This window comes from Camelus bactrianus, chromosome 27 (genome assembly GCF_048773025.1).
Source record: "Camelus bactrianus isolate YW-2024 breed Bactrian camel chromosome 27, ASM4877302v1, whole genome shotgun sequence".
Classification (NCBI taxonomy): domain Eukaryota; kingdom Metazoa; phylum Chordata; class Mammalia; order Artiodactyla; family Camelidae; genus Camelus; species Camelus bactrianus.
In genome coordinates, this window is record NC_133565.1 from 4,383,522 (window position 1) to 4,527,700 (window position 144,179).

Genomic DNA, 144,179 nt, shown 5'->3' on the forward strand with positions numbered 1-144,179 from the left:
TTCTGAGAGATAAGTGTGTGTGAAAGCCGTCCTTCACCTAGATTTTTGGGAACACAAAGTTTCTCTTCACTTGCAAACTCCACTCCATACATATATATGGGGAGGTACTAGCTCCAACACGGATTTACAGTGAAATCTGCAGGAACTTCAAACCGCCACTAGGAAACAGACCGAGATACCAGAGTATAAGTTTCTCCTGCAACCCGTTCCCTTTGTGCTAGATGAACGAACGTCTCTCCACATGCTCAGTTCTGAGAGATAAGTGTGTGTGAAAGCCGTCATTAAACTAGCTTGTTGGGAACACAAAGTTTCTCTTCAGTTGCAAACTCCACTCCATACATATATATGGGGATGTACCAACTCCAACTCGGTTTTACAGTGAAAACTGCAGGAACTTCAAACCGGCAGTAATAAACAGACCGAGAAACCAGAGTAATAGTTTCTCCTGCAACCCGTTCCCTTTGTGCTAGATGAACGAACGTCTCTCCACATGCTCAGTTCTGAGAGATAAGTGTGTGTGAAAGCCGTCCTTCAACTAGCTTGTTGGGAACACAAAGTTTCTCTTCAGTTGCAAACTCCACTCCGTACATATATATGGGGAGGTACTAGCTCCAACTCGGTTTTACAGTGAAAAATGCAGGAACTTCAAACCGGCACTAGGAAACAGACCGAGAAACCAGTGTAAAAGTTTCTCCTGCAACCCGTTCCATTTGTGCTAGATGATCGGACGTCTCTCCACATGCTCAGTTTGAGAGAAAAGTGTGTGTGAAAGCCGTCCTTCAACTAGCTTGTTGGGAACACAAAGTTTCTCTTCAGTTGCAAACTCCACTCCGTACATATATATGGGGAGGTACTAGCTCCAACTCGGTTTTACAGTGAAAACTGCAGGAAATTCAAACCGGCACTAGGAAACAGACCGAGAAACCAGAGTAAAAGTTTCTCCTGCAACCCGTTCCATTTGTGCTAGATGAACGAACGTCTCTCCACATGCTCAGTTCTGAGATGTATGTGTGTGTGAAAGCCGTCCTTCATCTAGCTTGTTGGGAACACAAAGTTTCTCTTCAGTTGCAAACTCCACTCCATACATATATATGGGGAGGTACCAACCCAACTCGGTTTTACAGTGAAAACTGCAGGAACTTCAAACCGGCACTAGGAAACAGACCGAGAAACCAGAGTAATACTTTCTCCTGCAAACTTTTGCCTTTGTGCTAGATGAACGCACGTCTCTCCACATGCTCAGTTGTGAGAGATAAGTGTGTGTGAAAGCCGTCCTTCACCTAGCTTGTTGGGAACACAAAGTTTCTCTTCAGTTGCAAACTCCACTCCATACATATATATGGGGAGGTACTAGCTCCAACTCGGTTTTACAGTGAAAACTGCAGGAACTTCAAACCGGCACTAGGAAACAGACCGAGAAACCAGAGTAAAAGTTTCTCCTGCAACCCGTTCCATTTGTGCTAGATGAACGAACGTCTCTCCACATGCTCAGTTCTGAGATGTAAGTGTGTGTGAAAGCCGTCCTTCATCTAGCTTGTTGGGAACACAAAGTTTCTCTTCAGTTGCAAACTCCACTCCATACATATATATGGGGAGGTACCAACTCCAACTCTTTTTTACAGTGAAAACTGCAGGAACTTCAAACCGGCACTAGGAAACAGACCGAGAAACCAGAGTAAAAGTTTCCCCTGCAACCCGTTCCCTTTGTGCTAGATGAACGAACGTCTCTCCACATGCTCAGTTTGAGAGAAAAGTGTGTGTGAAAACCGTCCTTCACCTAGCTTGTTGGGAACACAAATTTTCTCTTCAGTTGCAAACTCCACTCCATACATATATATGGGGAGGTACTAGATCCAACTCGTTTTTACAGTGAAAACTGCAGGAACTTCAAACAGGCACTAGGAAACAGACCGAGAAACCAGAGTAAAAGTTTCTCCTGCAACACGATCCCTTTGTGCTAGATGAACGAACGTCTCTCCACATGCTCAGTTCGGAGAAATAAGTGTGTGTGAAAGCCGTCCTTCAACTAGCTTGTTGGGAACACAAAGTTTTTCTTCAGTTGCCAAATCCACTCCATACATATATATGGGGAGTTACTAGCTCCAACTCAGTTTTACAGTGAAACCTGCAGGAACTTCAAACCGCCACTAAGAAACAGACCAAGATACCAGAGTATAATTTTCCCCTGCAACCCGTTCCCTTTGTGCTAGATGAACGAACGTCTCTCCACATGCTCAGTTCTGAGAGATAAGTGTGTGTGAAAGCCGTCATTAAACTAGCTTGTTGGGAACAGAAAGTTTCTCTTCAGTTGCAAACACCACTCCGTACATATATATGGGGAGTACTAGCTCCAACTCGGTTTTACAGTGAAAACTGCAGGAACTTCATACCGGCACTAGGAAACAGACTGAGAAACCAGAGTAAAAGTTTCTCCTGCAAACCGTTCCATTTGTGCTAGATGAACGAACGTCTCTCCACATGCTCAGTTCTGAGAGATAAGTGTGTGTGAAAGCCGTCCTTCACCTAGCTTGTTGGGAACAAAAATTTTCTCTTCAATTGCAACCTCCACTCCATACATATATATGGGGAGGTACTAGATCCAACTCGGTTTTACAGTGAAAACTGCAGGAGATTCAAACCGGCACTAGGAAACAGACCGAGAAACCAGAGTAAAGTTTCTCCTGCAAACTGTTCCCTTTGAGCTAGATGAACGAACGTCTCTCCACTTGCTCAGTTGTGAGAGATATGTGTGTGTGAAAGCCGTCCTTCACCTAGCTTGTTGGGAACACAAAGTTTCTCTTCAGTTGCAAACTCCACTCCATACATATATATGGGGAGGTACTAGCTCCAACTCGGTTTTACAGTGAAAACTGCAGGAACTTCAAACCGGCACTAGGAAACAGACCGAGAAACCAGAGTAAAAGTTTCTCCTGCAACCCATTCCATTTGTGCTAGATGAACGAACGTCTCTCCACATGCTCAGTTCTGAGATGTAAGTGTGTGTGAAAGCCGTCCTTCATCTAGCTTGTTGGGAACACAAAGTTTCTCTTCAGTTGCAAACTCCACTCCATACTTATATATGGGGAGGTACCAACTCCAACTCTGTTTTACAGTGAAAACTGCAGGAACTTCAAACCGGCACTAGGAAACAGACCGAGAAACCAGAGTAATAGTTTCTCCTGCAAACCGTTCCCTTTGTGCTAGATGAACGAACGTCTCTCCACATGCTCAGTTCTGAGAGATAAGTGTGTGTGAAAGCCGTCCTTCAACTAGCTTGTTGGGAACACAAAGTTTCTCTTCAGTTGCAAACTCCACTCCATACATATATATGGGGAGGTACTAGCTCCAACTCGGTTTTACAGTGAAAAATGCAGGAACTTCAAACCGGCACTAGGAAACAGACCGAGAAACCAGAGTAAAAGTTTCTCCTGCAACCCGTTCCATTTGTGCTAGATGAACGAACGTCTCTCCACATGCTCAGTTCTGAGATGTAAGTGTGTGTGAAAGCCTTCCTTCATCTAGCTTGTTGGGAACACAAAGATACTCTTCAGTTGCAAACTCCACTCCTTACATATATATGGGGAGGTACCAACTCCAACTCGGTTTTACAGTGAAAACTGCAGGAACTTCAAACCGGCACTAGGAAACAGACCGAGAAACCAGAGTAATAATTTCTCCTGCAACCTGTTGCCTTTGTGCTAGATGAACGCACGTCTATCCACATGCTCAGTTGTGAGAGATAAGTGTGTGTGAAAGCCGTCCTTCACCTAGCTTGTTGGGAACACAAAGTTTCTCTTCAGTTGCAAACTACACTCCATACATATATAACGGGAGGTACTAGTTCCAACTCGGTTTTACAGTGAAAACTGCAGGAACTTCAAACCGGCACTAGGAAACAGACCGAGAAACCAGAGTAATAGTTTCTCCTGCAACCCGTTCCCTTTGTGCTAGATGAACGAACGTCTCTCCACATGCTCAGTTCTGAGAGATAAGTGTGTGTGAAAGCCATACTTCACATAGCTTGTTGGGAACACAAAGTTTCTCTTCAGTTGCAAACTCCACTCCATACATATATATGGGGTGGTACAAGCTCCAACTCAATTTTACAGTGAAAACTGCAGTAACTTCAAACCGGCACTAGGAAACAGACCGAGAATCCAGAGAAAAATTTCCTCCGGCAACCCGTTCCCTTTGTGCTAGATGAACGAACGTCTCTCCACATGCTCAGTTCTGAGAGATAAGTGTGTGTGAAAGCCGTCCTTCACCTAGTTTGTTGGGAACACAAAGTTTCTCTTCACTTGCAAACCCCACTCCATACATATATATGGGGAGGTACTAGCTCCAACTCGGTTTTACAGTGAAAACTGCAGGAACTTCAAACCGGCACTAGGAAACAGTCCGAGAAACCAGAGTAAAAGTTTCTCCTGCAACCCGTTCCCTTTGTGCTAGATGAACGAACGTCTCTCCACATGCTCAGTTCTGAGAGATATTGGTGTGTGAAAGCCGTCCTTCATCTAGCTTGTTGGGAACACAAAGTTTCTCTTCAGTTGCAAACTCCACTCCATACATATATATGGGGAGGTACTAGATCAAACTCGGTTTTACAGTGAAAACTGCAGGAACTTCAAACCGGCACTAGGAAACAGACCGAGAAACCAGAGTAAAAGTTTCTCCTGCAACACGTTCCCTTTGTGCTAGATGAACGAACGTCTCTCCACATCCTATATTCTGAGAGATAAGTGTGTGTGAAAGCCGTCCTTCACCTAGCTTTTTGGGAACACAAAGTTTTTCTTCAGTTGCCAAATCCTCTCCATACATATGTATGGGGAGTTTCTAGCTCCAACTCGGTTTTACAGTGAAACCTGCAGGAACTTCAAACCGCCACTAGGAATCAGACCGAGATACCAGAGTATAAGTTTCCCCTGCAACCCGTTCCCTTTGTGCTAGATGAACGAACGTCTCTCCACATGCTCAGTTCTGAGAGTTATGTGTGTGTGAAAGCCGTCATTAAACTAGCTTGTTGGGAACACAAAGTTTCTCTTCACTTGCAAACTCCACTCCATACATATATATGGGGAGGTACTAGCTCCAAATCGGTTTTACAGTGAAAACTGCAGGAACTTCAAACTGGCACTAGGAAACAGACTGAGAAACCAGAGTAAAAGTTTCTCCTGCAACACGTTCCATTTGTGCTAGATGAACGAACGTCTCTCCACATGCTCAGTTCTGAGAGATAAGTGTGTGTGAAAGCCGTCCTTCACCTAGCTTGTTGGGAACAAAAAATTTCTCTTCAGTTGCAACCTCCACTCCATACATATATATGGGGAGGTACTAGATCCAACTCGGTTTTACAGTGAAAAATGCAGGAGCTTCAAACCGGCACTAGGAAACAGACCGAAAAACCAGAGTAAAGTTTCCCCTGCAACCTTTTCCTTTGTGCTAGATGAACGAACGTCTCTCCACATGTTCAGTTCTGAGAGATAAGTGTTTGTGAAAGCCGTCCTTCACCTAGCTTGTTGGGAACACAAAGTTTCTCTTCAGTTGCAAACTCCACTCCATACATATATATGTGGAGGTATTAGCTCCATCTCGGTTTTACAGTGAAAACTGCAGGAACTTCAAACCGGCACTAGGAAACAGACCGAGATACCAGAGTACAAGTTTCTCCTGCAACCCGTTCCCTTTGTGCTAGATGAACGAACGTCTTTCCACATGCTCATTACTGAGAGATAAGTGTGTGTGAAATCCGTCCTTCACCTAGCTTGTTGGGAACACAAAGTTTCTCTTCAGTTGCAAACTCCACTCCATACATATATATGGGGAGGTACTAGCTCCAACTCGGTTTTACAGTGAAAAATGCAGGAACTTCAAACCGGCACTAGGAAACAGACCGAGATACCAGAGTACAAGTTTATCCTGCAACCCGTTCCCTTTGTGCTAGATGAACGAATGTCTCTCCACATGCTCAGTTCTGAGAGATAAGTATGTGTGAAAGCCGTCCTTCACCTAGCTTGTTGGGAACACAAAGTTTCTCTTCAGTTGCAAACACCTCTCCATATATATATATGGGGAGGTAATAGCTCCAACTCGGTTTTACAGTGAAAACTGCAGGAATTTCAAACCAGCACTAGGAAACAGGCTGAGAAACCGGAGTAAATGTTTCTCCTGCAACACTTTCCCTTTGTGCTAGATGAAACAACGTCTCTCCACATGCTCAGTTCTGAGAGATAAGTGCGTGTGAAAGCCGTCCTTCATCTAGCTTGTTGGGAACACAGAGATTCTCTACAGTTGCAAACTCCACTCCATACATATATATGGGGAGGTACTAGCTCCAACTCGGTTTTACAGTGAAAACTGTAGGAATTTCAAACCGGCACTAGGAAACAGACCGAGAAACCAGAGTAAAAGTTTCTCCTGCAACGCGTTCCCTTTGTGCTAGATGAACGAACGTGTCTCCACATGCTCAGTTCTGAGAGATATGTGTGTGTGAAAGCCGTCCTTCACCTAGCTTGTTGTGAACACAAAGTTTCTCTTCAGTTGCAACCTCCACTCCATACATATATATGGGGAGGTACTAGCTCCAACTCGGGTTTACAGTGAAAACTGCAGGAACTTCAAACCGGCAAGAGGAAACAGACTGAGAAACCAGAGTAAAGGTTTTTCCTGCAACCCGTTCCTTTTTTGCTAGATGAACGAATGTCTCTCCACATGCTCAGTTCTGAGAGATAAGTGTGTTTGAAAACCCTCCTTCACCTAGCTTGTTGGGAACACATAGTTTCTGTTCAGATGCAAACTCCACTCCATATATATATGGGGAGGTACTAGCTCCAACTCGGTTTTACAGTGAAAACTGCAGGAAAATCAAACCGGCACTAGGAAACAGACTGAGAAACCAGAGTAAAAGTTTCTCCTTCAACCCGTTCCCTTTGTTCTAGATGAACGAACGTCTCTCCACATGCTCAGTTCTGAGAGATAAGTGTGTGTGAAAGCCATCCTTCACCTAGCTTGTTGGGAACACAAAGTTTCTCTTCAGTTGCAAACTCCCCTCCATACATATATATGGTAAGGTACTAGCTCCAACTCGGTTTTACAGTGAAAACTGCAGGAACTTCAAACCGGCACTAGGAAACAGACCGAGAAACCAGAGTAATAGTTTCTCCTGCAAACATTTCTCTTTGTGCTAGATGAACGAACGTCTCTCCACATGCTCAGTTCTGAGAGATAAGTGTGTGTGAAAGCCGTCCTTCACCTAGCTTGTTGGGAACACAAAGTTTCTCTTCAGTTGCAAACTCCACTCCATACATATATATGGGGAGGTACTAGCTCCAACTCGGTTTTACAGTGAAAACTGCAGGAACTTCAAACCGGCACTAGGAAACAGACCGAGAAACCAGATTAAAAATTTCTCCTGCAACCCGTTCCCTTTGTGCTAGATGAACGAACGTCTCTCCACATGCTCAGTTCTGAGAGATAATTGTGTGTGAAAGCCGTCCTTCACCTAGCTTGTTGGGAACAAAAATTTTCTCTTCAGTTGCAACCTCCACTCCATACATATATATGGGGAGGTACTAGATCCAACTCGGTTTTACAGTGAAAACTGCAGGAGATTCAAACCGGCACTAGGAAACAGACCGAGAAACCAGAGTAAAGTTTCTCCTGCAACCCGTTCCCTTTGTGCTAGATGAACGAAGGTCTCTCCACATGCTCAGTTCTGAGAGATAAGTGTGTGTGAAAGCCGTCCTTCACCTAGCTTGTTGGGAACACAAAGTTTTTCTTCAGTTGCAAACTCCACTCCATACATATATATGGGGAGGTACTAGCACCACTCGGTTTTATAATGAAAACTGCAGGAACTTCAAACCGGCAGTAGGAAACAGACCGAGAAACCAGAGTAATAGTTTCTCCTGCAAACATTTCTCTTTGTGCTAGATGAACGAACGTCTCTCCACATGCTCAGTTCTGAGAGATAAGTGTGTGTGAAAGCCATTCTTCACCTAGCTTTTAGGGAACACAAAGTTTCTCTTCAGTTGCAAACTCCCCTCCATACATATATATGGGGAGGTACTAGCTCCAACTCGGTTTTACAGTGAAAACTGCAGGAACTTCAAACCGGCACTAGGAAACAGACCGAGAAACCAGATTAAAAATTTCTCCTGCAACCCGTTCCCTTTGTGCTAGATGAACGAACGTCTCTCCACATGCTCAGTTCTGAGAGATAAGTGTGTGTGAAAGCCGTCCTTCACCTAGCTTGTTGGGAACAAAAATTTTCTCTTCAGTTGCAACCTCCACTCCATATATATATATGGGGAGGTACTAGATCCAACTCGGTTTTACAGTGAAAACTGCAGGAGATTCAAACCGGCACTAGGAAACAGACCGAGAAACCAGAGTAAAGTTTCTCCTGCAACCCGTTCCCTTTGTGCTAGATGAACGAAGGTCTCTCCACATGCTCAGTTCTGAGAGATAAGTGTGTGTGAAAGCCGTCCTTCACCTAGCTTGTTGGGAACACAAAGTTTTTCTTCAGTTGCAAACTCCACTCCATACATATATATGGGGAGGTACTAGCACAACTCGGTTTTATAATGAAAACTGCAGGAACTTCAAACCGGCAGTAGGAAACAGACCGAGAAACCAGAGTAATAGTTTCTCCTGCAAACATTTCTCTTTGTGCTAGATGAACGAACGTCTCTCCACATGCTCAGTTCTGAGAGATAAGTGTGTGTGAAAGCCGTCCTTCACCTAGCTTGTTGGGAACACAAAGTTTCTCTTCAGTTGCAAACTCCACTCCATACATATATATGGGGAGGTACTAGCACCAACTCGGTTTTACAGTCAAAACTGCAGGAACTTCAAACCGGCTCTAGGAAACAGACCGAGGTACCAGAATAAAAGTTTCTCCTGGAAACCGTTCCCTTTGTGCTAGATGAACGAACGTCTCTCCACATGCTCAGTTCTGAGAGATAAGTGTGTTTGAAAGCCGTCCTTCACCTAGCTTGTTGGGAACACATAGTTTCTGTTCAGATGCAAACTCCACTCCATATATATATAGGGAGGTACTAGCTCCAACTCGGTTTTACAGTGAAAACTGCAGGAAAATCAAACCGGCACTAGGAAACAGACTGAGAAACCAGAGTAAAAGTTTCCCCTTCAACCCGTTCCCTTTGTTCTAGATGAACAAACGTCTCTCCACATGTTCAGTTCTGAGAGATAAGTGTGTGTGAAAGCCATCCTTCACCTAGCTTGTTGGGAACACAAAGTTTCTCTTCAGTTGCAAACTCCCCTCCATACATATATATGGGGAGGTACTAGCTCCAAATCGATTTTACAGTGAAAACTGCAGGAACTTCAAACCGGCACTAGGAAACAGACCGAGAAACCAGAGTAATAGTTTCTCCTGCAACCCGTTCCCTTTGTGCTAGATGAACGAACGTCTCTCCACATGCTCAGTTCTGAGAGATAAGTGTGTGTGAAAGCCGTCCTTCACCTAGCTTGTTGGGATCACAAAGTTTCTCTTCAGTTGCAAACACCACTCCATACATATATATGGGGAAGTACTAGCTCCAACTCGGTTTTACAGTGAAACCTGCAGGAACTTCAAACCGGCAGTAGGAAACAGACCGAGAAACCAGAGTAATAGTTTCTCCTGCAAACATTTCTCTTTGTGCTAGATGAACGAACGTCTCTCCACATGCTCAGTTCTGAGAGATAAGTGTGTGTGAAAGCCGTCCTTCACCTAGCTTGTTGGGAACACAAAGTTTCTCTTCAGTTGCAAACTCCACTCCATACATATATATGGGGAGGTACTAGCACCAACTCGGTTTTACAGTCAAAACTGCAGGAGATTCAAACCGGCACTAGGAAACAGACAGAGAAACCAGAGTAATAGTTTCTCCTGCAACCCGTTCCCTTTGTGCTAGATGAACGAACTTCTCTCCACATGCTCAGTTCTGAGAGATAAGTTGTGTGAAAGCCGTACTTCACCTAGCTTGTTGGGAACAAAAATTTTCTCTTCAGTTGCAACCTCCACTCCATACATATATATGGGGAGGTACTAGATCCAACTCGGTTTTACAGTGAAAACTGCAGGAGATTCAAACCGGCACTAGGAAACAGACCGAGAAACCAGAGTAATAGTTTCTCCTGCATCCCGTTCCCTTTGTGCTAGATGAACGAACGTCTCTCCACATGCTCAGTTCTGAGAGATACGTGTGTGTGAATGCCGTCCTTCACCTAGCTTGTAGGGAACACAAAGTTTCTCTTCAGTTGCAAACTCCACTCCATACATATATATGGGGAGGTACTAGCATAACTCGGTTTTATAATGAAAACTGCAGGAACTTCAAACCGGCAGTAGGAAACAGACCGAGAAACCAGAGACATAGTTTCTCCTGCAAACCGTTCCCTTTGTGCTAGATAAACGAACGTCTCTCCACATGCTCAGTTCTGATAGATAATTGTGTGTGAAAGCCGTCCTTCACCTAGCTTGTTGGGATCACAAAGTTTCTCTTCAGTTGCAAACTCCACTCCATACATATATATGGGGAGGTACTAGCTCCAACTCGGTTTTACAGTGAAAACTGCAGGAACTTCAAACCGGCACTAGGAAACAGACTGAGAAACCAGAGTAAAAGATTCTCCTGCAAACCGTTCCTTTTGTGCTAGATGAACGAACGTCTCTCCACATGCTCAGTTCTGAGAGATAAGTGTGTGTGAAAACCGTCCTTCATCTAGTTTGTTGGGAACACAAATTTTCTCTTCAGTTGCAAACTCCACTCCATATATATATATGGGGAGGTACTTGCTCCAACTCGGTTTTACAGTGAAAACTGCAGGAACTTCAAACCGGCACTAGGATACAGACAGAGAAACCAGAGTAATAGTTTCCCCTGCCACCATTTCCATTTGTGCTACATGAACTAACGTCTCTCCACATGCTCAATTCTGAGAGATAAGTGTGTGTGAAAGCCGTCCTTCACCTAGCTTGTTGGGAACACAAAGTTTCTCTTCAGTTGCAAACTCCAGTCCGTACATATATATGGGGAGGTACTAGCTTCAACTCGGTTTTACAGTGAAAACTGCAGGAACTTCAAACCGGCACTAGGAAACAGACTGTGAAACCAGAGTAAAAGTTTCTCCTGCAACCCGTTCCATTTGTGCTAGATGAACGAAAGTCTCACCACATGCTCAGTTCTGAGAGATAAGTGTGTGTGAAAGCCGTCCTTCACCTAGCTTGTTGGGAACACAAAGTTTCTCTTCAGTTGCAAAATCCAATCCATACATATATATGGGGAGGTACTAGTTCCAACTCGGTTTTACAGTGAAAACTGCAGGAACTTCAAACAGGCACTAGGAAACAGACTGAGAAACCAGAGTAAAAGTTTCTCCTGCAACCCGTTCCATTTGTGCTAGATGAACGAACGTCTCTCCACATGCTCAGTTCTGAGAGATAAGTGTGTGTGAAAGCCGTCCTTCACCTAGCTAGTTGGGAACACAAAGTATCTCTTCAGTTGCAAACTCCACTCCATACATATATATGGGGAGGTAATAGCTCCAACCCGGTTTTACAGTGAAAACTGCAGGAACTTCAAACCGGCACTAGGAAACAGACCGAGATACCAGAGTAAATATTTCTCCTGCAACACGTTCCCTTTGTGCTAGATGAACGAACGTCTCCCCACATGCTCATTTCTGAGAGATAAGTGTGTTTGAAGGCCGTCCTTCAAATATCTTGTTGGGAACACAAAGTTTCTCTTTATTTGCAAACACCTCTACATGCATATATATGCTGAGGTACTAGCTCCAACTCGGTTTTACAGTGAAAACTGCAGGAACTTCAAACCGGCCCTAGGAAACAGACCGAGATACCAGAGTACTAGTTTCTCCTGCACACCGTTCCTTTGTGCTAGATGAATGAAAGTCTCTATACATGCTCAGTTCTGAGAGATAAGTATGTGTGAAAGCCGTCCTTCACCTAGCTTGTTGGGAACACAAAGTTTCTCTTCAGTTGCAAACACCTCTTCATATATATATATGGGGAGGTACAATCTCCAACACGGGTTTACAGTGAAAACTGCAGGAAATTCAAACCGGCACTAGGAAAAAGAACGAGAAACCGGAGTAAAAGTTTCCCCTGCAACACGTTCCCTTTGTGCTAGATGAACGAACGTCTCTCCACATGCTCATTACGGAGAGATAAGTGTGTGTGAAAGCCTTCCTTCACCTAGCTTGTTGGGAACACAAAGTTTCTCTTCAGTTGCAAACTCCACTCGATACATATATATGGGGAGGTACTAGCTCCAACTCGGTTTTACAGTGAAAACTGCAGGAAATTCAAACCGGCACTAGGAAACAGACCGAGATACCAGAGTACTAGTTTCTCCTGCAAACCGTTCCTTTGTGCTAGATGAATGAAAGTCTCTATACATGCTCAGTTCTGAGAGATAAATATGTGTGAAAGCCGTCCTTCACCTAGCTTGTTGGGAACACAAAGTTTCTCTTCTGTTGCAAACACCTCTCCATATATATATATGGGGAGGTACTAGCTCCAACTCGGTTTTACAGTGAAAACTGCAGGAATTTCAAACCGGCACTAGGAAACAGACTGAGAAACCAGAGTAAAAGTTTCTCCTGCAACACTTTCCCTTTGTGCTAGATGAAACAACGTCTCTCCAGATGCTCAGTTCTAAGAGATAAGTGTGTGTGAAAGCCGTCCTTCATCTAGATTGTTGGGAATACAGAGATTCTCTTCAGTTGCAAACTCCACTCCATACATATATATGGGCAGGTACTAGCTCCAACTCGGTTTTAGAGTGAAAACTGCAGGAATTTCAAACCGGCACTAGGAAACAGACCGAGAAACCAGATTAAAAATTTCTCCTGCAACCCCTTCTCTTTGTGCTAGATGAACGAACGTCTCTCCACATGCTCAGTTCTGAGAGATAAGTGTGTGTGAAAGCCGTCCTTCACCTAGCTTGTTGGGAACACAAAGTTTCTCTTCAGTTGCAAACTCCACTCCATATATATATATGGGGAGGTAGTAACTCCATCTCGGTATTACAGTGAAAACTGCAGGAACTTCAAACCGGCACTACGAAACAGACTTAGAGACCAGAGTATAAGTTTCTCCTGCAACCCGTTCCCTTTGTGCTAGATGAACGAACGTCTCTCCACATGTTCAGTTCAGAGAGATATGTGTGTGTGAAAGCCGTCCTTCACCTAGCTTATTGGGAACACAAAGTTTCTCTTCAGTTGCAAACTCCACTCCATACATATATATGGGGAGGTACTAGCTCCAACGCGGTTTTACAGTGAAAATTGCAGGAAATTCAAAACAGCACTAGGAAACAGACCGAGAAACCAGAGTAAAAATTTCTCCTGCAACCCGTTCCTTTTGTGCTAGATGAACGAACGTCTCTCCACAAGCTCAGTTCTGAGAGATAATTGTGTGTGAAAGCCGTCCTTCACCTAGCTTGTTGGGAACACAAAGTTTCTCTTCAGTTGTAAACTCCACTCCGTACATATATATGGGGAGGTACTAGCTCCAACTCGGTTTTACAGTGAAAACTGCAGGAACTTCAAACCGACACTACGAAACAGACTGAGAAACCAAAGTAAAAGTTTCTCCTGCAACCCGTTCCCTTTGTGCTAGATGAACGAACGTCTCTCCACATGCTCAGTTCTGAGAGATAAGTGTGTGTGAAAGCCGTCCTTCACCTAGCTTGTTGGGAACAAAAATTTTTTCTTCAGTTGCAACCTCCACTCCATAAATAAATATGGCGAGGTACTAGATCCAACTCGGTTTTACAGTGAAAACTGCAGGAACTTTATACTGGCACTAGGAAACAGACTGAGAAACCAGAGAAAAAGTTTCTCCTGCAACACGTTCTATTTGTGCTTGATGAACGAACGTCTCTCCACATGCTCAGTTCTGAAAGAAAACTGTGTGTGAAAGCTGTCCTTCACCTAGCTTCTTGGGAACACAAAGTTTCTCTTCAGTAGCAAACTCCACTCTGTACATATATATGGGGATGTACTAGCTCCAACTCGGTTTTACAGTGAAAACTGCAGGAACTTCAAAACGGCACTAGGAAATAGACTGCGAAACCAGAGTAAAAGTTTGTCCTGCAACCCGTTCTGTTTGTGCTAGATGAACGAACGTCTCTCCACATGCTCAGTTCTGAGAGATAAGTGTGTGTGAAAGCCGTCCTTCACCTAGCTTGTTGGGAACACAAAGTTTCTCTTCAGTTGCAAACCCCAATTCATACATATATATGGGGAGGTACTAGCTCCAACTCGGTTTTACAGTGAAAACTGCAGGAACTTCAAACCGGCACTAGGAAACAGACCGAGAAACCAGAGTAAAAGTTTCTCCTGCAACCCGTTCCTTTTGTGCTAGATGAAAGAATGTCTCTCCACATGCTCAGTTCTGAGAGATAAGTTTGTTTGAAAGCCGTCCTTCACCTAGCTTGTTGGGAAAACATAGTTTCTGTTCAGATGCAAACTCCACCCCATATATATATGGGGAGGTACTAGCTCCAACTCGGTTTTACAGTGAAAACTGCAGGAAAATCAAACCGGCACTAGGAAACAGACTGAGAAACCAGAGTAAAAGTTTCCCCTTCAACCCGTTCCCTTTGTTCTAGATAACGAACGTCTCTCCACATGCTCAGTTCTGAGAGATATGTGTGTGTGAAAACCATCCTTCACCTAGCTTGTTGGGAACACAAAGTTTCTCTTCAGTTGCAAACTCCCCTCCATACAAATATATGGGGAGGTACTAGCTCCAACTCGGTTTTACAGTGAAAACTGCAGGAACTACAAACCGGCACTAGGAAACAGACAGAGAAACCAGAGAAAAAGTTTCTCCTGCAACCCGTTCCATTTGAGCTAGATGAACGAACGTCTCTCCACATGCTCATTTCTGAGAGATAAGTGTGTGTGAAAGCCGTCCTTCACCTAGCTTGTTGGGAACAAAAATTTTCTCTTCAGTTGCAACCTCCACTCCATACATATATATGGGGAGGTACAAGATCCAACTCGGTTTTACAGTGAAAAATGCAGGAGCTTCATACCGGCACTAGGAAACAGACCGAGAAACCAGAGTAAAGTTTCTCATGCAACCCGTTCCATTTTTGCTAGAGGAACGAACGTCTATCCACATGCTCAGTTCTGAGAGATAAGTGTGTGTTAAAGCCGTCCTTCTCCTAGCTTGTTGGGAATACAAAGTTTCTCTTCAGTTGCAAACAACACTCCATACATATATATGGGTAGGTACTAGCTCCAACTCGGTTTTATAGTGAAAAATGCAGGAACTTCAAACCGGCAGTAGGAAACAGACCGAGAAACCAGAGTAATAGTTTCTCCTGCAACCCGTTCCCTTTGTGCTAGATGAACGAACGTCTCTCCACATGCTCAGTTCTTAGAGATAATTGTGTGTGAAAGCCGTCTTTCACCTAGCTTGTTGGGAACACAAAGTTTCTCTTCAGTTGCAAACTCCACTCCGTACATATATATGGGGAGGTACTAGCTCCAACTCGGTTTTACAGTGAAAACTGCAGGAACATCAATCTGGCACTAGGAAACAGACCGAGAAACAAGAGTAATAGTTTCTCCTGCAACCCGTTCCCTTTGTGCTAGATGAACAAACGTCTCTCCACATGCTCAGTTCTGAGAGATAAGTGTGTGTGAAAGCCGTCCTTCACCTAGCTTGTTGGGAACACAAAGTTTCTCTTCAGTTGCAAACTCCACTCCATACATATATATTGGGAGGTACTAGCTCCAACTCGGTTTTACAGTGAAAACTGCAGGAACTTCAAACCGGCACTAGGAAACAGACTGAGAAACCAGAGTAAAAGTTTCTCCTGCATCCCGTTCCATTTGTGCTTGATGAACGAACGTCTCTCCACATGCTCAGTTCCGACAGATAAGTGTGTGTGAAAGCCGTCCTTCACCAACTTGTTGGGAACACAAAGTTTCTCTTCAGTTGCAAACTCCAATCCATACATTTATATGGGGATGTACTAGCTCCAACTCGGTTTTACAGTGAAAACTGCAGGAACTTCAAAACGGCACTAGGAAACAGACTGCGAAACCAGAGTAAAAGTTTCTCCTGCAACCCGTTCCGTTTGTGCTAGATGAACAAACGTCTCTTCACATGCTCAGTTCTGAGAGATAAGTGTGTGTGAAAGCCGTCCTTCACCTAGCTTGTTGGGAACGCAAAGTTTCTCTTCAGTTGCAAACCCCAGTCCGTACATATATATGGGGAGGTACTAGCTCCAACTCGTGTTTACAGTGAAAACTGCAGGAACTTCAAACCGGCATTAGGAAACAGACTGAGAAACCAGAGTAATAGTTTCTCCTGCAACCCGTTCCATTTGTGCTTGATGAACGATCGTCTCTCCACATGCTCAGTTCCGACAGATAAGTGTGTGTGAAAGCCATCCTTCACCTAGCTTGTTGGGAACACAAAGTTTCTCTTCAGTAGCAAACTCCACTCCGTACATATATATGGGGAGGTACTAGCTCCAACTCGGTTTTACAGTGAAAACTGCAGGAAATTCAAACCGGCACTAGGAAACAGACCGAGAAACCAGAGTAATAGTTTCTCCTGCAACCCGTTCCCTTTGTGCTAGATGAACGAACGTCTCTCCACATGCTCAGTTCTGAGAGATAATGTGTGTGAAAGCCGTCCATCACCTAGCATTTTGGGAACACAAAGTTTCTCTTCAGTTGCAAACACCACTCCATAAATATATATGGGGAAGTACCAGCTCCAACTCGGTTTTACACTGAAAACTGCAGGAACTTCAAACCGGCACTAGGAAACAGACCGAGATACCAGAGTAAATGTTTCTCCTGCAACCCGTTCCCTTTGTGCTAGATGAACGAACGTCTCTCCACATGCTCATTTCTGAGAGATAAGTGTGTGTGAAAGCCGTCCTTCACCTAGCTTGTTGGGAACACAAAGTTTCTCTTCTGTTGCAAACACCTATGCATACATATATATGGGGAGGTACTAGCTCCAACTCGGTTTTACAGTGAAAACTGCAGGAATTTCAAACCGGCACTAGGAAACAGAGTGAGAAACCAGAGTAAAAGTTTCTCCTGCAACACTTTCCCTTTGTGCTAGATGAAAGAACGTCTCTCCACATGCTCAGTTCTGAGAGATAAGTGTGAGTGAATGCCGTCCTTCACCTAGCTTGTTGGGAACACAAAGTTTCTCTTCAGTAGCAAACTCCACTCCGTACATATATATGGGGAGGTACTAGCTCCAACTCGGTTTTACAGTGAAAACTGCAGGAACCTCAAACCGGCACTAGGAAACAGACTGAGAAACCAGAGTAAAAGTTTCCCCTGCAACCCTTTCCATTTGTGCTTGATGAACGAACGTCTCTCCACATGCTCAGTTCCGACAGATAAGTGTGTGTGAAAGCCTTCCTTCACCTAGCTTGTTGGGAACACAAAGTTTCTCTTCAGTAGCAAACTCCACTCCGTACATATATATGGGGAGGTACTAGCTCCAACTCGGTTTTACAGTGAAAACTGCAGGAACTTCAAACCGGCACTAGGAAACAGACCGAGAAACCAGAGTAAAAGTTTCTCCTGCGACCCGTTCCATTTGTGCTAGATGAACGAACGTTTCTCCACATGCTCAGTTCTGAGAGATAATGTGTGTGAAATCCGTCCTTCACCTAGCTTGTTTGGAACACAAAGTTTCTCTTCAGTTGCAAACACCACTCCATACATATATATGGGGAGGTACCAGCTCCAACTCGGTTTTACAGTGAAAACTGCAGGAACTTCAAACCGGCACTAGGAAACAGACCGAGATACCAGAGTAAATGTTTCTCCTGCAAACCGTTCCCTTTTTGCTAGATGAACGAACGTCTCTCCACATGCTCAGTTCTGAGAGATAAGTGTGTGTGAAAGCCGTCCTTCACCTAGCTTGTTGGGAACACAGAGTTTCTCTTCAGTTGCAAACTCCACTCCATACATATATATGGGGAGGTACTAGCTCCAACTCGGTTTTACAGTGAAAACTGCAGGAACTGCAAACAGGCACTAGGAAACAGACCGAGAAACCAGAGTAAATGTATCTCCTGCAACCCGTTCCCTTTGTGCTAGATGAACGAACGTCTCTCCACATGCTCAGTTCTGAGAGATAATGTGTGTGAAAGCCGTCCTTCACCTAGCTTGTTGGGAACACAAAGTTTCTCTTCAGTTGCAAACACCACTCCATACATATATATGGGGAGGTACCAGCTCCAACTCGGTTTTACAGTGAAAACTGCAGGAACTTCAAACCGGCACTAGGAAACACACCGAGATACCAGAGTAACTGTTTATCCTGCAACCCGTTCCCTTTGTGCTAGATGAACGAACGTCTCTCCACATGCTCATTTCTGAGAGATAAGTGTGTGTGAAAGCCGTCCTTCACCTAGCTTGTTGGGAACACAAAGTTTCTCTTCAGTTGCAAACACCTCTACATATATATATATGGGGAGGTACTAGCTCCAACTGGTTTTACAGTGAAAACTGCAGGAATTTCAAACCGGCACTAGGAAACAGACTGAGAAACCACAGTAAAAGATTCTCCTGCAACTCGTTCCATTTGTGCTTGATGAACGAACATCTCACCACATGTTCAGTTACGACAGATTAGTGTGTGTGAAAGCCGTCCTTCACCTAGCTTGTTGGGAACACAAAGATTCTCTTCAGTTGCAAACTCCACTCCATACATATATATGGGGATGTACTAGCTCCAACTCGGTTTTACAGTGAAAACTGCAGGGACTTCAAACCGGCACTAGGAAACAGACCGAGAAACCAGAGTAAAAGTTTCTCCTGCAACCCGTTCCCTTTGTGCTAGATGAACGAACGTCTCTCCACATGCTCATTTCTGAGATATAAGTGTGTGTGAAAGCCGTCCTTCACCTAGCTTGTTGGGAACACAAAGTTTCTCTTCAGTTGCAAAAACCTCTACATACACATATATGGGGAGGTACTAGATCCAACTCGGTTTTATAGTGAAAACTGCAGGAATTTCAAACCGGCACTAGGAAACAGACTGAGTAACTAGTGTAAAAGTTTCTCCTGCAACACTTTCCCTTTGTGCTAGATGAAAGAAAGTCTCTCCACATGCTCAGATCTGAGAGATAATTGTCTGTGAAAGCCGTCCTTCACCTAGCTTGTTTGGAACACAAAGTTTCTCTTCAGTTGAAAACTCCAATCCATACATGTATATGGGGAGGTACTAGCTCCAACTCGGTTTTACAGTGAAAACTGCAGGAACTTCAAAACGGCACTAGGAAACAGACCGAGAAACCAGAGTAAAAGTTACTCCTGCAACCCGTTACTTTGTGCTAGATGAACGAACGTCTCTCCACATGCTCAGTTCTGAGAGATAAGTGTGTGTGAAAGCCGTCCTTCACCTAGCTTGTTGGGAACACAAAGTTTCTCTTCAGTTGCAAACTCCACTCCATACATATATATGGGGAGGTACTAGCTCCAACTCGGTTTTACAGTGAAAACTGCAGGAACTTCAAAACGGCACTAGGAAACAGACCGAGAAACCAGAGTAAAAGTTTCTCCTGCCACCCGTTCCCTTTGTGCTAGATGAACGAACGTCTCTCCACATGCTCATTTCGGAGAGATAATGTGTGTGGAAGCCGTCTTTCACCTAGCTTGTTGGGAACACAAAGTTTCTCTTCAGTTGCAAACACCTCTACATACATATATATGGGGAGGTACCAGCTCCAACTCGGTTTTACAGTGAAAACTGCAGGAACATCAAACCGGCAACAGGAAACAGACCGAGATACCAGAGTAAATGTTTCTCCTGCAACCCGTTCCCTTTTTCCTAGATGAACGAACGTCTCTCCACGTGCTCATTTCTGAGGGATAAGTGTGTGTGAAAGCCGTCCTTCACCTAGCTTGTTGGGAACACAAAGTTTCTCTTCAGTTGCAAACACCTCTACTTACATATATATGGGGAGGTACTAGCTCCAACTCGGTTTTACATTGAAAACTGCAGGAATTTCAAACCGGCACTAGGAAACAGACTGAGAAACCAGAGTAAAAGTTTCTCCTGCAACACTTTCCCTTTGTGCTAGATGAAAGAACGTCTCTCCACATACTCAGATCTGAGAGATAATTGTCTGTGAAAGCCGTACTTCACCTAGATTGTTGGGAACACAAAGATTCTCTTCAGTTGCAAACTCCATTCCATACATATATATGGGTAAGTACTAGCTCCAACTCGGTTTTACAGTGAAAACTGCAGGAACTTCAAACCGGCACTAGGAAACAAACCGAGAAACCAGAGTAAAAGTTTCTCCTGCAACCCGTTCCCTTTGTGCTAGATGAACGAACGTCTCTCCACATGCTCAGTTCTGAGAGATAATGTGTTTGAAAGCCGTTCTTCACATAGCTTGTTGGGAACACAAAGTTTCTCTTCAGTTGCAAACTCCACTCCATACATATATATGGGGAGGTACCAGCTCCAACTCGGTTTTACAGTGAAAACTGCAGGGACTTCAAACCGGCACTAGGAAACAGACCGAGATACCAGAGTAAATGTTTCTCCTGCAACCCGTTCCCTTTGTGCTAGATGAACGATCGTCTCTTCACATGCTCATTTCTGAGAGATAAGTGTGTTTGAAATCCGTCGTTCACCTAGCTTGTTGGGAACACAAAGTTTCTCTTCAGTTGCTAACACCTCTACATACAAATATATGGGGAGGTACTAGCTCCAACTCGGTTTTACAGTGAAAACTGCAGGAATTTCAAACCAGCACTAGGAAACAGACTGAGAAACCAGAGTAAAATTTCTCCTGCAACACTTTCCCTTTGTGCTAGATGAAAGAACGTCTCTCCACATGCTCAGATCTGAGAGATAAGTGTGTGTGAAAGCCGTCCTTCACCTAGCTTGTTGGGAACACAAAGATTCTCTTCAGTTGCAAACTCCACTCCATATATATATATGATGATGTACTAGCTCCAACTCAGTTTTACAGTGAAAACTGCAGGAACTTCAAACCGGTACTAGGATACAGACCGAGAAACCAGAGTAATAGTTTCTCCTGCAACCTGTTCCCTTTGTGCTACATGAACGAACGTCTCTCCACATGCTCAGTTCTGAGAGATAATTGTGTGTGAAAGCCGTCCTTCACCTAGCTTGTTGGGAACACAAAGTTTCTCTTCATTTGCAAACTCCAGTCCGTACATATATAAGGGGAGGTACTAGCTCCAACTCGGTTTTACAGTGAAAACTGCAGGAACTTCAAACCGGCACTAGGAAACAGACTGAGAAACCAGAGTAAAAGATTCTCCTGCAACCCGTTCCATTTGTGCTTGATGAACGAACGTCTCTCCACATGCTCAGTTACGACAGATAAGTGTGTTTGAAAGCCGTCCTTCACCTAGCTTGTTGGGAACACAAAGTTTCTCTTCAGTAGCAAACTCCACTCCGTACATATATATGGGGAGGTACAAGCTCCAACTCGGTTTTACAGTGAAAACTGCAGGAACATCAAACCGGCACTAGGAAACAGACCGAGAAACCACAGTAAAAGTTTCTCCTGCAACCCGTTCACTTTGTGCTAGATGAACGAACGTCTCTCCACATGCTCAGTTCTGAGAGATAATGTGTGTGAAAGCCGTCCTTCTCCTAGCTTGTTGGGAACACAAAGATTCTCTTCAGTTGCAAACTCCACTCCATACATATATATTGGGATGTACTAGCTCCAACACGGTTTTACAGTGAAAACTGCAGGAACTTCAACCCGGCACTAGGATACAGACCGAGAAACTAGAGTAACAGTTTCTCCTGCAACCCGTTCCCTTTGTGCTACATGAACGAAAGTCTCTCCACATGCTCAGTTCCGACAGATAAGTGTGTGTGAAAGCCGTCTTTCACCTAGCTTGTTGGGAACACAAAGTTTCTCTTCAGTTGCAAACACCAGTCCGTACATATATATGGGGAGGTACTAGCTCCAACTCGTTTTTACAGTGAAAACTGCAGGAACTTCAAACCGGCACTAGGAAAAAGACTGAGAAACCAGAGTAAAAGTTTCTCCTGCAACACGTTCCATTTGTGCTTGATGAACGAACGTCTCTCCACATGCTCAGTTCTGAGAGATAATGTGTTTGAAAGCCGTCCTTCACCTAGCTTGTTGGGAACACAAAGTTTCTCTTCAGTAGCAAACTCCACTCCGTACATATATATGGGGAGGTACAAGCTCCAACACGGTTTTACAGTGAAAACTGCAGGAACATCAAACCGGCACTAGGAAACAGACCGAGAAACCAGAGTAAAAGTTTCTCCTGCAACCCGTTCACTTTGTGCTAGATGAACGAACGTCTCTCCACATGCTCAGTTCTGAGAGATAATGTGTGTGAAAGCCGTCCTTCTCCTAGCTTGTTGGGAACACAAAATTTCTCTTCAGTTGCAAACTCCACTCCATACATATATATTGGGATGTACTAGCTCCAACACGGTTTTACAGTGAAAACTGCAGGAACTTCAACCCGGCACTAGGATACAGACCGAGAAACCAGAGTAACAGTTTCTCCTGCAACCCGTTCCCTTTGTGCTACATGAACGAAAGTCTCTCCACATGCTCAGTTCTGAGAGATAAGTGTGTGTGAAAGCCGTCCTTCAACTAGCTTGTTGAGAACACAAAGTTTCTCTTCAGTTGCAAACTCCAGTCCGTACATATATAAGGGGAGGTACTAGCTCCAACTCGGTTTTACAGTGAAAAATGCAGGAACTTCAAACCGGCACTAGGAAACAGACTGAGAAACCAGAGTAAATGTTTCTCCTGCAACCCGTTCCATTTGTGCTTGATGAACGAACGTCTCTCCACATGCTCAGTTCCGACAGATAAGTGTGTGTGAAAGCCGTACTTCACTTAGTTTGTTGGGAACACAAAGTTTCTCTTCAGTAGCAAACTCCACTCCGTACATATATATGGGGATGTACTAGCTCCAACACGGTTTTACAGTGAAAACTGCAGGAACTTCAAAATGGCACTAGGAAACAGACTGCAAAAACAGAGTAAAAGTTTCTCCAGCAACCCGTTCCTTTTTTGCTGGATGAACGAACGTCTCTCCACATGCTCAGTTCTGAGAGATAATTGTGTGTGAAAGCCGTACTTCACCTAGCTTGTTGGGAACACAAAGCTTCTCTTCAGTTGCAAACTCCACTCCATACATATATATGGGGAGGTACTAGCTCCAACTCGGTTTTACAGTGAAAACTGCAGGAACTTCAAACCGGCACTAGGAAACAGACTGAGAAACCAGAGTAAAAGTTTCTCCTGCAAACCGTTCCCTTTGTGCTTGATGAACGAACGTCTCTCCACATGCTGAGTTCCGACAGATAAGTGTGTTTGAAAGCCGTCCTTCAACTAGCTTGTTGGGAACACAAAGTTTCTCTTCAGTAGCAAACTCCACTCCGTACATATATATGGGGAGGTACAAGCTCCAACTCGGTTTTACAGTGAAAACTGCAGGAACATCAAACCGGCACTAGGAAACAGACCGAGAAACCAGAGTAAAGGTTTCTCCTGCAACCCGTTCAATTTGTGCTAGATGAACGAACGTCTCTCCACATGCTCAGTTCTGAGAGATAATGTGTGTGAAAGCCGTCCTTCACCTAGCTTGTTGGGAACACAAAGTTTCTCTTCAGTTGCAAACACCACTCCATACATATATATTGGGAGGTACTAGCTCCAACTCGGTTTTACAGTGAAAACTGCAGGAACTTCAAACCGGCACTAGGAAACAGACCGTGAAACCAGAGTAAAAGTTTCTCCTGCAAACCGTTCCCTTTGTGCTAGATGAACGAACGTCTCTCCACATGCTCATTTCTGAGAGATAAGTGTGTGTGAAAGCCGTCCTTCACCTAGCTTGATGGGAACACAAAGTTTCTCTTCAGTTGCAAACCCCACTCCATACATATATATGGGGTGGTACTAGCTCCAACTCGGTTTTACAGTGAAAACTGCAGGAACTTCAAACCGGCACTAGGAAACAGACCGAGAAACCAGAGTAAAAGTTTCTCCTGCAACCCGTTCCCTTTGTGCTAGATGAACGAACGTCTCTCCACATGCTCAGTTCTGAGAGATAATGTGTGTGAAAGCCGTTCTTCACCTAGCTTGTTGGGAACACAAAGATTCTCTTCAGTTGAAAATACCACTCCATACATATATATGGGGAGGTACCAGCTCCAACTCGGTTTTACAGTGAAAACTGCAGGAACTTCAAACCGGCACTAGGAAACAGACCGATTTACCAGAGTAAATGTTTCTCCTTCAATCCGTTCCCTTTGTGCTAGATGAACGTACGTCTCTTCACATGCTCATTTCTGAGAGATAAGTGTGTGTGAAAGCCGTCCTTCACCTAGCTTGTTGGGAACACAAAGTTTCTCTTCAGTTGCTAACACCTCTACATACAAATATATGGGGAGGTACTTGCTCCAACTCGGTTTTACAGTGAAAACTGCAGGAAATTCAAACCGGCGCTAGGAAACAGACTGAGAAACCAGAGTAAAAGTTTCTCCTGCAACCCGTTCCCTTTGTGCTAGATGAACGAACGTTTCTCCACATGCTTATTTCTGAGAGATAAGTGTGTGAGAAAGCCGTCATTCACCTAGCTTGTTGGGAACACAAAGATACTCTTCAGTAGCAAAATCCACTCCGTACATATATATGGGGAGGTACTAGCTCCAACTCGGTTTTACAGTGAAAACTGCAGGAACTTCAAACCGGCACAAGGAAACAGACCGAGAAACCAGAGTAACAGTTTCTCCTGCAACCCGTTCCCTTTGTGCTACATGAACGAAAGTCTCTCCACATGCTCAGTTCTGAGAGATAAGTGTGTGTGAAAGCCGTCCTTCAACTAGCTTGTTGAGAACACAAAGTTTCTCTTCAGTTGCAAACTCCAGTCCGTACATATATAAGGGGAGGAACTAGCTCCAACTCGGTTTTACAGTGAAAAATGCAGGAACTTCAAACCGGCACTAGGAAACAGACTGAGAAATCAGAGTAAAAGTTTCTCCTGCAACCCGTTCCATTTGTGCTTGATGAACGAACGTCTCTCCACATGCTCAGTTCCGACAGATAAGTGTGTGTGAAAGCCGTACTTCACTTAGTTTGTTGGGAACACAAAGTTTCTCTTCAGTAGCAAACTCCACTCCGTACATATATATGGGGATGTACTAGCTCCAACACGGTTTTACAGTGAAAACTGCAGGAACTTCAAAATGGCACTAGGAAACAGACTGCAAAAACAGAGTAAAATTTCTCCAGCAAACCGTTCCTTTTTTGCTGGATGAACGAACGTCTCTCCACATGCTCAGTTCTGAGAGATAAGTGTGTGTGAAAGCCGTCCTTCACCTAGCTTGTTGGGAACACAAAGCTTCTCTTCAGTTGCAAACTCCACTCCATACATATATATGGGGAGGTACTAGCTCCAACTCGGTTTTACAGTGAAAACTGCAGGAACTTCAAACCGGCACTAGGAAACAGACTGAGAAACGAGAGTAAAAGTTTCTCCTGCAAACCGTTCCATTTGTGCTTGATGAACGAACGTCTCTCCACATGCTCAGTTCCGACAGATAAGTGTGTTTGAAAGCCGTCCTTCACCTAGCTTGTTGGGAACACAAAGTTTCTCTTCAGTAGCAAACTCCACTCCGTACATATATATGGGGAGGTACAAGCTCCAACTCGGTTTTACAGTGAAAACTGCAGGAACATCAAACCGGCACTAGGAAACAGACCGAGAAACCAGAGTAAAGGTTTCTCCTGCAACCTGTTCACTTTGTGCTAGATGAACGAACGTCTCTCCACATGCTCAGTTCTGAGAGATAATGTGTGTGAAAGCCGTCCTTCACCTAGCTTGTTGGGAACACAAAGTTTCTCTTCAGTTGCAAACACCACTCCATACATATATATTGGGAGGTACCAGCTCCAACTCGGTTTTACAGTGAAAACTGCAGGAACTTCAAACCGGCACTAGGAAACAGACCAAGAAACCAGAGTAAAAGTTTCTCCTGCAAACCGTTCCCTTTGTGCTAGATGAACGAACGTCTCTCCACATGCTCATTTCTGAGAGATAAGTGTGTGTGAAAGCCGTCCTTCACCTAGCTTGATGGGAACACAAAGTTTCTCTTCAGTTGCAAACCCCACTCCATACATATATATGGGGTGGTACTAGCTCCAACTCGGTTTTACAGTGAAAACTGCAGGAACTTCAAACCGGCACTAGGAAACAGACCGAGAAACCAGAGTAAAAGTTTCTCCTGCAACCCGTTCCCTTTGTGCTAGATGAACGAACGTCTCTCCACATGCTCAGTTCTGAGAGATAATGTGTGTGAAAGCCGTTCTTCACCTAGCTTGTTGGGAACACAAAGATTCTCTTCAGTTGAAAATACCACTCCATACATATATATGGGGAGGTACCAGCTCCAACTCGGTTTTACAGTGAAAACTGCAGGAACTTCAAACCGGCACTAGGAAACAGACCGATTTACCAGAGTAAATGTTTCTCCTTCAATCCGTTCCCTTTGTGCTAGATGAACGTACGTCTCTTCACATGCTCATTTCTGAGAGATAAGTGTGTGTGAAAGCCGTACTTCACCTAGCTTGTTGGGAACACAAAGTTTCTCTTCAGTTGCTAACACCTCTACATACAAATATATGGGGAGGTACTTGCTCCAACTCGGTTTTACAGTGAAAACTGCAGGAAATTCAAAATGGCGCTAGGAAACAGACTGAGAAACCAGAGTAAAAGTTTCTCCTGCAACCCGTTCCCTTTGTGCTAGATGAACGAACGTCTCTCCACATGCTTATTTCTGAGAGATAAGTGTGTGTGAAAGCCGTCATTCACCTAGCTTGTTGGGAACACAAAGATACTCTTCAGTAGCAAAATCCACTCCGTACATATATATGGGGAAGTACTAGCTCCAACTCGGTTTTACAGTGAAAACTGCAGGAACTTCAAACAGGCACAAGGAAACAGACCGAGAAACCAGAGTAAAAGTTTCTCCTGCAACCCGTTCCCTTTGTGCTAGATGAACGAACGTCTCTCCACATGCTCAGTTCTGAGAGATAATGTGTGTGAAAGCCGTCCTTCTTCTAGCTTGTTGGGAACACAAAGTTTCTTTTCAGTTGCAAACACCACTCCATACATATATATGGGGAGGTACCAGCTCCAACTCGGTTTTACAGTGAAAACTGCAGGAACTTCAAACCGGCACTAGGAAACAGACCGAGATACCAGAGTAAATGTTTCTCCTGCAACCCGTTCCCTTTGGGCTAGATGAACGAACGTCTCTCCACATGCTAATTTCTGAGAGATAAGTGTGTGTGAAAGCCGTCTTTCACCTAGCTTGTTGGGAACACAAAGTTTCTCTTCAGTTGCAAACACCTCTACATACATATATATGGGGAGGTACTAGCTCCAACTCGGATTTACAGTGAAAACTGCAGGAATTTCAAACCGGCCCTAGGAAACAGACCGAGAAACCAGAGTAAAAGTTTCTCCTGCAACACTTTCCCTTTGTGCTAAATGAAAGAACGTCTCTCAACATGCTCAGATCTGAGAGATAAGTGTGTGTGAAAGCCGTCCTTCACCTGGCTTTTTGAGAAAACAAAGTTTCTCTTCAGTTGCAAACTCCACTCCCTACATATATATGGGGAGGTACTAGCTCCAACTCGGTTTTACAGTGAAAACTGCAGGAACATCAAACCGGCACTAGAAAACAGACCGAGAATCCAGAGTAATTGTTTCTCCTGCAAACATTTCCCTTTGTGCTAGATGAACGAATGTCTCTCCACATGCTCAGTACTGATAGATAAGTGTGTGTGAAAACCGTCCTTCACCTAGCTTGTTGGGAACACAAAATTTCTCTTCAGTTGCAAACTCCACTCCATACATATATATGGGGAGGTACTAGCTCCAACTCGGTTTTACAGTCAAAACTGCAGGAACTTCAAACCGGCTCTAGGAAACAGACCAAGACACCAGAATAAAAGTTTCTCCTGGAAACCGTTCCCTTTGTGCTAGATGAACGAACGTCTCTCCACATGCTCAGTTCTGAGAGATAAGTGTGTTTGAAAGCCGTCCTTCACCTAGCTTGTTGGGAACACATAGTTTGTGTTCAGATGCAAACTCCACTCCATATATATATGGGGAGGTACTAGCTCCAACTAGGTTGTACAGTGAAAACTGCAGGAAAATCAAACCGGCACTAGGAAACCGACAGAGAAACCAGAGTAAAAGTTTCCCCTTCAACCCTTTCCCTTTGTTCTAAATGAACGAACGTCTCTCCACATGCTCAGTTCTGAGAGATAAGTGTCTGTGAAAGCCATCCTTCACCTAGCTTGTTGGGAACACAAAGATTCTCTTCAGTTGCAAACTCCATTCCATACATATATATGGGGAAGTACTAGCTCCAACTCGGTTTTACAGTGAAAACTGCAGGAACTTCAAACCGGCACTAGGAAACAAACCGAGAAACCAGAGTAAAAGTTTCTCCTGCAACCCGTTCCCTTTGTGCTAGATGAACGAACGTCTCTCCACATGCTCAGTTCTGAGAGATAATGTGTTTGAAAGCCGTTCTTCACCCAGCTTGTTGGGAACACAAAGTTTCTCTTCAGTTGCAAACTCCACTCCATACATATATATGGGGAGGTACCAGCTCCAACTCGGTTTTACAGTGAAAACTGCAGGGACTTCAAACCGGCACTAGGAAACAGACCGAGATACCAGAGTAAATGTTTCTCCTGCAACCCGTTCCCTTTGTGCTAGATGAACGATCGTCTCTTCACATGCTCATTTCTGAGAGATAAGTGTGTTTGAAAGCCGTCCTTCACCTAGCTTGTTGGGAACACAAAGTTTCTCTTCAGTTGCTAACACCTCTACATACAAATATATGGGGAGGTACTAGCTCCAACTCGGTTTTACAGTGAAAACTGCAGGAATTTCAAACCAGCACTAGGAAACAGACTGAGAAACCAGAGTAAAAGTTTCTCCTGCAACACTTTCCCTTTGTGCTAGATGAAAGAACGTCTCTCCACATGCTCAGATCTGAGAGATAAGTGTGTGTGAAAGCCGTCCTTCACCTAGCTTGTTGGGAACACAAAGATTCTCTTCAGTTGCAAACTCCACTCCATATATATATATGATGATGTACTAGCTCCAACTCAGTTTTACAGTGAAAACTGCAGGAACTTCAAACCGGTACTAGGATACAGACCGAGAAACCAGAGTAATAGTTTCTCCTGCAACCTGTTCCCTTTGTGCTACATGAACGAACGTCTCTCCACATGCTCAGTTCTGAGAGATAATTGTGTGTGAAAGCCGTCCTTCACCTAGCTTGTTGGGAACACAAAGTTTCTCTTCATTTGCAAACTCCAGTCCGTACATATATAAGGGGAGGTACTAGCTCCAACTCGGTTTTACAGTGAAAACTGCAGGAACTTCAAACCGGCACTAGGAAACAGACTGAGAAACCAGAGTAAAAGATTCTCCTGCAACCCGTTCCATTTGTGCTTGATGAACGAACTTCTCTCCACATGCTCAGTTACGACAGATACGTGTGTTTGAAAGCCGTCCTTCACCTAGCTTGTTGGGAACACATAGTTTCTCTTCAGTAGCAAACTCCACTCCGTACATATATATGGGGAGGTACAAGCTCCAACTCGGTTTTACAGTGAAAACTGCAGGAACATCAAACCGGCACTAGGAAACAGACCGAGAAACCACAGTAAAAGTTTCTCCTGCAACCCGTTCACTTTGTGCTAGATGAACGAACGTCTCTCCACATGCTCAGTTCTGAGAGATAATGTGTGTGAAAGCCGTCCTTCTCCTAGCTTGTTGGGAACACAAAGATTCTCTTCAGTTGCAAACTCCACTCCATACATATATATTGGGATGTACTAGCTCCAACACGGTTTTACAGTGAAAACTGCAGGAACTTCAACCCGGCACTAGGATACAGACCGAGAAACTAGAGTAACAGTTTCTCCTGCAACCCGTTCCCTTTGTGCTACATGAACGAAAGTCTCTCCACATGCTCAGTTCCGACAGATAAGTGTGTGTGAAAGCCGTCTTTCACCTAGCTTGTTGGGAACACAAAGTTTCTCTTCAGTTGCAAACTCCAGTCCGTACATATATATGGGGAGGTACTAGCTCCAACTCGTTTTTACAGTGAAAACTGCAGGAACTTCAAACCGGCACTAGGAAAAAGACTGAGAAACCAGAGTAAAAGTTTCTCCTGCAACACGTTCCATTTGTGCTTGATGAACGAACGTCTCTCCACATGCTCAGTTCTGAGAGATAATGTGTTAGAAAGCCGTCCTTCACCTAGCTTGTTGGGAACACAAAGTTTCTCTTCAGTAGCAAACTCCACTCCGTACATATATATGGGGAGGTACAAGCTCCAACACGGTTTTACAGTGAAAACTGCAGGAACATCAAACCGGCACTAGGAAACAGACCGAGAAACCAGAGTAAAAGTTTCTCCTGCAACCCGTTCACTTTGTGCTAGATGAACGAACGTCTCTCCACATGCTCAGTTCTGAGAGATAATGTGTGTGAAAGCCGTCCTTCTCCTAGCTTGTTGGGAACACAAAGTTTCTCTTCAGTTGCAAACTCCACTCCATACATATATATTGGGATGTACTAGCTCCAACACGGTTTTACAGTGAAAACTGCAGGAACTTCAACCCGGCACTAGGATACAGACCGAGAAACCAGAGTAACAGTTTCTCCTGCAACCCGTTCCCTTTGTGCTACATGAACGAAAGTCTCTCCACATGCTCAGTTCTGAGAGATAAGTGTGTGTGAAAGCCGTCCTTCAACTAGCTTGTTGAGAACACAAAGTTTCTCTTCAGTTGCAAACTCCAGTCCGTACATATATAAGGGGAGGTACTAGCTCCAACTCGGGTTTACAGTGAAAAATGCAGGAACTTCAAACCGGCACTAGGAAACAGACTGAGAAACCAGAGTAAATGTTTCTCCTGCAACCCGTTCCATTTGTGCTTGATGAACGAACGTCTCTCCACATGCTCAGTTCCGACAGATAAGTGTGTGTGAAAGCCGTACTTCACTTAGTTTGTTGGGAACACAAAGTTTCTCTTCAGTAGCAAACTCCACTCCGTACATATATATGGGGATGTACTAGCTCCAACACGGTTTTACAGTGAAAACTGCAGGAACTTCAAAATGGCACTAGGAAACAGACTGCAAAAACAGAGTAAAAGTTTCTCCAGCAACCCGTTCCTTTTTTGCTGGATGAACGAACGTCTCTCCACATGCTCAGTTCTGAGAGATAAGTGTGTGTGAAAGCCGTCCTTCACCTAGCTTGTTGGGAACACAAAGCTTCTCTTCAGTTGCAAACTCCACTCCATACATATATATGGGGAGGTACTAGCTCCAACTCGGTTTTACAGTGAAAACTGCAGGAACTTCAAACCGGCACTAGGAAACAGACTGAGAAACCAGAGTAAAAGTTTCTCCTGCAAACCGTTCCATTTGTGCTTGATGAACGAACGTCTCTCCACATGCTGAGTTCCGACAGATAAGTGTGTTTGAAAGCCGTCCTTCACCTAGCTTGTTGGGAACACAAAGTTTCTCTTCAGTAGCAAACTCCACTCCGTACATATATATGGGGAGGTACAAGCTCCAACTCGGTTTTACAGTGAAAACTGCAGGAACATCAAACCGGCACTAGGAAACAGACCGAGAAACCAGAGTAAAGGTTTCTCCTGCAACCCGTTCAATTTGTGCTAGATGAACGAACGTCTCTCCACATGCTCAGTTCTGAGAGATAATGTGTGTGAAAGCCGTCCTTCACCTAGCTTGTTGGGAACACAAAGTTTCTCTTCAGTTGCAAACACCACTCCATACATATATATTGGGAGGTACCAGCTCCAACTCGGTTTTACAGTGAAAACTGCAGGAACTTCAAACCGGCACTAGGAAACAGACCGTGAAACCAGAGTAAAAGTTTCTCCTGCAAACCGTTCCCTTTGTGCTAGATGAACGAACGTCTCTCCACATGCTCATTTCTGAGAGATAAGTGTGTGTGAAAGCCGTCCTTCACCTAGCTTGATGGGAACACAAAGTTTCTCTTCAGTTGCAAACCCCACTCCATACATATATATGGGGTGGTACTAGCTCCAACTCGGTTTTACAGTGAAAACTGCAGGAACTTCAAACCGGCACTAGGAAACAGACCGAGAAACCAGAGTAAAAGTTTCTCCTGCAACCCGTTCCCTTTGTGCTAGATGAACGAACGTCTCTCCACATGCTCAGTTCTGAGAGATAATGTGTGTGAAAGCCGTTCTTCACCTAGCTTGTTGGGAACACAAAGATTCTCTTCAGTTGAAAATACCACTCCATACATATATATGGGGAGGTACCAGCTCCAACTCGGTTTTACAGTGAAAACTGCAGGAACTTCAAACCGGCACTAGGAAACAGACCGATTTACCAGAGTAAATGTTTCTCCTTCAATCCGTTCCCTTTGTGCTAGATGAACGTACGTCTCTTCACATGCTCATTTCTGAGAGATAAGTGTGTGTGAAAGCCGTCCTTCACCTAGCTTGTTGGGAACACAAAGTTTCTCTTCAGTTGCTAACACCTCTACATACAAATATATGGGGAGGTACTTGCTCCAACTCGGTTTTACAGTGAAAACTGCAGGAAATTCAAACCGGCGCTAGGAAACAGACTGAGAAACCAGAGTAAAAGTTTCTCCTGCAACCCGTTCCCTTTGTGCTAGATGAACGAACGTTTCTCCACATGCTTATTTCTGAGAGATAAGTGTGTGAGAAAGCCGTCATTCACCTAGCTTGTTGGGAACACAAAGATACTCTTCAGTAGCAAAATCCACTCCGTACATATATATGGGGAGGTACTTGCTCCAACTCGGTTTTACAGTGAAAACTGCAGGAACTTCAAACCGGCACAAGGAAACAGACCGAGAAACCAGAGTAAAAGTTTCTCCTGCAACCCGTTCACTTTGTGCTAGATGAACGAACGTCTCTCCACATGCTCAGTTCTGAATGATAATGTGTGTGAAAGCCGTCCTTCTCCTAGCTTGTTGGGAACACAAAGTTTCTCTTCAGTTGCAAACTCCACTCCATACATATATATTGGGATGTACTAGCTCCAACACGGTTTTACAGTGAAAACTGCAGGAACTTCAACCCGGCACTAGGATACAGACCAAGAAACCAGAGTAACAGTTTCTCCTGCAACCCGTTCCCTTTGTGCTACATGAACGAAAGTCTCTCCACATGCTCAGTTCTGAGAGATAAGTGTGTGTGAAAGCCGTCCTTCAACTAGCTTGTTGAGAACACAAAGTTTCTCTTCAGTTGCAAACTCCAGTCCGTACATATATAAGGGGAGGTACTAGCTCCAACTCGGTTTTACAGTGAAAAATGCAGGAACTTCAAACCGGCACTAGGAAACAGACTGAGAAATCAGACTAAAAGTTTCTCCTGCAACCCGTTCCATTTGTGCTTGATGAACGAACGTCTCTCCACATGCTCAGTTCCGACAGATAAGTGTGTGTGAAAGCCGTACTTCACTTAGTTTGTTGGGAACACAAAGTTTCTCTTCAGTAGCAAACTCCACTCCGTACATATATATGGGGATGTACTAGCTCCAACACGGTTTTACAGTGAAAACTGCAGGAACTTCAAAATGGCACTAGGAAACAGACTGCAAAAACAGAGTAAAAGTTTCTCCAGCAACCCGTTCCTTTTTTGCTGGATGAACGAACGTCTCTCCACATGCTCAGTTCTGAGAGATAAGTGTGTGTGAAAGCCGTCCTTCACCTAGCTTGTTGGGAACACAAAGCTTCTCTTCAGTTGCAAACTCCACTCCATACATATATATGGGGAGGTACTAGCTCCAACTCGGTTTTACAGTGAAAACTGCAGGAACTTCAAACCGGCACTAGGAAACAGACTGAGAAACCAGAGTAAAAGTTTCTCCTGCAAACCGTTCCATTTGTGCTTGATGAACGAACGTCTCTCCACATGCTCAGTTCCGACAGATAAGTGTGTTTGAAAGCCGTCCTTCACCTAGCTTGTTGGGAACACAAAGTTTCTCTTCAGTAGCAAACTCCACTCCGTACATATATATGGGGAGGTACAAGCTCCAACTCGGTTTTACAGTGAAAACTGCAGGAACATCAAACCGGCACTAGGAAACAGACCGAGAAACCAGAGTAAAGGTTTCTCCTGCAACCCGTTCACTTTGTGCTAGATGAACGAACGTCTCTCCACATGCTCAGTTCTGAGAGATAATGTGTGTGAAAGCCGTCCTTCACCTAGCTTGTTGGGAACACAAAGTTTCTCTTCAGTTGCAAACACCACTCCATACATATATATTGGGAGGTACCAGCTCCAACTCGGTTTTACAGTGAAAACTGCAGGAACTTCAAACCGGCACTAGGAAACAGACCGAGAAACCAGAGTAAAAGTTTCTCCTGCAAACCGTTCCCTTTTTGCTAGATGAACGAACGTCTCTCCACATGCTCATTTCTGAGAGATAAGTGTGTGTGAAAGCCGTCCTTCACCTAGCTTGATGGGAACACAAAGTTTCTCTTCAGTTGCAAACCCCACTCCATACATATATATGGGGTGGTACTAGCTCCAACTCGGTTTTACAGTGAAAACTGCAGGAACTTCAAACCGGCACTAGGAAACAGACCGAGAAACCAGAGTAAAAGTTTCTCCTGCAACCCGTTCCCTTTGTGCTAGATGAACGAACGTCTCTCCACATGCTCAGTTCTGAGAGATAATGTGTGTGAAAGCCGTTCTTCACCTAGCTTGTTGGGAACACAAAGATTCTCTTCAGTTGAAAATACCACTCCATACATATATATGGGGAGGTACCAGCTCCAACTCGGTTTTACAGTGAAAACTGCAGGAACTTCAAACCGGCACTAGGAAACAGACCGATTTACCAGAGTAAATGTTTCTCCTTCAATCCGTTCCCTTTGTGCTAGATGAACGTACGTCTCTTCACATGCTCATTTCTGAGAGATAAGTGTGTGTGAAAGCCGTCCTTCACCTAGCTTGTTGGGAACACAAAGTTTCTCTTCAGTTGCTAACACCTCTACATACAAATATATGGGGAGGTACTTGCTCCAACTCGGTTTTACAGTGAAAACTGCAGGAAATTCAAACCGGCGCTAGGAAACAGACTGAGAAACCAGAGTAAAAGTTTCTCCTGCAACCCGTTCCCTTTGTGCTAGATGAACGAACGTCTCTCCACATGCTTATTTCTGAGAGATAAGTGTGTGTGAAAGCCGTCATTCACCTAGCTTGTTGGGAACACAAAGATACTCTTCAGTAGCAAAATCCACTCCGTACATATATATGGGGAGGTACTAGCTCCAACTCGGTTTTACAGTGAAAACTGCAGGTACTTCAAACCGGCACAAGGAAACAGACCGAGAAACCAGAGTAAAAGTTTCTCCTGCAACCCGTTCCCTTTGTGCTAGATGAACGAACGTCTCTCCACATGCTCAGTTCTGAGAGATAATGTGTGTGAAAGCCGTCCTTCTTCTAGCTTGTTGGGAACACAAAGTTTCTTTTCAGTTGCAAACACCACTCCATACATATATATGGGGAGGTACCAGCTCCAACTCGGTTTTACAGTGAAAACTGCAGGAACTTCAAACCGGCACTAGGAAACAGACCGAGATACCAGAGTAAATGTTTCTCCTGCAACCCGTTCCCTTTGGGCTAGATGAACGAACGTCTCTCCACATGCTAATTTCTGAGAGATAAGTGTGTGTGAAAGCCGTCCTTCACCTAGCTTGTTGGGAACACAAAGTTTCTCTTCAGTTGCAAACACCTCTACATACATATATATGGGGAGGTACTAGCTCCAACTCGGATTTACAGTGAAAACTGCAGGAATTTCAAACCGGCCCTAGGAAACAGACCGAGAAACCAGAGTAAAAGTTTCTCCTGCAACACTTTCCCTTTGTGCTAAATGAAAGAACGTCTCTCAACATGCTCAGATCTGAGAGATAAGTGTGTGTGAAAGCCGTCCTTCACCTGGCTTTTTGAGAAAACAAAGTTTCTCTTCAGTTGCAAACTCCACTCCCTACATATATATGGGGAGGTACTAGCTCCAACTCGGTTTTACAGTGAAAACTGCAGGAACATCAAACCGGCACTAGAAAACAGACCGAGAATCCAGAGTAATTGTTTCTCCTGCAAACATTTCCCTTTGTGCTAGATGAACGAATGTCTCTCCACATGCTCAGTACTGATAGATAAGTGTGTGTGAAAACCGTCCTTCACCTAGCTTGTTGGGAACACAAAATTTCTCTTCAGTTGCAAACTCCACTCCATACATATATATGGGGAGGTACTAGCTCCAACTCGGTTTTACAGTCAAAACTGCAGGAACTTCAAACCGGCTCTAGGAAACAGACCAAGACACCAGAATAAAAGTTTCTCCTGGAAACCGTTCCCTTTGTGCTAGATGAACGAACGTCTCTCCACATGCTCAGTTCTGAGAGATAAGTGTGTTTGAAAGCCGTCCTTCACCTAGCTTGTTGGGAACACATAGTTTGTGTTCAGATGCAAACTCCACTCCATATATATATGGGGAGGTACTAGCTCCAACTAGGTTGTACAGTGAAAACTGCAGGAAAATCAAACCGGCACTAGGAAACCGACAGAGAAACCAGAGTAAAAGTTTCCCCTTCAACCCTTTCCCTTTGTTCTAAATGAACGAACGTCTCTCCACATGCTCAGTTCTGAGAGATAAGTGTCTGTGAAAGCCATCCTTCACCTAGCTTGTTGGGAACACAAAGTTTCTCTTCAGTTGCAATCTCCCCTCTATACATATATATGGGGAGGTTCTAGCTCCAACTCGGTTTTACAGTGTAAACTGCAGGAACTTCAAACCGGCACTAGGAAACAGACCGAGAAACCAGAGTAAAGTTTCTCCTGCAACCCGTTCCCTTTGTGCTAGATGAACGAACGTCTCTCCACATGCTCAGATCTGAGACATAAGTGTGTGTGAAAGCCGTCCTTCACCTAGCTTGTTGGGAACACAAAGTTTCTCTTCAGTTGCAAACTCCACTCCATACATATATATGGGGAGGTACTAGCTCCAACTCGGTTTTATAGTGAAAACTGCAGGAACTTCAAACCGGCAGTAGGATACAGACCGAGAAACCAGAGTAGTAGTTTCACATGCAACCCGTTCCCTTTGTGCTAGATGAACGAACGTCTCTCCACATGCTCAGTTCTGAGAGATAATTATGTGTGAAAGCCGTCCTTCACCTAGCTTGTTGGGAACACAAAGTTTCTCTTCAGTTGCAAATTCCACTCCGTACATATATATGGGGAGGTACTAGCTCCAACTCGGTTTTACAGTGAAAACTTCAGGAACTTCAAACCGGCACTTGGAAACAGACTGAGAAACCAGAGTAAAAGTTTCTCCTGCAACCCGTTCCCTTTGTGCTAGATGAACGAACGTCTCTCCACATGCTCAGTTCTGAGAGATAAGTGTGTGTGAAAGCCGTCCTTCACCAAGCTTTTGGGAACAAAAATTTTCTCTTCAGTTGCAACCTCCACTCCATACATATATATGGGGAGGTACTAGATCCAACTCGGTTTTACAGTGAAAACTGCAGGAGCTTCAAACCGGCACTAGGAAACAGACCGAGAAACCAGAGTAAAGTTTCTCCTGCAACCCGTTCCCTTTGTGCTAGATGAACGAACGTCTCTCCACATGCTCAGTTCTGAGAGATAAGTGTGTGTGAAGCCGTCCTTCACCTTGCTTGTTGGGAACACAAAGTTTCTCTTCAGTTGCAAACTATAATCGATACATATATATGGGGAGGTACTAGCTCCAACTCGGTTTTATAATGAAAACTGCAGGAACTTCAAACCGGCAGTAGGAAACAGACCGAGAAACCAGAGTAAAAGTTTCTCCTGCAACCCGTTCCCTTTGTGCTAGATGAACGAACGTCTCTCCACATGCTCAGTTCTGAGAGATAAGTGTGTGTGAAAGCCGTCCTTCACCTAGCTTGTTGGGAACACAAAGTTTCTCTTCGGTTGCAAACTCCACTCCGTATATATATATGGGGAGGTACTAGCTCCAACTCGGTTTTACAGTGAAAACTGCAGGAACTTCAAACCGACACTAGGAAACAGACTGAGAAACCAGAGTAAAAGTTTCTCCTGCAACCCATTCCCTTTGTGCTAGATGAATGAACGTCTCTCCACATGCTCAGTTCTGAGAGATAAGTGTGTGTGAAAACCGTCCTTCACCTAGCTTGTTGGGAACACAAATTTTCTCTTCAGTTGCAAACTCCACTCCATACATATATATGGGGAGGTACTAGCTCCAACTCGGTTTTACAGTGAAAACTGCAGGAACTTCAAACAGGTACTAGGAAACAGACCGAGAAACCAGAGTAAAAGTTTCCCCTGCAACCCGTTCCCTTTGTGCTAGATGAACGAACGTCTCTCCACATGCTCAGTTCTGAGAGATAAGTGTGTGTGAAAGCCGTCCTTCACCTAGCTTGTTGGGAACACAAAGTTTCTCTTCAGTTGCAAACTCCAATCCATACATATATATGTGGAGGTACAAGCTCCAACTCTGTTTTACAGTGAAAGTGCAGGAACTTCAAACCGGCACTAGGATACAGAACGAGAAACCAGAGTAATAGTTTCTCCTGCATCCGGTTCACTTTGTGCTACATGAACGAACGTCTCTCCACATGCTCAGTTCTGAGAGATAAGTGTGTGTGAAAGCCGTCCTTCACCTAGCTTGTTGGGAACACAAAGTTTCTCTTCAGTTGCAAACTCCACTCCGTACATATATATGGGGAGGTACTAGCTCCAACTCGGTTTTACAGTGAAAACTGCAGGTACTTCAAACCGGTACTGGGAAACAGACTGAGAAACCAGAGTAAAAGTTTCTCCTGCAACCCTTTCCATTTGTGCTTGATGAACGAACGTCTCTCCACATGCTCATTTCCGAAAGATATGTGTGTGTGAAAGCCGTCCTTCACCAATCTTGTTGGGAACACAAAGTTTCTCTTCAGTAGCAAACTCCACTCCGTACATATATATGGGGAGGTACAAGCTCCAACTCGGTTTTACAGTGAAAACTGCAGGAACGTCAAACCGGCACTAGGAAACAGACTGAGAAACCAGAGTAAAAGTTTCTCCTGCAATCCGTTCCGCTTGTGCTAGATGAACGAACGTCTCTCCACATGCTCAGTTCTGACAGATAAGTGTGTGTGAAGCCGTCCTTCACCTTGCTTGTTGGGAACACAAAGTTTCTCTTCAGTTGCAAACTATAATCGATACATATATATGGGGAGGTACTAGCTCCAACTCGGTTTTATAATGAAAACTGCAGGAACTTCAAACCGGCAGTAGGAAACAGACCGAGAAACCAGAGTAAAAGTTTCTCCTGCAACCCGTTCCCTTTGTGCTAGATGAACGAACGTCTCTCCACATGCTCAGTTCTGAGAGATAAGTGTGTGTGAAAGCCGTCCTTCACCTAGCTTGTTGGGAACACAAAGTTTCTCTTCGGTTGCAAACTCCACTCCGTACATATATATGGGGAGGTACTAGTTCCAACTCGGTTTTACAGTGAAAACTGCAGGAACTTCAAACTGGCACTAGGAAACAGACCGAGAAACCAGAGTAAAAGTTTCTCCTGCAACCCGTTCCCTTTGTGCTAGATGAACGAACGTCTCTCCACATGCTCAGTTCTGAGAGATAATGTGTGTGAAAGCCGTCCTTCTTCTAGCTTGTTGGGAACACAAAGTTTCTCTTCAGTTGCAAACACCACTCCATACATATATATGGGGAGGTACCAGCTCCAACTCGGTTTTACAGTGAAAACTGCAGGAACTTCAAACCGGCACTAGGAAACAGACCGAGATACCAGAGTAAATATTTCTCCTGCAAACCGTTCCCTTTGAGCTAGATGAACGAACGTCTCTCCACATGCTCAGTTCTGAGAGATAAGTGTGTGTGAAAGCCGTCCTTCACCTAGCTTGTTGGGAACACAAAGTTTCTCTTCAGTTGCAAACTCCACTCCATACATATATATGGGGATGAACTAGCTCCAACTCGGTTTTACAGTGAAAACTGCAGGAACTTCAAACCGGCACTAGGAAACAGACCGAGAAACCAGAGTAAAAGTTTCTCCTGCAACCCGTTCCCTTTGTGCTAGATGAACGAACGTCTCTCCACATGCTCATTTCTGAGAGATAAGTGTGTGTGAAAGCCGTCCTTCACCTAGATTTTTGGGAACACAAAGTTTCTCTTCAGTTGCAAACTCCAATCCATACATGTATATGGGGAGGTACTAGCTCCAACTCGGTTTTACAGTGAAAACTGCAGGAACTTCAAACCGGCACTAGGAAACAGACTGAGAAACCAGAGTAAAAGTTTCTCCTACAACCCGTTCCATTTGTGCTTGATGAACGAACGCTCTCCACATGCTCAGTTCCGAGAGATATGTGTGTGTGAAAGCCGTCCTTCACCTGGCTTTTTGAGAACACAAAGTTTCTCTTCAGTTGCAAACTCCACTCCGTACATATATATGGGGAGGTACTAGCTCCAACTCGGTTTTACAGTGAAAACTGCAGGAACTTCAAACCGGCACTAGAAAACAGACCGAGAAACCAGAGTAATTGTTTCTCCTGCAAACATTTCCCTTTGTGCTAGATGAACGAACGTCTCTCCACATGCTCAGTACTGAGAGATAAGTGTGTGTGAAAGCCGTCCTTCACCTAGCTTGTTGGGAACACAAAGTTTCTCTTCAGTTGCACACTCCCCCCCATACATACATATGGGGAGGTACTAGCTCCAACTCGGTTTTACAGTGAAACTGCAGGAACTTCAAACCGGCACTAGGAAACAGACCGAGAAACCAGAGTAAAAGTTTCTCCTGCAACCCGTTCCCTTTGTGCTAGATGAACGAACGTCTCTCCACATGCTCAGTTTTTAGAGATAAGTTTGTGTGAAGCCGTCCTTTACCTAGCTTGTTGGGAACACAAAGTTTCTCTTCAGTAGCAAACTATAATCCATACATATATATGGGGAGGTACTAGCTCCAACTCGATTTTATAATGAAAACTGCAGGAACTTCAAACCGGCAGTAGGAAACAGACCGAGAAACCAGAGTAAAAGTTTCTCCTGCAACCCGTTCCCTTTGTGCTAGATGAACGAACGTCTCTCCACATGCTCAGTTCTGAGAGATAAGTGTGTGTTAAAGCCGTCCTTCACCTAGCTTGTTGGGAACACAAAGTTTCTCTTCAGTTGCAAACTATAATCCATACATATATATGGGGTGGTACTAGCTCCAACTCGGTTTTACAGTGAAAACTGCAGGAACTTCAAACAGGTACTAGGAAACAGACCGAGAAACCAGAGTAAAAGTTTCTCCTGCAACCCGTTCCCTTTGTGCTAGATGAACGAACGTCTCTCCACATGCTCAGTTCTGAGAGATAAGTGTGTGTGAAAGCCGTCCTTCACCTAGCTTGTTGGGAACATAAAGTTTCTCTTCAGTTTCAAACTCCAATCCATACATATATATGGGTAGGTACTAGCTCCAACTCTGTTTTACAGTGAAAAGTGCAGGAACTTCAAACCGGCACTAGGATACAGACCGAGAAACCAGAGTAATAGTTTCTCCTGCAACCCGTTCCCTTTGTGCTACATGAACGAACGTCTCTCCACATGCTCAGTTCTGAGAGATAAGTGTGTGTGAAAGCCGTCCTTCAACTAGCTTGTTGGGAACACAAAGTTTCTCTTCAGTTGCAAACTCCACTCCGTACATATATATGGGGAGGTACTAGCTCCAACTCGGTTTTACAGTGAAAACTGCAGGTACTTCAAACCGGCACTGGGAAACAGACTGAGAAACCAGAGTAAAAGTTTCTCCTGCTACCCTTTCCATTTGTGCTTGATGAACGAACGTCTCTCCACATGCTCAGTTCCGAAAGATAAGTGTGTGTGAAAGCCGTCTTTCACCCAGCTTGTTGGGAACTCACAATTTCTCTTCATGTGCAAACACCTCTTCATATATATATATGGTGAGGTACTAGCTCCAAATCGGGTTTACAGTGAAAACTGCAGGAACTTCAAACCGGCACTAGGAAACAGACTGAGAAACCAGAGTAAAAGTTTCTCCTGCAACCCGTTCCCTTTGTGCTAGATGAACGAACGTCTCTCCACATGCTCAGTTCTGAGAGATAAGTGTGTGTGAAAGCCGTCCTTCACCTAGCTTGTTGGGAACACAAAGTTTCTCTTCAGTTGCAAACTCCAATCCATACATATATATGGGGAGGTACAAGCTCCAACTCTGTTTTACAGTGAAAGTGCAGGAACTTCAAACCGACACTAGGATACAGAACGAGAAACCAGAGTAATAGTTTCTCCTGCAACCGGTTCACTTTGTGCTACATGAACGAACGTCTCTCCACATGCTCAGTTCTGAGAGATAAGTGTGTGTGAAAGCCGTCCTTCACCTAGCTTGTTGGGAACACAAAGTTTCTCTTCAGTTGCAAACTCCACTCCGTACATATATATGGGGAGGTACTAGCTCCAACTCGGTTTTACAGTGAAAACTGCAGGTACTTCAAACCGGTACTGGGAAACAGACTGAGAAACCAGAGTAAAAGTTTCTCCTGCAACCCTTTCCATTTGTGCTTGATGAACGAACGTCTCTCCACATGCTCAGTTCCGAAAGATATGTGTGTGTGAAAGCCGTCCTTCACCAATCTTGTTGGGAACACAAAGTTTCTCTTCAGTAGCAAACTCCACTCCGTACATATATATGGGGAGGTACAAGCTCCAACTCGGTTTTACAGTGAAAACTGCAGGAACTTCAAACCGGCACTAGGAAACAGACTGAGAAACCAGAGTAAAAGTTTCTCCTGCAATCCGTTCCGCTTGTGCTAGATGAACGAACGTCTCTCCACATGCTCAGTTCTGACAGATAAGTGTGTGTGAAGCCGTCCTTCACCTTGCTTGTTGGGAACACAAAGTTTCTCTTCAGTTGCAAACTATAATCGATACATATATATGGGGAGGTACTAGCTCCAACTCGGTTTTATAATGAAAACTGCAGGAACTTCAAACCGGCAGTAGGAAACAGACCGAGAAACCAGAGTAAAAGTTTCTCCTGCAACCCGTTCCCTTTGTGCTAGATGAACGAACGTCTCTCCACATGCTCAGTTCTGAGAGATAAGTGTGTGTGAAAGCCGTCCTTCACCTAGCTTGTTGGGAACACAAAGTTTCTCTTCGGTTGCAAACTCCACTCCGTACATATATATGGGGAGGTACTAGTTCCAACTCGGTTTTACAGTGAAAACTGCAGGAACTTCAAACCGGCACTAGGAAACAGACCGCGAAACCAGAGTAAAAGTTTCTCCTGCAACCCGTTCCCTTTGTGCTAGATGAACGAACGTCTCTCCACATGCTCAGTTCTGAGAGATAATGTGTGTGAAAGCCGTCCTTCTTCTAGCTTGTTGGGAACACAAAGTTTCTCTTCAGTTGCAAACACCACTCCATACATATATATGGGGAGGTACCAGCTCCAACTCGGTTTTACAGTGAAAACTGCAGGAACTTCAAACCGGCAGTAGGAAACAGACCGAGATACCAGAGTAAATATTTCTCCTGCAAACCGTTCCCTTTGAGCTAGATGAACGAACGTCTCTCCACATGCTCATTTCTGAGAGATAAGTGTGTGTGAAAGCCGTCCTTCACCTAGCTTGTTGGGAACACAAAGTTTCTCTTCAGTTGCAAACTCCACTCCATACATATATATGGGGATGAACTAGCTCCAACTCGGTTTTACAGTGAAAACTGCAGGAACTTCAAACCGGCACTAGGAAACAGACCGAGAAACCAGAGTAAAAGTTTCTCCTGCAACCCGTTCCCTTTGTGCTAGATGAACGAACGTCTCTCCACATGCTCATTTCTGAGAGATAAGTGTGTGTGAAAGCCGTCCTTCACCTAGATTTTTGGGAACACAAAGTTTCTCTTCAGTTGCAAACTCCAATCCATACATGTATATGGGGAGGTACTAGCTCCAACTCGGTTTTACAGTGAAAACTGCAGGAACTTCAAACCGGCACTAGGAAACAGACTGAGAAACCAGAGTAAAAGTTTCTCCTACAACCCGTTCCATTTGTGCTTGATGAACGAACGCTCTCCACATGCTCAGTTCCGAGAGATATGTGTGTGTGAAAGCCGTCCTTCACCTGGCTTTTTGAGAACACAAAGTTTCTCTTCAGTTGCAAACTCCACTCCGTACATATATATGGGGAGGTACTAGCTCCAACTCGGTTTTACAGTGAAAACTGCAGGAACTTCAAACCGGCACTAGAAAACAGACCGAGAAACCAGAGTAATTGTTTCTCCTGCAAACATTTCCCTTTGTGCTAGATGAACGAACGTCTCTCCACATGCTCAGTACTGAGAGATAAGTGTGTGTGAAAGCCGTCCTTCACCTAGCTTGTTGGGAACACAAAGTTTCTCTTCAGTTGCACACTCCCCCCCATACATACATATGGGGAGGTACTAGCTCCAACTCGGTTTTACAGTGAAAACTGCAGGAACTTCAAACCGGCACTAGGAAACAGACCGAGAAACCAGAGTAAAAGTTTCTCCTGCAACCCGTTCCCTTTGTGCTAGATGAACGAACGTCTCTCCACATGCTCAGTTTTTAGAGATAAGTTTGTGTGAAGCCGTCCTTTACCTAGCTTGTTGAGAACACAAAGTTTCTCTTCAGTAGCAAACTATAATCCATACATATATATGGGGAGGTACTAGCTCCAACTCGATTTTATAATGAAAACTGCAGGAACTTCAAACCGGCAGTAGGAAACAGACCGAGAAACCAGAGTAAAAGTTTCTCCTGCAACCCGTTCCCTTTGTGCTAGATGAACGAACGTCTCTCCACATGCTCAGTTCTGAGAGATAAGTGTGTGTTAAAGCCGTCCTTCACCTAGCTTGTTGGGAACACAAAGTTTCTCTTCAGTTGCAAACTATAATCCATACATATATATGGGGTGGTACTAGCTCCAACTCGGTTTTACAGTGAAAACTGCAGGAACTTCAAACAGGTACTAGGAAACAGACCGAGAAACCAGAGTAAAAGTTTCTCCTGCAACCCGTTCCCTTTGTGCTAGATGAACGAACGTCTATCCACATGCTCAGTTCCGAGAGATAAGTGTGTGTGAAAGCCGTCCTTCACCTAGCTTGTTGGGAACATAAAGTTTCTCTTCAGTTTCAAACTCCAATCCATACATATATATGGGTAGGTACTAGCTCCAACTCTGTTTTACAGTGAAAAGTGCAGGAACTTCAAACCGGCACTAGGATACAGACCGAGAAACCAGAGTAATAGTTTCTCCTGCAACCCGTTCCCTTTGTGCTACATGAACGAACGTCTCTCCACATGCTCAGTTCTGAGAGATAAGTGTGTGTGAAAGCCGTCCTTCAACTAGCTTGTTGGGAACACAAAGTTTCTCTTCAGTTGCAAACTCCACTCCGTACATATATATGGGGAGGTACTAGCTCCAACTCGGTTTTACAGTGAAAACTGCAGGTACTTCAAACCGGCACTGGGAAACAGACTGAGAAACCAGAGTAAAAGTTTCTCCTGCTACCCTTTCCATTTGTGCTTGATGAACGAACGTCTCTCCACATGCTCAGTTCCGAAAGATAAGTGTGTGTGAAAGCCGTCTTTCACCCAGCTTGTTGGGAACTCACAATTTCTCTTCATGTGCAAACACCTCTTCATATATATATATGGTGAGGTACTAGCTCCAAATCGGGTTTACAGTGAAAACTGCAGGAACTTCAAACCGGCACTAGGAAACAGACTGAGAAACCAGAGTAAAAGTTTCTCCTGCAACCCGTTCCCTTTGTGCTAGATGAACGAACGTCTCTCCACATGCTCAGTTCTGAGAGATAAGTGTGTGTGAAAGCCGTCCTTCACCTAGCTTGTTGGGAACACAAAGTTTCTCTTCAGTTGCAAACTCCACTCCGTACATATATATGGGGAGGTACTAGGTCCAACTCGGTTTTACAGTGAAAACTGCAGGAACTTCAAACCGGCACTAGGAAACAGACCGAGAAACCAGAGTAATAGTTTCTCCTGCAAACATTTCCCTTTGTGCTAGATGTACGAACGTCTCTCCACATGCTTAGTTCTGAGAGATAAGTGTGTGTGAAAGCCGTCCTTCACCTAGCTTGTTGGGAACACAAAGTTTCTCTTCTGTTGCAAACTCCCCTCCATACATATATATGGGGAGGTACTAGCTCCAACTCGATTTTACAGTGAAAACTGCAGGAATTTCAAACCGGCACTAGGAAACAGACCGAGAAACCAGAGTAAAAGTTTCTCCTGCAACCCGTTCCCTTTGTGCTAGATGAACGAACGTCTCTCCACATGCTCAGTTCTGAGAGATAAGTGTGTGTGAAAGCCGTCCTTCACCTAGCTTGTTGGGAACACAAAGTTTCTCTTCAGTTGCAAACTCCACTCCGTACATATATATGGGGAGGTACAAGCTCCAAATCGGTTTTACAGTGAAAACTGCAGGAACTTCAAAACGGCACTAGGAAACAGACCGAGAAACCAGAGTAAAAGTTTCCCCTGCAACCCGTTCCCTTTGTGCTAGATGAACGAACGTCTCTCCACATGCTCAGTTCTGAGAGATAAGTGTGTGTGAAAACCGTCCTTCAACTAGCTTGTTGGGAACACAAATTTTCTCTTCAGTTGCAAACTCCACTCCATACATATATATGGGGAGGTACTAGCTCCAACTCGGTTTTACAGTGAAAACTGCAGGAACTTCAAACAGGCTCTAGGAAACAGACCGAGAAACCAGAGTAAAAGTTCCTCCTGCAACCCGTTCCCTTTGTGCTACATGAACGAACGTCTCTCCACATGCTCAGTTCTGAGAGATAAGTGTGTGTGAAAGCCGTCCTTCACCTAGCTTGTTGGGAACACAAAGTTTCTCTTCAGTTGCAAACACCACTCCATACATATATATTGGGGGGTACCAGCTCCAACTCGGTTTTACAGTGAAAACTGCAGGAATTTCAAACCGGCACTAGGAAACAGACTGAGAAACCAGAGTAAATGTTTCCCCTGCAACCCGTTCCCTTTGTGATAGATGAACGAAAGTCTCTCCACATGTTCATTTCTGAGAGATAAGTGTGTGTGAAAGCCGTCCTTCACCTAGCTTGTTGGGAACACAAAGTTTCTCTTCAGTTGCAAACCCTTCTACATACATATATATGGGGAGGTAATAGCTCAAACCCGGTTTTACAATGAAAACTGTAGGAATTTCAAACCGGCACTAGGAAACAGACTGAGAAACCAGAGTAAAAGTTTCTCCTGCAACCCGTTCCATTTGTGCTAGATGAACGAACGTCTCTCCACATGCTCAGTTCTGAGAGATAAGTGTGTGTGAAAGCCATCCTTCACCTAGCTTGTTGGGAACACAAAGTTTCTCTTCAGTTGCAAACTCCACTCCATACATATATATGGGGAGGTACTAGCTCCAACTCGGTTTTACAGTGAAAACTGCAGGAACTTCAAACAGGCACTAGGAAACAGACTGAGAAACCAGAGTAAAAGTTTCTCCTGCAACCCTTTCCCTTTGTGCTAGATGAACGAACGTCTCGCCACATGCTCAGTTCTGAGAGATAAGTGTGTGTGAAAGCCGTCCTTCACCTAGCTAGTTGGGAACACAAAGTTTCTCTTCAGTTGCAAACTCCACTCCATACATATATATGGGGAGGTACTAGCTCCAACTCGGTTTTACAGTGAAAACTGCAGGAACTTCATACCGGCACTAAGAAACAGACAGAGAAACCAGAGTAAAAGTTTCTCCTGCAACCCTTTCCCTTTGTGCTAGATGAACGAACGTCTCTCCACATGCTCAGTTCTGAGAGATAATGTGTGTGAAAGCCGTCCTTCACCTAGCTTGTTGGGAACACAAAGTTTCTCTTCAGTTGCAAACACCACTCCATACATATATATTGGGGGGTACCAGCTCCAACTCGGTTTTACAGTGAAAACTGCAGGAACTTCAAACCGGCACTAGGAAACAGACCGAGATACCAGAGTAAATGTTTCCCCTGCAACCCGTTCCCTTTGTGTTAGATGAACGAAAGTCTCTCCACATGTTCATTTCTGAGAGAAAAGTGTGTGTGAAAGACGTCCTTCACCTAGCTTGTTGGGAACACAAAGTTTCTTTTCAGTTTCAAATCCCACTACATACATATATATGGGGAGGTACTAGCTCCAAATCGGTTTTATAGTGAAAACTGTAGGAATTTCAAACCAGCACTAGGAAACAGACTGAGAAACCAGAGTAAAAGTTTCTCCTGCAACACTTTCCTTTTGTGCTAGATGAAAGAACGTCTCTCCACATGCTCAGATCTGAGAGATAATTGTGTGTGAAAGCCGTCCTTCACCTAGCTTGTTGTAAACACAAAGATACTCTTCAGTTGCAAACTCCACTCCATACATATATATGGGGATGAACTAGCTCCAAACCGGTTTTACATTGAAAACTGCAGGAACTTCAAACCGGCACTAGGAAACAGACCGAGAAACCAGAGTAAAAGTTTCTCCTGCAACCCGTTCCCTTTGTGCTACATGAACGAACGTCTCTCCACATGCTCAGTTCTGAGAGATAAGTGTGTGTGAAAGCCGTCCTTCACCTAGCTTGTTGGGAACACAAAGTTTCTCTTCAGTTGCAAACTCCAATCCATACATGTATACGGGGAGGTACTAGCTCCAACTCGGTTTTACAGTGAAAACTGCAGGAACTTCAAACCGGCACTAGGAAACAGACTGAGAAACCAGAGTAAAAGTTTCTCCTGCAGCGCGTTCCTTTTGTGCTAGATGAGAGAACGTCTCTCCACTTGCTCAGTTCTGAGAGATAAGTGTGTGTGAAAGCCGTCCTTCACCTAGCTTGTTGGGAACACAAAGTTTCTCTTCAGTTGCAAACTCCACTCCGTACATATATATGGGGAGGTACTAGGTCCAACTCGGTTTTACAGTGAAAACTGCAGGAACTTCAAACCGGCACTAGGAAACAGACCGAGAAACCAGAGTAATAGTTTCTCCTGCAAACATTTCCCTTTGTGCTAGATGTACGAACGTCTCTCCACATGCTTAGTTCTGAGAGATAAGTGTGTGTGAAAGCCGTCCTTCACCTAGCTTGTTGGGAACACAAAGTTTCTCTTAAGTTGCAAACTCCCCTCCATACATATATATGGGGAGGTACTAGCTCCAACTCGATTTTACAGTGAAAACTGCAGGAATTTCAAACCGGCACTAGGAAACAGACCGAGAAACCAGAGTAAAAGTTTCTCCTGCAACCCGTTCCCTTTGTGCTAGATGAACGAACGTCTCTCCACATGCTCAGTTCTGAGAGATAAGTGTGTGTGAAAGCCGTCCTTCACCTAGCTTGTTGGGAACACAAAGTTTCTCTTCAGTTGCAAACTCCACTGCGTACATATATATGGGGAGGTACAAGCTCCAAATCGGTTTTACAGTGAAAACTGCAGGAACTTCAAAACGGCACTAGGAAACAGACCGAGAAACCAGAGTAAAAGTTTCCCCTGCAACCCGTTCCCTTTGTGCTAGATGAACGAACGTCTCTCCACATGCTCAGTTCTGAGAGATAAGTGTGTGTGAAAACCGTCCTTCAACTAGCTTGTTGGGAACACAAATTTTCTCTTCAGTTGCAAACTCCACTCAATACATATATATGGGGAGGTACTAGCTCCAACTCGGTTTTACAGTGAAAACTGCAGGAACTTCAAACAGGCTCTAGGAAACAGACCGAGAAACCAGAGTAAAAGTTCCTCCTGCAACCCGTTCCCTTTGTGCTACATGAACGAACGTCTCTCCACATGCTCAGTTCTGAGAGATAAGTGTGTGTGAAAGCCGTCCTTCACCTAGCTTGTTGGGAACACAAAGTTTCTCTTCAGTTGCAAACACCACTCCATACATATATATTGGGGGGTATCAGCTCCAACTCGGTTTTACAGTGAAAACTGCAGAAACTTCAAACCGGCACTAGGAAACATACTGAGAAACCAGAGTAAATGTTTCCCCTGCAACCCGTTCCCTTTGTGATAGATGAACGAAAGTCTCTCCACATGTACATTTCTGAGAGATAAGTGTGTGTGAAAGCCGTCCTTCACCTAGCTTGTTGGGAACACAAAGTTTCTCTTCAGTTGCAAACCCCTCTACATACATATATATGGGGAGGTAATAGCTCAAACCCGGTTTTACAGTGAAAACTGTAGGAATTTCAAACCGGCACTAGGAAACAGACTGAGAAACCAGAGTAAAAGTTTCTCCTGCAACACTTTCCTTTTGTGCTAGATGAAAGAACGTCTCTCCACATGCTCAGATCTGAGAGATAAGTGTGTGTGAAAGCCGTCCTTCACCTAGCTTGTTGTAAACATAAAGATACTCTTCAGTTGCAAACTCCACTCCATACATATATATGGGGATGAACTAGCTCCAAATCGGTTTTACATTGAAAACTGCAGGAACTTCAAACAGGCACTAGGAAACAGACCGAGAAACCAGAGTAAAAGTTTCTCCTGCAACCCGTTCCCTTTGTGCTAGATGAACGAACGTCTCTCCACATGCTCATTTCTGAGAGATATGTGTGTGTGAAAGCCGTCCTTCACCTAGCTTGTTGGGAACACAAAGTTTCTCTTCAGTTGCAAACTCCACTCCATACATGTATACGGGGAGGTACTAGCTCCAACTCGGTTTTACAGTGAAAACTGCAGGAACTTCAAACCGGCACTGGGAAACAGACTGAGAAACCAGAGTAAAAGTTTCTCCTGCAACCCGTTCCTTTTGTGCTCGATGAGAGAACGTCTCTCCACATGCTCAGTTCTGAGAGATAAGTGTGTGTGAAAGCCGTCCTTCACCTAGCTTGTTGGGAACACAAAGTTTCTCTTCAGTTGCAAACTCCACTCCGTACATATATATGGGGAGGTACTAGCTCCAACTCGGTTTTACAGTGAAAACTGCAGGAACTTCAAACCGGCACTAGGAAACAGACCGAGAAACCAGAGTAATAGTTTCTCCTGCAAACATTTCCCTTTTTGCTAGATGAACGAACGTCTCTCCACATGCTCAGTTCTGAGAGATATGTGTGTGTGAAAGCCGTCCTTCACCTAGCTTGTTGGGAACACAAAGTTTCTCTTCAGTTGCAAACTCCACTCCATACATATATATGGGGAGGTACTATCTCCAACTCTGTTTTACAGACAAAACTGCAGAAACTTCAAACCGGCTCTGGGAAACAGACCGAGATACCAGAGTAAAAGTTTCTTCTGGAAACCGTTCCCATTGTGCTAGATGAACGAACGTCCCTCCACATGCTCAGTTCTGAGAGATAAGTGTGTTTGAAAGCCGTCCTTCACCTAGCTTGTTGGGAACACATAGTTTCTGTGCAGATGCAAACTCCACTCCATATATATATGGGGAGGTACTAGCTCCAACTCGGTTTTACAGTGAAAACTGCAGGAAAATCAAACCGGCACTAGGAAACAGACTGAGAAACCAGACTAAAAGTTTCCCCTTCAACCCGTTCCCTTTGTTCTAGATGAACGAACGTCTCTCCACATGCTCAGTTCTGAGAGATAAGTGTGTGTGAAAGCCATCCTTCACCTAGCTTGTTGGGAACACAAAGTTTCTCTTCAGTTGCAAACTCCCCTCCATACATATATATGGGGAGGTACTAGCTCCAACACGATTTTACAGTGAAAACTGTAGGAATTTCATACCGGCACTAGGAAACAGACCGAGAAACCAGAGTAAAAGTTTCTCCTGCAACCCGTTCCCTTTGTGCTAGATGAACGAACGTCTCTCCACATGCTCAGTTCTGAGAGATAAGTGTGTGTGAAAGCCGTCCTTCACCTAGCTAGTTGGGAACACAAAGTTTCTCTTCAGTTGAAAACTCCACTCCATACATATTTAGGGGGAGGTACTAGCTCCAACACGGTTTTACAGTGAAAACTGCAGGAACTTCAAACCGGCAGTAGGAAACAGACCGAGAAAGCAGAGTAATAGTTTCTTCTGCAACCAGTTCCCTTTGTGCTAGATGAACGAACGTCTCTCCACATGCTCAGTTCTAAGAGATAATTGTGTGTGAAAGCCGTCCTTCACCTAGCTTGTTGGGAACACAAAGTTTCTCTTCATTTGCAAACTCCACTCCATACATATATATGGGGAGGTACTAGCTCCAAATCGGTTTTACAGTGAAAACTGCAGGAACTTCATACCGGCACTAGGAAACAGACTGAGAAACCAGAGAAATGTTTCTCCTGCAACCAGTTCCCTTTGTGCTAGATGAACGAATGTCTCTCCACATGCTCATTTCTGAGAGATAATTGTGTGTGAAAGCCGTCCTTCACGTAGCTTGTTGGGAACACAAAGTTTCTCTTCAGTTGCAAACCCCTCTACATACATATATATGGGGAGGTACTAGCTCCAACTCGGTTTTACAGTGAAAACTGTAGGAATTTCAAACCGGCACTAGGAAACAGACTGAGAAACCAGAGTAAAAGTTTCTCCTGCAACACTTTCCCTTAGTGCTAGATGAAAGAACGTCTCTCCACATGCTCAGATCTGAGAGATAATTGTGTGTGAAAGCCGTCCTTCACCTAACTTGTTGTAAACACAAAGATTCTCTTCAGTTGCAAACTCCACTCCATACATATATATGGGAATGAACTAGCTCCAAATCGGTTTTACATTGAAAAATGCAGGAACTTCAAACCGGCACTAGGAAACAGACCGAGAAACCAGAGTAAAAGTTTCTCCTGCAACCCGTTCCCATTGTGCTAGATGAACGAACGTCTCTCCACATGCTCATTTCTGAGAGATAAGTGTGTGTGAAAGCCGTCCTTCACCTAGCTTGTTGGGAACACAAAGTTTCTCTTCAGTTGCAAACTCCAATCCATACATTTATACGGGGAGGTAGAAGCTCCAACTCGGTTTTACAGTGAAAAGTGCAGGAACTTCAAACCGGCACTAGGAAACAGTCCGAAAAACCAGAGTAATAATTTCTCTTGCAACCCGTTCCTTTTGTGTTAGATGAGAGAACGTCTCTCCACATGCACAGTTCTTAGAGATAAGTGTGTGTGAAAGCCGTACTTCACCTAGCTTGTTGGGAACACAAAGTTTCTCTTCAGTTGCAAACCCCACTCCGTACATATATATGGGGAGGTACTAGCTCCAACTCGGTTTTACAGTGAAAACTGCAGGAACTTCAAACCGGCTCTGGGAAACAGACCGAGATACCAGAGTAAAAGTTTCTCCTGGAAACCGTTCCCATTGTGCTAGATGAACGACCGTCTCTCCACATGCTCAGTTCTGAGAGATAAGTGTGTTTGAAAGCCGTCCTTCACCTAGCTTGTTGGGAACACATAGTTTCTGTTCAGATGCAAACTCCACTCCATATATATATGGGGAGGTACTAGCTCCAAATCGGTTTTACAGTGAAAACTGCAGGAAAATCAATCCGGCCCTAGGAAACAGACTGAGAAACCAGACTAAAAGTTTCCCCTTCAACCCGTTCCCTTTGTTCTAGATGAACGAACGTCTCTCCACATGCTCAGTTCTGAGAGATAAGTGTGTGTGAAAGCCATCCTTCACCTAGCTTGTTGGGAACACAAAGTTTCTCTTCAGTTGCAAACTCCCCTCCATACATATATATGGGGAGGTACTAGCTCCAACTCGATTTTACAGTGAAAACTGCAGGAATTTCAAACCGGCACTAGGAAACAGACCGAGAAACCAGAGTAAAAGTTTCCACTGCAACCCGTTCCCTTTGTGCTAGATGAACGAACGTCTCTCCACATGCTCAGTTCTGAGAGATAAGTGTGTGTGAAAACCGTCCTTCAACTAGCTTGTTGGGAACACAAATTTTCTCTTCAGTTGCAAACTCCACTCCATACATATATATGGGGAGGTACTAGCTCCAACTCGGTTTTACAGTGAAAACTGCAGGAACTTCAAACAGGCTCTAGGAAACAGACCGAGAAACCAGAGTAAAAGTTTCTCCTGCAACCCGTTCCCTTTGTGCTACATGAACGAACGTCTCTCCACATGCTCAGTTCTGAGAGATAAGTGTGTGTGAAAGCCGTCCTTCACCTAGCTTGTTGGGAACACAAAGTTTCTCTTCAGTTGCAAACACCACTCCATACATATATATTGGGGGGTACCAGCTCCAACTCGGTTTTACAGTGAAAACTGCAGGAACTTCAAACCGGCACTAGGAAACAGACCGAGATACCAGAGTAAATGGTTCCCCTGCAACCCGTTCCCTTTGTGATAGATGAACGAAAGTCTCTCAACATGTTCATTTCTGAGAGATAAGTGTGTGTGAAAGCCGTCCTTCACCTAGCTTGTTGGGAACACAAAGTTTCTCTTCAGTTGCAAACCCCTCTACATACATATATATGGGGAGGTACTAGCTCCAACTCGATTTTACAGTGAAAACTGTAGGAATTTCAAACCGGCACTAGGAAACAGACTGAGAAACCAGAGTAAAAGTTTATCCTGCAACACTTTCCTTTTGTGCTAGATGAAAGAACGTCTCTCCACATGCTCAGATCTGAGAGATAAGTGTGTGTGAAAGCCGTCCTTCAACTAGCTTGTTGTAAACACAAAGATACTCTTCAGTTGCAAACTCCACTCCATACATATATATGGGGATGAACTAGCTCCATATCGGTTTTACATTGAAAACTGCAGGAACTTCAAACCGGCACTAGGAAACAGACCGAGAAACCAGAGTAAAAGTTTCTCCTGCAACCCGTTCCCTTTGTGCTAGATGAACGAACGTCTCTCCACATGCTCATTTCTGAGAGATATGTGTGTGTGAAAGCCGTCCTTCACCTAGCTTGTTGGGAACACAAAGTTTCTCTTCAGTTGCAAACTCCACTCCATACATGTATACGGGGAGGTACTAGCTCCAACTCGGTTTTACAGTGAAAACTGCAGGAACTTCAAACCGGCACTGGGAAACAGACTGAGAAACCAGAGTAAAAGTTTCTCCTGCAACCCGTTCCTTTTGTGCTCGATGAGAGAACGTCTCTCCACATGCTCAGTTCTGAGAGATAAGTGTGTGTGAAAGCCGTCCTTCACCTAGCTTGTTGGGAACACAAAGTTTCTCTTCAGTTGCAAACTCCACTCCGTACATATATATGGGGAGGTACTAGCTCCAACTCGGTTTTACAGTGAAAACTGCAGGAACTTCAAACCGGCACTAGGAAACAGACCGAGAAACCAGAGTAATAGTTTCTCCTGCAAACATTTCCCTTTTTGCTAGATGAACGAACGTCTCTCCACATGCTCAGTTCTGAGAGATATGTGTGTGTGAAAGCCGTCCTTCACCTAGCTTGTTGGGAACACAAAGATTCTCTTCAGTAGCAAACTCCACTCCATACATATATATGGGGAGGTACTAGCTCCAACTCTGTTTTACAGGCAAAACTGCAGGAACTTCAAACCGGCTCTGGGAAACAGACCGAGATACCAGAGTAAAAGTTTCTCCTGGAAACCGTTCCCTTTGTGCTAGATGAACGAACGTCTCTCCACATGCTCAGTTCTGAGAGATAAGTGTGTTTGAAAGCCGTCCTTCACCTAGCTTGTTGGGAACACATAGTTTCTGTTCAGATGCAAACTCCACTCCATATATATATGGGGAGGTACTAGCTCCAACTCGGTTTTACAGTGAAAACTGCAGGAAAATCAAAGCGGCACTAGGAAACAGACTGAGAAACCAGAATAAAAGTTTCCCCTTCAACCCGTTCCCTTTGTTCTAGATGAACGAACGTCTCTCCACATGCTCAGTTCTGAGAGATAAGTGTGTGTGAAAGCCATCCTTCACCTAGCTTGTTGGGAACACAAAGTTTCTCTTCAGTTGCAAACTCCCCTCCATATATATATATGGGGAGGTACTAGCTCCAACACGATTTTACAGTGAAAACTGCAGGAATTTCAAACCGGCACTAGGAAACAGACCGAGAAACCAGAGTAAAAATTTCTCCTGCAACCCGTTCCCTTTGTGCTAGATGAACGAACGTCTCTCCACATGCTCAGTTCTGAGGGATAAGTGTGTGTGAAAGCCGTCCTTCACCTAGCTTGTTGGGAACACAAAGTTTCTCTTCAGTTGAAAACTCCACTCCATACATATTTAGGGGGAGGTACTAGCTCCAACTCGGTTTTACAGTGAAAACTGCAGGAACTTCAAACCGGCAGTAGGAAACAGACCGAGAAAGCAGAGTAATAGTTTCTCCTGCAACCAGTTCCCTTTGTGCTAGATGAACGAACGTCTATCCACATGCTCAGTTCTAAGAGATAATTGTGTGTGAAAGCCGTCCTTCACCTAGCTTGTTGGGAACACAAAGTTTCTCTTCATTTGCAAACTCCACTCCATACATATATATGGGGAGGTACTAGCTCCAAATCGGTTTTACAGTGAAAACTGCAGGAACTTCAAACCGGCACTAGGAAACAGACTGAGAAACCAGAGTAAAAGTTTCTCCTGCAACCCGTTCCCTTTGTGCTAGATGAACGAATGTCTCTCCACATGCTCATTTCTGAGAGAAAATTGTGTGTGAAAGCCGTCCTTCACGTAGCTTGTTGGGAACACAAAGTTTCTCTTCAGTTGCAAACCCCTCTACATACATATATATGGGGAGGTACTAGCTCCAACTCGGTTTTACAGTGAAAACTGTAGGAATTTCAAACCGGCACTAGGAAACAGACTGAGAAACCAGAGTAAAAGTTTCTCTGCAACACTTTCCCTTAGTGCTAGATGAAAGAACGTCTCTCCACATGCTCAGATCTGAGAGATAATTGTGTGTGAAAGCCGTCCTTCACTTAACTTTTTGTAAACACAAAGATTCTCTTCAGTTGCAAACTCCACTCCATACATATATATGGGAATGAACTAGCTCCAAATCGGTTTTACATTGAAAACTGCAGGAACTTCAAACCGGCACTAGGAAACAGACCGAGAAACCAGAGTAAAAGTTTCTCCTGCAACCCGTTCCCTTTGTGCTACATGAACGAACGTCTCTCCACATGCTCATTTCTGAGAGATAATTGTGTGTGAAAGCCGTCCTTCACCTAGCTTGTTGGGAACACAAAGTTACTCTTCAGTTGCAAACTCCAATCCATACATGTATACGGGGAGGTACTAGCTCCAACTCGGTTTTACAGTGAAAACTGCAGGAACTTCAAACCGGCACTAGGAAACAGTCCGAAAAACCAGAGTAATAGTTTCTCTTGCAACCCGTTCCTTTTGTGCTAGATGAGAGAACGTCTCTCCACATGCACAGTTCTTAGAGATATGTGTGTGTGAAAGCCGTCCTTCACCTAGGTTGTTGGGAACACAATGTTTCTCTTCAGTTGCAAACTCCACTCCGTACATATATATGGGGAGGTACTAGCTCCAACTCGGTTTTACAGTGAAAACTGCAGGAACTTCAAACCGGCACTAGGAAACAGACCGAGAAACCAGAGTAAAAGTTTCTCCTGCAACCCGTTCCCTTTGTGCTAGATGAACGAACGTCTCTCCACATGCTCAGTTCTGAGAGATAAGTGTGTGTGAAAGCCGTCCTTCACCTAGCTTGTTGGGAACACAAAGTTTCTCTTCAGTAGAAAACTCCACTCCATACATTTATAGGGGGAGGTACTAGCTCCAACTCGGTTTTACAGTGAAAACTGCAGGAACTTCAAACCGGCACTAAGAAACACACCGAGAAAGCAGAGTAATAGTTTCTCCTGCAACCAGTTCCCTTTGTGCTAGATGAACGAACGTCTCTCCACATGCTCAGCTCTAAGAGATAATTGTGTGTGAAAGCCGTCCTTCACCTAGCTTGTTGGGAACACAAAGTTTCTCTTCAGATGCAAACTCCAATCCATACATATATATGGGGAGGTACTAGCTCCAAATCGGTTTTACAGTGAAAACTGCAGGAACTTCAAACCGGCACTAGGAAACAGACTGAGAAACCAGAGTAAATGTTTCTCCTGCAACCCGTTCCGTTTGTGCTAGATGAACGAACGTCTCTCCACATGCTCAGTTCTGAGAGATAAGTGTGTGTGAAAGCCGTCCTTCAACTAGCTTGTTGGGAACAAAAATTTTCTCTTCAGTTGCAACCTCCACTCCATACATATATATGGGGAGGTACTAGATCCAACTCTGTTTTACAGTGAAAACTGCAGGAACTTCAAACCGGCACTAGGAAACAGACTGAGAAACCAGAGTAAAAGTTTCTCCTGCAACCCGTACCCTTTGTGCTAGATGAACGAACGTCTCACCACATGCTCAGTTCTGAGAGATAAGTGTGTGTGAAAGCCGTCCTTCACCTAGCTTGTTGGGAACAAAAATTTTCTCTTCAGTTGCAACCTCCACTCCATACATATATATGGGGAGGTATTAGATCCAACTCGGTTTTACAGTGAAAACTGCAGGAGCTTCAAACCGGCACTAGGAAACAGACCTATAAACCAGAGTAAAGTTTCTCCTGCAACACGTTCCCTTTGTACTAGATGAACGAACGTCTCTCCACATGCTCAGTTCTGAGAGATAAGTGTGTGTGAAAGCCGTCCTTCACCTAGCTTGTTGGGAACACAAAGTTTCTCTTCAGTTGCAAACTCCACTCCGTACATATATATGGGGAGGTACTAGCTCCAACTCGGTTTTACAGTGAAAACTGCAGGAACTTCAAACCGGCACTAGGAAACAGACCGAGAAACCAGAGTAAAAGTTTCCCCTGCAACCCGTTCCCTTTGTGCTACATGAACGAACGTCTCTCCATATGTTCAGTTCTGAGAGATAAGTGTGTGTGAAAACCGTCCTTCACCTAGCTTGTTGGGAACACAAATTTTCTCTTCAGTTGCAAACTCCACTCCATACATATATATGGGGAGGTACTAGCTCCAACTCGGTTTTACAGTGAAAACTGCAGGAACTTCAAACCGGCAGTAGGATACAGACCGAGAAACCAGTGTAATAGTTTCTCCTGCAACCAGTTCCCTTTGTGCTACATGAACGAACGTCTCTCCACATGCTCATTTCTGAGAGATAAGTGTGTGTGAAAACCGTCCTTCACCTAGCTTGTTGGGAACACAAAGTTTCTCTTCAGTTGCAAACTCCACTCCATACATATATATGGGGAGGTACTAGCTCCAACTCGGTTTTACAGTGAAAACTGTAGGAATTTCAATCCGGCACTAGGAAACAGACTGAGAAACCAGAGTATAAGTTTCTCCTGCAACACTTTCCCTTAGTGCTAGATGAAAGAACGTCTCTCCACATGCTCAGATCTGAGAGATAATTGTGTGTGAAAGCCATCCTTCACCTAACTTTTTGTAAACACAAAGATTCTCTTCAGTTGCAAACGCCACTCCATACATATATATGGGAATGAACTAGCTCCAAATCGGTTTTACATTGAAAACTGCAGGAACTACAAACCGGCACTAGGAAACAGACCGAGAAACCAGAGAAAAAGTTTCTCCTGCAACCCGTTCCCTTTGTGCTAGATGAACGAACGTCTCTCCACATGCTCATTTCTGAGAGATAAGTGTGTGTGAAAGCCGTCCTTCACCTAGCTTGTTGGGAACACAAAGTTTCTCTTCAGTTGCAAACTCCAATCCATACATGTATACGGGGAGGTACAAGCTCCAACTCGGTTTTACAGTGAAAACTGCAGGAACTTCAAACCGGCACTAGGAAACAGTCCGAAAAACCAGAGTAATAGTTTCTCTTGCAACCCGTTCCTTTTGTGCTAGATGAGAGAACGTCTCTCCACATGCACATTTCTTAGAGATAAGTGTGTGTGAAAGCCGTCCTTCACCTAGCTTGTTGGGAACACAAAGTTTCTCTTCAGTTGCAAACTCCACTCCGTACATATATATGGGGAGGTACTAGCTCCAACTCGGTTTTACAGTGAAAACTGCAGGAACTTCAAACCGGCACTAGGAAACAGACCGAGAAACCAGAGTAAAAGTTTCTCCTGCAACCCGTTCCCTTTGTGCTAGATGAACGAACGTCTCTCCACATGCTCAGTTCTGAGAGATAAGTGTGTGTGAAAGCCGTCCTTCACCTAGCTTTTTGGGAACACAAAGTTTCTCTTCAGTAGAAAACTCCACTCCATACATATATAGGGGGAGGTACTAGCTCCAACTCGGTTTTACAGTGAAAACTGCAGGAACTTCAAACCGGCACTAAGAAACACACCGAGAAAGCAGAGTAATAGTTTCTCCTGCAACCAGTTCCCTTTGTGCTAGATGAACGAACGTCTCTCCACATGCTCAGCTCTAAGAGATAATTGTGTGTGAAAGCCGTCCTTCACCTAGCTTGTTGGGAACACAAAGTTTCTCTTCAGATGCAAACTCCAATCCACACATATATATGGGGAGGTACTAGATCCAAATCGGTTTTACAGTGAAAACTGCAGGAACTTCAAACCGGCACTAGGAAACAGACTGAGAAACCAGAGTAAAAGTTTCTCCTGCAACCCGTTCCCTTTGTGCTAGATGAACGAACGTCTCTCCACATGCTCAGTTCTGAGAGATAAGTGTGTGTGAAAGCCGTCCTTCAACTAGCTTGTTGGGAACAAAAATTTTCTCTTCAGTTGCAACCTCCACTCCATACATATATATGGGGAGGTACTAGCTCCAACTCTGTTTTACAGTGAAAACTGCAGGAACTTCAAACCGGCACTAGGAAACAGACTGAGAAACCAGAGTAAAAGTTTCTCCTGCAACCCGTTCCCTTTGTGCTAGATGAACGAACGTCTCTCCACATGCTCAGTTCTGAGACATAAGTGTGTGTGAAAGCCGTCCTTCACCTAGCTTGTTGGGAACACAAATTTTCTCTTCAGTTGCAAACTCCACTCCATACATATATATGGGGGGTACTAGCTCCAACTCGGTTTTACAGTGAAAACTGCAGGAACTTCAAACCGGCACTAGGAAACAGACCGAGAAACCAGAGTAAAGTTTCTCCTGCAACCCGTTCCCTTTGTGCTAGATGAACGAAGGTCTCTCCACATGCTCAGTTCTGAGAGATAAGTGTGTGTGAAAGCCGTCCTTCACATAGCTTGTTGGGAAAACAAAGTTTCTCTTCAGTTGCAAACTCCACTCCATACATATATATGGGGAGGTACCAGCTCCAACTCGGTTTTACAGTGAAAACTTCAGGAACTTCAAACCGGCACTAGGAAACAGACCGAGATACCAGAGTAAATGTTTCTCCTGCAACCCGTTCCCTTTGTGCTAGATGAACGAACGTCTCTCCACATGCTCATTTCTGAGAGAAAAGTGTGTGTGAAAGCCGTCCTTCACCTAGCTTGTTGGGAACACAAAGTTTCTCTTCAGTTGCAAACACCTCTACATACATATATATGGGGAGGTACTAGCTCCAACTCGGTTTTACAGTGAAAACTGCAGGAATTTCGAACCGGCACTAGGAAACAGACTGAGAAACCAGAGTAAAAGTTTCTCCTGCAACACTTTCCCTTTGTGCTAGATGAAAGAACGTCTCTCCACATGCTCAGATCTGAGAGATAAATGTCTCTGAATGCCGTCCTTCACCTAGATTGTTGGGAACACATAGATTCTCTTAAGTTGCAAACTCCACTCCATACATATATATGGGGAGGTACTAGCTCCAACTCGGTTTTACAGTTAAAACTGCAGGAACTTCAAACCGGCACTAGGAAACAGACCGAGAAACCAGAGTAAAAGTTTCTCCTGCAACCCGTTCCCTTTGTGCTAGATGAACGAACGTCTCTCCACATGCTCAGTTCTGAGTGATAAGTGTGTGTGAAAGCCGTCCTTCATATAGCTTGTTGGGAACACAAAGTTTCTCTTCAGTTGCAAACTCCACTCCGTACATATATATGGGGAGGTACTACCTCCAACTCGGTTTTACAGTGAAAACTGCAGGAACTTCAAACCGGCACTAGGAAACAGACTGAGAAACCAGAGTAAAAGTTTCTCCTGCAACCCGTTCCATTTGTGCTTGATGAACGAACGTCTATTCACATGCTCAGTTCCGACAGATAATTGTGTGTGAAAGCCGTCTTTCACCTAGCTTGTTGGGAACACAAAGTTTCTCTTCAGTAGCAAACTCCACTCCGTACATATATATGGGGAGGTACTAGCTCCAACTCGGTTTTACAGTGAAAACTGCAGGAACTTCAAACCGGCACTAGGAAACAGACTGCGAAACCAGAGTAAAGTTTCTCCTGCAACACGTTCCGTTTGTGCTAGATGAACGAACGTCTCTCCACATGCTCATTTCTGAGAGATAATTGTGTGTGAAAGCCGTCCTTCAACTAGCTTGTTGGGAACACAAAGTTTCTCTTCAGTTGCAAACTCCACTCCATACATATATATGGGGAGGTACTAGCTCCAACTCGGTTTTACAGTGAAAACTGTAGGAATTTCAATCCGGCACTAGGAAACAGACTGAGAAACCAGAGTATAAGTTTCTCCTGCAACACTTTCCCTTAGTGCTAGATGAAAGAACGTCTCTCCACATGCTCAGATCTGAGAGATAATTGTGTGTGAAAGCCATCCTTCACCTAACTTTTTGTAAACACAAAGATTCTCTTCAGTTGCAAACTCCACTCCATACATATATATGGGAATGAACTAGCTCCAAATCGGTTTTACATTGAAAACTGCAGGAACTACAAACCGGCACTAGGAAACAGACCGAGAAACCAGAGAAAAAGTTTCTCCTGCAACCCGTTCCCTTTGTGCTAGATGAACGAACGTCTCTCCACATGCTCATTTCTGAGAGATAAGTGTGTGTGAAAGCCGTCCTTCACCTAGCTTGTTGGGAACACAAAGTTTCTCTTCAGTTGCAAACTCCAATCCATACATGTATACGGGGAGGTACAAGCTCCAACTCGGTTTTACAGTGAAAACTGCAGGAACTTCAAACCGGCACTAGGAAACAGTCCGAAAAACCAGAGTAATAGTTTCTCTTGCAACCCGTTCCTTTTGTGCTAGATGAGAGAACGTCTCTCCACATGCACATTTCTTAGAGATAAGTGTGTGTGAAAGCCGTCCTTCACCTAGCTTGTTGGGAACACAAAGTTTCTCTTCAGTTGCAAACTCCACTCCGTACATATATATGGGGAGGTACTAGCTCCAACTCGGTTTTACAGTGAAAACTGCAGGAACTTCAAACCGGCACTAGGAAACAGACCGAGAAACCAGAGTAAAAGTTTCTCCTGCAACCCGTTCCCTTTGTGCTAGATGAACGAACGTCTCTCCACATGCTCAGTTCTGAGAGATAAGTGTGTGTGAAAGCCGTCCTTCACCTAGCTTTTTGGGAACACAAAGTTTCTCTTCAGTAGAAAACTCCACTCCATACATATATAGGGGGAGGTACTAGCTCCAACTCGGTTTTACAGTGAAAACTGCAGGAACTTCAAACCGGCACTAAGAAACACACCGAGAAAGCAGAGTAATAGTTTCTCCTGCAACCAGTTCCCTTTGTGCTAGATGAACGAACGTCTCTCCACATGCTCAGCTCTAAGAGATAATTGTGTGTGAAAGCCGTCCTTCACCTAGCTTGTTGGGAACACAAAGTTTCTCTTCAGATGCAAACTCCAATCCACACATATATATGGGGAGGTACTAGATCCAAATCGGTTTTACAGTGAAAACTGCAGGAACTTCAAACCGGCACTAGGAAACAGACTGAGAAACCAGAGTAAAAGTTTCTCCTGCAACCCGTTCCCTTTGTGCTAGATGAACGAACGTCTCTCCACATGCTCAGTTCTGAGAGATAAGTGTGTGTGAAAGCCGTCCTTCAACTAGCTTGTTGGGAACAAAAATTTTCTCTTCAGTTGCAACCTCCACTCCATACATATATATGGGGAGGTACTAGCTCCAACTCTGTTTTACAGTGAAAACTGCAGGAACTTCAAACCGGCACTAGGAAACAGACTGAGAAACCAGAGTAAAAGTTTCTCCTGCAACCCGTTCCCTTTGTGCTAGATGAACGAACGTCTCTCCACATGCTCAGTTCTGAGAGATAAGTGTGTGTGAAAGCCGTCCTTCACCTAGCTTGTTGGGAACACAAATTTTCTCTTCAGTTGCAAACTCCACTCCATACATATATATGGGGGGTACTAGCTCCAACTCGGTTTTACAGTGAAAACTGCAGGAACTTCAAACCGGCACTAGGAAACAGACCGAGAAACCAGAGTAAAGTTTCTCCTGCAACCCGTTCCCTTTGTGCTAGATGAACGAAGGTCTCTCCACATGCTCAGTTCTGAGAGATAAGTGTGTGTGAAAGCCGTCCTTCACATAGCTTGTTGGGAAAACAAAGTTTCTCTTCAGTTGCAAACTCCACTCCATACATATATATGGGGAGGTACCAGCTCCAACTCGGTTTTACAGTGAAAACTTCAGGAACTTCAAACCGGCACTAGGAAACAGACCGAGATACCAGAGTAAATGTTTCTCCTGCAACCCGTTCCCTTTGTGCTAGATGAACGAACGTCTCTCCACATGCTCATTTCTGAGAGAAAAGTGTGTGTGAAAGCCGTCCTTCACCTAGCTTGTTGGGAACACAAAGTTTCTCTTCAGTTGCAAACACCTCTACATACATATATATGGGGAGGTACTAGCTCCAACTCGGTTTTACAGTGAAAACTGCAGGAATTTCGAACCGGCACTAGGAAACAGACTGAGAAACCAGAGTAAAAGTTTCTCCTGCAACACTTTCCCTTTGTGCTAGATGAAAGAACGTCTCTCCACATGCTCAGATCTGAGAGATAAATGTCTCTGAATGCCGTCCTTCACCTAGATTGTTGGGAACACATAGATTCTCTTAAGTTGCAAACTCCACTCCATACATATATATGGGGAGGTACTAGCTCCAACTCGGTTTTACAGTTAAAACTGCAGGAACTTCAAACCGGCACTAGGAAACAGACCGAGAAACCAGAGTAAAAGTTTCTCCTGCAACCCGTTCCCTTTGTGCTAGATGAACGAACGTCTCTCCACATGCTCAGTTCTGAGTGATAAGTGTGTGTGAAAGCCGTCCTTCATATAGCTTGTTGGGAACACAAAGTTTCTCTTCAGTTGCAAACTCCACTCCGTACATATATATGGGGAGGTACTACCTCCAACTCGGTTTTACAGTGAAAACTGCAGGAACTTCAAACCGGCACTAGGAAACAGACTGAGAAACCAGAGTAAAAGTTTCTCCTGCAACCCGTTCCATTTGTGCTTGATGAACGAACGTCTATTCACATGCTCAGTTCCGACAGATAATTGTGTGTGAAAGCCGTCTTTCACCTAGCTTGTTGGGAACACAAAGTTTCTCTTCAGTAGCAAACTCCACTCCGTACATATATATGGGGAGGTACTAGCTCCAACTCGGTTTTACAGTGAAAACTGCAGGAACTTCAAACCGGCACTAGGAAACAGACTGCGAAACCAGAGTAAAGTTTCTCCTGCAACACGTTCCGTTTGTGCTAGATGAACGAACGTCTCTCCACATGCTCATTTCTGAGAGATAATTGTGTGTGAAAGCCGTCCTTCAACTAGCTTGTTGGGAACACAAAGTTTCTCTTCAGTTGCAAACTCCACTCCATACATGTATATGGTGAGGTACTAGCTCCAAATCGGTTTTACAGTGAAAACTGCAGGAACATAAAACCGGCACTAGGAAACAGACCGAGAAACCAGAGTAAAAGTTTCTCCTGCAACCCGTTCCCTTTGTGCTAGATGAACGAACGTCTCTCCACATGCTCAGTTCCGAGAGATAAGTGTGTGTGAAATCCGTCCTTCACCTAGCTTGTTGGGAACACAAAGTTTCTCTTCAGTTGCAAACTCCACTCCGTACATATATATGGGGAGGTACTAGATCCAACTCGGTTTTACAGTGAAAACTGCAGGAATTTCAAACCGGCACTAGGAAACAGACTGAGAAACCAGAGTAACAGTTTCTCCTGCAACACTTTCACTTTGTGATAGATGAAAGAACGTCTCTCCACATGCTCAGTTCTGAGAGATAAATGTGTGTGAAAGCTGTCCTTCATCTAGCTTGTTGGGAAAACAGAGTTTCACTTCAGTTGCAAACTCCACTTCATACATATATATGGGGAGGTACTAGCTCCAAATCTGTTTTACAGTGAAAACTGCAGGAACTTAAAACCGGCACTAGGAAACAGACCGAGAAACCAGAGTAATAGTTTCTCCTGCAACCCGTTCCCTTTGTGCTAGATGAACGAACGTCTCTCCACATGCTCAGTTCTGAGAGATAAGTGTGTTTGAAAGCCGTACTTCACCTAGCTTGTTGGGAAAAAAAAGTTTCTCTTCAGTTGCAAACTCCACTCCATACATATATATGGGGAGGTACTAGCTCCAACTCGGTTTTACAGTGAAAACTGCAGGAATTTCAAACCGGCACTAGGAAACAGACTGAGAAACCAGAGTAAAAGTTTCCCCTGCAACCCGTTCCTTTTGCGCTAGATGAACGAACGTCTCTCTACATGCTCATTTCTGAGAGATAAGTGTGTGTGAAAGCCGTCCTTCACCTAGCTTGTTGGGAACACAAAGTTTCTCTTCATTTGCAAACACCTATCCATATATATATATGGGGAGGTACTTGCTCCAACTCGGTTTTACAGTGAAAACTGCAGGAATTTCAAACCGGCACTAGGAAACAGACTGAGAAACCAGAGTAAAAGTTTCTCCTGCAACACTTTCCCTTTGTGCTAGATGAAACAACGTCTCTCCACATGCTCAGTTCTGAGAGATAAGTGTGTGAGAAAGGCGTCCTTCATCTAGCTTGTTGGGAACACAGAGATTCTCTTCAGTTGCAAACTCCACTCCATACATATATATGGGGAGGTACTAGCTCCAACTCGGTTTTACAGTGAAAACTGCAGGAATTTCAAACCGGCACTAGGAAACAGACCGAGATACCAGAGTAAATGTTTCTCCTGCAACCCGTTCCCTTTGTGCTAGATGAACGAACGTCTCTCCACATGCTCATTTCTGAGAGAAAAGTGTGTGTGAAAGCCGTCCTTCACCTAGCTTGTTGGGAACACAAAGTTTCTCTTCATTTGCAAACACCTATCCATATATATATATGGGGAGGTACTTGCTCCAACTCGGTTTTACAGTGAAAACTGCAGGAATTTCAAACCGGCACTAGGAAACAGACTGAGAAACCAGAGTAAAAGTTTCTCCTGCAACACTTTCCCTTTGTGCTAGATGAAACAAAGTCTCTCCACATGCTCAGTTCTGAGAGATAAGTGTGTGAGAAAGGCGTCCTTCATCTAGCTTGTTGGGAACACAGAGATTCTCTTCAGTTGCAAACTCCACTCCATACATATATATGGGGAGGTACTAGCTCCAACTCGGTTTTACAGTGAAAACTGCAGGAATTTCAAACCGGCACTAGGAAACAGACCGAGATACCAGAGTAAATGTTTCTCCTGCAACCCGTTCCCTTTGTGCTAGATGAACGAACGTCTCTCCACATGCTCATTTCTGAGAGAAAAGTGTGTGTGAAAGCCGTCCTTCACCTAGCTTGTTGGGAACACAAAGTTTCTCTTCAGTTGCAAACACCTCTACATACATATATATGGGGAGGTACTAGCTCCAACTCGGTTTTACAGTGAAAACTGCAGGAATTTCGAACCGGCACTAGGAAACAGACTGAGAAACCAGAGTAAAAGTTTCTCCTGCAACACTTTCCCTTTGTGCTAGATGAAAGAACGTCTCTCCACATGCTCAGATCTGAGAGATAAATGTCTCTGAATGCCGTCCTTCACCTAGATTGTTGGGAACACAAAGATTCTCTTAAGTTGCAAACTCCACTCCATACATATATATGGGGAGGTACTAGCTCCAACTCGGTTTTACAGTGAAAACTGCAGGAACTTCAAACAGGCACTAGGAAACAGACCGAGAAACCAGAGTAAAAGTTTCTCCTGCAACCCGTTCCCTTTGTGCTAGATGAACGAACGTCTCTCCACATGCTCAGTTCTGAGTGATAAGTGTGTGTGAAAGCCGTCCTTCATATAGCTTGTTGGGAACACAAAGTTTCTCTTCAGTTGCAAACTCCACTCCGTACATATATATGGGGAGGTACTACCTCCAACTCGGTTTTACAGTGAAAACTGCAGGAACTTCAAACCGGCACTAGGAAACAGACTGAGAAACCAGAGTAAAAGTTTCTCCTGCAACCCGTTCCATTTGTGCTTGATGAACGAACGTCTATCCACATGCTCAGTTCCGACAGATAATTGTGTGTGAAAGCCGTCTTTCACCTAGCTTGTTGGGAACACAAAGTTTCTCTTCAGTAGCAAACTCCACTCCGTACATATATATGGGGAGGTACTAGCTCCAACCCGGTTTTACAGTGAAAACTGCAGGAACTTCAAACCGGCACTAGGAAACAGACTGCGAAACCAGAGTAAAGTTTCTCCTGCAACACGTTCCGTTTGTGCTAGATGAACGAACGTCTCTCCACATGCTCATTTCTGAGAGATAAGTGTGTGTGAAAGCCGTCCTTCAACTAGCTTGTTGGGAACACAAAGTTTCTCTTCAGTTGCAAACTCCACTCCATACATGTATATGGTGAGGTACTAGCTCCAAATCGGTTTTACAGTGAAAACTGCAGGAACATAAAACCGGCACTAGGAAACAGACTGAGAAACCAGAGTAAAAGTTTCTCCTGCAACCCGTTCCCTTTGTGATAGATGAACGAACGTCTCTCCACATGCTCAGTTCCGAGAGAAAAGTGTGTGTGAAATCCGTCCTTCACCTAGCTTGTTGGGAACACAAAGTTTCTCTTCAGTTGCAAACTCCACTCCGTACATATATATGGGGAGGTACTAGATCCAACTCGGTTTTACAGTGAAAACTGCAGGAATTTCAAACCGGCACTAGGAAACAGACTGAGAAACCAGAGTAACAGTTTCTCCTGCAACACTTTCACTTTGTTATAGATGAAAGAACGTCTCTCCACATGCTCAGTTCTGAGAGATAAATGTGTGTGAAAGCTGTACTTCATCTAGCTTGTTGGGAAAACAGAGTTTCACTTCAGTTGCAAACTCCACTTCATACATATATATGGGGAGGTACTAGCTCCAAATCTGTTTTACAGTGAAAACTGCAGGAACTTAAAACCGGCACTAGGAAACAGACCGAGAAACCAGAGTAAAAGTTTCTCCTGCAACCCGTTCCCTTTGTGCTAGATGAACGAACGTCTCTCCACATGCTCAGTTCTGAGAGATAAGTGTGTGTGAAAGCCGTACTTCACCTAGCTTGTTGGGAAAAAAAAGTTTCTCTTCAGTTGCAAACTCCACTCCATACATATATATGGGGAGGTACTAGCTCCAACTCGGTTTTACAGTGAAAACTGCAGGAATTTCAAACCGGCACTAGGAAACAGACTGAGAAACCAGAGTAAAAGTTTCCCCTGCAACCCGTTCCTTTTGCGCTAGATGAACGAACGTCTCTCCACATGCTCATTTCTGAGAGATAAGTGTGTGTGAAAGCCGTCCTTCACCTAGCTTGTTGGGAACACAAAGTTTCTCTTCAGTTGCAAACTCCACTCCATACATATATATGGGGTGGTACAAGCTCCAACTCGGTTTTACAGTGAAAACTGCAGGAACTTCAAACCGGCACTAGGAAACAGACCGAGATACCAGAGTACAAGTTTCTCCTGCAACCCGTTCCCTTTGTGCTAGATGAACGAACGTCTCTCCACATGCTCAGTTCTGAGAGATAAGTGTGTGTGAAAGCCGTACTTCACCTAGCTTGTTGGGAACACAAAGTTTCTCTTCAGTTGCATACTCCACTCCATACATATATAAGGGGGGTACTAGCTCCAACACGGTTTTACAGTGAAACCTGCAGGAAATTCAAACCGGCACTAGGAAACAGACTGAGAAACCGGAGTAATAGTTTCTCCTGCAACCCGTTCCCTTTGTGCCAGATGAACGATCGTCTCTCCACATGCTCAGTTCTGAGAGATAAGTATGTGTGAAAGCCGTCCTTCACCTAGCTTGTTGGGAACACAAAGTTCTCTTCATTTGCAAACACCTATCCATATATATATATGGGGAGGTACTTGCTCCAACTCGGTTTTACAGTGAAAACTGCAGGAATTTCAAACCGGCACTAGGAAACAGACTGAGAAACCAGAGTAAAAGTTTCTCCTGCAACACTTTCCCTTTGTGCTAGATGAAACAACGTCTCTCCACATGCTCAGTTCTGAGAGATAAGTGTGTGAGAAAGGCGTCCTTCATCTAGCTTGTTGGGAACAGAGAGATTCTCTTCAGTTGCAAACTCCACTCCATACATATATATGGGGAGGTACTAGCTCCAACTCGGTTTTACAGTGAAAACTGCAGGAATTTCAAACCGGCACTAGGAAACAGACCGAGAAACCAGATTAAAAATTTCTCCTGCAACCCGTTCCATTTGTGCTAGATGAACGAACGTCTCTCCACATGCTCAGTTCTGAGAGAAAAGTGTGTGTGAAAGCCGTCCTTCACCTAGCTTGTTGGGAACACAAAGTTTCTCTTCAGTTGCAAACTCCACTCCATACATTTATATGGGGAGGTACTAGCTCCAACTCGGTTTTACAGTGAAAACTGCAGGAACTTCAAACAGGCACTAGGAAAAAGACCGAGAAACCAGAGTAAAAGTTTCTCCTGCAACCCGTTCCCTTTGTGCTAGATGAACGAACGTCTCTCCACATGCTCAGTTCTGAGAGATAAGTATGTGTGAAACCGTCCTTCACCTAGCTTGTTGGGAACTCACATTTTCTCTTCAGTTGCAAACACCTCTTCATATATAAATATGGGGAGGTACTAGCTCCAACGCGGGTTTACAGTGAAAACTGCAGGAACTTGAAACCGGCACTAGGAAACAGACCGAGAAACCAGAGTAAAAGTTCCTCCTGCAACCCGTTCTCTTTGTGCTACATGAACGAACGTCTCTCCACATGCACAGTACTGAGAGATAAGTGTGTGTGAAAGCCGTCCTTCACCTAGCTTGTTGGGAACACAAAGTTTCTCTTCAGTTGCAAACTCCACTCCACACATATATATGGGGAGGTACTAGCTCCAACTCGGTTTTACAGTGAAAACTGCAGGAACTTCAAACCGGCACTAGGAAACAGACCGAGAAACCAGAGTAAAAGTTTCTACTGCAACCCGTTCCCTTTGTGCTAGATGAACGAACGTCTCTCCACATGCTCAGTTCTGAGAGATAAGTGTGTGTGAAAGCCGTCCTTCACCTAGCTTGTTGGGAACACAAAGTTTCTCTTCAGTTGCAAACTCCACTCCATACATATATATGGGGAGGTACTAGCTCCAACTCGGTTTTACAGTGAAAACTGCAGGAACTTCAAACCGGCACTAGGAAACAGACCGAGAAACCAGAGTAAAAGTTTCTCTTGCAACCCGTTCCCTTTGTGCTAGATGAATGAACGTCTCTCCACATGCTCAGTTCTGAGAGATAAGTGTGTGTGAAAGCCGTCCTTCACCTAGCTTGTTGGGAACACAAAGTTTCTCTTCAGTTGCAAACTCCACTCCATACATATATATGGGGAGGTACTAGCTCCAACTCGGTTTTACAGTGAAAACTGCAGGAACTTCAAACCGGCACTAGGAAACAGACCGAGAAACCAGAGTAAAAGTTTCTTCTGCAACCCGTTCCATTTGTGCTAGATGAACGAACGTCTCTCCACATGCTCATTTCTGAGAGATAAGTGTGTGTGAAAGCCGTCCTTCATCTAGCTTTTTGGGAACACAGTTTCTCTTCAGTTGCAAACTCCACTCCATACATATATATGGGGAGGTACTAGCTCCAACTCGGTTTTACAGTGAAAACTGCAGGAACTTCAAACCGGCACTAGGAAACATACTGAGAAACCAGAGTAAAATTTTCTCCTGCAACCCGTTCCCTTTGTGCTAGATGAACGAACGTCTCTCCACATGCTCAGTTCTGAGAGATAATGTGTGTGAAAGCCGTCCTTCACCTAGTTTGTTGGGAACACAAAGTTTCTCTTCAGTTGCAAACTACACTCCATACATATATATGGGGAGGTACCAGCTCCAACTCGGTTTTACAGTGAAAACTGCAGGAACTTCAAACCGGCACTAGGAAACAGACCGAGATACCAGAGTAAATGTTTCTCCTGCAACCCGTTCCCTTTGTGCTAGATGAACGAACGTCTCTCCACATGCTCAGTTCTGAGAGATAAGTGTGTGTGAAAGCCATCCTTAACCTAGCTTGTTGGGAACACAAAGTTTCTCTTCAGTTGCAAACACCTCTACATACATATATATGGGGAGGTAGTAGCTCCAACTCGGTTTTACAGTGAAAACTGCAGGAATTTCAAACCGGCACTAGGAAACAGACTGAGAAACCAGAGTAACAGTTTCTCCTGCAACACTTCACTTTGTGCTAGATGAAAGAACGTCTCTCCACATGCTCAGTTCTGAGAGATAAATGTGTGTTAAAGCTGTCCTTCATCTAGCTTGTTGGGAAAACAGAGATTCTCTTCAGTTGCAAACTCCACTCCATTCATATATATGGGTAGGTACTAGCTCCAAATCGGTTTTACAGTGAAAACTGCAGGAACTTCAAACCGGCACTAGGAAACAGACCGAGAAACCAGAGTAAAAGTTTCTCCTGCAACCCGTTCCCTTTGTGCTAGATGAACGAACGTCTCTCCACATGCTCAGTTCTGAGAGATAAGTGTGTGTGAAAGCCGTCCTTCACCTAGCTTGTTGGGAACAAAAAGTTTCTCTTCAGTTGCAAACTCCACTCCATACATATATATGGGGAGGTACTACCTCCAACTCTGTTTTACAGTTAAAACTGCAGGAATTTCAAACCGGCACTAGGAAACAGACTGAGAAACCAGAGTAAAAGTTTCTCCTGCAACCCGATCTTTTTGTGCTAGATGAACGAACGTCTCTCCACATGCTCAGTTCTGAGAGATAAGTGTGTGTGAAAGCCGTCCTTCACCTAGCTTGTTGGGAACACAAAGTTTCTCTTCAGTTGCAAACTCCACTCCATACATATATAAGGGGGGTACTAGCTCCAACTCGGTTTTACAGTGAAACCTGCAGGAACTTCAAACCGGCACTAGGAAACAGACTGAGAAACCAGAGTAAAAGTTTCTCCTGCAACCCGTTCCCTTTGTGCCAGATGAACGATCGTCTCTCCACATGCTCAGTTCAGAGAGATAAGTGTGTGTGAAAGCCGTGCTTCACATAGCTTGTTAGGAACACAAAGTATCTTTACAGATGCAAACTCCACTCCATACATATATATGGGGAGGTACTAGCCCCAACTCGGTTTTACAGTGAAAACTGCAGGAACTTCAAACCGGCACTAGGAAACAGACCGAGAAACCAGAGTATAAGTTTCTCCTGCAACCCGTTCCATTTGTGCTAGATGAACGAACGTCCATACACATGCTCAGTTCTGAGAGAAATTTGTGTGTGAAAGACGTCCTTCACCTAGCTTGTTGGGAACACAAAGTTTCTCTTCAGTTGCAAACTCCACTCCATATATATATATGGGGAGTTACTAGCTCCAACTCGGTTTTACCGTGAAAACTGCAGGAACTTCAAACAGGCACTAGGAAACAGACTGAGAAACCAGAGTAAAATTTTCCACTGCAAACCGTTCCCTTTGTGCTAGATGAACGAACGTCTCTCCACATGCTCAGTTCTGAGAGATTAGTGTGTGTTAAAGCCGTCCTTCACCTAGCTTGTTGGGAACACATAGTTTCTCTTCAGTTGCAAACTCCATTCCATACATATATATGGGGAGGTACTAGCTCCAACTCGGTTTTACAGTGAAAACTGCAGGAAATTCAAACCGGCACTAGGAAACAGCCCGAGAAACCAGAGAAAATGTTTCTCCTGCAACCCGTTCCCTTTGTGCTAGATGAACGAACGTCACTCCACATGCTCAGTTCTGAGAGATAAGTGTTAGTGAAAGCCGTCCTTCACCTAGCTTGTTGGGAACAAAAAGTTTCTCTTCAGTTGCAAACTCCACTCCATACATATATATGGGGAGGTACTACCTCCAACTCTGTTTTACAGTGAAAACTGCAGGAATTTCAAACCGGCACTAGGAAACAGACTGAGAAACCAGAGTAAAAGTTTCTCCTGCAACCCGTTCCCTTTGTGCTAGATGAACGAACGTCTCTCCACATGCTCAGTTCTGAGAGATAAGTGTGTGTGAAAGCCGTCCTTCATCTAGCTTGTTGGGAACACAATTTCTCTTCAGTTGCAAACTCCACTCCATACATATATATGGGGAGGTACTAGCTCCAACTCGGTTTTACAGTGAAAACTGCAGGAACTTCAAACCGGCAGTAGGATACAGAAGGAGAAACCAGTGTAATAGATTCTCCTGCAACCCGTTCCCTTTGTGCTAGATGAACGAACGTCTCTCCACATGCTCAGTTCTGAGAGATAAGTGTGTGTGAAAGCCGTCCTTCACCAAGCTTGTTGGGAACACAAAGTTTCTCTTCAGTTGTAAACTCCACTCCGTACATATATATGGGGAGGTACTACCTCCAACTCGGTTTTACAGTGAAAACTGCAGGAACTTCAAACCGGCACTAGGAAACAGACTGAGAAACCAGAGTAAAAGTTTCTCCTGCAACCCGTTCCCTTTGTGCTTGATGAACGAACGTCTCTCCACATGCTCAGTTCCGACAGATAAGTGTGTGTGAAAGCCGTCTTTCACCTAGCTTGTTGGGAACACAAAGTTTCTCTTCAGTAGCAAACTCCACTCCGTACATATATATGGGGAGGTACTAGCTCCAACTCGGTTTTACAGTGAAAACTGCAGGAACTTCAAACCGTCACTAGGAAACAGACTGCGAAACCAGAGTAAATTTTCTCCTGCAACCCGTTCCGTTTGTGCATGATGAACGAACGTCTCTCCACATGCTCAGTTCTGAGAGATAAGTGTGTGTGAAAGCCGTCCTTCACCTAGCTTGTTGGGAACACAAAGTTTCTCTTCAGTTGCAAACTCCAGTCCATACATATATATGGGTAGGTACTAGCTCCAACTCGGTTTTACAGTGAAAACTGCAGGAACTTCAAACCGGCACTAGGAAACAGACTGAGAAACCAGAGTAAAAGTTTCTCTTGCAACCCGTTCCCTTTGTGTTAGATGAACGAACGTCTCTCCACATGCTCAGGTCTGAGAGATAAGTGTGTGTGAAAGCCGTCCTTCACCTAGCTAGTTGGGAACACAAAGTATCTCTTCAGTTGCAAACTCCACTCCATACATATATATGGGGAGGTACTAGCTCCAACTCGGTTTTACAGTGAAAACTGCAGGAACTTCAAACCGGCACTAGGAAACATACTGAGAAACCAGAGTAAAATTTTCTCCTGCAACCCGTTCCCTTTGTGCTAGATGAACGAACGTCTCTCCACATGCTCAGTTCTGAGAGATAATGTGTGTGAAAGCCGTCCTTCACCTAGTTTGTTGGGATCACAAAGTTTCTCTTCAGTTGCAAACTACACTCCATAAATATATATGGGGATGTACCAGCTCCAACTCGGTTTTACAGTGAAAACTGCAGGAACTTCAAACCGGCACTAGGAAACAGACCGAGATACCAGAGTAAATGTTTCTCCTGCAACCCGTTCCCTTTGTGCTAGATGAATGATCGTCTCTCCACATGCTCAGTTCTGAGAGATAAGTGTGTGTGAAAGCCATCCTTAACCTAGCTTGTTGGGAACACAAAGTTTCTCTTCAGTTGCAAACACCTCTACATACATATATATGGGGAGGTAGTAGCTCCAACTCGGTTTTACAGTGAAAACTGCAGGAATTTCAAACCGGCACTAGGAAACAGACTGAGAAACCAGAGTAACAGTTTCTCCTGCAACAATTTCACTTTGTGCTAGATGAAAGAACGTCTCTCCACATGCTCAGTTCTGAGAGATAAATGTGTGTTAAAGCTGTCCTTCATCTAGCTTGTTGGGAAAACAGAGATTCTCTTCAGTTGCAAACTCCACTCCATTCATATATATGGGTAGGTACTAGCTCCAAATCGGTTTTACAGTGAAAACTGCAGGAACTTCAAACCGGCACTAGGAAACAGACCGAGAAACCAGAGTAAAAGTTTCTCCTGCAACCCGTTCCCTTTGTGCCAGATGAACGATCGTCTCTCCACATGCTCAGTTCAGAGAGATAAGTGTGTGTGAAAGCCGTGCTTCACATAGCTTGTTAGGAACACAAAGTATCTTTACAGATGCAAACTCCACTCCATACATATATATGGGGAGGTACTAGCCCCAACTCGGTTTTACAGTGAAAACTGCAGGAACTTCAAACCGGCACTAGGAAACAGACCGAGAAACCAGAGTATAAGTTTCTCCTGCAACCCGTTCCATTTGTGCTAGATGAACGAACGTCCATACACATGCTCAGTTCTGAGAGAAATTTGTGTGTGAAAGACGTCCTTCACCTAGCTTGTTGGGAACACAAAGTTTCTCTTCAGTTGCAAACTCCACTCCATACATATATATGGGGAGTTACTAGCTCCAACTCGGTTTTACCGTGAAAACTGCAGGAACTTCAAACAGGCACTAGGAAACAGACTGAGAAACTAGAGTAAAATTTTCCACTGCAAACCGTTCCCTTTGTGCTAGATGAACGAACGTCTCTCCACATGCTCAGTTCTGAGAGATAAGTGTGTGTTAAAGCCGTCCTTCACCTAGCTTGTTGGGAACACAAAGTTTCTCTTCAGTTGCAAACTCCATTCCATACATATATATGGGGAGGTACTAGCTCCAACTCGGTTTTACAGTGAAAACTGCAGGAAATTCAAACCGGCACTAGGAAACAGACCGAGAAACCAGAGTAAAAGTTTCTCCTGCAACCCGTTCCCTTTGTGCTAGATGAACGAACGTCACTCCACATGCTCAGTTCTGAGAGATAAGTGTGTGTGAAAGCCGTCCTTCACCTAGCTTGTTGGGAACAAAAAGTTTCTCTTCAGTTGCAAACTCCACTCCATACATATATATGGGGAGGTACTACCTCCAACTCTGTTTTACAGTGAAAACTGCAGGAATTTCAAACCGGCACTAGGAAACAGACTGAGAAACCAGAGTAAAAGTTTCTCCTGCAAACCGTTCTTTTTGTGCTAGATGAACGAACGTCTCTCCACATGCTCAGTTCTGAGAGATAAGTGTGTGTGAAAGCCGTCCTTCACCTAGCTTGTTGGGAACACAAAGTTTCTCTTCAGTTGCAAACTCCACTCCATACATATATAAGGGGGGTACTAGCTCCAACTCGGTTTTACAGTGAAACCTGCAGGAACTTCAAACCGGCACTAGGAAACAGACTGAGAAACCAGAGTAAAAGTTTCTCCTGCAACCTGTTCCCTTTGTGCCAAATGAATGATCGTCTCTCCACATGCTCAGTTCAGAGAGATAAGTGTGTGTGAAAGCCGTGCTTCACATAGCTTGTTGGGAACACAAAGTATCTTTACAGTTGCAAACTCCACTCCATACATATATATGGGGAGGTACTAGCCCCAACTACATTTTACACTGAAAACTGCAGGAACTTCAAACCGGCACTAGGAAACAGACCGAGAAACCAGAGTATAAGTTTCTCCTGCAACCCGTTCCATTTGTGCTAGATGAACGAACGTCCATACACATGCTCAGTTCTGAGAGAAATTTGTGTGTGAAAGACGTCCTTCACCTAGCTTGTTGGGAACACAAAGTTTCTCTTCAGTTGCAAACTCCACTCCATACATATATATGGGGAGTTACTAGCTCCAACTCGGTTTTACCGTGAAAACTGCAGGAACTTCAAACAGGCACTAGGAAACAGACTGAGAAACCAGAGTAAAATTTTCCACTGCAAACCGTTCCCTTTGTGCTAGATGAACGAACGTCTCTCCACATGCTCAGTTCTGAGAGATAAGTGTGTGGTAAAGCCGTCCTTCACCTAGCTTGTTGGGAACACAAAGTTTCTCTTCAGTTGCAAACTCCATTCCATACATATATATGGGGAGGTACTAGCTCCAACTCGGTTTTACAGTGAAAATTGCAGGAACTTCAAACCGGCACTAGGAAACAGACCGAGAAACCAGAGTAAAAGTTTCTCCTGCAACCCGTTCCCTTTGTGCTAGATGAACGAACGTCACTCCACATGCTCAGTTGTGAGAGATAAGTGTGTGTGAAAGCCGTCTTTCACCAAGCTTGTTGGGAAAACAAAGTTTCTCTTTAGTTGCAAACTCCACTCCATACATATATATGGGGAGGTACTAGCTCCAACTCGGGTTTACAGTGAAAACTGCAGGAACTTCAAACCGGCACTAGGAAAAAACTGAGAAACCAGAGTAAAGTTTCTCCTGCAACCCGTTCCCTTTGTGCTAGATGAACGAAGGTCTCTCCAAATGCTCACTTCTGAGAGGTAAGTGTGTGTGAAAGCCGTACATCACATAGCTTGTTGGGAACACAAAGTTTCTCTTCAGTTGCAAACTCCACTCCATACATATATATGGGGTTGTACAAGCTCAAAATCGATTTTACAGTGAAAACTGCAGGAATTTCAAACCGGCACTAGGAAACAGACCGAGAATCCAGAGTAAAATTTCCTCCGGCAACCCGTTCCCTTTGTGCTAGATGAACGAACGTCTCTCCACATGCTCAGTTCTGAGAGATAAGAGTGTGAAAGCCGTACTTCACCTAGCTTGTTGGGAACACAAAGATTCTCTTCAGTTGCAAACTCCACTGCATACATATATATGGGGATGTACTAGCTCCAACTCGGTTTTACTGTGAATACTGCAGGAACTTCAAACCGGCACTAGGAAACAGACCGAGAAACCAGAGTAAAAGTTTCTCCTGCAACCCGTTCCCTTTGTGCTAGATGAACGAACGTCTCTACACATGCTCATTTCTGAGAGATAAGTGTGTGTGAAAGCCGTCCTTCACCTAGCTTGTTGGGAACACAAAGTTTCTCTTCAGCTGCAGACTCCACTCCATACATGTATATGGGGAGGTACTAGCTCCAACTCGGTTTTACAGTGAAAACTGCAGGAACTTCAAACCGGCCCTAGGAAACAGACCGAGAAACCAGAGTAAAAGTTTCTCCTGCAACACGTTCCCTTTGTGCTAGATGAACGAACGTCTCTCCACATGCTCAGTTCCGAGAGATAATTGTGTGTGAAAGCCGTCCTTCACCTAGCTTGTTGGGAACACAAAGTTTCTCTTCAGTTGCAAACTCCACTCCGTACATATATATGGGGAGGTACTAGCTCCAACTCGGTTTTACAGTGAAAACTGCAGGAATTTCAAACCGGCACTAGGAAACAGACTGAGAAACCAGAGTAACAGTTTCTCCTGCAAAACTTTCATTTTGTGCTAGATGAAAGAACGTCTCTCCACATGCTCAGTTCTGAGAGATAAATGTGTGTGAAAGCTGTCCTTCATCTAGCTTGTTGGGAAAACAGAGATTCTCTTCAGTTGCAAACTCCACTCCATACATATATATGGGGAGGTACTAGCTCCAAATCGGTTTTACAGTGAAAACTGCAGGAACTTCAAACCGGCACTAGGAAACAGACCGAGATACCAGAGTAAAAGTTTCCCCTGCAACCCGTTGCCTTTGTGCTAGATGAACGAACGTCTCTCCACATGCTCAGTTCGGAGAGATAAGTGTGTGTGAAAGCCGTCCTTCAACTAGCTTGTTGGGAACACAAAGTTTCTCTTCAGTTGCAAACTCCACTCCATACATACATATGGGGAGGTACTAGCTCCAACTCGGTTTTACAGTGAAAACTGCAGGAACTTCAAACCGGAACTAGGAAACAGACTGAGAAACCAGAGTAAAAGTTCCTCCTGCAACCTGTTCCCTTTGTGCTAGATGAACGAACGTCTCTCCACATGCTCAGTTCTGAGAGATAAGTATGTGTGAATGCCGTCCTTCAACTAGATGTTGGGAACACAAAGTTTCTCTTCAGTTGCAAACTCCACTCCATACATATATATGGGGAGGTACTAGCTCCAACTCGGGTTTACAGTGAAAACTGCAGGAACTTCAAACCAGAACTAGGAAACAGACCGAGATACCAGAGTACTAGTTTCCCCTTCAACCCGTTCCCTTTGTGCTAGATGAACGAACGTCTCTCCATATGCTCAGTTCTGAGAGATAAGTATGTGTGAAAGCCGTCCTTCACCTAGATGTTGGGAACACAAAGTTTCTCTTCAGTTGCAAACTCCACTCCATACATATATATGGGGAGGTACTAGCTCCAACTCGGGTTTACAGTGAAAACTGCAGGAACTTCAAACCTGCACTAGGAAACAGACTGAGAAAACAGAGTAAAAGTTTCTCCTGCAACCCGTTCCCTTTGTGCTAGATGAACGAACGTCTCTCCACATGCTCAGTTCTGAGAGTTAAGTGTGTATGAAAGCCGTCCTTAACCTAGCTTGTGGGGAACACAAAGTTTCCCTTCAGTTGCAAACTCCACTCCATACATATATATGGGGAGGTACTAGCTCCAACTCGGTTTTACAGTGAAAACTGCAGGAAATTCAAACCGGCACAAGGAAACAGACTGAGAAACCAGAGTAAAAGTTTCCCCTGCAACCCGTTCCCTTTGTGCTAGATGAACGAACGTCTCTCCACATGCTCAGTTCGGAGAGATAAATGTGTGTGAAAGCCGTCCTTCACCTAGCTTGTTGGGAACACAAAGTTTCTCTTCTGTTGCAAACTCCACTACATACATACATATGGGGAGGCACTAGCTCCAACTCGGTTTTACAGTGAAAACTGCAGGAACTTCAAACTGGCACTAGGAAACAGACTGAGAAACCAGAGCAAAGTTTCTCCTGCAACCCGTTCCATTTGTGCTAGATGAACGAACGTCTATCCACATGCTCATTTCTGAGAGATAAGTGTGTGTGAAAGCCGTCCTTCACTTAGCTTGTTGGGAACACAAAGTTTCTCTTCAGTTGCAAACTCCACTCCATACATATATATGGGTAGGTACTAGCTCCAATCGGTTTTACAGTGAAAACTGCAGGAACTTCAAACCGGCACTAGGAAACAGACTGAGAAACCAGAGTTAAAGATTCTCCTGCAACCCGTTCCCTTTGTGCTAGATGAACGAACGTCTCTCCACATGCTCAGTTCGGAGAGATAAGTGTGTGTGAAAGCCGTCCTTCACCTAGCTTGTTGGGAACACAAAGTTTCTCTTCAGTTGCAAACTCCACTCCATACATACATATGGGGAGGTACTAGCTCCAACTCGGTTTTACAGTGAAAACTGCAGGAACTTCAAACCGGAACTAGGAAACAGACTGAGAAACCAGAGTAAAAGTTTCTCCTGCAACCTGTTCACTTTGTGCTAGATGAACGAACGTCTCTCCACATGCTCAGTTCCGAGAGATAAGTATGTGTGAATGCCGACCTTCAACTAGATGTTGGGAACACAAAGTTTCTCTTCAGTTGCAAACTCCACTCCATACATATATATGGGGAAGTACTAGCTCCAACTCGGGTTTACAGTGAAAACTGCAGGAACTTCAAACCAGAACTAGGAAACAGACCGAGATACCAGAGTACTAGTTTCTCCTTCAACCCGTTCCCTTTGTGCTAGATGAACGAAAGTCTCTCCACATGCTCAGTTCTGAGAGAAAACTGTGTGTGAAAGCCGTCCTTCACCTAGCTTGTTGGGAACACAAAGTTTCTCTTCAGTTGCAAACTTCACTCCATACATATATATAGGGAGGTACTAGCTCCAACTCGGTTTTACAGTGAAAACTGCAGGAACTTCAAACCTACACTAGGAAACAGATCGAGATACCAGAGTAAAAGATTCTCCTGCAACCCGTTCCCTTTGTGCTAGATGAACAAACGTCTCTCCACATGCTCATTTCTGAGAGATAAGTGTGTGTGAAAGCCGTCCTTCACCTAGCTTGTTGGGAACACAAAGTTTCTCTTCAGTTGCAAACTCCTCTCCATACATATATATGGGGAGGTACTAGCTCCAACTCGGTTTTACAGTGAAAACTGCAGGAACTTCAAACCTACACTAGGAAACAGATCGAGATACCAGAGTAAAAGTTTCACCTGCAACCCTTTCCCTTTGTGCTAGATGAACGAACGTCTCTCCACATGCTCAGTTCTGAGAGATAAGTGTGTGTGAAAGCCGTACTTCAACTAGCTTGTTGGGAACACAAAGTTTCTCTTCAGTTGCAAACTCCACTCCATACATATATATGGGTAGGTACTAGCACCAACTCGGTTTTACAGTGAAAACTGCAGGAACTTCAAACCGGCACTAGGAAACAGACTGAGAAACCAGAGTTAAAGATTCTCCTGCAACCCGTTCCTTTTGTGCTAGATGAACGAACGTCTCTCCACATGCTCAGTTCGGAGAGATAAGTGTGTGTGAAAGCCGTCCTTCACCTAGCTTGTTGGGAACACAAAGTTTCTCTTCAGTTGCAAACTCCACTCCATACATACATATGGGGAGGTACTAGCTCCAACTCGGTTTTACAGTGAAAACTGCAGGAACTTCAAACCGGAACTAGGAAACAGACTGAGAAACCAGAGTAAAAGTTTCTCCTGCAACCCGTTCCCTTTGTGCTAGATGAACGAACGTCTCACCATATGCTCAGTTCTGAGAGATAAGTATGTGTGAAAGCCGTCCTTCACCTAGATGTTGGGAACACAAAGTTTCTCTTCAGTTGCAAACTCCACTCCATACATATATATGGGGAGGTACTAGCTCCAACTCGGGTTTACAGTGAAAACTGCAGGAACTTCAAACCTGCACTAGGAAACAGACTGAGAAAACAGAGTAACAGTTTCTCCTGCAACCCGTTCCCTTTGTGCTAGATGAACGAACGTCTCTCCACATGCTCAGTTCTGAGAGTTAAGTGTGTATGAAAGCCGTCCTTAACCTAGCTTGTGGGGAACACAAAGTTTCCCTTCAGTTGCAAACTCCACTCCATACATATATATGGGGAGGTACTAGCTCCAACTCGGTTTTACAGTGAAAACTGCAGGAACTTCAAACCGGCACAAGGAAACAGACTGAGAAACCAGAGTAAAAGTTTCTCCTGCAACCCGTTCCGTTTGTGCTAGATGAACGAACGTCTCTCCACATGCTCAGTTCGGAGAGATAAATGTGTGTGAAAGCCGTCCTTCACCTAGCTTGTTGGGAACACAAAGTTTCTCTTCTGTTGCAAACTCCACTACATACATACATATGGGGGGCACTAGCTCCAACTCGGTTTTACAGTGAAAACTGCAGGAACTTCAAACTGGCACTAGGAAACAGACTGAGAAACCAGAGCAAAGTTTCTCCTGCAACCCGTTCCATTTGTGCTAGATGAACGAACGTCTATCCACATGCTCATTTCTGAGAGATAAGTGTGTGTGAAAGCCGTCCTTCACCTAGCTTGTTGGGAACACAAAGTTTCTCTTCAGTTGCAAACTCCACTCCATACATATATATGGGTAGGTACTAGCTCCAACTCGGTTTTACAGTGAAAACTGCAGGAACTTCAAACCGGCACTAGGAAACACACTGAGAAACCAGAGTTAAAGATTCTCCTGCAACCCGTTCCCTTTGTGCTAGATGAACGAACGTCTCTCCACATGCTCAGTTCGGAGAGATAAGTGTGTGTGAAAGCCGTCCTTCACCTAGCTTGTTGGGAACACAAAGTTTCTCTTCAGTTGCAAACTCCACACCATACATACATATGGGGTGGTACTAGCTCCAACTCGTTTTTACAGTGAAACTGCAGGAACTTCAAACCGGAACTAGGAAACAGACTGAGAAACCAGAGTAAAAGTTTCTCCTGCAACCTGTTCCCTTTGTGCTAGATGAACGAACGTCTCTCCACATGCTCAGTTCTGAGAGATAAGTATGTGTGAATGCCGTCCTTCACCTAGATGTTGGGAACACAAAGTTTCTCTTCAGTTGCAAACTCCACTCCATACATATTTATGGGGAGGTACTAGCTCCAACTCGGGTTTACAGTGAAAACTGCAGGAACTTCAAACCAGAACTAGGAAAAAGACCGAGATACCAGAGTACAAGTTTCTCCTTCAACCCGTTCCCTTTGTGCTAGATGAACGAAAGTCTCTCCACATGCTCAGTTCTGAGAGAAAATTGTGTGTGAAAGCCGTCCTTCACCTAGCTTGTTGGGAACACAAAGTTTCTCTTCAGTTGCAAACTTCACTCCATACATATATATGGGGAGGTACTAGCTCCAACTCGGTTTTACAGTGAAAACTGCAGGAACTTCAAACCGGCAGTAGTAAACAGACTAAGAAACCAGAGTAAAAGTTTCAACTGCAACCCGTTCCCTTTGTGCTAGATGAACAAACGTCTTTCCACATGCTCATTTCTGAGAGATAAGTGTGTGTGAAAGCCGTCCTTCACCTAGCTTGTTGGGAACACAAAGTTTCTCTTCAGTTGCAAACTCCTCTCCATACATATATATGGGGAGGTACTAGCTCCAACTCGGTTTTACAGTGAAAACTGCAGGAACTTCAAACCTGCACTAGGAAACAGACTGAGAAAACAGAGTAATAGTTTCTGCTGCAACCCGTTCCCTTTGTGCTAGATGAACGAACGTCTCACCACATGCTCAGTTCTGAGAGTTAAGTGTGTATGAAAGCAGACCTTAACCTAGCTTGTGGGGAACACAAAGTTTCCCTTCAGTTGCAAACTCCACTCCATACATATATATGGGGAGGTACTAGCTCCAACTCGGTTTTACAGTGAAAACTGCAGGAACTTCTAACCGGCACTAGGAAACAGACTGAGAAACCAGAGTAAAAGTTTCCCCTGCAACCCGTTCCCTTTGTGCTAGATGAACGAAATTCTCTCCACATGCTCAGTTCGGAGAGTTAAATGTGTGTGAAAGCCGTCCTTCACCTAGCTTGTTGGGAACACAAAGTTTCTCTTCTGTTGCAAACTCCACTACATACATACATATGGGGAGGCACTAGCTCCAACTCGGTTTTACAGTGAAAACTGCAGGAACTTCAAACTGGCACTAGGAAACAGACTTAGAAACCAGAGCAAATTTCTCCTGCATCCCGTTCCATTTGTGCTAGATGAACGAACGTCTATCCACATGCTCATTTCTGAGAGATAAGTGTGTGTGAAAGCCGTCCTTCACCTAGCTTGTTGGGAACACAAAGTTTCTCTTCAGTTGCAAACTCCACTCCATACATATATATGGGGAGGTACTAGCTCCAACTCGGTTTTACAGTGAAAACTGCAGGAACTTCAAACCGGCACTAGGAAACAGACTGAGAAACCAGAGTTAAAGATTCTCCTGCAACCCGTTCCCTTTGTGCTAGATGAACGAACGTCTCTCCACATGCTCAGTTCGGAGAGATAAGTGTGTGTGAAAGCCGTCCTTCACCTAGCTTGTTGGGAACACCAAGTTTCTCTTCAGTTGCAAACTCCACTCAATACATACATATGGGGAGGTACTAGCTCCAACTCGGTTTTACAGTGAAAACTGCAGGAACTTCAAACCGGTACTAGGAAACAGACTGAGAAACCAGAGTAAAAGTTTCTCCTGCAACCCGTTCCCTTTGTGCTAGATGAACGAACGTCTCTCCACATGCTAAGTTCTGAGAGATAATTGTGTGTGAAAGCCGTCCTTCACCTAGCTTGATGGGAACACAAAGTTTCTCTTCAGTTGCAAACTCCACTCCATACATATATATGGGGAGGTACTAGCTCCAACTCGGTTTTACAGTGAAAACTGCAGGAACTTCAAACCGGCACTAGGAAACAGACTGAGAAACCAGAGTAAAAGTTTCTCCTGCAACCCGTTCCGTTTGTGCTAGATGAACGAACGTCTATCCACATGCTCAGTTCTGTGAGATATGTGTGTGTGAAAGCCGTCCTTCAACAAGCTTGTTGGGAACACAAAGTTTCTCTTCAGTTGCAAACTCCACTCCTTACATATATATGGGGAGGTACTAGCTCCAACTCGGTTTTACAGTGAAAAGTGCAGGAACTTCATACCGGCACTAGGAAACAGACTGAGAAACCAGAGTAAAAGTTTCTCCTGCAACACGTTCCCTTTGTGATAGATGAACGAACGTCTCACCACATGCTCAGTTCTGAGAGATAATTGTGTATGAAAGCCGTCCTTCACCTAGCTTGTTGGGAAAACAAAGTTTCTCTTCAGTAGCAAACTCCACTCCATATATATATATGGGGAGGTACTAGCTCCAACTCTGTTTTACAGAGAAAACTGCAGGAACTTCAAACCGGCACTAGGAAACAGACAGAGAAACCAGAGTAATAGATTCTCCTGCAACCTGTTCCCTTTGTGCTAGATGAAAAAAACGTCTCTCCACAAGCTCATTTCTGAGAGATAATTGAGTGTGAAAGCCGTCCTTCATCTAGCTTGTTGGGAACACAAAGTTTCTCTTCAGTTGCAAACTCCACTCCATACATACATATGGGGAGGTACTAGCTCCAACTCGGTTTTACAGTGAAAACTGCAGGAACTTCAAACCGGAACTAGGAAACAGACTGAGAAACCAGAGTAAAAGTTTCTCCTGCAACCCGTTCCCTTTGTGCTAGATGAACGAACTTCTCTCCACATGCTCAGTTCTGAGAGATAAGTGTGTGTGAAAGCCATACTTCACCTAGCTTGTTGGGAACACAAAGTTTCTCTTCAGTTGCAAACTCCAATCCATACATATATATGGGGAGGTACTAGCTCCAACTCGGTTTTACAGTGAAAACTGCAGGAACTTCAAACCGGCACTAGGAAACAGACTGAGAAACCAGAGTAAAAGTTTCTCCTGCAACCCGTTCCCTTTGTGCTAGATGAACGAACGTCTCTCCACATGCTCAGTTCTGAGAGATAAGTGTGTGTGAAAGCCGTCCTTCAACTAGCTTGTTGGGAACACAAAGTTTCTCTTCAGTTGCAAACTCCACTCCTTACATATATATGGGGAGGTACTAGCTCCAACTCGGTTTTACAGGGAAAAGTGCAGGAACTACATACCGGCACTAGGAAACAGACTGAGATACCAGAGTAAAAGTTTCTCCTGCAACCCGTTCCCTTTGTGCTAGATGAACGAACGTCTCACCACATGCTCAGTTCTGAGAGATAATTGTGTATGAAAGCCGTCCTTCATCTAGCTTGTTGGGAACACAAAGTTTCTCTTCAGTTGCAAATTCCACTCCATACAAATATATGGGGAGGTACTAGCTCCAACTCTGTTTTACAGTGAAAACTGCAGGAACTTCAAACCGGCACTAGGAAACAGACAGAGAAACCAGAGTAAAAGTTTCTCCTGCAACCCGTTCTTTTTGTGCTAGATGAACGAACGTCTATCCACATGCTCAGTTCTGAGAGATAAGTGTGTGTGAAAGCCGTCCTTCACCTAGCTTGTTGGGAACACAAAGTTTCTCTTCAGTTGCAAACTCCACTCCATACATATATAAGGGGGGTACTAGCTCCAACTCGGTTTTACAGTGAAACCTGCAGGAACTTCAAACCGGCACTAGGAAACAGACTGAGAAACCAGAGTAAAAGTTTCTCCTGCAACCTGTTCCCTTTGTGCCAGATGAACGATCGTCTCTCCACATGCTCAGTTCAGAGAGATAAGTGTGTGTGAAAGCCGTGCTTCACATAGCTTGTTGGGAACACAAAGTATCTTTACAGTTGCAAACTCCACTCCATACATATATATGGGGAGGTACTAGCCCCAACTACGTTTTACACTGAAAACTGCAGGAACTTCAAACCGGCACTAGGAAACAGACCGAGAAACCAGAGTATAAGTTTCTCCTGCAACCCGTTCCATTTGTGCTAGATGAACGAACGTCCATACACATGCTCAGTTCTGAGAGAAATTTGTGTGTGAAAGACGTCCTTCACCTAGCTTGTTGGGAACACAAAGTTTCTCTTCAGTTGCAAACTCCACTCCATACATATATATGGGGAGTTACTAGCTCCAACTCGGTTTTACCGTGAAAACTGCAGGAACTTCAAACAGGCACTAGGAAACAGACTGAGAAACCAGAGTAAAATTTTCCACTGCAAACCGTTCCCTTTGTGCTAGATGAACGAACGTCTCTCCACATGCTCAGTTCTGAGAGATAAGTGTGTGGTAAAGCCGTCCTTCACCTAGCTTGTTGGGAACACAAAGTTTCTCTTCAGTTGCAAACTCCATTCCATACATATATATGGGGAGGTACTAGCTCCAACTCGGTTTTACAGTGAAAACTGCAGGAACTTCAAACCGGCACTAGGAAACAGACCGAGAAACCAGAGTAAAAGTTTCTCCTGCAACCCGTTCCCTTTGTGCTAGATGAACGAACGTCACTCCACATGCTCAGTTCTGAGAGATAAGTGTGTGTGAAAGCCGTCTTTCACCAAGCTTGTTGGGAAAACAAAGTTTCTCTTTAGTTGCAAACTCCACTCCATACATATATATGGGGAGGTACTAGCTCCAACTCGGGTTTACAGTGAAAACTGCAGGAACTTCAAACCGGCACTAGGAAAAAACTGAGAAACCAGAGTAAAGTTTCTCCTGCAACCCGTTCCCTTTGTGCTAGATGAACGAAGGTCTCTCCAAATGCTCACTTCTGAGAGGTAAGTGTGTGTGAAAGCCGTACATCACATAGCTTGTTGGGAACACAAAGTTTCTCTTCAGTTGCAAACTCCACTCCATACATATATATGGGGTTGTACAAGCTCAAAATCGAGTTTACAGTGAAAACTGCAGGAATTTCAAACCGGCACTAGGAAACAGACCGAGAATCCAGAGTAAAATTTCCTCCGGCAACCCGTTCCCTTTGTGCTAGATGAACGAACGTCTCTCCACATGCTCAGTTCTGAGAGATAAGTGTGTGAAAGCCGTACTTCACCTAGCTTGTTGGGAACACAAAGTTTCTCTTCAGTTGCAGACTCCACTCCATACATGTATATGGGGAGGTACTAGCTCCAACTCGGTTTTACAGTGAAAACTGCAGGAACTTCAAACCGGCCCTAGGAAACAGACCGAGAAACCAGAGTAAAAGTTTCTCCTGCAACACGTTCCCTTTGTGCTAGATGAACGAACGTCTCTCCACATGCTCAGTTCCGAGAGATAATTGTGTGTGAAAGCCGTCCTTCACCTAGCTTGTTGGGAACACAAAGTTTCTCTTCAGTTGCAAACTCCACTCCGTACATATATATGGGGAGGTACTAGCTCCAACTCGGTTTTACAGTGAAAACTGCAGGAATTTCAAACCGGCACTAGGAAACAGACTGAGAAACCAGAGTAACAGTTTCTCCTGCAACACTTTCATTTTGTGCTAGATGAAAGAACGTCTCTCCACATGCTCAGTTCTGAGAGATAAATGTGTGTGAAAGCTGTCCTTCATCTAGCTTGTTGGGAAAACAGAGATTCTCTTCAGTTGCAAATTCCACTCCATACATATATATGGGGAGGTACTAGCTCCAAATCGGTTTTACAGTGAAAACTGCAGGAACTTCAAACCGGCACTAGGAAACAGTCCGAGATACCAGAGTAAAAGTTTCTCCTGCAACCCGTTCCCTTTGTGCTAGATGAACGAACGTCTCTCGACATGCTCAGTTCTGAGAGATAAGTGTGTGTTAAAGCCGTCCTTCACCTAGCTTATTGGGAACAAAAAGATTCTCTTCAGTTGCAAAGTCCACTCCATACATATATATGGGGAGGTACTACCTCCAACTCTGTTTTACAGTGAAAACTGCAGGAATTTCAAACCGGCACTAGGAAACAGACTGAGAAACCAGAGTAAAAGTTTCTCCTGCAACCCGTTCCCTTTGTGCTAGATGAACGAACGTCTCTCCACATGCTCAGTTCTGAGAGATAAGTGTGTGTGAAAGCCGTCCTTCACCTAGCTTGTTGGGAACACAAAGTTTCTCTTCAGTTGCAAACTCCACTCCACACATATATATGGGTAGGTACAAGCTCCAACTCGGTTTTACAGTGAAAACTGCAGGAACTTCAAACCGGCACTAGGAAACAGACTGAGAAACCAGAGTTAAAGATTCTCCTGCAACCCGTTCCTTTTGTGCTAGATGAACGAACGTCTCTCCACATGCTCAGTTCGGAGAGATAAGTGTGTGTGAAAGCCGTCCTTCACCTAGCTTGTTGGGAACACAAAGTTTCTCTTCAGTTGCAAACTCCACTCCATACATACATATGGGGAGGTACTAGCTCCTACTCGGTTTTACAGTGAAAACTGCAGGAACTTCAAACCGGAACTAGGAAACAGACTGAGAAACCAGAGTAAAAGTTTCTCCTGCAACCAGTTCCCTTTGTGCTAGATGAAAGAACGTCTCACCATATGCTCAGTTCTGAGAGATAAGTATGTGTGAAAGCCGTCCTTCACCTAGATGTTGGGAACACAAAGTTTCTCTTCAGTTGCAAACTCCACTCCATACATATATATGGGGAGGTACTAGCTCCAACTCGGGTTTACAGTGAAAACTGCAGGAACTTCAAACCTGCACTAGGAAACAGACTGAGAAAACAGAGTAAAAGTTTCTCCTGCAACCCGTTCCCTTTGTGCTAGATGAACGAACGTCTCTCCACATGCTCAGTTCTGAGAGTTAAGTGTGTATGAAAGCCGTCCTTAACCTAGCTTGTGGGGAACACAAAGTTTCCCTTCAGTTGCAAACTCCAATCCATACATATATATGGGGAGGTACTAGCTCCAACTCGGTTTTACAGTGAAAACTGCAGGAACTTCAAACCGGCACAAGGAAACAGACTGAGAAACCAGAGTAAAAGTTTCCCCTGCAACCCGTTCCCTTTGTGCTAGATGAACGAACGTCTCTCCACATGCTCAGTTCGGAGAGATAAATGTGTGTGAAAGCCGTCCTTCACCTAGCTTGTTGGGAACACAAAGTTTCTCTTCTGTTGCAAACTCCACTACATACATACATATGGGGAGGCACTAGCTCCAACTCGGTTTTACAGTGAAAACTGCAGGAACTTCAAACTGGCACTAGGAAACAGACTGAGAAACCAGAGCAAAGTTTCTCCTGCAACCCGTTCCATTTGTGCTAGATGAACGAACGTCTATCCACATGCTCATTTCTGAGAGATAAGTGTGTGTGAAAGCCGTCCTTCACCTAGCTTGTTGGGAACACAAAGTTTCTCTTCAGTTGCAAACTCCACTCCATACATATATATGGGTAGGTACTAGCTCCAATCGGTTTTACAGTGAAAACTGCAGGAACTTCAAACCGGCACTAGGAAACAGACTGAGAAACCAGAGTTAAAGTTTCTCCTGCAACCCGTTCCCTTTGTGCTAGATGAACGAACGTCTCTCCACATGCTCAGTTCGGAGAGATAAGTGTGTGTGAAAGCCGTCCTTCACCTAGCTTGTTGGGAACACAAAGTTTCTCTTCAGTTGCAAACTCCACTCCATACATACATATGGGGAGGTACAAGCTCCAACTCGGTTTCACAGTGAAAACTGCAGGAACTTCAAACCGGAACTAGGAAACAGACTGAGAAACCAGAGTAAAAGTTTCTCCTGCAACCTGTTCACTTTGTGCTAGATGAACGAACGTCTCTCCACATGCTCAGTTCTGAGAGATAAGTATGTGTGAATGCCGACCTTCAACTAGATGTTGGGAACACAAAGTTTCTCTTCAGTTGCAAACTCCACTCCATACATATATATGGGGAGGTACTAGCTCCAACTCGGGTTAACAGTGAAAACTGCAGGAACTTCAAACCAGAACTAGGAAACAGACCGAGATACCAGAGTACTAGTTTCTCCTTCAACCCGTTCCCTTTGTGCTAGATGAACGAAAGTCTCTCCACATGCTCAGTTCTGAGAGAAAACTGTGTGTGAAAGCCGTCCTTCACCTAGCTTGTTGGGAACACAAAGTTTCTCTTCAGTTGCAAACTTCACTCCATACATATATATAGGGAGGTACTAGCTCCAACTCGGTTTTACAGTGAAAACTGCAGGAACTTCAAACCGGCAGTAGTAAACAGACTAAGAAACCAGAGTAAAAGATTCTCCTGCAACCCGTTCCCTTTGTGCTAGATGAACAAACGTCTCTCCACATGCTCATTTCTGAGAGATAAGTGTGTGTGAAAGCCGTCCTTCACCTAGCTTGTTGGGAACACAAAGTTTCTCTTCAGTTGCAAACTCCTCTCCATACATATATATGGGGAGGTACTAGCTCCAACTCGGTTTTACAGTGAAAACTGCAGGAACTTCAAACCTACACTAGGAAACAGACTGAGAAAACAGAGTAAAAGTTTCTCCTGCAACCCGTTCCCTTTGTGCTAGATGAACGAACGTCTCTCCACATGCTCAGTTCTGAGAGATAAGTGTGTGTGAAAGCCGTACTTCAACTAGCTTGTTGGGAACACAAAGTTTCTCTTCAGTTGCAAACTCCACTCCATACATATATATGGGTAGGTACAAGCTCCAACTCGGTTTTACAGTGAAAACTGCAGGAACTTCAAACCGGCACTAGGAAACAGACTGAGAAACCAGAGTTAAAGATTCTCCTGCAACCCGTTCCTTTTGTGCTAGATGAACGAACGTCTCTCCACATGCTCAGTTCGGAGAGATAAGTGTGTGTGAAAGCCGTCCTTCACCTAGCTTGTTGGGAACACAAAGTTTCTCTTCAGTTGCAAACTCCACTCCATACATACATATGGGGAGGTACTAGCTCCAACTCGGTTTTACAGTGAAAACTGCAGGAACTTCAAAACGGAACTAGGAAACAGACTGAGAAACCAGAGTAAAACTTTCTCCTGCAAACCGTTCCCTTTGTGCTAGATGAACGAACGTCTCACCATATGCTCAGATCTGAGAGATAAGTATGTGTGAAAGCCGTCCTTCACCTAGATGTTGGGAACACAAAGTTTCTCTTCAGTTGCAAACTCCACTCCATACATATATATGGGGAGGTACTAGCTCCAACTCGGGTTTACAGTGAAAACTGCAGGAACTTCAAACCTGCACTAGGAAACAGACTGAGAAAACAGAGTAAAAGTTTCTCCTGCAACCCGTTCCCTTTGTGCTAGATGAACGAACGTCTCTCCACATGCTCAGTTCTGAGAGTTAAGTGTGTATGAAAGCCGTCCTTAACCTAGCTTGTGGGGAACACAAAGTTTCCCTTCAGTTGCAAACTCCACTCCATACATATATATGGGGAGGTACTAGCTCCAACTCGGTTTTACAGTGAAAACTGCAGGAACTTCAAACCAGCACAAGGAAACAGACTGAGAAACCAGAGTAAAAGTTTCCCTGCAACCCGTTCCCTTTGTGCTAGATGAACGAACGTCTCTCCACATGCTCAGTTCGGAGAGATAAATGTGTGTGAAAGCCGTCCTTCACCTAGCTTGTTGGGAACACAAAGTTTCTCTTCTGTTGCAAACTCCACTACATACATACATATGGGGAGGCACTAGCTCCAACTCGGTTTTACAGTGAAAACTGCAGGAACTTCAAACTGGCACTAGGAAACAGACTGAGAAACCAGAGCAAAGTTTCTCCTGCAACCCGTTCCATTTGTGCTAGATGAACGAACGTCTATCCACATGCTCATTTCTGAGAGATAAGTGTGTGTGAAAGCCGTCCTTCACCTAGCTTGTTGGGAACACAAAGTTTCTCTTCAGTTGCAAACTCCACTCCATACATATATATGGGTAGGTTCTAGCTCCAACTCGGTTTTACAGTGAAAACTGCAGGAACTTCAAACCGGCACTAGGAAACACACTGAGAAACCAGAGTTAAAGATTCTCCTGCAACCCGTTCCCTTTGTGCTAGATGAACGAACGTCTCTCCACATGCTCAGTTCGGAGAGATAAGTGTGTGTGAAAGCCGTCCTTCACCTAGCTTGTTGGGAACACAAAGTTTCTCTTCAGTTGCAAACTCCACTCCATACATACATATGGGGAGGTACTAGCTCCAACTCGGTTTTACAGTGAAAACTGCAGGAACTTCAAACCGGAACTAGGAAACAGACTGAGAAACCAGAGTAAAAGTTTCTCCTGCAACCTGTTCACTTTGTGCTAGATGAACGAACGTCTCTCCACATGCTCAGTTCTGAGAGATAAGTATGTGTGAATGCCGACCTTCAACTAGATGTTGGGAACACAAAGTTTCTCTTCAGTTGCAAACTCCACTCCATACATATATATGGGGAGGTACTAGCTCCAACTCGGGTTTACAGTGAAAACTGCAGGAACTTCAAACCTACACTAGGAAACAGACTGAGAAAACAGAGTAAAAGTTTCTCCTGCAACCCGTTCCCTTTGTGCTAGATGAACGAACGTCTCTCCACATGCTCAGTTCTGAGAGATAAGTGTGTGTGAAAGCCGTACTTCAACTAGCTTGTTGGGAACACAAAGTTTCTCTTCAGTTGCAAACTCCACTCCATACATATATATGGGTAGGTACAAGCTCCAACTCGGTTTTACAGTGAAAACTGCAGGAACTTCAAACCGGCACTAGGAAACAGACTGAGAAACCAGAGTTAAAGATTCTCCTGCAACCCGTTCCTTTTGTGCTAGATGAACGAACGTCTCTCCACATGCTCAGTTCGGAGAGATAAGTGTGTGTGAAAGCCGTCCTTCACCTAGCTTGTTGGGAACACAAAGTTTCTCTTCAGTTGCAAACTCCACTCCATACATACATATGGGGAGGTACTAGCTCCAACTCGGTTTTACAGTGAAAACTGCAGGAACTTCAAACCGGAACTAGGAAACAGACTGAGAAACCAGAGTAAAAGTTTCTCCTGCAACCCGTTCCCTTTGTGCTAGATGAACGAACGTCTCACCATATGCTCAGTTCTGAGAGATAAGTATGTGTGAAAGCCGTCCTTCACCTAGATGTTGGGAACACAAAGTTTCTCTTCAGTTGCTAACTCCACTCCATACATATATATGGGGAGGTACTAGCTCCAACTCGGGTTTACAGTGAAAACTGCAGGAATTTCAAACCTGCACTAGGAAACAGACTGAGAAAACAGAGTAAAAGTTTCTCCTGCAACCCGTTCCCTTTGTGCTAGATGAACGAACGTCTCTCCACATGCTCAGTTCTGAGAGTTAAGTGTGTATGAAAGCCGTCCTTAACCTAGCTTGTGGGGAACACAAAGTTTCCCTTCAGTTGCAAACTCCACTCCATACATATATATGGGGAGGTACTAGCTCCAACTCGGTTTTACAGTGAAAACTGCAGGAACTTCAAACCGGCACAAGGAAACAGACTGAGAAACCAGAGTAAAAGTTGCCCCTGCAACCCGTTCCCTTTGTGCTAGATGAACGAACGTCTCTCCACATGCTCAGTTCGGGGAGATAAATGTGTGTGAAAGCCGTCCTTCACCTAGCTTGTTGGGAACACAAAGTTTCTCTTCTGTTGCAAACTCCACTACATACATACATATGGGGAGGCACTAGCTCCAACTCGGTTTTACAGTGAAAACTGCAGGAACTTCAAACTGGCACTAGGAAACAGACTGAGAAACCAGAGCAAAGTTTCTCCTGCAACCCGTTCCATTTGTGCTAGATGAACGAACGTCTATCCACATGCTCATTTCTGAGAGATAAGTGTGTGTGAAAGCCGTCCTTCACCTAGCTTGTTGGGAACACAAAGTTTCTCTTCAGTTGCAAACTCCACTCCATACATATATATGGGTAGGTACTAGCTCCAACTCGGTTTTACAGTGAAAACTGCAGGAACTTCAAACCGGCACTAGGAAACACACTGAGAAACCAGAGTTAAAGATTCTCCTGCAACCCGTTCCCTTTGTGCTAGATGAACGAACGTCTCTCCACATGCTCAGTTCGGAGAGATAAGTGTGTGTGAAAACCGTCCTTCACCTAGATGTTGGGAACACAAAGTTTCTCTTCAGTTGCAAACTCCACTCCATACATACATATGGGGAGGTACTAGCTCCAACTCGTTTTTACAGTGAAAACTGCAGGAACTTCAAACCGGAACTAGGAAACAGACTGAGAAACCAGAGTAAAAGTTTCTCCTGCAACCTGTTCCCTTTGTGCTAGATGAACGAACGTCTCTCCACATGCTCAGTTCTGAGAGATAAGTATGTGTGAATGCCGTCCTTCACCTAGATGTTGGGAACACAAAGTTTCTCTTCAGTTGCAAACTCCACTCCATACATATATATGGGGAGGTACTAGCTCCAACTCGGGTTTACAGTGAAAACTGCAGGAACTTCAAACCAGAACTAGGAAAAAGACCGAGATACCAGAGTACAAGTTTCTCCTTCAACCCGTTCCCTTTGTGCTAGATGAAAGAAAGTCTCTCAACATGCTCAGTTCTGAGAGAAAATTGTGTGTGAAAGCCGTCCTTCACCTAGCTTGTTGGGAACACAAAGTTTCTCTTCAGTTGCAAACTTCACTCCATACATATATATGGGGAGGTACTAGCTCCAACTCGGTTTTACAGTGAAAACTGCAGGAACTTCAAACCGGCAGTAGTAAACAGACTAAGAAACCAGAGAAAAAGTTTCACCTGCAACCCGTTCCCTTTGTGCTAGATGAACAAACGTCTCTCCACATGCTCATTTCTGAGAGATAAGTGTGTGTGAAAGCCTTCCTTCACCTAGCTTGTTGGGAACACAAAGTTTCTCTTCAGTTGCAAACTCCACTCCATACATATATATGGGTAGGTACAAGCTCCAACTCGGTTTTACAGTGAAAACTGCAGGAACTTCAAACCGGCACTAGGAAACAGACTGAGAAACCAGAGTTAAAGATTCTCCTGCAACCCGTTCCTTTTGTGCTAGATGAACGAACGTCTCTCCACATGCTCAGTTCGGAGAGATAAGTGTGTGTGAAAGCCGTCCTTCACCTAGCTTGTTGGGAACACAAAGTTTCTCTTCAGTTGCAAACTCCACTCCATACATACATATGGGGAGGTACTAGCTCCAACTCGGTTTTACAGTGAAAACTGCAGGAACTTCAAACCGGAACTAGGAAAAAGACTGAGAAACCAGAGTAAAAGTTTCTCCTGCAACCCGTTCCCTTTGTGCTAGATGAACGAACGTCTCACCATATGCTCAGTTCTGAGAGATAAGTATGTGTGAAAGCCGTCCTTCACCTAGATGTTGGGAACACAAAGTTTCTCTTCAGTTGCAAACTCCACTCCATACATATATATGGGGAGGTACTAGCTCCAACTCGGGTTTACAGTGAAAACTGCAGGAACTTCAAACCTGCACTAGGAAACAGACTGAGAAAACAGAGTAAAAGTTTCTCCTGCAACCCGTTCCCTTTGTGCTAGATGAACGAACGTCTCTCCACATGCTCAGTTCTGAGAGTTAAGTGTGTATGAAAGCCGTCCTTAACCTAGCTTGTGGGGAACACAAAGTTTCCCTTCAGTTGCAAACTCCACTCCATACATATATATGGGGAGGTACTAGCTCCAACTCGGTTTTACAGTGAAAACTGCAGGAACTTCAAACCGGCACTAGGAAACAGACTGAGAAACCAGAGTAAAAGTTTCCCCTGCAACCCGTTCCCTTTGTGCTAGATGAACGAACTTCTCTCCACATGCTCAGTTCGGAGAGTTAAATGTGTGTGAAAGCCGTCCTTCACCTAGCTTGTTGGGAACACAAAGTTTCTCTTCTGTTGCAAACTCCACTACATACATACATATGGGGAGGCACTAGCTCCAACTCGGTTTTACAGTGAAAACTGCAGGAACTTCAAACTGGCACTAGGAAACAGACTTAGAAACCAGAGCAAATTTCTCCTGCATCCCGTTCCATTTGTGCTAGATGAACGAACGTCGATCCACATGCTCATTTCTGAGAGATAAGTGTGTGTGAAAGCCGTCGTTCACCTAGCTTGTTGGGAACACAAAGTTTCTCTTCAGTTGCAAACTCCACTCCATACATACATATGGGGAGGTACTAGCTCCAACTCGGTTTTACAGTGAAAACTGCAGGAACTTCAAACCGGAACTAGGAAACAGACTGAGAAACCAGAGTAAAAGTTTCTCCTGCAACCCGTTCCCTTTGTGCTAGATGAACGAACGTCTCACCATATGCTCAGTTCTGAGAGATAAGTATGTGTGAAAGCCGTCCTTCACCTAGATGTTGGGAACACAAAGTTTCTCTTCAGTTGCAAACTCCACTCCATACATATATATGGGGAAGTACTAGCTCCAACTCGGGTTTACAGTGAAAACTGCAGGAACTTCAAACCTGCACTAGGAAACAGACTGAGAAAACAGAGTAAAAGTTTCTCCTGCAACCCGTTCCCTTTGTGCTAGATGAACGAACGTCTCTCCACATGCTCAGTTCTGAGAGTTAAGTGTGTATGAAAGCCGTCCTTAACCTAGCTTGTGGGGAACACAAAGTTTCCCTTCAGTTGCAAACTCCACTCCATACATATATATGGGGAGGTACTAGCTCCAACTCGGTTTTACAGTGAAAACTGCAGGAACTTCAAACCGGCACTAGGAAACAGACTGAGAAACCAGAGTAAAAGTTTCCCCTGCAACCCGTTCCCTTTGTGCTAGATGAACGAACTTCTCTCCACATGCTCAGTTCGGAGAGTTAAATGTGTGTGAAAGCCGTCCTTCACCTAGCTTGTTGGGAACACAAAGTTTCTCTTCTGTTGCAAACTCCACTACATACATACATATGGGGAGGCACTAGCTCCAACTCGGTTTTACAGTGAAAACTGCAGGAACTTCAAACTGGCACTAGGAAACAGACTTAGAAACCAGAGCAAATTTCTCCTGCATCCCGTTCCATTTGTGCTAGATGAACGAACGTCTATCCACATGCTCATTTCTGAGAGATAAGTGTGTGTGAAAGCCGTCCTTCACCTAGCTTGTTGGGAACAGAAAGTTTCTCTTCAGTTGCAAACTCCACTCCATACATATATATGGGTAGGTACGAGCTCCAACTCGGTTTTACAGTGAAAACTGCAGGAACTTCAAACCGGCACTAGGAAACAGACTGAGAAACCAGAGTTAAAGATTCTCCTGCAACCCGTTCCCTTTGTGCTAGATGAACGAACGTCTCTCCACATGCTCAGTTCTGAGAGATAAGTGTGTGTGAAAGCCGTCCTTCACCTAGCTTGTTGGGAACACAAAGTTTCTCTTCAGTTGCAAACTCCACTCCATACATACATATGGGTAGGTACTAGCTCCAACTCGGTTTTACAGTGAAAACTGCAGGAACTTCAAACCGGAACTAGGAAACAGACTGAGAAACCAGAGTAAAAGTTTCTCCTGCAACCCGTTCCCTTTGTGCTAGATGAACGAACGTCTCACCATATGCTCAGTTCTGAGAGATAAGTATGTGTGAAAGCCGTCCTTCACCTAGATGTTGGGAACACAAAGTTTCTCTTCAGTTGCAAACTCCACTCCATACATATATATGGGGAGGTACTAGCTCCAACTCGGGTTTACAGTGAAAACTGCAGGAACTTCAAACCTGCACTAGGAAACAGACTGAGAAAACAGAGTAAAAGTTTCTCCTGCAACCCGTTCCCTTTGTGCTAGATGAACGAACGTCTCTTCACATGCTCAGTTCTGAGAGTTAAGTGTGTATGAAAGCCGTCCTTAACCTAGCTTGTGGGGAACACAAAGTTTCCCTTCAGTTGCAAACTCCACTCCATACATATATATGGGGAGGTACTAGCTCCAACTCGGTTTTACAGTGAAAACTGCAGGAACTTCAAACCGGCACTAGGAAACAGACTGAGAAACCAGAGTAAAAGTTTCCCCTGCAACCCGTTCCCTTTGTGCTAGATGAACGAACTTCTCTCCACATGCTCAGTTCGGAGAGTTAAATGCGTGTGAAAGCCGTCCTTCACCTAGCTTGTTGGGAACACAAAGTTTCTCTTCTGTTGCAAACTCCACTACATACATACATATGGGGAGGTACTAGCTCCAACTCGGTTTTACAGTGAAAACTGCAGGAACTTCAAACTGGCACTAGGAAACAGACTTAGAAACCAGAGCAAATTTCTCCTGCATCCCGTTCCATTTGTGCTAGATGAACGAACGTCTATCCACATGCTCATTTCTGAGAGATAAGTGTGTGTGAAAGCCGTCCTTCACCTAGCTTGTTGGGAACACAAAGTTTCTCTTCAGTTGCAAACTCCACTCCATACATATATATGGGTAGGTACAAGCTCCAACTCGGTTTTACAGTGAAAACTGCAGGAACTTCAAACCGGCACTAGGAAACAGACTGAGAAACCAGAGTTAAAGATTCTCCTGCAACCCGTTCCTTTTGTGCTAGATGAACGAACGTCTCTCCACATGCTCAGTTCGGAGAGATAAGTGTGTGTGAAAGCCGTCCTTCACCTAGCTTGTTGGGAACACAAAGATCCTCTTCAGTTGCAAACTCCACTCCATACATACATATGGGGAGGTACTAGCTCCAACTCGGTTTTACAGTGAAAACTGCAGGAACTTCAAACCGGAACTAGGAAACAGACTGAGAAACCAGAGTAAAAGTTTCTCCTGCATCCCGTTCCCTTTGTGCTAGATGAACGAACGTCTCACCATATGCTCAGTTCTGAGAGATAAGTATGTGTGAAAGCCGTCCTTCACCTAGATGTTGGGAACACAAAGTTTCTCTTCAGTTGCAAACTCCACTCCATACATATATATGGGGAGGTACTAGCTCCAACTCGGGTTTACAGTGAAAACTGCAGGAACTTCAAACCTGCACTAGGAAACAGACTGAGAAAACAGAGTAAAAGTTTCCCCTGCAACCCGTTCCCTTTGTGCTAGATGAACGAACGTCTCTCCACATGCTCAGTTCTGAGAGTTAAGTGTGTATGAAAGCCGTCCTTAACCTAGCTTGTGGGGAACACAAAGTTTCCCTTCAGTTGCAAACTCCACTCCATACATATATATGGGGTGGTACTAGCTCCAACTCGGTTTTACAGTGAAAACTGCAGGAACTTCAAACCGGCACTAGGAAACAGACTGAGAAACCAGAGTAAAAGTTTCCCCTGCAACCCGTTCCCTTTGTGCTAGATGAACGAACTTCTCTCCACATGCTCAGTTCGGAGAGTTAAATGTGTGTGAAAGCCGTCCTTCACCTAGCTTGTTGGGAACACAAAGTTTCTCTTCTGTTGCAAACTCCACTACATACATACATATGGGGAGGCACTAGCTCCAACTCGGTTTTACAGTGAAAACTGCAGGAACTTCAAACTGGCACTAGGAAACAGACTTAGAAACCAGAGCAAATTTCTCCTGCATCCCGTTCCATTTGTGCTAGATGAACGAACGTCTATCCACATGCTCATTTCTGAGAGATAAGTATGTGTGAAAGCCGTCCTTCACCTAGCTTGTTGGGAACACAAAGTTTCTCTTCAGTTGCAAACTCCACTCCATACATACATATGGGGAGGTACTAGCTCCAACTCGGTTTTACAGTGAAAACTGCAGGAACTTCAAACCGGAACTAGGAAACAGACTGAGAAACCAGAGTAAAAGTTTCTCCTGCAACCCGTTCCCTTTGTGCTAGATGAACGAACGTCTCACCATATGCTCAGTTCTGAGAGATAAGTATGTGTGAAAGCCGTCCTTCACCTAGATGTTGGGAACACAAAGTTTCTCTTCAGTTGCAAACTCCACTCCATACATATATATGGGGAGGTACTAGCTCCAACTCGGGTTTACAGTGAAAACTGCAGGAACTTCAAACCTGCACTAGGAAACAGACTGAGAAAACCGAGTAAAAGTTTCTCCTGCAACCCGTTCCCTTTGTGCTAGATGAACGAACGTCTCTCCACATGCTCAGTTCTGAGAGTTAAGTGTGTATGAAAGCCGTCCTTAACCTAGCTTGTGGGGAACACAAAGTTTCCCTTCAGTTGCAAACTCCACTCCATACATATATATGGGGAGGTACTAGCTCCAACTCGGTTTTATAGTGAAAACTGCAGGAACTTCAAACCGGCACTAGGAAACAGACTGAGAAACCAGAGTAAAAGTTTCCCCTGCAACCCGTTCCCTTTGTGCTAGATGAACGAACTTCTCTCCACATGCTCAGTTCGGAGAGTTAAATGTGTGTGAAAGCCGTCCTTCACCTAGCTTGTTGGGAACACAAAGTTTCTCTTCTGTTGCAAACTCCACTACATACATACATATGGGGAGGCACTAGCTCCAACTCGGTTTTACAGTGAAAACTGCAGGAACTTCAAACTGGCACTAGGAAACAGACTTAGAAACCAGAGCAAATTTCTCCTGCATCCCGTTCCATTTGTGCTAGATGAACGAACGTCTATCCACATGCTCATTTCTGAGAGATAAGTGTGTTTGAAAGCCGTCCTTCACCTAGCTTGTTGGGAACACAAAGTTTCTCTTCAGTTGCAAACTCCACTCCATACATATATATGGGTAGGTACGAGCTCCAACTCGGTTTTACAGTGAAAACTGCAGGAACTTCAAACCGGCACTAGGAAACAGACTGAGAAACCAGAGTTAAAAATTCTCCTGCAACCCGTTCCCTTTGTGCTAGATGAACGAACGTCTCTCCACATGCTCAGTTCGGAGAGATAAGTGTGTGTGAAAGCCGTCCTTCACCTAGCTTGTTGGGAACACAAAGTTTCTCTTCAGTTGCAAACTCCACTCCATACATACATATGGGGAGGTACTAGCTCCAACTCGGTTTTACAGTGAAAACTGCAGGAACTTCAAACCGGAACTAGGAAACAGACTGAGAAACCAGAGTAAAAGTTTCTCCTGCAACCCGTTCCCTTTGTGCTAGATGAACGAACGTCTCACCATATGCTCAGTTCTGAGAGATAAGTATGTGTGAAAGCCGTCCTTCACCTAGATGTTGGGAACACAAAGTTTCTCTTCAGTTGCAAACTCCACTCCATACATATATATGGGGAGGTACTAGCTCCAACTCGGGTTTACAGTGAAAACTGCAGGAACTTCAAACCTGCACTAGGAAACAGACTGAGAAAACAGAGTAAAAGTTTCTCCTTCAACCCGTTCCCTTTGTGCTAGATGAACGAACGTCTCTCCACATGCTCAGTTCTGAGAGTTAAGTGTGTATGAAAGCCGTCCTTAACCTAGCTTGTGGGGAACACAAAGTTTCCCTTCAGTTGCAAACTCCACTCCATACATATATATGGGGAGGTACTAGCTCCAACTCGGTTTTACAGTGAAAACTGCAGGAACTTCAAACCGGCACTAGGAAACAGACTGAGAAACCAGAGTAAAAGTTTCCCCTGCAACCCGTTCCCTTTGTGCTAGATGAACGAACTTCTCTCCACATGCTCAGTTCGGAGAGTTAAATGTGTGTGAAAGCCGTCCTTCACCTAGCTTGTTGGGAACACAAAGTTTCTCTTCTGTTGCAAACTCCACTACATACATACATATGGGGAGGCACTAGCTCCAACTCGGTTTTACAGTGAAAACTGCAGGAACTTCAAACTGGCACTAGGAAACAGACTTAGAAACCAGAGCAAATTTCTCCTGCATCCCGTTCCATTTGTGCTAGATGAACGATCGTCTATCCACATGCTCATTTCTGAGAGATAAGTGTGTGTGAAAGCCGTCCTTCACCTAGCTTGTTGGGAACACAAAGTTTCTCTTCAGTTGCAAACTCCACTCCATACATATATATGGGTAGGTACAAGCTCCAACTCGGTTTTACAGTGAAAACTGCAGGAACTTCAAACCGGCACTAGGAAACAGACTGAGAAACCAGAGTTAAAGATTCTCCTGCAACCCGTTCCTTTTGTGCTAGATGAACGAACGTCTCTCCACATGCTCAGTTCGGAGAGATAAGTGTGTGTGAAAGCCGTCCTTCAACTAGCTTGTTGGGAACACAAAGTTTCTCTTCAGTTGCAAACTCCACTCCATACATACATATGGGGAGGTACTAGCTCCAACTCGGTTTTACAGTGAAAACTGCAGGAACTTCAAACCGGAACTAGGAAACAGACTGAGAAACCAGAGTAAAAGTTTCTCCTGCAACCCGTTCCCTTTGTGCTAGATGAACGAACGTCTCACCATATGCTCAGTTCTGAGAGATAAGTATGTGTGAAAGCCGTCCTTCACCTAGATGTTGGGAACACAAAGTTTCTCTTCAGTTGCAAACTCCACTCCATACATATATATGGGGAGGTACTAGCTCCAACTCGGGTTTACAGTGAAAACTGCAGGAACTTCAAACCTGCACTAGGAAACAGACTGAAAAAACAGAGTAAAAGTTTCTCCTGCAACCCGTTCCCTTTGTGCTACATGAACGAACGTCTCTCCACATGCTCAGTTCTGAGAGTTAAGTGTGTATGAAAGCCGTCCTTAACCTAGCTTGTGGGGAACACAAAGTTTCCCTTCAGTTGCAAACTCCACTCCATACATATATATGGGGAGGTACTAGCTCCAACTCGGTTTTACAGTGAAAACTGCAGGAACTTCAAACCGGCACTAGGAAACAGACTGAGAAACCAGAGTAAAAGTTTCCCCTGCAACCCGTTCCCTTTGTGCTAGATGAACGAACTTCTCTCCAAATGCTCAGTTCGGAGAGTTAAATGTGTGTGAAAGCCGTCCTTCACCTAGCTTGTTGGGAACACAAAGTTTCTCTTCTGTTGCAAACTCCACTACATACATACATATGGGGAGGCACTAGCTCCAACTCGGTTTTACAGTGAAAACTGCAGGAACTTCAAACTGGCACTAGGAAACAGACTTAGAAACCAGAGCAAATTTCTCCTGCATCCCGTTCCATTTGTGCTAGATGAACGAACGTCTATCCACATGCTCATTTCTGAGAGATAAGTGTGTGTGAAAGCCGTCCTTCACCTAGCTTGTTGGGAACACAAAGTTTCTCTTCAGTTGCAAACTCCACTCCATACATATATATGGGTAGGTACAAGCTCCAACTCGGTTTTACAGTGAAAACTGCAGGAACTTCAAACCAGCACTAGGAAACAGACTGAGAAACCAGAGTTAAAGATTCTCCTGCAACCCGTTCCTTTTGTGCTAGATGAACGAACGTCTCTCCACATGCTCAGTTCGGAGAGATAAGTGTGTGTGAAAGCCGTCCTTCACCTAGCTTGTTGGGAACACAAAGTTTCTCTTCAGTTGCAAACTCCACTCCATACATACATATGGGGAGGTACTAGCTCCAACTCGGTTTTACAGTGAAAACTGCAGGAACTTCAAACCGGAACTAGGAAACAGACTGAGAAACCAGAGTAAAAGTTTCTCCTGCAACCCGTTCCCTTTGTGCTAGATGAACGAACGTCTCACCATATGCTCAGTTCTGAGAGATAAGTATGTGTGAAAGCCATCCTTCACCTAGATGTTGGGAACACAAAGTTTCTCTTCAGTTGCAAACTCCACTCCATACATATATATGGGGAGGTACTAGCTCCAACTCGGGTTTACAGTGAAAACTGCAGGAACTTCAAACCTGCACTAGGAAACAGACTGAGAAAACAGAGTAAAAGTTTCTCCTGCAACCCGTTCCCTTTGTGCTAGATGAACGAACGTCTCTCCACATGCTCAGTTCTGAGAGTTAAGTGTGTATGAAAGCCGTCCTTAACCTAGCTTGTGGGGAACACAAAGTTTCCCTTCAGTTGCAAACTCCACTCCATACATATATATGGGGAGGTACTATCTCCAACTCGGTTTTACAGTGAAAACTGCAGGAACTTCAAACCGGCACTAGGAAACAGACTGAGAAACCAGAGTAAAAGTTTCCCCTGCAACCCGTTCCCTTTGTGCTAGATGAACGAACTTCTCTCCACATGCTCAGTTCGGAGAGTTAAATGTGTGTGAAAGCCGTCCTTCACCTAGCTTGATGGGAACACAAAGTTTCTCTTCTGTTGCAAACTCCACTACATACATACATATGGGGAGGCACTAGCTCCAACTCGGTTTTACAGTGAAAACTGCAGGAACTTCAAACTGGCACTAGGAAACAGACTTAGAAACCAGAGCAAATTTCTCCTGCATCCCGTTCCATTTGTGCTAGATGAACGAACGTCTATCCACATGCTCATTTCTGAGAGATAAGTGTGTGTGAAAGCCGTCCTTCACCTAGCTTGTTGGGAACACAAAGTTTCTCTTCAGTTGCAAACTCCACTCCATACATATATATGGGTAGGTACAAGCTCCAACTCGGTTTTACAGTGAAAACTGCAGGAACTTCAAACCAGCACTAGGAAACAGACTGAGAAACCAGAGTTAAAGATTCTCCTGCAACCCGTTCCTTTTGTGCTAGATGAACGAACGTCTCTCCACATGCTCAGTTCGGAGAGATAAGTGTGTGTGAAAGCCGTCCTTCACCTAGCTTGTTGGGAACACAAAGTTTCTCTTCAGTTGCAAACTCCACTCCATACATACATATGGGGAAGTACTAGCTCCAACTCGGTTTTACAGTGAAAACTGCAGGAACTTCAAACCGGAACTAGGAAACAGACTGAGAAACCAGAGTAAAAGTTTCTCCTGCAACCCGTTCCCTTTGTGCTAGATGAACGAACGTCTCACCATATGCTCAGTTCTGAGAGATAAGTATGTGTGAAAGCCGTCCTTCACCTAGATGTTGGGAACACAAAGTTTCTCTTCAGTTGCAAACTCCACTCCATACATATATATGGGGAGGTACTAGCTCCAACTCGGGTTTACAGTGAAAACTGCAGGAACTTCAAACCTGCACTAGGAAACAGACTGAGAAAACAGAGTAAAAGTTTCTCCTGCAACCCGTTCCCTTTGTGCTAGATGAACGAACGTCTCTCCACATGCTCAGTTCTGAGAGTTAAGTGTGTATGAAAGCCGTCCTTAACCTAGCTTGTGGGGAACACAAAGTTTCCCTTCAGTTGCAAACTCCACTCCATACATATATATGGGGAGGTACTAGCTCCAACTCGGTTTTACAGTGAAAACTGCAGGAACTTCAAACCGGCACTAGGAAACAGACTGAGAAACCAGAGTAAAAGTTTCCCCTGCAACCCGTTCCCTTTGTGCTAGATGAACGAACTTCTCTCCACATGCTCAGTTCGGAGAGTTAAATGTGTGTGAAAGCCGTCCTTCACCTAGCTTGTTGGGAACACAAAGTTTCTCTTCTGTTGCAAACTCCACTACATACATACATATGGGGAGGCACTAGCTCCAACTCGGTTTTACAGTGAAAACTGCAGGAACTTCAAACTGGCACTAGGAAACAGACTTAGAAACCAGAGCAAATTTCTCCTGCATCCCGTTCCATTTGTGCTAGATGAACGAACGTCTATCCACATGCTCATTTCTGAGAGATAAGTGTGTGTGAAAGCCGTCCTTCACCTAGCTTGTTGGGAACACAAAGTTTCTCTTCAGTTGCAAACTCCACTCCATACATATATATGGGTAGGTACAAGCTCCAACTCGGTTTTACAGTGAAAACTGCAGGAACTTCAAACCGGCACTAGGAAACAGACTGAGAAACCAGAGTTAAAGATTCTCCTGCAACCCGTTCCTTTTGTGCTAGATGAACGAACGTCTCTCCACATGCTCAGTTCGGAGAGATAAGTGTGTGTGAAAGCCGTCCTTCACCTAGCTTGTTGGGAACACAAAGTTTCTCTTCAGTTGCAAACTCCACTCCATACATACATATGGGGAAGTACTAGCTCCAACTCGGTTTTACAGTGAAAACTGCAGGAACTTCAAACCGGAACTAGGAAACAGACTGAGAAACCAGAGTAAAAGTTTCACCTGCAACCCGTTCCCTTTGTGCTAGATGAACGAACGTCTCACCATATGCTCAGTTCTGAGAGATAAGTATGTGTGAAAGCCGTCCTTCACCTAGATGTTGGGAACACAAAGTTTCTCTTCAGTTGCAAACTCCACTCCATACATATATATGGGGAGGTACTAGCTCCAACTCGGGTTTACAGTGAAAACTGCAGGAACTTCAAACCTGCACTAGGAAACAGACTGAGAAAACAGAGTAAAAGTTTCTCCTGCAACCCGTTCCCTTTGTGCTAGATGAACGAACGTCTCTCCACATGCTCAGTTCTGAGAGTTAAGTGTGTATGAAAGCCGTCCTTAACCTAGCTTGTGGGGAACACAAAGTTTCCCTTCAGTTGCAAACTCCACTCCATACATATATATGGGGAGGTACTAGCTCCAACTCGGTTTTACAGTGAAAACTGCAGGAACTTCAAACCGGCACTAGGAAACAGACTGAGAAACCAGAGTAAAAGTTTCCCCTGCAACCCGTTCCCTTTGTGCTAGATGAACGAACTTCTCTCCACATGCTCAGTTCGGAGAGTTAAATGTGTGTGAAAGCCGTCCTTCACCTAGCTTGTTGGGAACACAAAGTTTCTCTTCTGTTGCAAACTCCACTACATACATACATATGGGGAGGCACTAGCTCCAACTCGGTTTTACAGTGAAAACTGCAGGAACTTCAAACTGGCACTAGGAAACACACTTAGAAACCAGAGCAAATTTCTCCTGCATCCCGTTCCATTTGTGCTAGATGAACGAACGTCTATCCACATGCTCATTTCTGAGAGATAAGTGTGTGTGAAAGCCGTCCTTCACCTAGATTGTTGGGAACACAAAGTTTCTCTTCAGTTGCAAACTCCACTCCATACATATATATGGGTAGGTACGAGCTCCAACTCGGTTTTACAGTGAAAACTGCAGGAACTTCAAACCGGCACTAGGAAACAGACTGAGAAACCAGAGTTAAAGATTCTCCTGCAACCCGTTCCCTTTGTGCTAGATGAACGAACGTCTCTCCACATGCTCAGTTCGGAGAGATAAGTGTGTGTGAAAGCCGTCCTTCACCTAGCTTGTTGGGAACACCAAGTTTCTCTTCAGTTGCAAACTCCACTCAATACATACATATGGGGAGGTACTAGCTCCAACTCGGTTTTACAGTGAAAACTGCAGGAACTTCAAACCGGTACTAGGAAACAGACTGAGAAACCAGAGTAAAAGTTTCTCCTGCAACCCGTTCCCTTTGTGCTAGATGAACGAACGTCTCTCCACATGCTCAGTTCTGAGAGATAATTGTGTGTGAAAGCCGTCCTTCACCTAGCTTGATGGGAACACAAAGTTTCTCTTCAGTTGCAAACTCCACTCCATACATATATATGGGGAGGTACTAGCTCCAACTCGGTTTTACAGTGAAAACTGCAGGAACTTCAAACCGGCACTAGGAAACAGACTGAGAAACCAGAGTAAAAGTTTCTCCTGCAACCCGTTCCGTTTGTGCTAGATGAATGAACGTCTATCCACATGCTCAGTTCTGTGAGATATGTGTGTGTGAAAGCCGTCCTTCAACAAGCTTGTTGGGAACACAAAGTTTCTCTTCAGTTGCAAACTCCACTCCTTACATATATATGGGGAGGTACTAGCTCCAACTCGGTTTTACAGTGAAAAGTGCAGGAACTTCATACCGGCACTAGGAAACAGACTGAGAAACCAGAGTAAAAGTTTCTCCTGCAACCCGTTCCCTTTGTGCTAGATGAACGAACGTCTCACCACATGCTCAGTTCTGAGAGATAATTGTGTATGAAAGCCGTCCTTCACCTAGCTTGTTGGGAACACAAAGTTTCTCTTCAGTAGCAAACTCCACTCCATATATATATATGGGGAGGTACTAGCTCCAACTCTGTTTTACAGAGAAAACTGCAGGAACTTCAAAACGGCACTAGGAAACAGACAGAGAAACCAGAGTAAAAGTTTCTCCTGCAACCTGTTCCCTTTGTGCTAGATGAAAAAAACGTCTCTCCACAAGCTCATTTCTGAGAGATAATTGAGTGTGAAAGCCGTCCTTCATCTAGCTTGTTGGGAACACAAAGTTTCTCTTCAGTTGCAAACTCCACTCCATACATACATATGGGGAGGTACTAGCTCCAACTCGGTTTTACAGTGAAAACTGCAGGAACTTCAAACCGGAACTAGGAAACAGACTGAGAAACCAGAGTAAAAGTTTCTCCTGCAACCCGTTCCCTTTGTGCTAGATGAACGAACTTCTCTCCACATGCTCAGTTCTGAGAGATAAGTGTGTGTGAAAGCCATACTTCACCTAGCTTGTTGGGAACACAAAGTTTCTCTTCAGTTGCAAACTCCACTCCATACATATATATGGGGAGGTACTAGCTCCAACTCGGTTTTACAGTGAAAACTGCAGGAACTTCAAACCGGCACTAGGAAACAGACTGAGAAACCAGAGTAAAAGTTTCTCCTGCAACCCGTTCCCTTTGTGCTAGATGAACGAACGTCTCTCCACATGCTCAGTTCTGAGAGATAAGTGTGTGTGAAAGCCGTCCTTCAACTAGCTTGTTGGGAACACAAAGTTTCTCTTCAGTTGCAAACTCCACTCCTTACATATATATGGGGAGGTACTAGCTCCAACTCGGTTTTAAAGGGAAAAGTGCAGGAACTACTTACCGGCACTAGGAAACAGACTGAGAAACCAGAGTAAAAGTTTCTCCTGCAACCCGTTCCTTTGTGCTAGATGAACGAACGTCTCTCTACATGCTCAGTTCTGAGAGATAAGTGTTTGAAAGCCGTGCTTCACCTAGCTTGTTGGGAACACAAATATTCTCTTCAGTTGCAAACTCCACTCCATACATATATATGGGGATGTACTAGCTCCAACTCGGTTTTACTGTGAATACTGCAGGAACTTCAAACCGGCACTAGGAAACAGACCGAGAAACCAGAGTAAAAGTTTCTCCTGCAACCCGTTCCCTTTGTGCTAGATGAACGAACGTCTCTCCACATGCTCATTTCTGAGGGATAAGTGTGTGTGAAAGCCGTCCTTCACCTAGCTTGTTGGGAACACAAAGTTTCTCTTCAGTTGCCGACTCCACTCCATACATGTATATGGGGAGGTACTAGCTCCAACTCGGTTTTACAGTGAAAACTGCAGGAACTTCAAACCGGCCCTAGGAAACAGACCGAGAAACCAGAGTAAAAGTTTCTCCTGCAACACGTTCCCTTTGTGCTAGATGAACGAACGTCTCTCCACATGCTCAGTTCCGAGAGATAATTGTGTGTGAAAGCCGTCCTTCACCTAGCTTGTTGGGAACACAAAGTTTCTCTTCAGTTGCAAACTCCACTCCGTATATATATATGGGGAGGTACTAGCTCCAACTCGGTTTTACAGTGAAAACTGCAGGAATTTCAAACCGGCACTAAGAAACAGACTGAGAAACCAGAGTAACAGTTTCTCCTGCAACACTTTCACTTTGTGCTAGATGAAAGAACGTCTCTCCACATGCTCAGTTGTGAGAGATAAGTGTGTGTGAAAGCCGTCCTTCACCTAGCTTGTTGGGAACAAAAAGATTCTCTTCAGTTGCAAAGTCCACTCCATACATATATATGGGGAGGTACTACCTCCAACTCTGTTTTACAGTGAAAACTGCAGGAATTTCAAACCGGCACTAGGAAACAGACTGAGAAACCAGAGTAAAAGTTTCTCCTGCAAACCGTTCCTTTTGTGCTAGATGAACGAACGTCTCTCCACATGCTCAGTTCTGAGAGATAAGTGTGTGTGAAAGCCGTCCTTCACCTAACTTGTTGGGAACACAAAGTTTCTCTTCAGTTGCAAACTCCACTCCATACATATATATGGGGTAGTACTAGCTCCAACTCGGTTTTACAGTGAAAACTGCAGGAACTTCAAACAGGCACTAGGAAACAGACTGAGAAACCAGAGTTAAAGATTCTCCTGCAACCCGTTCCATTTGTGCTAGATGAACGAACGTCTCTCCACATGCTCAGTTCGGAGAGATAAGTGTGTGTGAAAGCCGTCCTTCACCTAGGTTGTTGGGAACACAAAGTTTCTCTTCAGTTGCAAACTCCACTCCATACATATATATGGGGAGGTACTAGCTCCAACTCGGGTTTACAGTGAAAACTGCAGGAACTTCAAACCTGCACTAGGAAACAGACTGAGAAAACAGAGTAAAAGTTTCTCCTGCAACCCGTTCCCTTTGTGCTAGATGAACGAACGTCTCTCCACATGCTCAGTTCTGAGAGTTAAGTGTGTATGAAAGCCGTCCTTCACCTAGCTTGTGGGGAACACAAAGTTTCCCTTCAGTTGCAAACTCCACTCCATACATATATATGGGGAGGTACTAGCTCCAACTCTGTTTTACAGTGAAAACTGCAGGAACTTCAAACCGGCACAAGGAAACAGACTGAGAAACCAGAGTAAAAGTTTCCCCTGCAACCCGTTCCCTTTGTGCTAGATGAACGAACGTCTCTCCAAATGCTCAGTTCGGAGAGATAAATGTGTGTGAAAGCCGTCCTTCACCTAGCTTGTTGGGAACACAAAGTTTCTCTTCTGTTGCAAACTCCACTACATACATACATATGGGGAGGCACTAGCTCCAACTCGGTTTTACAGTGAAAACTGCAGGAACTTCAAACTGGCACTAGGAAACAGACTGAGAAACCAGAGCAAAGTTTCTCCTGCAACCCGTTCCATTTGTGCTAGATGAACGAACGTCTATCCACATGCTCATTTCTGAGAGATAACTGTGTGTGAAAGCCGTCCTTCACCTAGCTTGTTGGGAACACAAAGTTTCTCTTCAGTTGCAAACTCCACTCCATACATATATATGGGTAGGTACTAGCTCCAACTCGGTTTTACAGTGAAAACTGCAGGAACTTCAAACCGGCACTAGGAAACAGACTGAGAAACCAGAGTTAAAGATTCTCCTGCAACCCGTTCCCTTTGTGCTAGATGAACGAACGTCTCTCCACATGCTCAGTTCGGAGAGATAAGTGTGTGTGAAAGCCGTCCTTCACCTAGCTTGTTGGGAACACAAGGTTTCTCTTCAGTTGCAAACTCCACTCCATACATACATATGGGGAGGTACTAGCTCCAACTCGGTTTTACAGTGAAAACTGCAGGAACTTCAAACCGGAACTAGGAAACAGACTGAGAAACCAGAGTAAAAGTTTCTCCTGCAACCTGTTCCCTTTGTGCTAGATGAACGAACGTCTCTCCACATGCTCAGTTCTGAGAGATAAGTATGTGTGAATGCCGTCCTTCACCTAGATGTTGGGAACACAAAGTTTCTCTTCAGTTGCAAACTCCACTCCATACATATATATGGGGAGGTACTAGCTCCAACTCGGATTTACAGTGAAAACTGCAGGAACTTCAAACCAGAACTAGGAAACAGACTGAGATACCAGAGTACAAGTTTCTCCTTCAACCCGTTCCCTTTGTGCTAGATGAACGAAAGTCTCTCCACATGCTCAGTTCTGAGAGAAAATTGTGTGTGAAAGCCGTCCTTCACCTAGCTTGTTGGGAACACAAAGTTTCTCTTCAGTTGCAAACTTCACTCCATACATATATATGGGGAGGTACTAGCTCCAACTCGGTTTTACAGTGAAAACTGCAGGAACTTCAAACCGGCAGTAGTAAACAGACAAAGAAACCAGAGTAAAAGTTTCTCCTGCAACCCGTTCCCTTTGTGCTAGATGAAAAAACGTCTCTCCACATGCTCATTTCTGAGAGATAAGTGTGTGTGAAAGCCGTCCTTCACCTAGCTTGTTGGGAACACAAAGTTTCTCTTCAGTTGCAAACTCCTCTCCATACATATATATGGGGAGGTACTAGCTCCAACTCGGTTTTACAGTGAAAACTGCAGGAACTTCAAACCTGCACTAGGAAACAGAATGAGAAAACAGAGTAAATGTTTCTCCTGCAACCCGTTCCCTTTGTGCTAGATGAACGAACGTCTCTCCACATGCTCAGTTCTGAGAGATAAGTGTGTGTGAAAGCCGTCCTTCACCTAGCTTGTTGGGAACACAAAGTTTCTCTTCAGTTGCAAACTCCACTCCATACATATATATGGGTAGGTACTAGCTCCAACTCGGTTTTACAGTGAAAACTGCAGGAACTTCAAACCGGCACTAGGAAACAGACTGAGAAACCAGAGTAAAAGTTTCCCCTGCAACCCGTTCCCTTTGTGCTAGATGAACGAACGTCTCTCCACATGCTCAGTTCTGAGAGATAAGTGTGTGTGAAAGCCGTCCTTCACCTAGCTTGTTGGGAACACAAAGTTTCTCTTCAGTTGCAAACTCCACTCCATACATACATATGGGGAGGTACTAGCTCCAACTCGGTTTTACAGTGAAAACTGCAGGAACTTCAAACCGGAACTAGGAAACAGACTGAGAAAAAAGAGTAAAAGTTTCTCCTGCAACCCGTTCCCTTTGTGCTAGATGAACGAACGTCTCTCCATATGCTCAGTTCTGAGAGATAAGTATGTGTGAAAGCCGTCCTTCACCTAGATGTTGGGAACACAAAGTTTCTCTTCAGTTGCAAACTCCACTCCATACATATATATGGGTAGGTACTAGCTCCAACTCGGTTTTACAGTGAAAACTGCAGGAACTTCAAACCGGCACTAGGAAACAGACTGAGAAACCAGAGTTAAAGATTCTCCTGCAACCCGTTCCCTTTGTGCTAGATGAACGAACGTCTCTCCACATGCTCAGTTCGGAGAAATAATTGTGTGTGAAAGCCGTCCTTCACCTAGCTTGTTGGGAACACAAAGTTTCTCTTCAGTTGCAAACTCCACTCCATACATACATATGGGGAGGTACTAGCTCCAACTCGGTTTTACAGTGAAAACTGCAGGAACTTCAAACCGGTACTAGGAAACAGACTGAGAAACCAGAGTAAAAGTTTCTCCTGCAACCCGTTCCCTTTGTGCTAGATGAACGAACGTCTCTCCATATGCTCAGTTCTGAGAGATAAGTGTGTGTGAAAGCCGTCCTTCACCTAGCTTGTTGGGAACACAAAGTTTCTCTTCAGTTGCAAACTCCACTCCATACATATATATGGGGAGGTACTAGCTCCAACTCGGTTTTACAGTGAAAACTGCAGGAACTTCAAACCGGCACTAGGAAACAGACTGAGAAACCAGAGTAAAAGTTTCTCCTGCAACCCGTTCCGTTTGTGCTAGATGAACGGACGTCTATCCACATGCTCAGTTCTGTGAGATATGTGTGTGTGAAAGCCGTCCTTCAACAAGCTTGTTGGGAACACAAAGTTTCTCTTCAGTTGCTAACTCCACTCCTTACATATATATGGAGAGGTACTAGCTCTAACTCGGTTTTACAGCGAAAACTGCAGGAACTTCAAACCGGCAGTTGTAAACAGACTGAGAAACCAGAGTAAAAGTTTCCCCTGCAACCCGTTCCCTTTGTGCTAGATGAACGAAACTCTCTCCACATGCTCAGTTCTGAGAGATAAGTGTGTGTGAAAGCCGTCCTTCACCTAGCTTGTTGGGAACACAAAGTTTCTCTTAAGTTGCAAACTCCACTCCATACATATATATGGGGAGGTACTAGCTCCAACTCGGTTTTACAGTGAAAACTGCAGGAACTTCAAACCGTCACTAGGAAACAGACTGAGAAACCAGAGAAAAATTTCTCCTGCAACCAGTTCCCATTGTGCTAGATGAACGAATGTCTCTCCACATGCTCAGTTCTGAGAGATAAGTGTGTGTGAAAGCCGTCCTTCACCTAGCTTGTTGGGAACACAAAGTTTCTCTTCAGTTGCAAACTCCACTCCATACATATATATGGGGAGGTACTAGCTCCAACTCGGTTTTACAGTGAAAACTGCAGGAACTTCTAACCGGCAGTAGTAAACAGACTGAGAAACCAGAGAAAAAGTTTCTCCTGCAACTCGTTCCCTTTGTGCTAGATGAACGAAAGTCTCTCCACATGCTCAGTTCTGAGAGATAAGTGTGTGTGAAAGCCGTCCTTAACCTAGCTTGTTGGGAACACAAAGTTTCTCTTAGGTTGCAAACTCCACTCCATACATATATATGGGGAGGTACTAGCTCCAACTCGGTTTTACAGTGAAAACTGCAAGAACATCAAACCGGCACCAGGAAACAGACTGAGATACCAGAGTAAAAATTTCTCCTGCAACCAGTTCCCATTGTGCTAGATGAACGAACGTCTCTCCACATGCTCAGTTCTGAGAGATAAGTGTGTGTGAAAGCCGTCCTTCACCTAGCTTGTTGGGAACACAAAGTTTCTCTTCAGTTGCAAACTCCACTCCATACATATATATGGGGAGGTACTAGCTCCAACTCGGTTTTACAGTGAAAACTGCAGGAACATCAAACCGACACTAGGAAACATACCGAGAAACCAGAGTAAAAGATTCTCCTGCAACCCGTTCCCTTTGTGCTAGATGAACGAACGTCTCTCCACATGCTCAGTTCTGAGAGATAAGTGTGTGTGAAAGCCGTCCTTCACCTAGCTTGTTGGGAACACAAAGTTTCTCTTCAGTTGCAAACTCCTCTCCATACATATATATGGGGAGGTACAAGCTCCAACTCGGTTTTACAGTGAAAACTGCAGGAACTTCAAACCTGCACTAGGAAACAGACTGAGATAACAGAGTAAAAGTTTCTCCTGCAACCCGTTCCCTTTGTGCTAGATGAACGAACGTCTCTCCACATGCTCAGTTCTGAGAGTTAAGTGTGTATGAAAGCCGTCCTTAACCTAGCTTGTGGGGAACACAAAGTTTCCCTTCAGTTGCAAACTCCACTCCATACATATATATGGGGAGGTACTAGCTCCAACTCGGTTTTACAGTGAAAACTGCAGGAACTTCAAACCGGCACTAGGAAACAGACTGAGAAACCAGAGTAAAAGTTTCTCCTGCAACCCGTTCCCTTTGTGCTAGATGAACGAACGTCTCTCCACATGCTCAGTTCTGAGAGATAAGTGTGTGTGAAAGCCGTCCTTCACCTAGCTTGTGGGGAACACAAAGTTTCTCTTCAGTTGCAAATTTCACTCCATACATATATATGGGTAGGTACTAGATCCAACTCGGTTTTACAGTGAAAACTGCAGGAACTTCAAACCGGCACTAGGAAACAGACTGAGAAACCAGAGTTAAAGTTTCTCCTGCAACCCGTTCCCTTTGTGCTAGATGAAAGAACGTCTCTCCACATGCTCAGTTCTGAGAGATAAGTGTGTGTGAAAGCCGTCCTTCACCTAGCTTGTTGGGAACACAAAGTTTCTCTTCAGTTGCAAACTCCACTCCATACATACGTATGGGGAGGTACTAGCTCCAACTCGGTTTTACAGTGAAAACTGCAGGAACTTCAAACCGGCACTAGGAAACAGACTGAGAAACCAGAGTAAAAGTTTCTCCTGCAACCCGTTCCCTTTGTGCTAGATGAATGAACGTCTCTCCACATGCTCAGTTCTGAGAGATAAGTGTGTGTGAAAGCCATACTTCACCTAGCTTGTTGGGAACACAAAGTTTCTCTTCAGTTGCAAACTCCACTCCATACATATATATGGGGAGGTACTAGCTCCAACTCGGTTTTACAGTGAAAACTGCAGTAACTTCAAACCAGCACTTGGAAACAGACTGAGAAACCAGAGTAAAAGTTTCTCCTGCAACCCGTTCAATTTGTGCTAGATGAACGAACGTCTCTCCACATGCTCAGTTCTGATAGGTAAGTGTGTGTGAAAGCCGTCCTTCAACTAGCTTGTTGGGAACACAAAGTTTCTCTTCAGTTGCAAACTCCACTCCTTACATATATATGGGGAGGTACTAGCTCCAACTCGGTTTTACAGTGAAAAGTGCAGGAACTTCATACCGGCACTAGGAAACAGACTGAGAAACCAGAGTAAAAGTTTCTCCTGCAACCCGTTCCCTTTGTGCTAGATGAACGAACGTCTCACCACATGCTCAGTTCTGAGAGATATTTGTGTATGAAAGCCGTCCTTCATCTAGCTTGTTGGGAACACAAAGTTTCTCTTCAGTTGCAAATTCCACTCCATACAAATATATGGGGAGGTACTAGCTCCAACTCTGTTTTACAGTGAAAACTGCAGGAACTTCTAACCGGCACTAGGAAACAGACAGAGAAACCAGAGTAAAAGTTTCTCCTGCAACCTGTTCCCTTTGTGCTAGATGAAAAAATCGTCTCTCCACAAGCTCATTTCTGAGAGATAATTGAGTGTGAAAGCCGTCCTTCATCTAGCTTGTTGGGAACACAAAGTTTCTCTTCAGTTGCAAACTCCACTCCATACATATATATGGGTAGGTACTAGCTCCAACTCGGTTTTAGAGTGAAAACTGCAAGAACTTCAAACCAGCAGTAGGAAACAGACTGAGAAACCAGAGTAAAAGTTTCTCCTGCAACACGTTCCCTTTGTGCTAGATGAACGAACGTCTCTCCACATGCTCAGTTCTGAGAGATAAGTGTGTGTGAAAGCCGTCCTTCACCTAGCTTGTTGGGAACACAAAGTTTCTCTTAGGTTGCAAACTCCACTCCATACATATATATGGGGAGGTAGTAGCTCCAACTCGGTTTTACAGTGAAAACTGCAAAAACTTCAAACCGGCACTAGGAAACAGACTGAGAAACCAGAGAAAAATTTCTCCTGCAACCAGTTCCCATTGTGCTAGATGAACGAACGTCTCTCCACATGCTCAGTTCTGAGAGATAAGTGTGTGTGAAAGCCGTCCTTCACCTAGCTTGTTGGGAACACAAAGTTTCTCTTCAGTTGCAAACTCCACTCCATACATATATATGGGTAGGTAAAAGCTCCAACTCGGTTTTACAGTGAAAACTGCAGGAACTTCAAACCGGCAGTAGTAAACAGACTGAGACACCAGAGTAAAAGTTTCTCCTGCAACCCGTTCCCTTTGTGCTAGATGAACGAAAGTCTCTCCACATGCTCAGTTCTGAGAGATAAGTGTGTGTGAAAGCCGTCCTTCACCTAGCTTGTTGGGAACACAAAGTTTCTCTTAGGTTGCAAACTCCACTCCATACATATATGTGGGGAGGTACTAGCTCCAACTCGGTTTTACAGTGAAAACTGCAAGAAATTCAAACCGGCACTAGGAAACAGACTGAGAAACCAGAGTAAAAATTTCTCCTGCAACCAGTTCCCATTGTGCTAGATGAACGAACGTCTCTCCACATGCTCAGTTCTGAGAGATAAGTGTGTGTGAAAGCCGTCCTTCACCTAGCTTGTTGGGAACACAAAGTTTCTCTTCAGTTGCAAACTCCACTCCATACATATATATGGGGAGGTACTAGCTCCAACTCTGTTTTACAGTGAAAACTGCAGGAACTTCAAACCGGCAGTAGTAAACAGACTAAGAAACCAGAGTAAAAGATTCTCCTGCAACCCGTTCCCTTTGTGATAGATGAACGAACGTCTCTCCACATGCTCAGTTCTGAGAGATAAGTGTGTGTGAAAGCGGTCCTTCACCTAGCTTGTTGGGAACACAAAGTTTCTCTTCAGTTGCAAACTCCTCTCCATACATATATATGGTTAGGTACTAGCTCCAACTCGGTTTTACAGTGAAAACTGCAGGAAATTCAAACCTGCACTAGGAAACAGACTGAGAAAACAGAGTAAAAGTTTCTCCTGCAACCCGTTCCCTTTGTGCTAGATGAACGAACGTCTCTCCACATGCTCAGTTCTGAGAGATATGTGTGTGTGAAAGCCGTACTTCAACTAGCTTGTTGGGAACAAATGTTTCTCTTCAGTTACAAACTCCACACCATACATATGTATGGGGAGGTACAAGCTCCAACTCAGTTTTACAATGAAAACTGCAGGAGCTTCAAACCGGCACTAGGAAACAGACTGAGAATCCAGAGTATAAGTTTCTCCTTCAACCCGTTCCCTTTGGGCTAGATAAACGAACGTCTCTCCACATGCTCAGTTCTGAGTGATAAGTGTGTGTGAAAGCCGTCCTTCAACTAGCTTGTTGGGAACACAAAGTTTCTCTTCAGTTGCAAACTCCACTCCATACATATATATGGGGAGGTACTAGCTCCAACTCGGATTTACAGTGAAAAGTGCAGGAACTTCAAACAGGCACTAGGAAACAGACTGAGAAACCAGAGTAAAAGTTTCTCCTGCAACCCGTTCCCATTGTGCTAGATGAACGAACGTCTCTCCACATGCTCAGTTCTGAGAGATAAGTGTGTGTGAAAGCCGTACTTCACCTAGCTTGTTGGGAACACAAAGTTTCTCTTCAGTTGCAAACTCCACTCCATACATATATATGGGGAGGTACTATCTCCAACTCGGTTTTACAGTGAAAACTGCAGGAAATTCAAACCGGCACTAGAAAACAGACTGAGAAACCAGAGTAAAAGTTTCTCCTGCAACCCGTTCCATTTGTGCTAGATAAACGAACGTCTCTCCACATGCTCAGTTCTGAGAGGTAAATGTGTGTGAAAGCCGTCCTTCACCTAGCTTGTTGGGAACACAAAGTTTCTCTTCAGTTGCAAATTCCACTCCTTACATATATATGGTGAGGTACTAGCTCCAACTCGGGTTTACAGTGAAAAGTGCAGGAACTTCATACCGGCACTAGGAAACAGACTAAGAAACCAGAGTAAAAGTTTCTCTTGCAACCCGTTCCCATTGTGCTAGATGACGAACGTCTCACCACATGCTCAGTTCTGAGAGATAATTGTGTATGAAAGCCGTTCTTCACCTAGCTTGTTGGGAACACAAATTTTCTCTTCAGTTGCAAACTCCACTCCATACATATATATGGGGAGGTACTAGCTCCAACTCTGTTTTACAGTGAAAACTGCAGGAACTTCAAACCGGCACTAGGAAACAGACTGAGAAACCAGAGTAAAAGTTTCTCCTGCAACCTGTTCCCTTTGTTCTAGATGAACGAACGTCTCTCCACAAGCTCATTTCTGAGAGATAATTGTGTGTGAAAGCCGTCCTTCACCTAGCTTGTTGGGAAAACAAAGTTTCTCTTCAGTTGCAAACTCCACCCCATACATATATATGGGGAGGTACTAGCTCCAACTCGGTTTTACAGTGAAAACTGCAGGAACTTCAAACCGGCAGTAGTAAACAGACTGAGAAACCAGAGTAAAAGTTTCTCCTGCAACCCGTTCCCTTTGTGCTAGATGAACGAACGTCTCTCCACATGCTCAGTTCTGAGAGATAAGTGTGTGTGAAAGCCGTCCTTCACCTAGCTTGTTGGGAACACAAAGTTTCTCTTCAGTTGTAAACTCCACTCCATACATATATATGGGGAAGTACTAGCTCCAACTCTGTTTTACAGTGAAAACTGCAGGAACTTCAAACCTGCACTAGGAAACAGACTGAGAAACCAGAGTAAAAGTTTCTCCTGCAACCCGTTCCCTTTGTGCTAGATGAACGAACGTCTCTCCACATGCTCAGTTCTGAGAGTTAAGTGTGTATGAAAGCCGTCCTTCACCTAGCTTGTGGGGAACACAATGTTTCCCTTCAGTTGCAAACTCCAATCCATACATATATATGGGGAGGTACTAGCTCCAACTCGGTTTTACAGTGAAAACTGCAGGAACTTCAAACCGGCACTAGGAAACAGACTGAGAAACCGGAGTAAAAGTTTCTCCTGCAACCCGTTCCCTTTGTGCTAGATGAACGAACGTCTCACCACATGCTCAGTTCTGGGAGATAATTGTGTATGAAAGCCGTCCTTCACCTAGCTTGTTGGGAACACAAAGTTTCTCTTCAGTTGCAAACTCCATTCCATACATATATATGGGGAGGTACTAGCTCCAACTCTGTTTTACAGTGAAAACTGCAGGAAATTAAAACCGGCACTACGAAACTGACAAAGAAACCAGAGTAAAAGTTTCTCCTGCAACCTGTTCCCTTTGTGCTAGATGAAAAAAACGTCTCTCCACAAGCTCATTTCTGAGAGATAATTGAGTGTGAAAGCCGTCCTTCAACTAGCTTGTTGGGAACACAAAGTTTCTCTTCAGTTGCAAACTCCACTCCATACATATATATGGGGAGGTACTAGCTCCAACTCGGTTTTACAGTGAAAACTGCAGGAACTTCAAACCTGCACTAGGAAACAGACTGAGAAACCAGAGTAAAAGTTTCTCCTGCAACCCGTTTCTTTGTGCTAGATGAACTAAAGTCTCTCCACATGCTCAGTTCTGAGAGATAAGTGTGTGTGAAAGCCGTCCTTCACCTAGCTTGTTGGGAACACAAAGTTTCTCTTAGGTTGCAAACTCCAATCCATACATATATATGGGGAGGTACTAGCTCCAACTCGGTTTTACAGTGAAAACTGCAGGAACTTCAAACCGGCACTAGGAAACAGACTGAGAAAGCAGATTAAAGTTTCTCCTGCAACACGTTCCCTTTGTGCTAGATGAACGAACGTCTCTCCACATGCTCATTTCTGAGAGATAAGTGTGTGTGAAAGCCGTCCTTCACCTAGCTTGTTGGGAACACAAAGTTTCTCTTCAGTTGCAAACTCCAGTCCATACATATATATGGGGAGGTACTAGCTCCAACTCGGTTTTACAGTGAAAACTGCAGGAACTTCAAACCGGCACTAGGAAACAGAGTGAGAATCCAGAGTAAAAGTTTCTCCTGCAACCCGTTCCCTTTGTGCTAGATGAACGAACGTCTCTCCACATGCTCAGTTCTGAGAGATAAGGGTGTGTGAAATCCGTCCTTCACCTAGCTTGTTGGGAACACAAAGTTTCTCTTCAGTTGCAAACTCCACTCCATACATATATATGGGGAGGTACTAGCTCCAACTCGGTTTTACAGTGAAAACTGCAGGAACTTCAAACCGGCACTAGGAAACAGACTGAGAATCCAGAGTAAAAGTTTCTCCTGCAACCCGTTCCCTTTGTGCTAGATGAACGAACGTCTCACCACATGCTCAGTTCTGAGAGATAATTGTGTATGAAAGCCGTCCTTCACCTAGCTTGTTGGGAACACAAAGTTTCTCTTCAGTTGCAAAATCCACTCCATACATATATATGGGGAGGTACTAGCTCCAACTCTGTTTTACAGTGAAAACTGCAGGAAATTCAAACCGGCACTAGGAAACAGACAGAGAAACCAGAGTAAAAGTTTCTCCTGCATCCTGTTCCCTTTGTGCTAGATGAAAAAAACGTCTCTCCACAAGCTCATTTCTGAGAGATAATTGAGTGTGAAAGCCGTCCTTCATCTAGCTTGTTGGCAACACAAAGTTTCTCTTCAGTTGCAATCTCCACTCCATACATATATATGGGGAAGTACTAGCTCCATCTCGGTTTTACAGTGAAAACTGCTGGAACTCAAACCGGCAGTAGTAAACAGACTGAGAAACCAGAGTAAAAGTTTCTCCTGCAACCAGTTCCCTTTGTGCTAGATGAACGAAAGTCTCTCCACATGCTCAGTTCTGAGAGATAAGTGTGTGTGAAAGCTGTCCTTCACCTAGCTTGTTGGGAACACAAAGTTTTTCTTAGGTTGCAAACTCCACTCCATACATATATATGGGGAGGTACTAGCTCCAACTCGGTTTTACAGTGAAAACTGCAAGAACTTCAAACCGGCACTAGGAAACAGACTGAGAAACCAGAGTAAAAGTTTCTCCTGCAACCAGTTCCCATTGTGCTAGATGAACGAACGTCTCTCCACATGCTCAGTTCTGAGAGAAAAGTGTGTGTGAAAGCCGTCCTTCACCTAGCTTGTTGGGAACACAAAGTTTCTCTTCAGTTGCAAACTCCACTCCATACATATATATGGGGAGGTACTAGCTCCAACTCGGTTTTACAGTGAAAACTGCAGGAACTTCAAACCGGCACTAGGAAACAGACTAAGAAACCAGAGTAAAAGTTTCTCCTGCAACCCGTTCCCTTTGTGCTAGATGAACAAACGTCTCTCCACATGCTCAGTTCGGAGAGATAAGTGTGTGTGAAAGCCGTCCTTCACCTAGCTTGTTGGGAACACAGAGTTTCTCTTCAGTTGCAAACTCCTCTCCATACATATATATGGTTAGGTACTAGCTCCAACTCGGTTTTACAGTGAAAACTGCAGGAAATTCAAACCTGCACTAGGAAACAGACTGAGAAACCAGAGTAAAAGTTTCCCCTGCAACCCGTTCCCTTTGTGCTAGATGAACGAACGTCTCTCCACATGCTCAGTTCAGAGAGATAAGTGTGTGTGAAAGCCGTCCTTCACCTAGCTTGTTGGGAACACAAAGTTTCTCTCCTTTTGCCAACTCCAATCCATACATACATATGGGGAGGTACTAGCTCCAACTCGGTTTTACAGTGAAAACTGCAGGAAATTCAAACCGGCACTACGAAACAGACTGAGAATCCAGAGTAAAAGTTTCTCCTGCAACCCGTTCCCTTTGTGCTAGATGAACGAACGTCTCACCACATGCTCAGTTCTGAGAGATAATTGTGTATGAAAGCCGTCCTTCACCTAGCTTGTTGGGAACACAAAGTTTCTCTACAGTTGCAAACTCCACTCCATACATATATATGGGGAGGTACTAGCTCCAACTCTGTTTTACAGTGAAAACTGCAGGAACTTCAAACCGGCACTAGGAAACAGACAGAGAAACCAGAGTAAAAGTTTCTCCTGCAACCTGTTCCCTTTGTGCTAGATGAAAAAAACGTCTCTCCACAAGCTCATTTCTGAGAGATAATTGAGTGTGAAAGCCGTCCTTCATCTAGCTTGTTGGGAACACAAAGTTTCTCTTCAGTTGCAAACTCCACTGCATACATATATATGGGGAGGTACTAGCTCCAACTCGGTTTTACAGTGAAAACTGCAGGAACTTCAAACCGGCAGTAGTAAACAGACTGAGAAACTAGAGTAAAAGTTTCTCCTGCAACCCGTTCCCTTTGTGCTAGATGAACGAAAGTCTCTCCACATGCTCAGTTCTGAGAGATAAGTGTGTGTGAAAGCTGTCCTTCACCTAGCTTGTTGGGAACACAGAGTTTCTCTTAGGTTGCAAACTCCACTCCATACATATATATGGCGAGGTACTAGCTCCAAGTAGGTTTTACAGTGAAAACTGAAAGAACTTCAAACCAGCACTTGGAAACAGACTGAGAAACCAGAGTAAAAGTTTCTCCTGCAACCCGTTCCCTTTGTGCTAGATGAACGAACGTCTCTCAACATGCTCAGTTCTGAGAGATAAGTGTTTCTGAAAGCCGTCCTTCACCTAGCTTGTTGGGAGCACAAAGATTCTCTTCAGTTGCAAACTCCACTCCATTCATATATATGGGGAGGTACTAGCTCCAACTCGGTTTTACAGTGAAAACTGCAGGAACTTCAAACCGGCACTAGGAAACAGACTAAGAAACCAGAGTAAAAGTTTCTCCTGCAACCCGTTCCCTTTGTGCTAGATGAACGAACGTCTCACCACATGCTCAGTTCAGGGAGATAATTGTGTATGAAAGCCGTCCTTCACCTAGCTTGTTGGGAACACAAAGTTTCTCTTCAGTTGCAAACTCCAGTCCATACATATATATGGGGAGGTACTAGCTCCAACTCTGTTTTACAGTGAAAACTGCAGGAAATTAAAACCGGCACTACGAAACTGACAGAGAAACCAGAGTAAAAGTTTCTCCTGCAACCTGTTCCCTTTGTGCTAGATGAAAAAAACGTCTCTCCACAAGCTCATTTCTGAGAGATAATTGAGTGTGAAAGCCGTCCTTCAACTAGCTTGTTGGGAACACAAAGTTTCTCTTCAGTTGCAAACTCCACTCCATACATATATATGGGGAGGTACTAGCTCCAACTCGGTTTTACAGTGAAAACTGCAGGAACTTCAAACCTGCACTAGGAAACAGACTGAGAAACCAGAGTAAAAGTTTCTCCTGCAACCCGTTTCTTTGTGCTAGATGAACTAAAGTCTCTCCACATGCTCAGTTCTGAGAGATAAGTGTGTGTGAAAGCCGTCCTTCACCTAGCTTGTTGGGAACACAAAGTTTCTCTTAGGTTGCAAACTCCAATCCATACATATATATGGGGAGGTACTAGCTCCAACTCTGTTTTACAGTGAAAACTGCAGGAACTTCAAACCGGCACTAGGAAACAGACTGAGAAAGCAGATTAAAGTTTCTCCTGCAACCCGTTCCCTTTGTGCTAGATGAACGAACGTCTCTCCACATGCTCATTTCTGAGAGATAATTGTGTGTGAAAGCCGTCCTTCACCTAGCTTGTTGGGAACACAAAGTTTCTCTTCAGTTGCAAACTCCAGTCCATACATATATATGGGGAGGTACTAGCTCCAACTCGGTTTTACAGTGAAAACTGCAGGAACTTCAAACCGGCACTAGGAAACAGAGTGAGAATCCAGAGTAAAAGTTTCTCCTGCAACCCGTTCCCTTTGTGCTAGATGAACGAACGTCTCTCCACATGCTCAGTTCGGAGAGATAAGGGTGTGTGAAATCCGTCCTTCACCTAGCTTGTTGGGAACACAAAGTTTCTCTTCAGTTGCAAACTCCACTCCATACATATATATGGGGAGGTACTAGCTCCAACTCGGTTTTACAGTGAAAACTGCAGGAACTTCAAACCGGCACTAGGAAACAGACTGAGAATCCAGAGTAAAAGTTTCTCCTGCAACCCGTTCCCTTTGTGCTAGATGAACGAACGTCTCACCACATGCTCAGTTCTGAGAGATAATTGTGTATGAAAGCCGTCCTTCACCTAGCTTGTTGGGAACACAAAGTTTCTCTTCAGTTGCAAAATCCACTCCATACATATATATGGGGAGGTACTAGCTCCAACTCTGTTTTACAGTGAAAACTGCAGGAAATTCAAACCGGCACTAGGAAACAGACAGAGAAACCAGAGTAAAAGTTTCTCCTGCATCCTGTTCCCTTTGTGCTAGATGAAAAAAACGTCTCTCCACAAGCTCATTTCTGAGAGATAATTGAGTGTGAAAGCCGTCCTTCATCTAGCTTGTTGGCAACACAAAGTTTCTCTTCAGTTGCAATCTCCACTCCATACATATATATGGGGAGGTACTAGCTCCATCTCGGTTTTACAGTGAAAACTGCTGGAACTCAAACCGGCAGTAGTAAACAGACTGAGAAACCAGAGTAAAAGTTTCTCCTGCAACCAGTTCCCTTTGTGCTAGATGAACGAAAGTCTCTCCACATGCTCAGTTCTGAGAGATAAGTGTGTGTGAAAGCCGTCCTTCACCTAGCTTGTTGGGAACACAAAGTTTTTCTTAGGTTGCAAACTCCAATCCATACATATATATGGGGAGGTACTAGCTCCAACTCGGTTTTACAGTGAAAACTGCAAGAACTTCAAACCGGCACTAGGAAACAGACTGAGAAACCAGAGTAAAAGTTTCTCCTGCAACCAGTTCCCATTGTGCTAGATGAACGAACGTCTCTTCACATGCTCAGTTCTGAGAGAAAAGTGTGTGTGAAAGCCGTCCTTCACCTAGCTTGTTGGGAACACAAAGTTTCTCTTCAGTTGCAAACTCCACTCCATACATATATATGGGGAGGTACTAGCTCCAACTCGGTTTTACAGTGAAAACTGCAGGAACTTCAAACCGGCACTAGGAAACAGACTAAGAAACCAGAGTAAAAGTTTCTCCTGCAACCCGTTCCCTTTGTGCTAGATGAACAAACGTCTCTCCACATGCTCAGTTCTGAGAGATAAGTGTGTGTGAAAGCCGTCCTTCACCTAGCTTGTTGGGAACACAGAGTTTCTCTTCAGTTGCAAACTCCTCTCCATACATATTTATGGTTAGGTACTAGCTCCAACTCGGTTTTACAGTGAAAACTGCAGGAAATTCAAACCTGCACTAGGAAACAGACTGAGAAACCAGAGTAAAAGTTTCTCCTGCAACCCGTTCCCTTTGTGCTAGATGAACGAACGTCTCACCACATGCTCAGTTCTGAGAGATAATTGTGTATGAAAGCCGTCCTTCACCTAGCTTGTTGGGAACACAAAGTTTCTCTTCAGTTGCAAACTCCACTACATACATACATATGGGGAGGTAATAGCTCCAACTCTGTTTTACAGTGAAAACTGCAGGAACTTCAAACCGGCACTAGGAAACAGACTGAGAAACCAGAGTAAAAGTTTCTCCTGCAACCCGTTCCCTTTGTGCTAGATGAACAAACGTCTCTCCACATGCTCAGTTCTGAGAGATAAGTGTGTGTGAAAGCCGTCCTTCACCTAGCTTGTTGGGAACACAAAGTTTTTCTTAGGTTGCAAACTCCAATCCATACATATATATGGGGAGGTACTAGCTCCAACTCGGTTTTACAGTGAAAACTGCAAGAACTTCAAACCGGCACTAGGAAACAGACTGAGAAACCAGAGTAAAAGTTTCTCCTGCAACCAGTTCCCATTGTGCTAGATGAACGAACGTCTCTTCACATGCTCAGTTCTGAGAGAAAAGTGTGTGTGAAAGCCGTCCTTCACCTAGCTTGTTGGGAACACAAAGTTTCTCTTCAGTTGCAAACTCCACTCCATACATATATATGGGGAGGTACTAGCTCCAACTCGGTTTTACAGTGAAAACTGCAAGAACTTCAAACCGGCACTAGGAAACAGACTGAGAAACCAGAGTAAAAGTTTCTCCTGCAACCAGTTCCCATTGTGCTAGATGAACGAACGTCTCTTCACATGCTCAGTTCTGAGAGAAAAGTGTGTGTGAAAGCCGTCCTTCACCTAGCTTGTTGGGAACACAAAGTTTCTCTCCTTTTGCCAACTCCACTCCATACATACATATGGGGAGGTACTAGCTCCAACTCGGTTTTACAGTGAAAACTGCAGGAACTTCAAACCGGCACTACGAAACAGACTGAGAATCCAGAGTAAAAGTTTCTCCTGCAACCCGTTCCCTTTGTGCTAGATGAACGAACGTCTCACCACATGCTCAGTTCTGAGAGATAATTGTGTATGAAAGCCGTCCTTCACCTAGCTTGTTGGGAACACAAAGTTTCTCTTCAGTTGCAAACTCCACTCCATACATATATATGGGGTGGTAGTAGCTCCAACTCTGTTTTACAATGAAAACTGCAGGAACTTCAAACCGGCACTAGGAAACAGACAGAGAAACCAGAGTAAAAGTTTCTCCTGCAACCTGTTCCCTTTGTGCTAGATGAAAAAAACGTCTCTCCACAAGCTCATTTCTGAGAGATAATTGAGTGTGAAAGCCGTCCTTCATCTAGCTTGTTGGGAACACAAAGTTTCTCTTCAGTTGCAAACTCCACTCCATACATATATATGGGGAGGTACTAGCTCCAACTCGGTTTTACAGTGAAAACTGCAGGAACTTCAAACCGGCAGTAGTAAACAGACTGAGAAACTAGAGTAAAAGTTTCTCCTGCAACCCGTTCCCTTTGTGCTAGATGAACGAAAGTCTCTCCACATGCTCAGTTCTGAGAGATAAGTGTGTGTGAAAGCTGTCCTTCACCTAGCTTGTTGGGAACACAGAGTTTCTCTTAGGTTGCAAACTCCACTCCATACATGTATATGGGGAGGTACTAGCTCCAACTCGGTTTTACAGTGAAAACTGAAAGAACTTCAAACCAGCACTAGGAAACAGACTGAGAAACCAGAGTAAAAGTTTCTCCTGCAACCCGTTCCCTTTGTGCTAGATGAACGAACGTCTCTCAACATGCTCAGTTCTGAGAGATAAGTGTTTCTGAAAGCCGTCCTTCACCTAGCTTGTTGGGAGCACAAAGTTTCTCTTCAGTTGCAAACTCCACTCCATTCATATATATGGGTAGGTACTAGCTCCAACTCGGTTTTACAGTGAAAACTGCAGGAACTTCAAACCGGCACTAGGAAACAGACTAAGAAACCAGAGTAAAAGTTTCTCCTGCAACCCGTTCCCTTTGTGCTAGATGAACGAACGTCTCTCCACATGCTCAGTTCTGAGAGATAAGTGTGTGTGAAAGCCGTCCTTCACCTAGCTTGTTGGGAACACAAAGTTTCTCTTCAGTTGCAAACTCCCATCCATATATATATATGGGGAGGTACTAGCTCCAACTCGGTTTTACACTGAAAACTGCAGGAACTTCAAACCTGCACTAGGAAACAGACTGAGAAAACAGAGTAAAAGTTTCTCCTGCAAACCGTTCCCTTTGTGCTAGATGAACGAACGTCTCTCCACATACTCAGTTCTGAGAGTTAAGTGTGTATGAAAGCCGTCCTTCACCTAGCTTGTGGGGAACACAAAGAGTCCCTTCAGTTGCAAACTCCACTCCATACATATATATGGGGTGGTACTAGCTCCAACTCGGTTTTACAGTGAAAACTGCAGGAACTTCAAACCGGCACTAGGAAACAGACTGAGAAACCAGAGTAAAAGTTTCTCCTGCAACCCGTTCCCTTTGTGCTAGATGAACGAACGTCTCTCCACATGCTCAGTTCTGAGATATAAGTGTGTGTGAAAGCCGTCCTTCACCTAGCTTGTTGGGAACACAAAGTTTCTCTTCAGTTGCAAACTCCACTCCATACATATATATGGGTAGGTACTAGATCCAACTCGGTTTTACAGTGATAAGTGCAGGAACTTCATACCGGCACTAGGAAACAGACTGAGAAACCAGAGTAAACTTTCTCCTGCAACCCGTTCCCTTTGTGCTAGATGAACGAACGTCTCACCACATGCTCAGTTCTGAGAGATAATTGTGTATGAAAGCCGTCCTTCACCTAGCTTGTTGGGAACACAAAGTTTCTCTTCAGTTGCAAACTCCACTACATACATACATATGGGGAGGTAATAGCTCCAACTCTGTTTTACAGTGAAAACTGCAGGAACTTCAAACCGGCACTAGGAAACAGACTGAGAAACCAGAGTAAAAGTTTCTCCTGCAACCTGTTCCCTTTGTGCTAGATGAACGAACGTCTCTCCACAAGCTCATTTCTGAGAGATAATTGTGTGTGAAAGCCTTCCTTCACCTAGCTTGTTGGGAACACAAAGTTTCTCTTCAATTGCAAACTCCACTCCTTACATATATATGGGGAGGTACTAGCTCCAACTCAGTTCTACAGTGTCAACTGCAGGAACTTCAAACCGGCACTAGGAAACAGACTTAGAAACCAGAGTAAAAGTTTCTCCTGCAACCCGTTCCCTTTGTGCTAGATGAATGAACGTCTCTCCACATGCTCATTTCTGAGAGATATGTGTGTGTGTAAGCCGTCCTTCACCTAACTTGTTGGGAACACAAAGTTTCTCTTCAGTTGCAAACTCCTATCCATACATATATATGGGGAGGTACTAGCTCCAACTCGGTTTTACACTGAAAACTGCAGGAACTTCAAACCTGCACTAGGAAACAGTACGAGAAACCAGAGTATATGTTTCTCCTGCAACCCGTTCCCTTTGTGCTAGATGAACGAACGTCTCTCCACATACTCAGTTCTGAGAGTTAAGTGTGTATGAAAGCCGTCCTTCACCTAGCTTGTGGGGAACACAAAGTTTCCCTTCAGTTGCAAACTCCACTCCATACATATATATGGGGAGGTACTAGCTCCAAATCGGTTTTACAGTGAAAACTGCAGGAACTTCAAACCGGCACTAGGAAACAGACTGAGAAACCAGAGTAAAAGTTTCTCCTGCAACCCGTTCCCTTTGTGCTAGATGAACGAACGTCTCTCCACATGCTCAGTTCTGAGATATAAGTGTGTGTGAAAGCCGTCCTTCAGCTAGCTTGTTGGGAACACAAAGTTTCTCTTCAGTTGCAAACTCCACTCCATACATATATATGGGTAGGTACTAGCTCCAACTCGGTTTTACAGTGATAAGTGCAGGAACTTCATACCGGCACTAGGAAACAGACTGAGAAACCAGAGTAAACTTTCTCCTGCAACCCGTTCCCTTTGTGCTAGATGAACGAACGTCTCACCACATGCTCAGTTCTGAGAGATAATTGTGTATGAAAGCCGTCCTTCACATAGCTTGTTGGGAACACAAAGTTTCTCTTCAGTTGCAAACTCCACTACATTCATACATATGGGGAGGTAATAGCTCCAACTCTGTTTTACAGTGAAAACTGCAGGAACTTCAAACCGGCACTAGGAAACAGACTGAGAAACCAGAGTAAATGTTTCTCCTGCAACCTGTTCCCTTTGTGCTAGATGAACGAACGTCTCTCCACAAGCTCATTTCTGAGAGATAATTGTGTGTGAAAGCCTTCCTTCACCTAGCTTGTTGGGAACACAAAGTTTCTCTTCAATTGCAAACTCCACTCCATACATATATATGGGGAGGTACTAGCTCCAACTCGGTTTTACAGTGAAAACTGCAGGAACTTCAAACCGGCAGTAGTAAACAGACTGAGAAACCAGAGTTAAAGTTTCACCTGCAAACCGTTCCCTTTTTGCTAGATGAACGAACGTCTCTCCACATGCTCAGATCTGAGAGATATCTGTGTGTGAAAGCCGTCCTTCACCTAACTTGTTGGGAACACAAAGTTTCTCTTCAATTGCAAACTCCACTCCTTACATATATATGGGGAGGTACTAGCTCCAACTCAGTTCTACAGTGACAACTGCAGGAACTTCAAACCGGCACTAGGAAACAGACTTAGAAACCAGAGTAAAAGTTTCTCCTGCAACCCGTTCCCTTTGTGCTAGATGAATGAACGTCTCTCCACATGCTCATTTCTGAGAGATATGTGTGTGTGTAAGCCTTCCTTCACCTAGCTTGTTGGGAACACAAAGTTTCTCTTCAGTTGCAAACACCACTCCATATGTATATATGGGGAGGTACTAGCTCCAACTCGGTTTTACAGTGAAAACTGCAGGAACTTCAAACCGGCACTAGGAAACAGACTGAGAAACCAGAGTAAAAGTTTCTCCTGCAACCCGTTCCCTTTGTGCTAGATGAACGAACGTCTCTCCACATGCTCAGTTCAGAGAGATAAGTGTGTGTGAAAGCCGTCCTTCACCTAGCTTGTTGGGAACACAAAGTTTCTCTTCTATTGCAAACTCCACTCCATACATACATATGGGGAGGTACTAGCTCCAACTCGGTTTTACAGTGAAAACTGCAGGAACTTCAAACCGGCACTAGGAAACAGACTGAGAAACCAGAGAAAAGTTTCTCCTGCAACCCGTTCCCTTTGTGCTAGATGAACGAACGTCTCTCCACATGCTCAGTTCTGAGAGATTAGTGTGTGTGAAAGCCGTCCTTCACCTAGCTTGTTGGGTACACAAAGTTTCTCTTCAGTTGCAAACTCCACTCCATACATATATATGGGGGGTACTAGCTGCAACTCGGATTTACAGTGAAAACTGCAGGAAATTCAAACCGGCACTAGGAAACAGACTGAGAAAACAGAGTAAAAGTTTCTCCTGCTACCCGTTCCCTTTGTGCTAGATGAACGAACGTCTCTCCACATGCTCAGTTCTGAGAGATAAGTGTGTGTGAAAGCCGTCCTTCAACTAGCTTGTTTGAAACACAAAGTTTCTCTTCAGTTGCAAACTCCACTCCTTACATATATATGGGGAGGTACTAGCTGAAACTCGGTTTTACAGTGAAAAGTGCAGGAACTTCATACCGGCACTAGGAAACAGACTGAGAAACCATAGTAAAAGTTTCTCCTGCAACCCGTTCCCTTTGTGCTAGATGAACGAACGTCTCACCACATGCTCAGTTCTGAGAGATAATTGTGTATGAAAGCCGTCCTTCACCTAGCTTGTTGGGAACACAAAGTTTCTCTTCAGTTGCAAACTCCACTCCATACATATATATGGGGAGGTACTAGCTCCAACTCTGTTTTACAGTGAAAACTGCAGGAACTTCAAACCGGCACTAGGAAACAGACTGAGAAACCAGAGTAAAAGTTTCTCCTGCAACCCGTTCCCTTTGTTCTAGATGAACGAAAGTCTCTCCACAAGCTCATTTCTGAGAGATATTTGTGTGTGAAAGCCGTCCTTCACCTAGCTTGTTGGGAACACAAAGTTTCTCTTCAGTTGCAAACTCCCCCCCATACATATATATGGGGAGGTACTAGCTCCAACTCGGTTTTACAGTGAAAACTGCAGGAACTTCAAACCGGCAGTAGTAAACAGACTGAGAAACCAGAGTAAAAGTTTCTCCTGCAAACCGTTCCCTTTGTGCTAGATGAACGAACGTCTCTCCACATGCTCAGTTCTGAGATATAAGTGTGTGTGAAAGCCGTCCTTCACCTAGCTTGTTGGGAACACAAAGTTTCTCTTCAGTTGCAAACTCCACTCCATACATATATATGGGTAGGTACTAGATCCAACTCGGTTTTACAGTGATAAGTGCAGGAACTTCATACCGGCACTAGGAAACAGACTGAGAAACCAGAGTAAACTTTCTCCTGCAACCCGTTCCCTTTGTGCTAGATGAACGAACGTCTCACCACATGCTCAGTTCTGAGAGATAATTGTGTATGAAAGCCGTCCTTCACCTAGCTTGTTGGGAACACAAAGTTTCTCTTCAGTTGCAAACTCCACTACATACATACATATGGGGAGGTAATAGCTCCAACTCTGTTTTACAGTGAAAACTGCAGGAACTTCAAACCGGCACTAGGAAACAGACTGAGAAACCAGAGTAAAAGTTTCTCCTGCAACCTGTTCCCTTTGTGCTAGATGAACGAACGTCTCTCCACAAGCTCATTTCTGAGAGATAATTGTGTGTGAAAGCCTTCCTTCACCTAGCTTGTTGGGAACACAAAGTTTCTCTTCAATTGCAAACTCCACTCCTTACATATATATGGGGAGGTACTAGCTCCAACTCAGTTCTACAGTGTCAACTGCAGGAACTTCAAACCGGCACTAGGAAACAGACTTAGAAACCAGAGTAAATGTTTCTCCTGCAACCCGTTCCCTTTGTGCTAGATGAATGAACGTCTCTCCACATGCTCATTTCTGAGAGATATGTGTGTGTGTAAGCCGTCCTTCACCTAACTTGTTGGGAACACAAAGTTTCTCTTCAGTTGCAAACTCCTATCCATACATATATATGGGGAGGTACTAGCTCCAACTCGGTTTTACACTGAAAACTGCAGGAACTTCAAACCTGCACTAGGAAACAGTACGAGAAACCAGAGTATATGTTTCTCCTGCAACCCGTTCCCTTTGTGCTAGATGAACGAACGTCTCTCCACATACTCAGTTCTGAGAGTTAAGTGTGTATGAAAGCCGTCCTTCACCTAGCTTGTGGGGAACACAAAGTTTCCCTTCAGTTGCAAACTCCACTCCATACATATATATGGGGAGGTACTAGCTCCAAATCGGTTTTACAGTGAAAACTGCAGGAACTTCAAACCGGCACTAGGAAACAGACTGAGAAACCAGAGTAAAAGTTTCTCCTGCAACCCGTTCCCTTTGTGCTAGATGAACGAACGTCTCTCCACATGCTCAGTTCTGAGATATAAGTGTGTGTGAAAGCCGTCCTTCAGCTAGCTTGTTGGGAACACAAAGTTTCTCTTCAGTTGCAAACTCCACTCCATACATATATATGGGTAGGTACTAGCTCCAACTCGGTTTTACAGTGATAAGTGCAGGAACTTCATACCGGCACTAGGAAACAGACTGAGAAACCAGAGTAAACTTTCTCCTGCAACCCGTTCCCTTTGTGCTAGATGAACGAACGTCTCACCACATGCTCAGTTCTGAGAGATAATTGTGTATGAAAGCCGTCCTTCACATAGCTTGTTGGGAACACAAAGTTTCTCTTCAGTTGCAAACTCCACTACATTCATACATATGGGGAGGTAATAGCTCCAACTCTGTTTTACAGTGAAAACTGCAGGAACTTCAAACCGGCACTAGGAAACAGACTGAGAAACCAGAGTAAATGTTTCTCCTGCAACCTGTTCCCTTTGTGCTAGATGAACGAACGTCTCTCCACAAGCTCATTTCTGAGAGATAATTGTGTGTGAAAGCCTTCCTTCACCTAGCTTGTTGGGAACACAAAGTTTCTCTTCAATTGCAAACTCCACTCCATACATATATATGGGGAGGTACTAGCTCCAACTCGGTTTTACAGTGAAAACTGCAGGAACTTCAAACCGGCAGTAGTAAACAGACTGAGAAACCAGAGTTAAAGTTTCACCTGCAAACCGTTCCCTTTTTGCTAGATGAACGAACGTCTCTCCACATGCTCAGATCTGAGAGATATCTGTGTGTGAAAGCCGTCCTTCACCTAACTTGTTGGGAACACAAAGTTTCTCTTCAATTGCAAACTCCACTCCTTACATATATATGGGGAGGTACTAGCTCCAACTCAGTTCTACAGTGACAACTGCAGGAACTTCAAACCGGCACTAGGAAACAGACTTAGAAACCAGAGTAAAAGTTTCTCCTGCAACCCGTTCCCTTTGTGCTAGATGAATGAACGTCTCTCCACATGCTCATTTCTGAGAGATATGTGTGTGTGTAAGCCTTCCTTCACCTAGCTTGTTGGGAACACAAAGTTTCTCTTCAGTTGCAAACACCACTCCATATGTATATATGGGGAGGTACTAGCTCCAACTCGGTTTTACAGTGAAAACTGCAGGAACTTCAAACCGGCACTAGGAAACAGACTGAGAAACCAGAGTAAAAGTTTCTCCTGCAACCCGTTCCCTTTGTGCTAGATGAACGAACGTCTCTCCACATGCTCAGTTCAGAGAGATAAGTGTGTGTGAAAGCCGTCCTTCACCTAGCTTGTTGGGAACACAAAGTTTCTCTTCTATTGCAAACTCCACTCCATACATACATATGGGGAGGTACTAGCTCCAACTCGGTTTTACAGTGAAAACTGCAGGAACTTCAAACCGGCACTAGGAAACAGACTGAGAAACCAGAGAAAAGTTTCTCCTGCAACCCGTTCCCTTTGTGCTAGATGAACGAACGTCTCTCCACATGCTCAGTTCTGAGAGATTAGTGTGTGTGAAAGCCGTCCTTCACCTAGCTTGTTGGGTACACAAAGTTTCTCTTCAGTTGCAAACTCCACTCCATACATATATATGGGGGGTACTAGCTGCAACTCGGATTTACAGTGAAAACTGCAGGAAATTCAAACCGGCACTAGGAAACAGACTGAGAAAACAGAGTAAAAGTTTCTCCTGCTACCCGTTCCCTTTGTGCTAGATGAACGAACGTCTCTCCACATGCTCAGTTCTGAGAGATAAGTGTGTGTGAAAGCCGTCCTTCAACTAGCTTGTTTGAAACACAAAGTTTCTCTTCAGTTGCAAACTCCACTCCTTACATATATATGGGGAGGTACTAGCTGAAACTCGGTTTTACAGTGAAAAGTGCAGGAACTTCATACCGGCACTAGGAAACAGACTGAGAAACCATAGTAAAAGTTTCTCCTGCAACCCGTTCCCTTTGTGCTAGATGAACGAACGTCTCACCACATGCTCAGTTCTGAGAGATAATTGTGTATGAAAGCCGTCCTTCACCTAGCTTGTTGGGAACACAAAGTTTCTCTTCAGTTGCAAACTCCACTCCATACATATATATGGGGAGGTACTAGCTCCAACTCTGTTTTACAGTGAAAACTGCAGGAACTTCAAACCGGCACTAGGAAACAGACTGAGAAACCAGAGTAAAAGTTTCTCCTGCAACCCGTTCCCTTTGTTCTAGATGAACGAAAGTCTCTCCACAAGCTCATTTCTGAGAGATATTTGTGTGTGAAAGCCGTCCTTCACCTAGCTTGTTGGGAACACAAAGTTTCTCTTCAGTTGCAAACTCCCCCCCATACATATATATGGGGAGGTACTAGCTCCAACTCGGTTTTACAGTGAAAACTGCAGGAACTTCAAACCGGCAGTAGTAAACAGACTGAGAAACCAGAGTAAAAGTTTCTCCTGCAAACCGTTCCCTTTGTGCTAGATGAACGAACGTCTCTCCACATGCTCAGTTCTGAGTGTTAAGTGTGTATGAAAGCCGTCCTTCACCTAGCTTGTGGGGAACACAAAGTTTCCCTTCAGTTGCAAACTCCACTCCATACATATATATGGGGAGGTACTAGCTCCAACTCGGTTTTACAGTGAAAACTGCAGGAACTTCAAACCGGCACTAGGAAACAGACTGAGAAACCAGAGTAAAAGTTTCTCCTGCAACCCGTTCCCATTGTGATAGATGGACGAACGTCTCTCCACATGCTCAGATCTGAGAGATATGTGTGTGTGAAAGCCGTCCTTCATCTAGCTTGTTGGGAACACAAAGTTTCTCTTCAGTTGCCAACTCCAATCCATACATATATATGGGGATGTACTAGCTCCAACTCGGTTTTACAGTGAAAACTGCAGGAACTTCAAACCGGCACTAGGAAACAGACCGAGAAACCAGAGTAAAAGTTTCTCCTGCAACCCATTCCCTTTGTGCTAGATGAACGAACTTCTCTCCACATTCTCAGTTCTGAGAGATAAGTGTGTGTGAAAGCCGTCCTTCACCTAGCTTGTTGGGAACACAAAGTTTCTCTTCAGTTGCCAACTCCATTCCATACATATATATGGGGAGTTACTAGCTCCAACTAGGTTTTACAGTGAAAACTGCAGGAACTTCAAACCGGCACTAGGAAACAGACCGAGAAACCAGAGTAAAAGTTTCACCTGCAACCCGTTCCCTTTGTGCTAGATGAACGAACGTCTCTCCACATGCTCAGTTCTGAGAGATAAGTGTGTGTGAAAGCCTTCCTTCACCTAGCTTGTTGGGAACACAAAGTTCGTCTTCAGTTGCAAACTCCACTTCATACATATATATGGGGAGGTACAAACTCCAACTCGGTTTTACAGTGAAAACTGCAGGAACTTCAAACCGGCACTAGGAAACAGACTGAGATACCAGAGTAAAAGTTTCTCCTGCAACCCGTTACCTTTGTGCTAGATGAACGAACGTCTCTCCACATGCTCAGTTCTGAGAGATAAGTGTGTGTGAAAGCCGTCCTTCATCTAGCTTGTTGGGAACACAAAGTTTCTCTTCACTTGCCAACTCCAATCCATACATATATATGGGGAGGTACTAGCTCCAACTCGGTTTTACAGTGAAAACTGCAGGAACTTCAAACCGGCACTAGGAAACAGACCGAGAAACCAGAGTAAAAATTTCTCCTGCAACCCGTTCCCATGGTGCTAGATGAACGAACGTCTCTCCACATGCTCAGTTCTGAGAGATAAGTGTGTGTGAAAGCCGTCCTTCACCTAGCTTGTTGGGAACACAAAATTTCTCTTCAGTTTCCAACTCCATTCCATACATATATATGGGGAGTTAATAGCTCCAACTAGGTTTTACAGTGAAAACTGCAGGAACTTCAAACCGGCACTAGGAAACAGACCGAGAAACCAGAGTAAATGTTTCTCATGCAACCCGTTCCCTTTGTGCTAGATGAAAGAACGTCTCTCCACATGCTCAGTTCTGAGAGATAAGTGTGTGTGAAAGCCGTCCTTCACCTAGCTTGTTGGGAACACAAAGTTTCTCTTCAGTTGCAAACTCCACTTCATAAATATATATGGGGAGGTACTAATTCCAACTTGGTTTTACAGTGAAAACTGCAGGAACTTCAAACCGGCACTAGGAAACAGACCGAGATACCAGAGTAAAAGTTTCCCTGCAACCCGTTCCCTTTGTGCTAGATGAACGAACGTCTCTCCACATGCTCAGTTCTGAGAGATAAGTGTGTGTGAAAGCCGTCCTTCATCTAGCTTGTTGGGAACACAAAGTTTCTATTCAGTTGCCAACTCCAATCCATACATATATACGGGGAGGTACTAGCTCCAACTCGGTTTTACAGTGAAAACTGCAGGAACTTCAAACCGGCACTAGGAAACAGACCGACAAACCAGAGTAAAAGTTTCTCCTGCAACCCGTTCCCTTTGTGCTAGATGAACGAACGTCTCTCCACATGCTCAGTTCTGAGAGATAAGTGTGTGTGAAAGCCGTCCTTCAACTAGCTTGTTGGGAACACAAAGTTTCTCTTCAGTTGCCAACTCCATTCCATACATATGTATGGGGAGTTACTAGCTCCAACTAGGTTTTACAGTGAAAACTGCAGGAACTTCAAACCGGCACTAGGAAACAGACCGAGAAACCAGAGTAAAAGTTTCTCCTGCAACCCGTTCCCTTTGTGCTAGATGAACGAACGTCTCTCCACATGCTCAGTTCTGAGAGATAAGTGTGTGTGAAAGCCGTCCTTCACCTAGCTTGTTGGGAACACAAAGTTTGTCTTCAGTTGCAAACACCACTTCATACATATATATGGGGAAGTACTAACTCCAACTCGGTTTTACAGTGAAAACTGCAGGAACTTCAAACCGGCACTAGGAAACAGACCGAGATACCAGAGTAAAAGTTTCTCCTGCAACCCGTTCCCTTTGTGCTAGATGAACGAAGGTCTCTCCACATGCTCATTTCTGAGAGATAAGTGTGTGTGAAAGCCGTCCTTCACCTAGCTTGTTGGGAACACAAAGTTCCTCTTCAGTTGCAAACTCCACTCCATACATATATATGGGGAGGTACAAGCTCCAACTAGGTTTTACAGTGAAAACTGCAGGAACTTCAAACCGGCACTAGGAAACAGACCGAGAAACCAGAGCAATGTTTCTCCTGCAAACAGTTCCATTTGTGATAGATAAACGAACGTCTCTCCACATGCTCAGTTCTGAGAGATAAGTGTGTGTGAAAGCCGCCCTTCACCTAACTTCTTTGGAACACAAAGTTTCTCTTCAGTTGCAAACTCAACTCCATACGTATATATGGGGAGGTACAAGCTCCAACTCGGTTTTACATTGAAAACTTTAGGAATTTAAAACCGGCACTAGGAAACAGACCGAGAAACCAGAGTAAAAGTTTCCACTGCAACCCGTTCCCTTTGTGCTAGATGAACGAACGTCTCTCCACATGCTCAGTTCTGAGATATAAGTGTGTGTGAAAGCCGTCCTTCACCTAGCTTGTTGGTAACACAAAGTTCCTCTTTAGTTGCAAACTCCACTCCATACATATATATGGGGAGGTACTAGCTCCAACTCGGTTTTACAGTGAAAACTGCAGGAACATCAAACAGGCACTAGGAAACAGACTTAGAAACCAGAGTAAAAGTTTCCCCTGCACCCCGTTCCCTTTGTTCTAGATGAACGAACGTCTCTCCACATGCTCAGTTCTGAGAGATAAGTGTGTGTTGAAGACATCCTTCATCTAGTTTGTTGGGAACACAGATTCTCTACAGTTGCATACTCCACTCCATACATATATATGGGGAGGTACTTGCTCCAAATCGGTTTAACAGTGAAAACTGCAGGAACTTCTAACAGGCACTAGGAAACAGACCTAGAAACCAGAGTAAAGTTTCTCCTGCAATCAGTTCCATTTGTGCTAGATGAACGAAAGTCTCTCCACATGCTTAGTTCTAAGAGATAAGTGTGTGTGAAAGCCGTCCTTCACCTAGCTTGTTGGGAACACAAAGTTTCTCTTCAGTTGCAAACTCCACTCCGTAAATATATATATGGAGAGGTACTAGCTCCAACACGGTTTTACAGTGAAAACTGCAGGAACTTCAAACCGGCACTTGGAAACAGACCGAGAAACCAGAGTAAAAGTTTCTCCTTCAACCCGTTCCCTTTGTGCTAGGTGAACGAACGTCTCTCCACATGCTCAGTTCTGAGAGATAAGTGTGTGTGAAAGCCGTCTTTCACCTAGCTTCTTGGGAATACAAAGCTTCTCTTCAGTTGCAAACTCCACTCCATACATGTATATGGGGAGGTACTAGCTCCAACTCGCTTTTACAGTGAAAACTGCAGGAACTTCAAACCGGCACTAGGAAACAGACCGAGAAACCAGAGTAAAAGTTTCTCCTGCAACCCGTTCCCTTGGTGATAGATGAACGAACGTCTCTCCACATGCTCAGTTCTGAGAGATAAGTGTGTGTGAAAGCCGTCCTTCACCTAGCTTGTTGGGAACACAAAGTTTCTCTTCAGTTGCCAACTCCACTCCATACATATATATGGTGAGGTACTAGTTCCAACTCGGTTTTACAGTGAAAAATGCAGGAACTTCAAACCGGCACTAGGAAACAGACTGAGAAACCAGAGTAAAAGTTTCTCCTGCAACCCGTTCCCATGGTGCTAGATGAACGAACGTCTCTCCACATGCTCAGTTCTGAGAGATAAGTGTGTGTGAAAGCCGTCCTTCACCTAGCTTGTTGGGAACACAAAGTTCGTCTTCAGTTGCAAACTCCACTTCATACATATATATGGGGAGGTAATAACTCCAACTCGGTTTTACAGTGAAAACTGCAGGAACTTCAAACCGGCACTAGGAAACAGATCGAGATACCAGAGTAAAAGTTTCTCCTGCAAACCGTTCCCTTTGTGCTAGATGAACGAACGTCTCTCCACATGCTCAGTTCTGAGAGATAAGTGTGTGTGAAAGCCGTCCTTCACCTAGCTTGTTGGGAACACAAAGTTCCTCTTCAGTTGCAAACTCCAATCCATACATATATATGGGTAGGTACAAGCTACAACTCGGTTTTACAGTGAAAACTGCAGGAACTTCAAACCGGCACTAGGAAACAGACCGAGAAACCAGAGTAATGTTTCTCCTGCAAACAGTTCCCTTTGTGCTAGATGAACGAACGTCTCTCCACATGCTCAGTTCTAAGATATAAGTGTGTGTGAAAGCCGCCCTTCAACTAACTTGTTGGGAACACAAAGTTTCTCTTCAGTTGCAAACTCCACTCCATACGTATATATGGGGAGGTACTAGCTCCAACTCGGTTTTACAGTGAAAACTGCAGGAACTTAAAACCGGCACTAGGAAACAGACCGAGAAACCAGAGTAAAAGTTTCCACTGCAACCCGTTCCCTTTGTGCTAGATGAACGAACGTCTCTCCACATGCTCAGTTCTGAGAGAAAATTGTGTGTGAAAGCCGTACTTCATCTAACTTGTTGGGAACACAAAGTTTCTCTTCAGTTGCAAACTCCACTCCATACATATATATGGGGAGGTACTAGCTCCAACTCGGTTTTACATTGAAAACTGCAGGAACTTCAAACCGGCACTAGGAAACACACCGAGAAACCAGAGTAAATGTTTCTCTTGCAACCCGTTCCCTTTGTGATAGAAGAACGAACGTCTCTCCACATGCTCAATTCTGAGAGGTAAGTGTGTGTTAAAGCCGTCCTTCACCTAGCTTGTTGGGAACACAAAGTTTCTCTTCAGTTGCAAACTCCAATCCATATATATATATGGGAAGGTACTAGCTCCAACTCGGATTTACAGTGAAAACTGCAGGAACTTCAAACCGGCACTAGGAAACAGACCGAGAAACCAGAGTAAAAGTTTCTCCTGCAACCCGTTCCCTTTGTGCTAGATGAACGAACGTCTCTCCACATGCTCAGTTCTGAGAGATAAGTGTGTGTGGAAGCCGTCCTTCACCTAGCTTGTTGGGAACACAAAGTTTCTCTTCAGTTGCAAACTCCAATCCATACATATATATGGGTAGGTACTAGCTCCAACTCGGTTTTACAGTGAAAACTGCAGGAACATCAAACCGGCCCTAGGAATCATACTGAGAAACCAGAGTAAAAGTTTCTCCTGCAACCCGTTCCCTTTGTTCTAGATGAACGAACTTCTCTCCACATGCTCAGTTCTGAGAGATATGTGTGTGTGAAAGCCGTCCTTAACCTTGCTTGTTGGGAACACAAATTTTCTATACAGTTGCAAACTCCACTCCATACATATATATGGGGAGGTACAATCTCCAACTCGGTTTTACAGTGAAAACTGCAGGAACTTCAAACCGGAACTAGGAAACAGACTTAGAAACCAGAGTAAAAGTTTTCCTGCAACCCGTTCCCATTGTGATAGAAGAACGAACGTCTCTCCACATGTTCTGTTCTGAGAGATAAGTGTGTGTGAAAGCCGTACTTCATCTAGCTTGTTGGGAACACAAAGTTTCTTTTCAGTTGCAAACTCCACTCCATACATATATAAGGGGAAGTCCTAGCTCCAACTCGGTTTTACAGTGAAATCTGCAGGAACTTAAACCGGCACTAGGAAACAGACCGAGAAACCAGAGTAAAGGTTTCTCCTGCAAACCGTTCCCTTTGTGCTAGATGAACGAACTTCTCTCCACATGCTCAGTTCTGAGAGATAAGTGTGTGTGAAAGCCGTCCTTCACCTAGCTTGTTGGGAACACAAAGTATCTCTTCAGTTGCAAACCCCACTCCATACATATATATTGGGAGGTACTAGTTCCAACTCGGTTTTACAGTGAAAACTGCAGGAACTTCAAACCGGCACTAGGAAACAGACCGAGAAACCAGAGTAAAAGTT